Source organism: Gymnodraco acuticeps, unplaced genomic scaffold (assembly GCF_902827175.1).
Source record: "Gymnodraco acuticeps unplaced genomic scaffold, fGymAcu1.1, whole genome shotgun sequence".
NCBI lineage: Eukaryota > Metazoa > Chordata > Actinopteri > Perciformes > Bathydraconidae > Gymnodraco > Gymnodraco acuticeps.
The window spans coordinates 8,600,591-8,724,262 of NW_022991154.1; the positions used below are offsets into that span (position 1 = coordinate 8,600,591).

A 123,672-nucleotide genomic window follows, 5' to 3' on the forward strand; every position below is an offset into this window, starting at 1 on the left:
TTAGAATTAGAATGCAGTGTTTGGACACTTCTTCATTAACTTCTCACATGAGTTTGCTGCTTTGTTCTGTAGAAATAATGCCATCCTAAATACTTGAATAAATGTATTCCGGTTGGTTTCTGGTTTTTTCTCAAGAGAGAATAACGGGCACATGGTTTTCAGAGAATTATGCTTTAGCAATCTACAAAAAGTAAATAAATATTTGTTTGGCCTTCTCTTAAGAACTTCATATTCAGGCTTATCGAATTAAGCCAACTCAGTTATCCATGCATAACAAACGGCCCGTTAATAATGTTGAGTGACTGTTTTCTAAGTCTTGTAAAAAAGATTCACAACATTATCAGTCATCCTACTGCTTTATTTAGCATTTCACATACTGTATAAAGTGTTTCGTATATACATAAATTACATTATACAGTAAGAGGGTGCTGTGTTTATAATACAGTACAAATGCTAACTCCATCACATTTTGTGTGATGGATATCCAGTGTTTAACATTCAGACTCATTATTTGAAGCAGTGAGAACTACTTTGCTTGACGTTTCTTCATTTTACGTCCACAAATAAGCTCAGACATTTGGTTTCCTTCCTGTGAAAATGTGTAGAAATGTAAGGCTGCGTGTCTTTACTGAAGTGGATATCAAGTGTTTGTTGTAAAGTCACACTCTCTTATCACGCTGGCCTCATGCCCTCTTGTAAATGGAGGTATGATTACCAGCCGCACTGTTTCAGAACAAACACAAGTCAACTCATCATCCTAAAGATACTTTGGAAACACTCGCCTCTGATGACATGTGGCATGCTATTATGCAAATCATCAAAGATAATATTACCCATTATCTTCCTGTCACATTCACTGCACAACATCAAGATCTTCTATGCAGAGCCAACAACAGTTTCACTTCATACGTTTGGGGATACAATGAAATAAAAGAGAGAAAAAGGCACTTCAGATAACAGATATATGGCAGTGGTGTTCAAGTGGGATTGACACTTTTGTAAATGTTACTCAAAGTCGCCCCAGCTCTCACACTTGTAGAGAACACTGATGTGGTATGAAGAGCTAGCGAAATGCGAAAGGCACAAGATCTAAAGTAATGCAGGCCAATAACAACACTCATTACAAAACGTGTGCAGTTGAAAACACCTCTCAGAATTAAGCATGATTTTCAAGCAATCTAAACTGCTGATTTACATTGAAGGTATTTCTCTGTGAAAGATTTGAAGAGACAGAAACACAGTAGTGTCTCCAACATGTCTCCTTCAACAGCACGGTGTCAGAACATGTCAGTGCACAATGCAGGACACTCCCTAAATCCTAAACGTCTCGGTGTGCTCAAGGTCTCTAGGTAGACCTAATACATGAAAAACTCTGAGGACCCCGCCCATCAAACTGCTCCCACTGAGGACATTTTGGTTCCAAGCTGGATCTTTAGTCAGCCTATCAAATAACAAACAAAAAGTAGAATGATAAACTGAAAACATCTTTTTTGAAATTATTTTTGAATCTTCCTTCACATCTTTTTTGACCTCTTAAAGGTCAAGGAAAGAAGACATAGGACGTTACCTTTGGACAGTTCAACCTGAGCCAAAGTGTATTTCCAGCATTATGTTGCAGCTGTGCTCATTTACCTTGAGGCTTTATGTTCCATAACTTAATCAATGTACATGACGTGAGCAGAGGTGCTGGGCCCCTGCTGTTATACACTGGGAAACCCTGTGCAGACATTGACTCTTCCATCAGTGAAATTGGCTCAAATACCTCACAGGAACAAGCCCCTAAAACCTGGGAACAAGTGAGTATTTGACCACTTCCAGTTGGCTTGTCTTAAAATCAATGTTTTTTTTTGTAATGTGTTTTTGGCTATCTGACTGAAATAAGATCTGTATTTGCTACAGGCTGAAGAGATGTTCACGTTTTGTTCGACAACATAAAAAACGCAAGTAGATACCCCACTCGTAAAAGTCAGAAGCTTCTATGTGTTAGAAGATTAAATATGCTCATCAAAATGAAATAAGGCTTCTTAACATCACCTCAGCAAACATTAGCTGCTTTTAGCTTAGCCCACGTGACACGCTGCCATGCCACCGTGTCGATAGGCTAACATGGCTAATATATGGGGACACTATACAGCTGAACAAAACGTGTAAGTGCCATCAATGCATCCATCAAGTGATTAACTTCTGCATATCTCTAAAGAAGTACTGGTATATGCATAGTAACAAGTAAGTATATCAGATGATGAAGGCTAATTTTGAGCTAGCCGTTTTGTTATAATCAGATGTTTCCCCTAATGGTTTGATTGTGTTTGGGTTTATGTTGGCTCCCTTTAGGTTTGAGAGCATCCTTTACACTGAAAGAGCTGCATACACACAGCTCCATTACTGTCCCATGTGAGGCTCTCCTCCATGCTGCTCTATGATGGATAGGTGGAGCTGCTGGAGGAGGACTCGTCTCGTCTTCCTCTGCTGCTTCCTGTTTCTGTTTGGGTGTAGGTGATTCCATCCATGCTCTATAACAGCCCCGTCCAGAGGTTGTAGCAGGCGGTGTTGATGACAGACTCCAGGTGGTGATACATGGACACCAGCTGAGGGGGGGGGCTGCTGCCGGCCTGATGCTGTGACGGCAGGGGCTCCCTGAACATAACCTTTAGGCTCTGCAGGAAGATGGGAGGGAGAAAGAAACAACGCTGGAATGTTTGCAAAACTATAGTGTCCTAATAATGAATCATATCAGTATCATAACTCACAGTTTTTCCAGCTTGGGCATCGAGAAAGACCAGCACGAAGCAGTCGGTGAACTTCTGGTTCAGAACAGCCTGAAACAAAGAGGACAGACATCAATATAGATTTAAGAGCAGGGACTTTGACTTGTGATCTTAAATATGATAAACATGTAGGAAACACTTTTTGGGTGACCATGAAAAAAAAAAAGCACTGACGGATCAAACAGAGACGTGTGCAAAGCTGCTGACTGCAGATATGGTTTATTTCCCTGAACTCCTATCTTTTCACTAAATACTTAAATGTTCTTCAGCACAGACACAATAAACTGGCTGATTGAAGACATGTTAACTGTATGGTTATATCATGTCCATAAATACAGTCATATGTTTAGATTTTGTTTTCATGATGTCAAATCTCATGAGTCAAACCAATAACTATTACAACAAGTCTGGCCAATAAGCAACTTTCCCCGCCTCCAACGCTGTATCCAGTTCTCGTTATACAGCCATGCTCCAGTCAGAGCTGTTCAATCAGAGTTCTTGAGCTCAGAAAGCTCAGTTCTCTCACTTCACACAACCAGTTACACAAACGTTTAAGAAAACCTAACATTTGACAAGAAAATACGACAAATAATAAGGAGACGCAGAGGAGGGATCAGGCTGTGCTTTCAGTTTGTGAGTCTGGAGAAGTGAGGCACATTCTTTTGATCTCCAGCTTTCTCATTTTCAGAATCCCATAATAATAATAATCCCTCAAGAGTCTTTCTTTCAACACTGAGCTCTCCCAGTGACTACTCTTTAAATTCAATGATTGTTCCCATGTTTCACAGCATGTAGAAGCTAAAGAAACGCTGACTTGGGACACTCTGTAAAGACCTCCATTCAAATCGAACCCTAAGAAACCCATATTGTGCTGACTGCATCAGTGTCTCTTGTTGCCATGCTGTATTTGCTCTCATATAGAAGGAGTGTTCTCACCAGATACTGGATGCCGTTGTCGTCGAAGTGTCTGCAGCTCTGAGGGAAGCGGTTGAGCAGGACCCGGATCAGACTCTGGTACCAGGCAGGACTCATGGTCAGGAAACAGTCCTACACACACACACACACACACACACACACACACACACACACACACACACACACACACACACACACACACACACACACACACACACACACACACACACACACACACACACACACACACACACACACACACACACACACACACACACACACACACACACACACACACACACACACACACACACACACACACACACACACACACACACACACACACACACACACACACACACACACACACACACACACACACACACACACACACACACACACACACAGCACCGTTCAGACATGTCCATGTTTTTCTACTCCACTACAATTGCAGGTACAGATTAACATAATTAGCTTATATAAAATTTAAATCTACTAATAATAATAATACATATCGACATCCAGGTAAAGTTAAAGATATCCAGCCGCAGTATATAAAGTGATAAAAATGATAAAACTATCATTTTTTATGATTCTAAAATGGGATATTCCATCAAACAGGTACGTTTAATTTAGGTATTGTAAGTATATTTTGAAGCCATTACTTTTGTACTTGTGAGATTCTGAATGCAGGACTGTTACTTGTAACAGAGTATTTATTACTTACTTAACAGGGTCAGTGCACACTAATAGACATTTCTGTAAAGTAATGCAAGAGGCTATTTTTCATTGTAGTCCCTGGACGGATGCTTAAAAAATTATAATAAAAAAAAAATGTATAAGTTAATATACTCGTTAAAAGCATGCAACACATGCCTTAATGTAGGAAATCCTTGGAAAAAATTAATAAAAAACACATATATATATAGCAGGAAGATAAAATGTAGTACTGCTAATTGCTACTGATCTGAGTGTGTCTTCGACCACTGTTGAGAGGCTGGTGGAGGTGACACATGGAGGCTCACCAGCTGGGGGTCGATGTCCCCCACGGAGCGGCTCTGCACCGCCTGCAGCAGCTCCTCCAGCTCGCTGAAGGACAGCTTGGTGAGCTTCAGCTTGTCCAGGTGCTCTCCGTGGAACAGTCTCCTCCACAGGTTGTCTCTGCGGCAGTGGCCCATGGCCTGCTCCACGCTGGTCTGGATCTGTCTGCGGGCCGCCAGCACCTCGTTGTTGAGCAGAGGGAACAGAGGGGAGGGGTACAGCAGCCTCTGGGCCTCAGCCCCGCCCCCCGCCAGAGGGTAGAACTCGTTTCCGTCGCTGGGAGTGGAAGCGGCTGCGGCTTCAGATGGTGTTTCCTCCCAGAGGTCCTGCTCGGCTCCAGGGAAACCGCCGGCCTCTGCCTGGTCTGTGGGGAGCCAGCCCCCCAGCTCAGAGGGGTCCCGGGGGATCTGAGGAAGCTTCTTGAAGCGCCGCATGTCGGCAGTGAGGCGGGGGAAGAGCTCTCTCTGACTCGTCATGATCACGTAGAACCGCAACCTGTATATGAAGGTACGTGAGAGTTTAGAGAAGCAGTCAGAGTTGGCTCATTGTCATCAGAGGTGGACAATACATCAGTGTTTCATATGTAGAGAGGAATTGGTCATGAGTGGCTACTTAAACCTTTAAGAATTCATCATTACTGTGGCCTCTGGTCATGGCATGACATTGAATTTATATTTATTTCCCAACATTCTTTTGATTCAGTCGCTTTAAAGATGTCTTCATTGTGTGACATAATAAGAGCCAGTAGCCAATAGAGGGCGTTCCATAATCAGGCAACGACAAAGAAACAACAAGGTGAGCTTATTTATTGTTTTCATGTTTATACTCATAAACCTTCTTAGCCTTCATTAGCAACTTGTTATACCATGACATGTACAAAAAACTCACAATGTACTAGGATGCAACATAGTATGTTATTGCTTATGAATACTAAGACTTTTTTAATATTGCGAAAGAGAGAGATCATTTATTTTCTTAGTAACATTGTCCTATTTTAGTAAACATAATACATGCTTACCCCCTCAAAGCGTTGTCAGAGTCTTTCTTACAGCCTAGCATGAGCATGCAATTGCCAAAGATAGATACATCTACTCTGATATTTTCTGTAATATGTTATTATAGTAACAGGAGAGTCGTCTGCGCTCCATATGGGCAGAAACTCCAGGTGGGGTATTAAACCTAGTAGAACATGTTGGGTCTGTTAATGGTTACAGTATTGTTAATGGGCATGGACAGTGTATGCTGTATTAATCATAATACGATTGCAGTAGGATCATTATGTTTAGGTAGTTAAAGTTATGGATACAGTTAGTAAAGGAACACAGGCACAGGGCAGCTCACTCAGGCATCCTATAGAAGAGAAGCACAGACCGACAGTAGCAGCTATGTTACAGTAATGAGCTTGTATGGCTGTATTTCAGGGTGAGCATACGTGCATAAAAGCCTGCTTGCTTGCTCATATGCAAATCAGATAGAACATAAGTAACGTGTGTGTGTACAGAATAGTATGTTTTGAGTGTTATAGTGCAAGCTGTTATAGTTTTATTGTGCAAGAGAAAGAGAAAGGAAATATTTATAGCATGCAAAAGCTTTTCGAAGTTTTTCTGCAACAATGAAAACATGCCAAGAAAATGTTATTCTTCAACTGGAAAATGTCCTATTCAGTACAATACTTTACTAACCAAGGGGCCTTCAGACTGTTCTTTCGAATATCAAAATAGACAATTTACATTCAAATCCAAACTATGAATAATTCACTTTATCGTCACTTTTAATGTAGATATTCAATGAACAAATACGTTTTCAGAAAAAACAAGCTAACGTGCAATGGTTTTGCTTTTTTTTGGCTCACACTTTATGTCATTTTGTCTCCGTTATATCTTTACCTCAACAAATGCCTCTCCCCATCGGACTGCTCCTCGAATGGAGCGGCGTTATGGCACACCACCAGGGACACGTCAAAGTCATCGTGGTGGTGCAGGCCCTCCAGATCCTTGTAAGAGCCCGAACTAAAGCAGGAAAGAAGAGAGCAAAGTGGTTAAACTACTGCAAACATACCGTGTGTGTTCTGTGACTGATGTATTGTACCTGTTCCACAGAGCCACCAGGGCGTACTCGTGCAGGTCAGGCGGCCCCTTCTTGTTGTCGGTGGAGACGGCAGCCTTGGACATGCGGAGCGGCTTCATGCCGTAGGTGCTGGCGTGGTCGGTGATGTAGTTGTAGAGCTGATGAGCCGTTATCATCCCCGTGGAGATGGAAAAGCTCCCTGATGTAGATAAAGATCAGAGACTCTCAAAGAGATCATCAAAACATCTCCCACTCCTTCCTGCCAACCCACAGCGCCATAAAACCCTTCAGGTGAAAACATGATGATGGAAATATCTATCTTTATCTCTTGAATGACTCAGAAAGGTTTCTGCTGTTAATTAGTCATCTGCTTTTCTCTTTTTCCTTTACTAATGACGTTGTGTGAGCCGAGCAGATGTGAGATGCTGCCCCTGACTTCTTCTAAGCACCTGGCCGAGTCAAATATATTGTGTACTTATCTCTTGCGGTAGTTTATTAAACATAAATTAGATATAAATACCCTAAACTAAAAATACTGCGTCAGACCAGCTTGTGTGGTATCACTATTGAAATATTACATTATATTTCACAAGGTGAAGCTCTTATCTTAAGCGACCCACAAAGAGAGAAACTCAGAACAGCAAGAAATGCAGATGTATCACTTAAGCCAAACTATTGTAAGCGTTGGTGCATTAGTCCTAATTTACATAAATATTTTAGGTACTGCAAAACATTTTGAGTTTATTGGCCAAGGCTTAAAAAATAAGTGGGTTTTCAGTCTGCAACAGAAGATTGCGCTGTCTCGATATTAAAGGGGAGCTCTTTCTATTATTTTGGAACCATGATAGCAAACATGAGTGTTTCTCTGTAAAGGGGCGCTATTCTGCTCATTTTAAGATCATATTTGTATGTAGTGACGTGTTTGCTTTAATGTTCAAAAAGCTCTTCATTTATCTCATACTGCCTGTGCTGCAGCACCTCTTTTCACTCTCTGCTCTGATTGGTTAGCTGACCGGTCAACCAATTTGAGATGTCCCCTCTGTGCAGTTTCTCATTGCTGGGGATCCATTCTTTTCATTTCTCACGTAAAACCTTGGGGTACACAACCTTTCTGGATTCACAATTCAGGCAAGTAGACTGCTACTTTTAATCCACTGTGAGCTAATCTCATGTTTTTTGCCGAATGTGTTTCTCTTTTCAGGGGATTCTACATGTTTGGAGCAGTTGGGAGTGACTTTAATATGACTTTGTGCTAAAAAGTCACCTTGGAAGACATGGTTGCGTCCAAACTTGGGAATATCGGGGTGATGTGAGATGAAGTCGTCCAGGAAGTCGGTGAGCTGGTAGCCCTGGCGGAGCGTCATGTGGCAGCCGACCAGGTACTGGTGAACCACTCGCAGGTGGAAGTCGTAGCTGAAGGAGTGAACGTGCATCAGGTCCCGCACCTTATCACACTCCTCAGTGAAGAGCATGGAGAGCTAAAGCAGAGGGTGGGGGGCACAGTCAGCACCAGCACAGAGAGAAAGTCACAGGGAAAAACAACTCTTCAAGTACCTCCAAGCTCAAGTCTGGCCAATTTCATTACACACATCACTGGTAAATGAATAGAATCTGGCACTGAGCAGCACCGTTTCTGCCTGCTTATCTGTGTAATCAGCTCTATGCAGTGACCTGCTTTGCTTTTGCTTTGTGCGGTGCACCTTAAGGCCCTGTTGGCTCTGACTCCCACACCTTGGTGAGAGCCTTTTGTAAGCAACTAGATATCAATCAGGTTCATAATAGAATCTTTATTTAATTAAATCCAACATCAAAGGGGGGCTGACAAAAGCATTCATTGCAAATGTAAATGGCTGCAGTGAGTGTGCAGTTAATTACAGCCCAATAACAATTGTGCCTCTTGCTTTTACTTTCATCCGGACCATTTGCCTGGAACCTATACAAATAGGCTTTATTCAATCAAAGAGGCAAGAATAACTGCGTGGCTCTCTTTAGCTGGAGAAAACTTTCATCAATGTCGGTGTCTGGAACCTTTCAGCACCTTTTCCTGGCTCAACACTTTCAGAAACTAGCATAAGGGCAGGAGACGTTCCCCTTCATCACTTCAGAGATAAGAATGTTATCTTCTTTTGCACAGAGGAATGAAAAGATGAACTTTTCTTCTCACCCGTGGTGTTCATGCAGTCTGGCAGACAAATTAGTTGTGACCTCTTAGCCTGCTATCGACAGAGCCAGGAGGCTGCTGGGACGTCATAGATCTCTTTAGCTCAGAGGTTATACATTTCCTCTTGATTATGAAGCTCATATTTAATACTTCCTAACCTGTAATCCCAAACGGTTCATGTTCAAGCTAATTTAACACCCTGTGTAACTTTGACAAGAACACATTGTAGAGTAGAGTCACGGAGCTGGTCTCACAAGTGGAATGACTATACATGACAGTGGCTGCATTGATGGCAGAAGCTGTAATCATATGGGGTCAAACAAGAAGAAGACAATACACAAAGCAAGTTGATTGCAGAAGGACAAGAACCATTGGCATTTTACTTTTCAGTTTGTTCTGCTGTAGGCCTACTTACCGTCCTCAAAAAGACAAAACAATGAAGCATGCATTTTAAACAAACAAAATATAAATTTGAGTGGAAAGTAAGTATTTTTCACACAGAAAGCGTGTACAATTATCTGACAAAACCTCTTTAGGTTGTTCCTAGATATTCATTATAATTAATGTGGATTGTGTTCTTCTGGCGAGCACCGTAGCCAGGATTAAGATCATGAATCCAAGTTCATTAAAATACACATTTTATAATAAAGTATTACAGGCATTACGAATAATGTGAACACATTTCAATGAGAAATGCTCTGAAACCACACATGCCTTTGTGGATTTTGTCTGGGTTTCTTTGATAACTTTTACCTTTTTTGTGTCCATAAAATAAAATAATATATGAATAATAATATGAAAACCTATTATAAGTAAGTTAATTTTCTTCTTTTATTGGTTATAACCACTGAACACAAGGGTTCGATCATATATAGTTAGCAGTTAGCTTGCTAACTACTACAGCAAGCTAGTTTAACGGTCATAAATTGTTAAAGCCAGCTAGCTAGCCGTAAAGGGACATTTATGTTTTTACATGTCTTCAATTTCACATGTGAAATTAAAACCAAGCCAATATATATTCTCAAACTTCAACTTTGGAAAATGTAAACTTTGGAACATCAAATACTTCACTCAGCAGATTTGACCTATTTAAGCTAGCGCTAGGCAGCCTGGGATTCTAACCCGCTCAAATAATAGGTAATTGAAAAACGTTTATCTCTACCATTTAAATTTGAATGAATTATAGTTAATTATAGTTAACTATTTTCTTTTATTGGCTATAACAACCGAACACTAGTGTTCAATCTTATATTATGTAGTTAGCTTGCTATCTATCACAGAATGCTAGTTTAACAGTGCCAGCTAGCTAGCTGTGACGTTAAATGTGAATGATGTTTTCACACTTCTTCATTTTCACATGTGAAACCCACATGCCAACACACAGTACATGGAAACAAACTTGAATCAATATAGTGCCATGTAATCCAAGCACATTTCACAGTCTGTCAATATGATCATCTTTAGCGAGCAGAGCAGCAGCAGCAGCCCCATGTTTTTCATTTAAACCCTGGAGGAAAGTTATAGCTCCAATATATCACTGGCAACCAAAGATGCAAGAGAAAATAAGATAAGATTGTCAGAGAGAGGGCAGAGGGGCCAGCAGGAGTTGAACGAACACAAGCGGAGACACCCAAACCAGCAAGCACGGACCACAGAAGCCCTGATAAAAGTTGAAAGGAGCAGAAAATCACAGCGCAGCGGGACTCAGACCTGAAACTCAAAAAAAGGAGTAACACCTGACCTTTGAGTTCCTTATTTGGTCAGTCTTCATAGTATGTGTTAGCAACTGTAACTCCTACATGACAGAACACTGAGACCCATTCATTCCCAAAGAGACAAAAACACAGATATGGAGGTTTGGAAAGAAAGATGGCAGCAAGCATAGCGGCAGGGGGGTTCGGGGGGGATGAAGCCTGATTGTAGGGAGACACCCCTCCCGTGAGAATGGGACATACCGCACAGTCAGATACTGGGGTGGCATCTGGGAACGGCTTGCAACGAGGTTTGGTGAGGAGGCTGCCCTGATGGAGAGATGACATGAGGTGGGACTAGGCAGACACACTGACACACACACATCCTGACACTCACACACAAACAGATGGATGAAAGGGAAGACTGAAGACATACTACAAGAATAAATAAGAACATGTTTTTCCATACTACAAAAATGCGATGAGACACATTACATACACACGTTAGAGCTGTGGAAAGGCATTTGATAAGGCTGGTGCACATATTGAAAACCTTGGGCCGTTCACTTAAGAGTAACCAAGTATTCCACAAGTCGACGGCTATCACCATGAGACAGCACTGCAGGTACAGTACAGTAGTTTGCGTGTAAAACACAATGCATGAATATACAGACATTACATATTTCCTTCTATATTTAATAACCTGTTGTGCTATGGTGCAGGAATGAGTCACTAAAACATGCAATTGAGTTAGGTCATGAGGTCTGTGATTAACACAAGCTGATATTTAATACGACATAAATACACAAGTAAGTTCTACATTTGAGAATCGCTGAATCGCCAAACATTAGCAGCCTTTAGCTTAGCAGTGGTGATGTGAAGTAATGTGGATTTTTACTTTTTCATTTACACTACAAAAATATAAAGTGGTGTTATTGTGTGGAGATTATCCTGCTGAAGAAATGTGTAAGTATCATAAACATGTGTTTGACAAACATCTTATAAATTGCTAACTTCTGGGTCGGCCTACACAAATACTTCATCACTGCACCACTCTATATACATTAGCCTTATTAATCATTATTCACGTTATATAAATACGTGTGTGTTTCAGTGAACAAGACAAAGAAAATTCCCTTTAGAATAATTATTACTATTTAAATTAATTGCTTATTTAAGTCGATTTTCAGCCTTTTCACAACATTCTCAGTAAACAAAGTAGCTGTAATGAATGCATGCTTTCTGCCTTTCTCTGCACCTTAACCCTTTTGCACCCCCTCTATCTGAGCATGAAGCCACAGATTAGAGAAATGTTCACAACACCACCAGGTAACAAATGCCACAACATCTTTGACATCTCTGCCTGACATCTCACATCAAAGCGCACCAGTGTGTTCATCTGAAAATGGATCAGTCACAGGTGGGAGAGAATGGAAACAGTTTGTGATATAGATCAGGATTTAGGTGAGAAATGAAGCTTTGGGTTGGTGGCAGACGGGATTAGAGTTACATCTGATCCTTTAAATCCTTAAAAAATGCAAAATCACAGATGTGAGAAATTGCCTCTCTGATTATGTGGAGTCAAATCACAGCTGTATGAATAGAATACATAGTAGAGTTCCTCAGCCATCTTAAAACATATATATTCAAATGTACAGGAAACGTTTTGTACCATAACATTTCTTCCACATCTATCTTCAGAAGAATCATTTTGAAATGGTATCAAAAAACGTTCTATTCTGTCTAAGGTCAGCTCTGTCAGACAGTTTGTTGCTGGCTCACAGAAAATGTTGAGGGAAAATATCCTAATGTTTAATGCTGAATGAAAGATTTGCATATTCAACCCTGAGAGCAAATTCTACTTAAATAAATTGATTTCGCTACATATTTTCATATAAAATGCTGATGTTCGCTGCCATTTGTATCTTAACATTAAGTGGCCTAATGAGTGACACCCAGAGCAGTGAAGAAACACTAAACTGTCATAAAAGCAAAGAACCCTCAACTGAAGGTAAACATACAAAAACATACAGGCAACTGAATAACACTGTATGGATTTCTTAATGAGTCCACATAGTTGTGCTGGGAGGAAATGATAAGATACACTGCCAAACTCAATATTGTGTCAGAGATGCCTCACTTATTTTAGTCTGCTGTCATTTCCAGACTCTACTCCCCTGAAAAACACAGCATCAGTTGGTAGTATAAATGCTTATAAATAACACATGTTTATGTTCTCTTGGTCGTATCTTTCCGTGATAAAAGATGCCCACAATGTGGATCCATCTAATGTTATGAGTCTTTCCACCGGATTAATCAAATATATAAATATATATTCAGCATATCCTTCCATAACTGTAATTCTATGATCAAACACCTCCCCTATGGGGGAACTAGAGCAACGAGCCCAAGTTACACAAACTGCATCAACATACAGTATAACCCCTAGGAAGAAGACATCACACATATCTCAGGCGCCAAATGTCATTGTTCAGAAAGTAATCCCACTACAATGTCATAAGGACAAAATAAAAAATAAACTAAAGCAGCAAATATACTGAAATATGCTCGCAGAAATTAATATATCATTATGGTATACATTTTTCAGCAGTTTCCCATATTGAGAGATTGTAGGTGTCTTTTAGTACCACACAGTAGACTTTTATAAACCTAACAAGGTGGAGAGTGTCCTGAGAGTAGTCATTTTCTAACTGCAATTCTTTCTACTAAACAAATAAAGTTTGTAGCAAGTCCCTGAAAGACCTCTGACATCTTGCTGACCCCTGAGACCCCTCAGAGAAGTCCCAGCATGCTCCAGTACTGTTCTACAAGGAGATCAGTGCACATCATTCTCACGTGTCAAGCATATGTATTGAATCACTTCGTATGCCATAACTCATGCGCTCTCTTTCATGCTTTTAATCACTATCCCCAGAGAAGAGAAGGCACAGCTCAGTCTGCATATTTACCTGGGAGTTGACTGTCTGGCCCATGGGGATGCGGGAACACTCCAGTGCATACTGCTTCACACAGAAGTAACACCCCTGGCAGCACGATAAGGAGAACGTGTAATTACTTTATGAAAATCAACAATCCTGGATCTTTTAATATCTTCTGGGGAAAGTAAACATTTTACTTTGTGTAATATATGGCTCTTCAGGAACTCTGTCTATTAATTAGTGATTATCTCAGGTTGGGCTTGGCACTATAATCGGGTAACAGAAAGTATACACGATAAACTTTGGTGATCGATTTAAAGTGTACACGTTTATACCAGGCAGGTTGAATTAAAGATGCTATTAAGTGTCATGGGAAGTGTAGGATTTAGTCTTTAGCATCAGACAGTTGGTCTTACACTTTAGTCTAGAGCTAAATATAAACAACTGTTGGTTGGAAGGCCATGACTATTCACAGACATCCGTGGTCCCTAGAGATTGACCTCAAATGACAGTAGGGATACTCTGATTTATCATCCAATACCGTCATCAGGTCAACCATGTAATGTGTTTGATACCCTGGTGGTTAATGACAAAATACCTGCTAACCATTAGCTTTAGCTGCACTTTTTTTTACTGCTCCTTAGCAAATGTAAGCATGCCAACACAATTAATTAACTGGTGAACATCAATCCTGCTGACCATCAGCATGTTATTTTGCCTTTGTAAGTATGTTAGCATGCTGATGTTAGCATTCAGCTGCTAGCATCTCTGTGCTTAACTACAGGAGCTGATAGGAGGGCCTTTGACTAAGGCCAGAATTATTGGACTTATTTTAGGAATTGCATTGATCCAGTGGTGTACAGTCAATACAAAAAAGACAACATGAAACCACTTGACTTGGCAAGTCAATACAAATATACATGAATGTCATATTGTGCAATCTTTGTTATTTAGAGATGCATCAAAAACATTTTGCAATTTTATTGAAACAAAGATGAATAGCGCTTTAAAATGAAAAGGTACCTTTGCGCCAAAAACAAATAGGTGAGCACAATGCCCTTCATGATCTTCTGCTCACCTGAAAAGCCAGTTCCATCAGCACGATGCCCCCTGGCAGCGCCCTCTGGAGGTGGTACGCAGTAGTGCCAGATGCTATGGCCTGCCAAGTGAAATCACAGTCACAGGTTGTCAAATGAAGGTGTTTGAAGGCAGATACAGCTGACATTATATGCTGCTTTTTAATTTCAGTAAAAAGGAAGAACAACTACATTTTGTAAGTAAGGATGTGTACTGTTTCAATCATACACAATTGGCTATTTAACACTAATGAGATGGAAATCATTAAACAGACTTCCTGTGCTCTGTAAATTAAAGAAATGTTTAATAGTTTACAAGCTCGAAAAAATCAAATACGCATTAAAAATCTCTTCCACGAAGTTTATAAAGATTAAAAGAGGATTCATTTACCAGATAACTTACCAGGTAAATAAACATTTAAAATCAGTCTTTAAAAAGGCAAGAAAATTACAATTACATTTTCTATTCTTTTTTAAATTAAAAAGTTAAATAGAATAATACAGGTGCAAACATACAAGAACAAAAGTTAAAGTGCAGTGTAACATATAATGAGTTATCTTATTCAGTTGAAGAAAAACTGAAAATTCTTCAGCCTGGATTTTAAAAAGTGAGCGTTTCAGATGACCTGCAGGGTTCTGGCAGAAAACACTAAAACTACCTTCTGGAAGAGCACTGCAGAAGATTGCTCGGTGGTTGAACCGGTGTTTAAAAAGCTTTTATTGCCCTGACAATGTCTAGTATAGTTGTCGTAAAACATTATTTGGGATTTCACCCTGGCCTCTTGACTCTGCCGTGTGTGTGTGTGTGTGTGTGTGTGTGTGTGTGTGTGTGTGTGTGTGTGTGTGTGTGTGTGTGTGTGTGTGTGTGTGTGTGTGTGTGTGTGTGTGTGTGTGTGTGTGTGCGTGTGTGTGTGTGTGTGTGTAATAATAATAATAATAATGCATTACATTTTTATTAGAGCGCTTTTACAGGTGCTCAAAGCGCTTTACAAGTACACATTACACATATTAGACATGTAAGAGTCATTACTGCGGACATTACCCACAGGAGCAAATGCGGGTAAAGTGTCTTGCCCAAGGACACAACGGCCTGACGCAGTGGCGGCCGTGTGTGTGTGTGTGTGTGTGTGTGTGTGTGTGTGTGTGTGTGTGTGTGTGTGTGTGTGTGTGTGTGAGAGAGCAGAGGGGATGCTGCACGTGTTACCATTGAGTACAGAAAAAATGTGCACAACCTATAACCAGTTTCCGTTCTGAACCTGGCTACAGAGGACTACCCTACGTGTGAAGTGTTCAACCTTAAGGGACAAGAAGCTTTAGTCCAAAGCACCTTCACTGATGTTAGCAGCAATGAAAAGGTTACCACTATGTGTCAAAAAAATGCTTCATGTTTCCCAGTGGCTAGTGGAGCACTACTCTTTCTTATTTCTACAGCACCACATTCTATCTCTATTAACACTGTTTTAGGAAGCATTATATATTACATTCTATGACTAAACTTTTTCTAATTCTATCCCCAAATGAACTATTCCTCACAGCACAGCTCTCCTTAGTTCTAGAGAAATTCTTTATCGCATTGTGAGCACATTGTCTTTGTTTTAATATTGTGAACCCCGCACAACAATTTTTTCATATTTATATAATGATATAAATATTTATCTATATCTTTAGTGGTATAAAGTTTTTTTAATTGTTATATTTTTGGACCTTTTCTTACAGTCAATGTGCACCATACACACCAGAGAAAATGTCTTGTATGTGTACTACTACTTGGCAATAAACTTGTTTCTGATTCTGCTTGTTATATCTGGTGTTAGATATTCCCGCTGTAGATTGGATACAGTTCGATTTTGCAAAAAGTAACTGTGTACTAACTAACTAGCAATAAACTATTATCTATTACTAATAAACTACTAACTCCAGCTTCTAAATATATATCTATAAATTAAAAGGGGCCCTATTATGTCTTTTGGGGTTTTCCCTCTCCTGAAGTGTGTTATATATATGTTTGTGCATGTAATAAAGGCTAAAATCCCAAACTTTAGTTTGCTGTCTGTATGACTGACTGGACTTTCTTGCAAGAAATTAAATGTGAAAAAGACCACAACCCGTGAACACTGACCTTAGGGCTGTCCTCGCTCTTCTGCTTTACGTAAGAGAAAGACATCCTCCCTTCTGTGGACATAGAGTTCAGCATAGAAGCACGAGCCCGGGCGATGCTGTAAGAGATGGGGGGGGCTGTAATGGTCAGTTAGGGTCTGGTTAAATAAGAGAGAACCGCGCAGAGCTAAGCCGTAAGACATCATTCAGAGAATCACACGGTCTGAGCCTAGAAAGTGACAGGCTGCTCTGCTGACATCTACCAGGGGCAGCAGAGCGGAGGGGGGGGGGGGGGGTCAGAGGTCAGGCACAGATCCAAACACATATGTAGACTATTGGATTAATAATGCTGACGCATGAGGTAGAGAGAGCAAGGAGTGATACTGCATAACATATGGAATTCTCACAAAGATTTTTATATTTCACAAGGCAATTCATAAAAAAAAATTATGGAAACCATATAGCCACTAATAAAACCACCACGGCCCCTAGTAGACCCCCCCACACACAATAACACAGACTATAACACCCCTTGTTGTTAAATACCAAGTGACTGACCAACCAGCTATGTGCAATATATATATGCCGTTAATAACTGTGCAATATATACCTGGCTGCTAAATCCTCAGAACTGTTACAAGATGTGTATTTTGTAAATTGTGTAACTTTTTTTATTATAATTTTTTTTAATCTTTAATACTTTTTTTTTTTTTTGCTGTAACAATGTACATTTCAACTCTTTGTGACTAATACAGGTATTCTGATTCTGATGGTTCAGAGTGGTTTTACATGCATTTTAGAGCCTACTTTGATCGAAGGGAAAGTCTGTAATATAATGTGAAACACCGAAAAAAAAGACGGTAGCTTAGAGTAGCAAGTGTCACAGGTAGATATTCAACCTAAAGCGCAAAATAAAGAATATTTAGGGGCAGACCTGCGCGCTGGAGACTGCGGTCGGACCTGCACCAGGATGAAACCCATGCTCTGCAGGTACTGGACGTACTGCTGCAAGAAGGTGCTGGAGATGTCCTGCAGCCAAGCCTCCTCCTTCAGGCGGCTGGGCAGCATGTCGGCAGAGTCCGTGCTGTAGCTGCGGTCCCGGCCCGACGCCGTGGAGTCGTTGGAGCGATGGCGTTTCTGGCACAGGGAACAGTAGACATAACTCAGCCTCACAGAACTCTTTCAATGTATGCAGCCCATTTTTTGTATACCAATAATTATTATTATTAAACAAACATAATGTATGCTAAACTTTGAGTAATAGCCAGTAGGCTAACCTAGATGCCTTTCCAAAAATAAGGGTAAGGCAATGCAAGTTAAGTTTATTTATACAGCACCTTTCAGCACCTGGCAACCCAAAGTGCTTTACAAAATAAAATAAAAAACAATTAAGAATAAATACAGTGGAAGCACATTATAAAATGGCATTTAAAGACAGGCATTTAAAAATAAAAGATAATAAAATAAACACAACAGGAATAAAATACATTAATAAAAGCCATACTGCAGTGTGAATTTGAACAACTCATCCAAATGCAGCGTCAAAAAGATACGTTTTTAAATCTGGATTTAAAAGTATTAACAGTTGCAGCTGACCTGCAGGATTCAGGGAGTTTGTTCCAGATGGTCAGGGCATCAAAACTAAACGCTGCTTCTCCATGTTTAGTTCTGACTCTTGTAACAGAGAGCAGACCCGTCCCAGAAGACCTGAGACACCTTGATGGTTCATACTTCTGCAGGAGATCGTTAATATAATTTGGTCCTAAACCATTAGTGCTTTAAAAACCAGCAATAGTACTTTAAAATCAATTCTTTGGTAGACAGGAAGCCAGTGTAAAGACTTCAGAACTGGAGTGATGTGATCCACTCTTTTTGTGTTCTCGAGGACTCGAGCAGCAGCGTTCTGAATCAGCTGCAGCTTTCTGATGGATTTTTTAGTGAGACCTGTAAAGACACCATTACAGTAGTCGAGTCTACTGAAGATAAAAGCATGGACAAGTTTTTCTAAATCCTGCCGTGACATTAGTCTTTTAATCCTAGATATGTTCTTAAGGTGATAATGTGCAGATTTAATAACTGTTAAAATTCAGGTGAGTCCATGACTACACCTAGATTTCTTGCTGTATTTTTTGTTTTAAAGTCTGACGACTGAAGCTCTGCGATGACTTTTAATTGGTCCTCCTTTGCTCCAAAAACAATAATCTCAGTTTTTTCTTTGTTCAATTGGAGGAAGTTCTGAGTCATCCAGTCATTGATGCTGCAATGCACTTACTCAGTGTTGTAATCGGAGAGTAGTCTCCTGGTGACATTCTTAAATAAATCTGGGTGGCATATGCATAGATATGATAACTTAGGTCGTTGTTTTTAATAATTTGAGCCAGTGGTAGCATATAGATATTAAAAAGCAAGGGTCCTAAGATGGAGCCTTGAGGAACCCCGCATGTCATACTTGTCAATGCTGATGTATAATTGCCTATAGAAACAAAGTTGTTTCTGTCCTTTAAGTAGGAATCAAACCAATTTAGATCTGCTGCCGAAAGTCCCACCCAGTTTTCCAGTCGGTCTAGTAATATGTTGTGGTCAACAGTATTAAATGCAGCGCTAAGATCTAATAATACCAACACTGAAGTTCTGCCACTGTCTGTGTTTAAATGGATGTCGTTTAAGACTTTAACAAGAGCAGTCTCAGTGCTGTGATTTGGTCGAAAGCCTGACTGGAACACATCGAAACCGTCAGTTAAAAACATGAAATGACTCAGCTGTTGAAAAACAACTTTTTCAATCATATTACCTAAAAAAGGGAGGTTTGATATTGGCCTATAATTATTCATTACGGATGCGTCTAGATATGCTTTTATAAGTTTGGTTTGATTACTGCAGTTTTCAGGACCTGTGGAAATGTGTAAATTAACGTCCGTGATTAATCTGGAAACCTTAGAGTGCATATTACCAAGTTTGACCGAACTACCTCCCGTAATTCTAGCATAGAATTGCATGGCGTTCAAAAGGTTTACAATTTATTCAACTTTAAACAAAGTTTGTGTTGCTTGTAAATAGCGGTTTGTAAAATAGTATTTTAATATGTGGACTTTATTGTTCAATCATAAAACCACTTTCTATAGGCACATTTTTGACTTCTTGTTGTCCTTGGGTCAAATTCTAAACTAACGAACTACAGTCTTTGCAAAAAAATATTTGATCACTACTTTCATTGAATTATGTGTGTTTTATTTCAAATCAAAGCACGTGGTGTAATTACACATTTGAAATGTTTCAAAAACTGAATCCTGTCTCAACTTTGACATATACCAGTCCATGATCATTTATGATGATCTTAAGTATAGTAAAAAAAATATTTTGCTCAAAAATAAGGTATCATGTTGTGTAAATGAGGTCTATTGACCATACATGTCAAAAGAAAAGTATTGGGTGATGAGTTTGCATAAAAGAGGCTTTAAAGTGTGCCAAAAAAAGTAGCAAAGTTGACGAATATAGCCAACACAAAGGTTAAACAGTACACAACCTCCTCTCCAAGTCAGGCTGTAAACGTACCTTCACTGGAGGCTGAACAATCTGCTCCTCTTGGATCTGCTTCCTGAAGGTGGGGTCGAAGAGGAGGGGGGTGGCACAGTAGTGGACCAGCCTGGACGAGTGCTTCAGGGTCTCCAAATCTGCACCCTGCGGAGACATCCATGATAAGATAAGACGACGACCCCTCAGAGGTATTCTGATACACGAAAATGTAACTACTTTGCTTTCAAGATAAAGTCTACCAGACTCTATACTTTAGCTCAGCAGTGTTCACGGGCAGCTTCCACATCAAAGATTCAGCAGATGGAATCCACACTGAGTGTACTGTATGAACTACATCGGGCTCGACTATCAGATCCTGACTTTGATGCAGTCTGATCACGTCGTTAAGCTCATCCAGTGGCATGAAAATCAACCTAAAACCAATTTCCAGTGGAAAAGCCTTTGGATCTGCATACCTTCAGATGAGCTCTGTGGGTGTCTGTTGAAATATCAAGTTGTAAATGTATGCCACCATGTAACCTCTCTTGAGATGTCACTGTGGAAGACTGAAACCTTTTTAATTAGCCCCGGATATTCCCCACTTTGAAACATGGCAATGCTGAATGATTTCCCAGAGGAATGAAAAGTAATTGTGGCTCCTTAAAGCTGTAAAGTAGTGAGCGGCACCACTCCCCCAGGTTCTGTCAGGTCCAATTAGCCACACTTGATATGAGGCTACTTTCACCATGCAGGAAGTTAATACTCAATTCAGATTTACCGGTCAGATCCAATTTGTTGTGAGCATGTTCACATTGTGTTTCTTCTCATGTGTTCAATATGTAATACCATTTTGACTTCTTCACCTGTCTCAATGAAGTGAAAAGTACATTAAAATCTTTCATGCTCATGCATTAGAGTCTAATGATTAGACGATACATTTATTCCGCCTGCACTGCAAGTACAGTAAGTATAAAGACTAATACCAGGCTTAGAGAAGTAAACATATTTCGGTGTTTGGCTTTTAAATGAACCGTTTTAAAAAGGGGCAATGTTTAATGTTACACTAAAGTTACAGCCTCCAGTGCCGCATGAAACACACAGATGACAGGACCCGACGTGGAGATTATAAGAAAGATCCATTTTGACCGGCTCTGATTTTCATCAGATTGGTCAAATGTTTCTTATTCCTGCCCTGACTGACTAAATGACAGGAAAATTAGACTGACAGGCATACACCCTACTGTATGTTTTGAAAGAGAACTCCACAAAAGGTTTTGTGGCTACAATGAAAAAGGATCAGAAGCAGCTTAGCTGTGTTGGTACTGCAGCCATGTTCTTCTGTGTCTTTTTCAAACTATTTTAAATATGTAAACAACCAACTAACACTACTTTATTGTTCTCATTCTCCATCCTGGAATGAAGAAAAATTACAAAAAAATGTAATCGTAATTTTCCCACTGCTGGATGCTACCAGGGTGTCTGTTTCCAACCGTCCTTATGACAAATTATACATTCTAGTGCACCAACTGTTCACAGGTTGCTTGCCTCAAAATAGACTTGTATCCTAGTTAGTATGACAAAACTGAAAACAAAAGTCAGATACTTGGCAACGGTGGGGAAGGTAACAACAAAAAAATCCTAATGACCCTCTGGTTAGATATGACAATTAACGAGAGTCATTTATGTATCTGCTGTCTGTTTACTGTGTCCTATACATTCAATTATTTACTGATTTGTGGATTGTTTATTCATGTATTTTAGTTTTTTAGAACTGTATTTCTTGTTGTTGTGTAACCATACTGTATATTTTCTTAAAATGCAAATAAAAAAGGATAATAAAAACAAATTCCTACATGTGTATTGATGTGTGCATGTGACTTGTGGTACTTACTGAAATGGGCATGTTGGACTGTGCCGATCTCTGCTGCCACGTCACAAACAGGTTCTCTATCTTCATCTGCTTCTCCAGTTCTGTCAGCGCAAACACAGGAAACTGGGTTTGATGGGCTCATTGAACAAAAATGACATTCTTTTTATAAGAAGTAGCAGTAATAACCTCTCCGCTCAGCAACTTTGATCTCCAGGAGCTGGCTGCCATGTCGGGCCACCACATCCCCCTCCATCAGGGGCCGGATGGTGCACACGTCCCTCAGAGCCTCGTCGAAGGGAAGCAGCTCGGAGGGGAAGTGGAGCGGGGCGAGGCTCCGGACCGAGGGGCCCAGCCTGCCCTGCTCCTTACTGGGCAGGGGGGGGACCGCGCTGCGCAGCAACGCATCGGGCTCCATGGAGGGGCTCAGGAAGGGGTTGGGATCCTGGAGAAGACAAATAAGAAGAAAGAATAAATAAACAATCTGTGAAAAAAGTACAAGGAACACCATTTGTATGACATGACATGACAATAAATGCTAAACAAAGCGACAGCAAGGACAGACAAAAGGATGACCGCAGGTCAAGTAACTAAAGAAGACAAAATTGGGTATTTTCAAATCGTCATGTACAGTAGTCAGATTGAAAGCATATTCCAAAAAGTGTTAGGAATATTAAAGTTAAATTATCTCAATGACCAGTTAAACACCTCTGAACACTTTTTGGATTAGCTCAAATGCATGAATACTTGCAAAGTCAGCTACATAGGGCACAGAGCCCACACTGAGTCAAAGTCAGGACCCTATAGTATATGAATTATATTCACTGCACTGCATATCAGATTTAATTAGATTAAATAAACTTTATTGTTCCCAAATTGGGATTTGATTGCACAGTAGCCTGTTAACAAAAATGTAAATAAACAGTCAACATATACGTTTAAACTGTAGAAATAAAAATAAAAATATGTAAAAAATATATTTTTTTAAATGTATAAATATATGACCTTAAGAATATATAACAATATCAAATATATAGAATACGTTACAATACTCTATAATAGGCAAGTATTCTACCAAAAAATATAAACAAAGGATACAATATACACAATAAAGTCTGCTAAGTACTTTCTGAAATAAAGATTTGACTTCATTTATATAATTAATTGATCCCAAATTGGGATTTTTTTAAAATAAATAAACAGTAAATATATACATAAACAGCAGTGTTTCCCCTAGGATTACTGCTTTGTGGGGGTGCTGCCTGAGCGTGGGGGTGGCATTGGGATATATTTTGTTTAAATCCTCTGGAGCAGAGAGAGGAGCTGTGGATTATTGTTATTGATTAATGCATCAGTGTTTCTTAGGGTCAAAAACACTAAACTCACAACTTAAAATGAAAGCATTTAGTTTATTTAATAAAAGAGCACATGTTCAATGTGAAAAGTGACAGTAGATATAGATTAGTTGCAATTTGGTGCTATATATATATATATAAAAAAAAAAAAAGGTTAATAAAATAAATAAATAAATAATTATTATATATATTTATTTTAAACCTTGAATTTCAGGGGGGGCGCGGGGCTACGTTGGCGGGGCGCAGCGCCCCTCCAAGACAATGGTAGGGGAAACACTGAACAGTATACATAACTATATCTATAGAGTATCTTAAGAAAGCACAATATAAAACATACAGAATAAGTTAGAAAACGTCTGAAAACTTAGGAGTTATCTGCTAGACAGAGGGGAGGTGTTGTAGATTGTAGATAGGGATATTGCTGTTGGCAGGAATGATATTCCTTTGCCGTGGTGTGCTGGGGTGGAGACACAAACACTAGGGACACTGGTAGGCTGAACAAGCTTGTGAGGAAGGCTAGCTCTGTAGTTGGAGTACAACTGGACAATCTGGAGGAGGTGGCAGAGGGGAGGACGAGGAGGAAGCTCGACAGCATCCTAGAGAACCCCTCCCACCCACTCCATGCAGAGCTAGTGAAGATGAGGAGTACGTTCAGCCACAGACTCATCCCTCCACGACACAGCACCAAGCACCTCGGACAGTCCTTTGTGCCTATAGCCATCAGGCTGCACAACAAGGGGTCAATAATGTAAAAAAATAAAATAATAATAATATCACTGGACATAAATATACACTGTTTCCACAACCCATGTTAATATATTACTAGTAGACCAAATATGTAGATATATATGTCACTATATGTACAGATGTCCATTTTCACTTTTCACTTTAACTCATTTCGTACTTCATAATTTATATGACCAAATATGTATAAATTACCAAGCTAGTACCACTACATGTTTTGAAAGCTCGGTTGGATGCTACAAAATCAGATGCTGTTGGTACCTGTACTTGTGGTTAAATATGTAAATTGTAATCCCTGTACATTTTGCTGTATGATGTCCTTTTGTTGTTCTGTTGTTTATGTCTTCTTGTGGAACCTACTGCTGCAGGTCTCCCTTGAAAAAGAGATCATTGATCTCAATGGGATTTTACCTGGATAAATAAAGGTTTTGAATTGAATTGAATTAATGCTGACTGTTATTTTATTCTTATTTTTACTCATCTCCTATTTCATAGTCTTTTATTATTATTATCATTTAAAAAACGTTTCTTGATTTTATTTTTGATTGTATTAATCTGTGTGAATCTGTGCTGTCCTGTTTTTCACGCTTACCCTGTTGCTGCTTGTACTACTGAATTTCCCCACGGGATTAATAAAGGTCCATCTTATCTTATCTACTGTATCAGTTCTCGTGACAGCGAGGCGGAATCAGTCTGTTGTAGGACGAGCTCCTCTGTCTGTCCAGTAGTTTGCGGAGAGGGTAGTCAGGATTATTCATAATGGATAACGTTTATCAGAGTCCTCTCCAACACAACTCCTACATTGTCTGGTTTGCTGCTGATGATGGTGCCAGCCTTCTTAATCAATACAAACTGTTACAGAACATTTGGTTAGGTATCTAACCTTCAACCCAGGCTGCGTTTCACTTCTCTTATTTTACATTTCCTCGCTCCTCGGTCTCGGTCTCACCGGAAGTTGATTATGGCCTTATTTTTGCCGGAGGAGCGAGGAGCGATAATGGAGGAGCGATAATCGAGGAACCACCAGACCATCCTCCGATGAAATCCTCAGACACTCGCCCCGCCCCCTTACTGTGTATCGCTCACTGATTGGACGATGCAGTGCATGCACTGATCTGATGCTTCTTGACATGAGAGCCGTTTCCCAGCGGAGTGAAGAAAATACATGAACCTCACGGGAGTCACTCCTCAGTTTATACCGTGTTTTGTTTCAATTCATGTTTCATTTAGTTACAAATATGTGATATATCTAAACAACAAAGTGGTCAAAAATCATTTTATTCATTTTTTGGAAACATTTTCATGATCGCTTTTTTAGTTTTACATTTTCATTTATTGTCATTTCCATTCAGTCAGTCATTAAGTGCTATTAAAATGTTAACATGCTACATATCCACACAAACACACAAAGTGTGCAGTCCAATGAATGTTAATATAACTGGGTTTTGATAGTTAACATATCTCTTTTTCTTCTCTCAATTATTTTATTTATATTGTGCACTCTAATCAATATTAATCAAACTAATGTTCGTTTATACATTTTAAGAATGGCGTTTATCTTTTTTGAGAATTAGTTCTTATTTTATTTTATTTATTGGGATCTACAACAGATGATACAAATGTTTGTGTCAGTAAATGTGTACTAACAGAGGCGGGGGGGGTGTGTGAAAATAACGGGGATAGAGCTGCTGTCAGACGATCAGCTGTGCAGCGTCATCACAAACGGACGTCGCTTCACGTGACGCTCCGGAGGAAAGGACGTCCCATTGCTCTTAAAACTCATTTCCCTGCTTCTCGTGGTTTCCTTGCGTCCCTCCATGCTTCCCTGGTGGGAGGGACTAAACGCAGGGAAACGACGCAAGTGAGGGAAGCAAGGATTCCATTTAACCGAAGTGAAACGCAGCCTCAGTCCATCACTTTCTCCTTTCACTTTCTCCTTCCCATGGTAAAGGTCTACGGCCTTGGGGTATTGCTTCTATCTCTCTTAAGGAGGAGCAGCTCTGGCTCTTTGTTGCTGCCAGTTCGTGACCAAGCACAGGCTGACCTGAGATAGTTTATTGTTTGTGGACATCTGGGAGTCCTTCTTATCGGGTGCGTAGGTCCCACTGGTGTACATTCTTTGCCATGTACGACAATTTTAGTTAGATTTAGTGCCTTGTTTGTTAAGTCTTATTAATGAAGAATGTTGATTATACACTCTGAACTAGTTCAAACCTCTTCAGAATTGGTCGGGCAACCGCTGTGTCAACTCGTCGTGGCTGCAGCACATGTCTTGTCAATTCTCCGGCCGTAACTTCAGAATAAACCTTCAGTGTTTGACATCAAGTTCCAACTCTCCCTGGGTCTCTGTGTTTCGACTCCATTGCTCCAGAATGTTCCATTACACAAAGTAACGCACAAGGGCCACAACAGAAAACATCTCGATTGAAGCAAGACGTTGGAGATCTTCTCCCAACATCTTGGAGGAGATCTCGATCATTAGGGGATCTCAGCTCCTCAGGAAATCGAGTCGGCTCATCCCCTTCCTTTATAAATCATTAATATTTATGTTAATACTATCAGATTTTCAAAGCGTTGATGGTGGGCCCTGGTTGCTGTTGAGAGGAACTTTTGGGCACGTTAGTTCAGCGGAGCGGGGGGGGACAGATGCCCCGGCAGTGTGCAGCAGGGCTCCAGGCTGAGGGGGTCAAACTGCGCACTGGTGCTCCCTCTGCTTCTTATCAGGGCCGTGACAGATGAAGCTCTGTTCCGGCACATTTTCTGCTGCTCTGACTCTGCCTTCTGTCCGGACTCATTAGTGATGCGGCGATGAAGCGCGGGGCCATCGGAGGGAAAGGAAAAGTTTGGTTTCTTTCTATTCTTTGAGCTTGTTTTGTAATTGGCCGAAGGGGGAATGCTAAAAGGGCATTTGGTGTCTTATTTGCTGTAAAATGCTGCTCTGACAAATGTCTACTGTGGCATGTTCCACACAACAACGCAGGAGCAAAACAATGGATTTTACCATTTTTTCTGTATTTTTCAACCGTTCTCCTTTTATACTTAACGCAATGCATGCTATATGTCATCCTTGCCTTATTGGCCTGCAAGGTGAGCTGCTGGGCCCGATTAACCCAAACACCCAACTGAGCATGTTCTTGTTATGCTGGGACACTAGCTGGACAAATAGCATATGATTAAACACAAATTCAATTTAGGAATAAGTATCAAGTAATCACTCAGTGCCTTTTGCATTCTTCACTGCTGCACACACACAGTCTGTGCTGCACACACACAGCCTGTGCTGCACACACACAGTCTGTGCTGCACACACACAGTCTGTGCTGCACACACACAGTCTGTGCTGCACACACACAGTCTGTGCTGCACACACACAGTCTGTGCTGCACACACACACACACAGTCTGTGCAGGGAAAGCTGCCACATTCATTATCATACCAGGTGATATTATTATTTTGACGACAAACCACTCGATGAACCCGGCCTTTCCAGGACTTACTTTGTCTGGTGGGTAATTCAGTCTTATTTAAAAATCTTCATTCAAATAATGATTTTCCCACATTCAGTATATCAAGATGATAGCATTGACATGATATGAGACTAGATTACATTTCTGATATGGTAATAGCATAAGTATAGGCTGCATTATAGAAGATATGTAGTTTCTGAACTGTTATTCCCAGCTGTTCTATTATTTGCTTTTATCAACTAACTATTTACAAAATAAATGTCACTTTGGAATATAATTATTAGTCAACCCGACAATAATGTTGCAATTCCCGTATCTAAATATTTGATTAGAGCAATCATGATGTTTGATCATGGGTGATATTTTCTCCATATCACCCAGTCCTTCATTCAGTTTGATATGTGCACTGTTGTTATAAGGAACATTTTTCATAAAAGCTGCCTTGGAGCTCAATCCTTGCTTTTAAAAAATATCACTTTTATTTTTTTAATGATTAAATTGTAACATTTAATGGGATAATATCCAGCTCAAAGTGACTTTAAATTAGAAAGATCAATGAAATGTGGCATACCATACATTGTTTAGGCAGCACAGAACTTTGTTACAACTACAATGATTGTGACAGTAAAATATAATGTAGATGTCCTTATGATAATCATAATGATGTGTTATTTGAAATGCTATTATATCCCTGGCTGCAGATGTAGCAGTATGTCTGTGCCACCTGGTTTTAATGGGTTGTTTCAGACACAGTGAAGGCCAATCACTGAGATAAACCCGCAGCCCAGCAGGTTATACCTTATATCTTTTTCTATTTCTGCAATGGCAGATTTTGAGGAAGGGAATAACATGTTGTGAATGTGGTTACCATAACTGCAATTTCACAGCCTGTAAAACCTCAAGCCTACTGTTAAAAATCTAAATTCTTCACGATCATATGTAAATGCAGGTGTTTTCCTGTGGAAGTCTCTCTGCACCACTAGAGGGAACATGGAGGTGGATATGACAGCTGACTCATAGTGTGAGTGTGGAGGACAGCGGGAGTACGAGTGTAAAGACAGACGGGTTGTTAAATATGCTTAGAAAACACTTTTGTCACTGGATTCTCTGAGCTCGAGCTGGTCATCAAAGTGAGATGGCAGGAAATACAGCGGGGGCAAGAATCAAGAATAATAAGAATGCTGAGTCACATCATGGCTGAGAAATCTTGTTTTGGTTTCTGCTGCCAAGTCCATCATTGGAATATTGATCTGCAGCTCTCAATATTAAATACATGCTGAGACACTCAAAACAGAAAATAAGCTGTATAAAGACGAAACACCATGAAAGGAGCTGCAGCTAACAGGAATATGGATGGAGTTTAGTGACAGCTTTTACACTGAATGACAACTGGAAAATTGTTTCCACTGGAATTGATTCAATATCTATTTTAAGATGTAGTTAATTTCCTAAAAATGCTGGCTTTAGTGTAAGTGTATTGTTTTAATCAGGACTGTAGAACTGGAGTACATTTTCTTTTGAAGTCGTGGAATTGTCTTGGGCTCCTGCTTCGTTGGACTTGGGCTTGGTAGCATGTAACGCAAATTAGTTTGTTTTATTTGCCAGTAATCTTTTGGGGAATTTGCATTATTTGCTTTTTATACCTATGGAGGATTTGTATTGAAAAGACACAGTTGACAAAATAAAAATCCAGCTTGGCCAGACACCTGCAACAACAATAGAATAACAGGAAAGGATAAAGCACAATATGCCTTCTTCTCTTTGTCTTTTTTCTTTAATTGAGATATTTCTATATCTTGATTCTTTATTATGTGAAAGTATTGCTTATGTTTATTCATTTGATCCACCGGGATACATTATAATGAAAAACATAATATAATAACTTTATAATTACATAATAATAAAGACAAATGGAATATCTGCCTGGAATTGGACTAACCGTGATGTATTCCTTTAAAGCCTGAATAGTCTCCCATTTTTTTAAACTAGGGCAATTTTCACTATGAATATCAGTAATAGGAATAACCAATATTTTTAAGAAACAAATAAATGCTAAGTGAACTAGTCCATTGTTCTACATGTTCCCTCTGCTCTGTGTCTCTACCTGCTTGTAGTCCAGCTCGTGGATGGGTGCGTCAGAGAAGCAGTAGTGATGGAAGAGGCCCATCTTCTGGTTGAGCAGGCAGTGCACCACGTGCGCCCGGGCGTTCTGCCACCTCACCAGGCGGAGCAGCTCGCGGTTCAGAGAGGAGCCCAGGTCCACAGACCAGTTATAGTTGTACAGAGTCACCTGAGGCAAAGAGGGCAACTATGAGTCCAACACATACATGTGATAATATGTCACATATCTGTGGCTTTTAAATCTCAGGGAGGACAAGTGGTAAGAGAGTGAAAACCATCCTAAAATAGTAATGGATTAATACAAAAAATAATCTATTAATTAGCTAGTATTGGCTTTGTAACACTTGTGTACGATAACACTGATCATTACAATAAACATATTCTGTGCAATAACTGCTATATGCAATATAACCTTTATTTAAACTTGTTACTTATGGCTGTTACTTCAATAGTTGTAGATGTTCACTTGTTTTTTACCATGGATTTGTACTTATTTAATTGTATTACAACTAGTGCTTGACTCTTTATGTAATGTGACTCTACTGTTTTTATTTGTTTCCAATTATCTGCACTGTACCTTTGTTGTCATTTGGGATCAAAGGAAAACATCTCAAACACGTGTCAAAACCTGTACAAATATGTACACACATGCTGATTTACTCCTGAATCTAAGTGAGATCTTTTTTTAAATGGACATGAGGGGCAGTGCAATTCAGGGATCAGAGGTGTATTCACATCTCAATCAATCAGGACCTTTTGTTAGTAAGAACTCTTGTCTGGAGGCACATTCACAGCACTAAGACTTCCATATCCCAACCTTTTTGTCCACGATGCAGATGAAGAGGAACCTCTGGCGGGGGGCCAGTCCTGCCCCGGCCTGGCTGGGGCTGAACCCATCGCTGTGCTCCAGAGCCTCGAAGCGCTGGAAGCCCTTATGAGCTGTGAGGAACAGAGAGGCGTTAAGTCATTTATGAGCTAATTCCTATCCATTCATATATATACCTAAATTCATCAATTCGAGTGTCAATTGCTTAATCAAATGCAATCGTGTTGATCACAATAATAGTCTGTGATTAATGAGGATTGAGATAGGGTTTAGTTGTATTTTTGGGCGGAGATGAAATAAATACATGTATTGTGTTGTTATATAGAAGTGCATGACAAACTGGTAGGAGAAATCAGAGGGTTTTTTCTTTATTATAACAAGGTTTGTGAATTAAGGGCAGTTTTTGGACACTATGATTGCCGCTGTGATTGCCCTCTGTATCGTGGGTGCTACACAGGGCATATGCTAAGACATAAGAAACTAGTTAGCACAGGCAATTTATTGTAAAAATCTGTGCTGTAATTACAGGAGGAAGTTGGGGTCAAACTTGGTAATGTGATTAATTTGCATTTGTTTTATTATGTTCCAGTTTAGATTTCATGCATTTTCATATTAGAATGTCCTTTTCCTGTGAACATTTTAAGTAAGTCTTTGGTCACATATATCACCAAGCACCAGATCCTTTGTGCCAATATATAGACTGCCTGAGTGTTCTCTGGTGTGCCAGGTAAAGGAGATAGTAAGTAGGAGTCATAAATAAATAACCTGAATCTGAGCCTAAGATTGTTCTGACTTAGATTTGAGGAGTCATTGGAATGACTCATCTTTGGAAAGAGAAGCTTACTGCAGGCAGTGTTTGGGATGTAGGGACAGAGAGTGGCTGTGATCAGAATGGATGGTGAGAGACAAGGTGACTGCACACTGCTATTGTTCATCTTCTGTTTCTCCTTGGCCAAGACTTTTGATTAAATATTCAGTTTGTCAGACATCATATCAGTCTGCAGCTCTCTTGTTTTCCAGAGGAACTCAGTGAAACGGCACAGCAGTATGAATCAAAAGCAGACAGAAGACCGACTCCTACTGACTGTCGGCATCTGTTCTAACTAAAGTGGAGGATAACAGGCACTGGGCAGCCCCTTACCATGGCTTTAAAAACACATCAACTGGGGAACTGCCCATAGGCCACACTAATTGAATGAGGCTTCTCTGAGAGGCTTCCACAGTTAGGCTTGACCCATCATTAAAAAGTTTGGGTTGCGTAACGTAACCTTGGTTCATTGCTGATAGAGTGAGGCGATTCCAACACATTCGAGTAATGCTTGTCTGGAAAGTTAGTATTTGTCTTAAATATTTTCCACATTCAAGTAACAATATGCAGTGCAGTTAGGAAGGAAATGATGACGGTGTGCTTAGCTTCTGGCCTTAAGTTCTGCCTGCCTGATCTCGGATGTGTGCTTCTGAGTTCACACCGGGCTTCTACTGAACCTTTTGACTATTTATTAATGCACTTGAACAACAATAAAACTGTAATTGATTTATAAGCCATTAATTGTAATAAAATGGGTCAATATCCCTTTTATTTAATGTTTTTATGTTATTTATTTTCCTTTTCATTGTGTTTCAAATACACATATTGGACTCACTGATGTCTGCCTGTGCAGCTTATGTTGGCACGGCTCTTTCATACATTTTGTATGGTCTTATTAACTTCTGTAAGTAACTGAAATAAAAAGGTTAGTTGGAGTTGTTTGAACTTGCGTTCTGATAGTAAAGAGGTGTTTTAGATTATTTCCTCTAATATGATCTTGGTCTGTGTTCAGAAGCAGTTGCCTTTAAACGATGGCATTTGATCTGGCCAAAATGCACTTTAGTTAGCTCAAAAAGAGACAATATCTAAGCTTGGCACTTTTCCAATTTCAGTGAAGGTACTCTTATCATTTGTACCCAAATTGCCGTTGCACTAGCTAGCTGGTGAGTGAAATGCTGGCAGTGTGATGCTGTTGTTGATGTCTGGCAGAGCCCTACAGTCAGAGAGCAGGAGAGGCGGTCATTGCCAAACCAGGTTATGTTTCACTTTAGTTGGGCAAGGTTTACCCACATAAACCTCTAGAAATCTCCCTCTCTTTATCCACTACTAGACATTGCTTAGCGCCTCGCACCTTGATGCACAAATATCGGGTCCTATGTCTTGTGTTTTATGTATAATCAAGACCCATCTTTTAACTTTGGCTTTTAATTGAACTATATTAGTCTTGTATTAATCGCAAAGCTATGTGATATAGATATGTTTACTATTGGGAGTGGAGAGGGGAAGTATTGTTATTTCTATGTATTATGTATGTGTTTGGCTTGTGAAGCACTTTTTGTTAACTTTGCGTATGAGTGCTAAATAAATAAAGTTTGATATGATTTTTTGTTTGATGTAAAAAGGTTAGAAGTGTCTTTAAGATTGAAATCTAATTGCACTGTGTCCCCTTTTAAGATGTGTTGTTTGATACATATATTTAATAAATCAATCAAACATGTATATTAAGCACTACCATTGCTTCAAACAACAATATCAAACATCTCCTCAGCATTGAAGATCTAACCTGAAAGGCAAACTTACGTGTGAACCTATTTAGCACTGCGATGTTTTCCTCATCTGAACAGTCTTCTGTAGGCAAACAGAGATGGAACAAACAGCAAGGCAAGGACAGTGAAGCACACGGCACATGGACACAAACTGATGTAAGCACACACTTTGCAAATCACACCAAAGCGTTAGACGTCTGCTAGCATGGACAAAGAAACACAGAAACAAAGAGAAGCAGCAAGGAGTGCATGTTGAAAGCTTCGACACAAAACATGCTCAGACTAGTGATGTTTAAAAAAGAACAAACAAGTCTCTTTGGAGAAATCGTTCAGCTGGTCCACCTTAAAAGTCAGACCACCTTAAACCGTAGTTCTTGTCGCTGCTAGCATCGGGACCTGATGTGGGGCAATCCTAAAATACATTTGCCCAGTTATATCTATTAAGATTCTGATCTAATTCTTCTCATACTGTATATTCTACTGTATAGCCGACAAGATTGAAATACGCCACTTTGCACAAACCTGAAAACCTACATCTTATTGCATTACCTCATTCAAATTCCATTTCAATCGAATTGAACAAATATTGTCCATGTAACTGCAGCTATTATTCAACTAAAGTAGAGTTTATTCCTCAACATTTTTCAGCGTCATCATCAAAGTGTGTCAACAATGGTTTTCTCCCCAGATCATTTTTCATTATGTACCAACTTATTATACATTTCCCGTAACTTGTTTTAAACATGGTAAAAGCGGAAAAAAACACGTACATTTTGTAATAACCCGAGTAAAAAAGTGTGAATTGCCTCAACTGAATAATTGTTATAAGAATGAGTTTGTGAATAAGATAAAAGTTGTGCAGAATGCCAGAGGTATTTTTAAATTAAAATACCTACAGGCAGAGCACAATCTTCTGCTAAAACAAGCTATAGAAACACTGGAATTGGCATTTACCTTGCTCTGTGCTGCAGTGCCACTGGTGGAAGTTGCGGCCAATGAGAATGAAGCTCCTCGTAGCGTCTGGAGGCTGGCTGAGGGTCTGGACAAGAGGACAGGGGACAAACATTTCCCCAGATGCTGGACACCTAGAAATGAAAGAAACAAACCAAATATACATATTACTATGATGTATAAAACGATGATGGTCTAAGATATTTAGAACACAAATGCAATCTACTCAGGTTTGTATATAAGAATGAAGGGTTATAAGATAATACGAGATCCTCTACCTGATGATGATTGGTTTTGCATTGCACGGTTGTGTGCCGTTGTATAAGCTCTAAACAAGGCTTTCTCATTTCATAAGCAACACACAACTCACCTTGTCTTTTCAAAAGCCTTCACTGTTGTGTCATTTGCCAGGGAGCTGACTAAATTGACAATCTCTGCCAAGATGGAGGGCAGTAGGAAGTGTGAAGCCACGTCAGCCGTGCACTGCTGGATGGAGGGGCACCCTGGTGTTTGGCAGCCAGGTCAGAGAGAAAGAAAAGAAAAACAGAAAGTGAGAGATACTTCAGAATACAGAATATAACACCCTTGTATCTGTCAAAGCAGCGAACGTATTTGTTCCATGCATTAGGGAATATGACACTTACCGAGTTCAGCCATGAAGGTGATCCATGGCTGGCAGGTGAGCTGGTAGACGGGGTGCAGAGCGCCCGCATCGCCCTCCTCCAACTGGGCCACCTGCCTCCTGCACCAACACAAACACATTCATGTCTCCTCCGCTTGACTTAGCATTTTTTTGAATAAAAACATACATGTGTCCACCAATTGTTTGCATGTAGGTTTAATATTCAACTTTCTTAAGCTATGGATCTGAGGGCGCCAAATTCTTAGTCAAATCTATTCAGCCGCTTAATGCTATATACACTGAACAAAAGTACACACTTTTGTTTTTGCTCCCATTTTCATGAGCCAAAATCTAAGTTCTAAGACTTTTTCTATGTACACAAAAGGCCTATTTCTCTCAAATATTGTTCACAAATGTGTTTAAAGGTTTCCTATTATACTATTTTCAGGCATATATTACAGGTCTCAGATATATAAAAAAACATGTCTCTGAAGTGTTTTGCTCAAAATACCAAACAGATCACCAATTCTAGCCGTGCCTCATACCCCTCTATTTCAGCCTTGTTACTAAAGTGCTGACTCTGGGTCCGTAGCTTTAAAGAGAGAGAGGAGAGCTCCTCCAGGAGAATTCTACCCAGAAACTCAGCTAAATGCTGCCGTGATGAAACGCCATATTATGTTCCAAACCACATCAAGGATTATTTCTGAAACAGTATGGAGCTCAAATGCTTTTTCTCTTGCGGGTTTACAACAAGGTAAGTTCCTTTTTTTTTTACTTCCTGCTTTTTTACACATACTCTCTACAGTACAGTTTAGCTCTGAGTGTTAGCGATGCTTGCCAATGTAAACACAAACCATATCACTTCCAAAACAAGTCGCGCATTGTTTCTGATAGCGACGTTTCTGATAGAGCCGTGGGTGTAAAGCCAGCCCACATTTCCGATTTTAAGTAATATCGGCAGCCAATCTGGATCAGCTCCGTTGAGTCCCCTTTTTAGAGATGTGGGTAAGGAGGAACAGAGACATTTTATGAGTCTCCTTACACCGGAGACACATATTTATGTTTAAAAGACATCAAAAAGTGCATTTTCAATAATAGGGGACCTTTAAATCTGTGTTATTGAGCACGTCTGCCTTGCCAAGATAATCCATCCACCACACAGGTGTGGAATATCTAAATGCTGATTAGACAGCATGAGTATTGTACAGGTGTGCCTTAGGCTGGTCACAATACGAGGCCACTCTGAAATGTGCTCTTTCATATCACAGCACAATGCCACAGATGTCGCAAGTTTTGAGGGAGCGTGCCTGCTGACTGCAGGAATGTGAAGAGATGTGTTGCACTGCGTGAGGCAAATGGTGGTCAAACCAGATACTGACTGGTTTTCTGACACCCCGTTCCTACAGTAATAAATGTCTCTTTTCAAGATAAAACTTTTAGAGTGGCCTTTTTTTGTGACCAACCTAAGGCTGTCTAATCAGCATATTGATATGCCACACCTGTGAGGTGGATGGATTATCTCGGCAAAGGAGAAGTGCTTACTAACTAACACAGATTTAGAAACATTTGTGAACAATATTGGAGTGAAATATGCCTTTTGTGTACTTATAAAAAGTCTTAGATCTTTGACTTCAGCTAATGAAAAATGGGAGCAAAAACACAAGGGTTGCGTTTATATTTTTGTTCAGTGTATGTTATAGCCAGCTGGTCTCTAAATGTGTCTGTGCGCTGTTTTCCTGCTGGATAAGTTGTGTACATATAGACTGTATATGTAGGGTGTACAGTGAGTTTCTTAGGCAATTTGACTGTCAATCAAACATGTGCATTGTCCCGCCCACTTAGGGATCTGAATATCAATCAATATGGAAATTGTTTTACAGGGGCTTTTCTGTGGTGAGCCTTAGCGGTGTCTGGTATTAGTTGAATGCTGTGATGTTCCTGATAATGCTTGAGGTACTCCACCTCTGGGCCTGCTCCAGCTCCACAGCCAGAGCCTTCTCTTGGCTCCACTGCTGCTTCACACTCTCCGTCTTGTGCCTCCGTCGGGCTGCTTTGCCCTCCTCTCCCTTCTCCTGCACGATGTCGTCAGTGGTCTTTGGGCTGCCCAGCTCTGATGAATCTGGCTTACTCTGCAAGGATAGAGAGGAACACATAAAAGGGATGGGAGGATCTCAGGAAAGGGACTCGCTCAGAGAGACAAACTGAATCCAGACCTTCCTGTAGTTATGCAATCATGGTTTAAAACTCACAAATGGCCAACTAATTCTAAATACACAGTATATAAGAGCATCATTCAGATTAGCTCTGTCTATGAACTCAGGGTTGTTTCTTTGTGTTGCAAGACCGGATCTGAATCATTATCTAAACTTGGTATATATGTGTGCTTATATATGTTCCATATTTTATGGAACAACATGTCTTTCAGTGCAGTGCATCAGAGCAGTAGTTTTTTTTCTATGGAGTGTACCACTAGAACTGGTTTTAAATCAAACCAGTTCTTACATTGATTGATGCTTAGAATCCAATTAAGCTTCAACAACTTTAAATTAAAGAAAGCTAACTCTAAATTATATTACCACAAAGTCTAAACTGACAATATTAAAACAGGCAAACAATGTCAGAAACATTCGTAAAAACATTCATTTATACATAGAACTAACATTGTAATTCACTAATTCCCCACACAAAATATTTAATCATAATTACAAAATGGTGAAAAGGTATATGACTATTCCTAAGGCACATTTACCTAATGTCAACCGGAAATAATATCTCAAATATATGTGGCAAACAACTCAAAAGAATACCTGAGCACTTACATCTGACATTTTCATTTAATTAGAGGTTGGCTTTTACTATTCAAGACATGTTGATAAGCTGGTATTGAGTAATTCATTCTAGGTATTAGAAATGTTCAGAAAACCCTATGAACATTACCCGCATGGAGGTGGATCCAGTTGATTCATTGTTTCAGTCAGCATATTCAAATACATCTCAGAACACCTATACTATCAATTTAACACAAACAAACTGACCAGTATGTCCCAGAAGCTCCGGCGGGTGCTCTTGCTGGTGGGGGTGGTGGACTCGGGGGTGATGGTCCCGGGCAGGGGGCTGCTGCCTCCAGCCTGGGTGAGGGTGATGGGAGAGGGGCTGCTTTTAAAGACCCGGGAGCCGCTGCGCTGCCGGGGGCTGTCCTTCACTTCCTTCACCTCAGGCAGCGGGACCAACTGCCCTGAAGACCACCACAGACAGAAATCAGGCGTTCATATCCAAGGCAATTTCAGAATTTTCGATAAAGACTTCTAAAATGATGATCCTTCTTAGTGTTTTTCTCATTAGAGGCATTCAATGACGTTAAAGTTGTTGATAAGTCCACACGTTTTTCAAAAGTATTTTTATACACATATTGAGACACACATAAAGATATATATTTCTTGTATTAGCCTATAGCTTTAGTGTAATCAAGGCACTAAAGGAAACATTTTATTTTACTTTTCACAGGGAAGTAACCTAGAAGGACTTCCAAAATGTAATGCTGCATTTATTATGTTCATCAGACTGCATTTCTTTCAAGTTTGACTCGTTTTAGTGCCCTGTCACCATGCAAGATGGCTAACGGGTATGGATTCTTGATACAGATAAGTATACAGAGTCCTGCTTAACAACCCTGGTCTTGTATCATTTGTCTTCCTTTGTAAATTCTCTGTTGTCTGTATATGTGACCCTGTACTTGTCGACACCTGTCCTTTAACCACTCAACCACTCAACTACAAATATGTACGGTAGGCAATTTCCTGTTAAGTATACACCTAAAAAACTTTAAATAAAAAGACTACATTTGTAAAATGACACCTCTCTGAGTGGTTTGAGTCATTTCCATCTAACTAAGGTTGACAGGTCCAAATTAAGTTTCTGCTTCAAGTCACAGAGTTTATTTTCTGCAATATTCTGAAATACAATGAAAAAATCTCAATGCTTTTTGTCAACCGAGCCCTTGGGATGCAAAGCTCCGTCTTGGCCTACATACACATGTCTTAGCTTGAAGTGGAATGCTTACTGCGTGAAAGAGTCTGATTATGACACACAGTACATAAAGTCCACACAGCAAAGATGCTTGATGATGACCTCACCTTTAGCCTCTTCCCTCTGTGCTTTGGTTGCAGAGCAAACCCCCCCCAAACAGAGAGGGTTGGGCAGCACTCTGAGCTCCATGATGACGTCACAGAGAGCGTGGCGCAGCGCCCCCTGCAGTTTGTCACTCAGCTGTGCGGGGCTGACGTTGCCTTGTTCCCAGATGTCAAACCGCACAAACAGCTGGGGCTCTGTCACACATAAATAACAAAACATTAAAGAGGAAAATCCTGCACAAAATTATTATTATAGAAATGAATCTGTATATAAGCATCTTACTTTTTTTTTTAAAGGAAAATCTACATCAGTCAGAACACTTGGATATCCCTTATCTTAATTAGGGTCTAAAAGTTGTAAAATGCGCTAAAAGCTAATCGAGTTATTTTCCATATCCGTTCATCTGGAGAGCAGACGTGACTTTCCGTGACGGACTTGACTGGAGGCGGGGCTTAAGGAAGACGCAGGTGTGCATGCTCTTTGCCGGGCTCAAGTCCCCGAGTCGTCCAAGTACTTGTATTTACATTCAGATGTATGTATTTGTATTTATAGTCAGGCCATTTTGGCTTAATGCACCACTTTTATATGAATAAACAAGGCCCCGCCTCCAACGCTGTATCCAGTTATTTTGATACATCCAGCTTTGTTCACCTCTCACCTATTTTACCTCCTCCGTCACCCATCTGTGCTGCAGAAACCTTTGAAAATTACCTCAGCACCCGCCTGAGGAAACTTGTATTACTGGAGACTTCAGAGATGACAGGAAGTCTCCTCACTTCCTTCACCCCCCCACTAACACCTATGAGTATACCTCTAAAAAAAAAAACATCCAATTATTTGTAATCTAGTCACCCTTTCTCTCTCCTCCCTCGCCTTGTTTTATTACATAGAGATCAGGACTATCTATAAAAAAACACAATATGGTAGGCTTAGAGGTGAGTAAAAAATAGCTAACTTTCAGTTTTAGTAAGGAAGCAGCATTATGGGAAAGGCGGTCCTTATATTGGGGCAGGAGTACTGATTTGAGGTTATTAATCTTCTAATGTGTCATTCAAAAACATCACAATTATCCTGACTTTTTTATATTGATATTTAAAAACAGAGCCAATGCTTCTACACACCTCCCTCCCTGTAATACGGTTCATCTTTAGAGATATGATGAAAATGAACACTCATGTTCAAGATAAGGACATACATAAAGAAACCACACATTTGTGCGATCTTGCACCAATGCTAACTGTCTACATGCCTTACTGCTTTCTTCACCACCAATTCCAAAACCAATTCAACGTTTATTATTTTGACTAACATTTCTTGAACATGTCTTTAAAAAGGCACAGATGGTGACATGAATAATTATTTTCACTGCACAGTAATTTTTAATTAATTAAAACCACCATTTGAGGATGGTCTATTTTTAATTCCCTAAACCAATCAATGTAAGAACTGCAGTCCTCTTTGTCTTTGAGTATGGCTAACACTTAATAAACACAATTATATTAATAAGCCCACAAAACCATGCTATCATTTTGATTTATGGACCTGCTATGCAGTGTCACATTAACACATCTCGCCTCCAGGAACACACATATTCATATCACAGAGTTGAAGTCATTTACGAGGAAGATTTACTAGTTCAATTTAAGGGGGATTTAATATTTTGACTTTAAATGTAATAGCCAGACTGTTACCCATGACGTAGCGTGACATTTATGACTGTAATTTATCATTCTCAAAAGATTCGTTTATACAATACAATGACTGCTGTAACCTTGTAAGATAATCAAACAGTAATTCTGATGGGGAACTGCACTTACTTCACAGGTCAGATTCAGTCTACTGGTCATGTTACAACTATGCATATGATATCTATGCATGTATTAATCATATATATTAATGCAGGTCTAAATGCACACTCAACACATTGCAATCAGAAAGACATCTTATTATCTGGAGGCTGTCTGTCAGACATTGTGAGCGAATCTCAGCAATGTTAAAATACACTGTTCTTCTACAATTCTGTAAGTAAAGCCCACACACACACACACACTGAGCAATACCTGAAATCATATGTAGTATTGTACTCCATTTTTTGTTTTAAATAAACTAAACCACTAACTTTCAACATTCAGCATATACAGTGCGCCCCACCAGAGATTAGACCGGTCCATTGCTGAACAACATTATCGTGCAGTCCCCCTTAAAGCTTTAGTAAACGAAACAATACAATACATTATGATACGATGTGATATGAAAGGTTACTATACGTTACGAAACTAAACGATATGCTAAGAACAATACGATATGTAAGATACGATACGATACAATAAGAACAATACGTTACGATACAATAGATATGATCGATAAGATGGGATCCGATACTATAATATACAATACAATATGATATACTTCATTGTCCCAGTAAGGACAATACTGGGAATAGTGATGTAATCCACAACCACACTTTAAATGATATTACATTACATTTGAGTGTTGAGAAGCTTAATGGACATTGGCAGGAATGAGTTTTTGTTGCAGTTCAGCCTGCTCTAGGGAGCCCGGAATTTTCTACCAGAAGGTGGAGCTGGAAGTGGGATCAGACACCATTTGTTGTAATCGACTGCTCATAGATGTTATTTTCAGTTTGGAGCCTACTGATTACTGTTTGGTTCATCTTCTTTCTACCTACCCGACCCTCTGAGCTTTGAATAAAACCATAGAAACCATAGAAATCTTTCATGACTGTGAGGGGATTGACCTTTAGAGTGACAGGCTGCTCTCTGCACTGATCGGAGGGTTTCTAACACTGCAGCTACACACCTGGATGAACTGACATCTTTAAAAAGTTCTGTAAAGAAATGTGTGTGCCGCTAAAACCTTCTGCCCACAGCAGGGTTACGCTCCTCTTTTCTGCATTCAACACACAAAAGGAGGGGGTGCTTGTGCCTGCTCAGAATTCTACGAGATACTCAGCTTAATGCTCCCGTGATTAAACACCATCATGTTCCAAACCACATCAAGGATTATTTCTGAAACAGTATGGAGCTCAAATGCTTTTTCTCTTGACGGTCTATCACAAGGTGAGTTCCTTTTTATATTCCCTGCTTTTTTACACATGCTCTCTCCAGTACAGGTTAGCTCTAAGTGTTAGCGATGCTTGCTAATGTAAACAAAGACCATATTACGTCCAAAACAGTCGGGCATTGTTTCTGATAGCAACTTTCTGATTGTGCCGTGGGTCCACATTTCTGATATTACGTCATATTAGACGCAAATCTGTATCAGCTCCGTTGCAGCCCCGTTTTTAGAGATTTGGGTATGGAGGAAAAGAGAGAGGGTTGTGTTTTCTGACACTTTGTGAGTGCCCTGACACACCGGGGACACATATTCATGTAGAAAAGACATCGAAAAGTGCATTTTGCATGATAGGTCCCCTTTAAGTAGAAATACACATAAGTAAGTAAAATAAAGTACATTATTCTGTGGATGGAGCACAGTATTTACATTTGATGTGCTACTTCCTGTATGACAAACCCTAACCGTTAACCATCCACCAGGAACCAGCTTCAGACATTCCGGAAAGCTGGCCTAATGGAGTTTGGCAATAGTTTTGAAATGTACCTGAGCTCATGTTGACGGAGTCCACCCTCCCCACAGTGGTCAGCTCATCAAAGTGTTCTGGATGAAGGGGGGTGGTGCAGTTCTCTGATCTCTGCAGGGCGGCACCGTCCTGAACCTGAAGGGGTCGATTATGGGCGTCCACGAATGACAGGGAGATGCAGGCGATACCTGAAAGAGCAGGGGTAAATGGTTAAATGTCCAAAAGACTCAAAACTAGTCAGCTCCATTTTAACTTCTACCTGCAGAGTCACAAATGATTTGCTTTTGATCACAATTATCCAAAAAAGCTATTTCCATTCAGATTTGGCATTATTAGACAAAAATCAATTTAGCTGACAAAATATATGATTTGGTTTAATTTCCATGGTGCCACCTTAACTGTGTGTCACAGCAGCCTAGATGTTACACACACATACACAGTAGAATCTTAAACAGTCTTAATATCCATTGTTGATCTTTGGATGCTTCAATTTTACTGGCTTTTATTGCACACGTGCTTTTCGGAAAAACGAAACATTCCTGCCACTCCTAACAAAACATGATACAGTACATTTTGATACTGGCTAAATCATTTTATATATAATCAATGGATTGGGGGACAGAGCCTTCTCCATAGCTGCCCCCTCCCTCTGAAAGTCTCTCCCTAAACACATTGAAGACTGCAACAGAACTCAGCTTTTTCAAACTGCTTTTAATGTGTTATTCATGTTGAGTTCATTATTTTTTGTGTGTGGTTTTATACAATATATAAGGGCTCTTTGAGTACTATAAAAATGCTCTATAAATACATGTATTATTTATTATGAATTGGCTCTAGTCCTATCACTGTCAAGGTCTGCAATAACATTGGTGTTTAAAAAGTCAACTGGAATTCAGCAAACATAATAAGAGCAGCTGAGACACGCTTTATCAATGTGCTGACAGAACAAAAGTGACTATCAGAGTTATTTCATGCCGGGCAGGGATCAGGTGACATCAACTTTGTTCTGCCGATGCCAAAACTAATGAGATGTAGTCAGAGCTTTTCCACACAGCAATTACATAATTGTTAGACAGAAAGTCTAAAAGCAGGAGCAAGGAGCAAACTGTTCCTCGCCTCAGTGTTTATGATTAGACAGCCAAAGGCATAGAGGTCCTTTGAAGATCTCCCAGTATCTATCATGTCATTTTACCTGAGAAATTGATTACATTGGACACATGCTGTTGGCCCATCAACATGTGGTACTGGTCCAGTAAAAGCACAATCATAGTCTACTGGCAATTTGAAACACAAAAGCACTCGCAGTGTAATTAGGGGTGCGTTTGTTTTCCCAATCTGACGCTCTACCCTTAAATGAGAGTGTTGTTGTTCAAAGACAAACAGTTCTCTACATGAATTAGGAAGAGGGTTAGTTTGAATACATGAAAATACAACTTTCAAGTGGCTATGTATGTATAAAATAAAAAAATGGAGAGATAATATTGTGATAATGTAAGAGATGTTTATGATGAGACACCATAGTAGGCTTGCAATGTAACAATATGTTACTGCTTTTATTCATTTGTTTCTATTTTAAGCTACATAGAGAGAAGCCTGCAAAATGTCATTGTACACGAGTATAACCTGAGGTTACAGCAAAGAAAATGAGACGGAGGTAAAGAAAGAATGTATCAGGCTCAGATAAGAAGAAAAGGGTTTGAGTTGTAATGTTTTTTCAACACCTGCCTCCTTTGAGCTCTATTTCTTGGCCTGATAACACAGGAATCATTTATTTAAAAAAAATGGTCAAACCACTTAAAAGGTTTTGATTTTCTGTTACAAAGCATGGGCACTTCTCAGGGCGGGGTACTGTCAGTGGCTGCTGAAATTGTATCGAAAATCTAAATGGACTAGTGCAATATTCAAGTCGCAGGGAGCACAATGTTTGTTAGGCGAAATATGTGGCAAACACAAACAAAGCAACACATACAGCCGCCCTCTGTTAGATCAACTACCTCAAAACCCATCTCTACTGACTTGTTTTCACTGAATAATTGACCACCAATTCACTTCTTTTCAAATGTGCACATGTGTTTCTTTCATTTCTGTGTTGTGATTGAAGTAGTGGTTGTATTGTGACGTGATTTAGTTTTCCTTGCTGTTTGTACAATATGTTAGCACCCCCTTGAAAACGACATGGTTCATCCCAAGGGGTTAATCCTACATTTCAGTATATGCGCTGTAATTTATTTGTGTCTTCTGTAGACACACACACACACACACTCACACACACACACACTGAGGGAGACTGAGGGCGTGTGATTACCTTTGCCTCCAGTCCCCTGGGCTCCAGGTTTATTGTAGAGGTAGATATCTCTGTCGGCCAAGTCTCCGCTCAAATGAAAGTAGTGCTGCACACAGAACAGGAGAGCACCAGTCAGCATTTATCTCAAACATCACAATGAGACTTGCCAAAGTGATTTGACTCTCTGCCACAGGTTTCCAGAATGGATCCCTTCTTGATCACTTTGTACAGAGCTGTTTGCGGTGCACTCACAGAGGGAGGCACTTGTGAATGTTCAAGCAGCAATGCCTTACTTTTACAAGTCGACAAATCTTTTTAAGTAGTTTCAGGACTTAAACCAGTCAGACGGTTTACTTTGGGGTTTTATTAGCCAGACCTTTACACTGCTGCTGAGACATTGATCTGGCAGCAACAGATTCTGGGAGAGCTATAACAAATCAGAGAGCAGCAGAAAAAAAAGGCCAAAGACTTTATATGTTCTTTATTTCAAATAAAAAAAATCTCGGTATACATTTGTTCCCAATGCTTAGCCAGGATATCTGTTTTAAGCACAGTAAGAGCATTCTTGTTTAGCTTAGAATAGTAAATTAATTGTGTTTGTTGATTAAATAAACAATATATATATATTAATTTAAAGAGGCCCTTATATGTGGATTTGGGGGTTTTCCCTGTCCTGTAGTGTGTTATAGGTTTTTGTACATTTTAAATGGTCTGCAAAGGCTAAAATCCGCATTGGACCCCTTTGTTTACTTCTGTCACATACAGTAGTGATATCACTATCACAAGCTTCTATTGGCTAGTGGGCCAACACATTATTTGGCTAATGGGAGGGATATCTCGAAGCAGTTGACCAATCACAACAGAGCCGACCAGCTGACCAATCAGAGCAGACTGGGCTCTGGTTTCAGACAGAGGGTGAAAAGAGGTGCTGCAGCACAGGCAGTATGAGAACAAGAAAGAGCTTTTTGAACATTAAAGCATGGAGACATGTCCCAGTAGAGACACTACATGCTGATATGAACCTGTAAATGAGCAGAATGTGTCCCCTAACTCAATAGCATTGGGTAGGTGTGTTTTGTACCTTGAAGTGGTGTGCTGTGTTGCTGTCCGTGTACTTGGGTACGTGCAGGAAGATGAGGAGGTTCTGCCTGAGGTAGTGAGCCACAGCGGGCAGCCAGGGCAGACAGTAGGGGGGGAGGCTGAAGGTCATCACCTCGGTGGCTGGAGACCCTGATAGCTGGATGAACTAAATACACAACATTTTATAAAGGCTATTATCCAAAGCAATTTCCAGTAAAAGTGATGTCTGATTGCCGCAGTGAAAGTAATAGCAGCTCAATGTACCTAAAACGTATTTGTATTCAAAGATTCCCAATCATTTTAGAATCATTTTTTGCTTTCCCCTCAATTTCTTCTCTACAAATGACCCTATAGGAGCAGTTTACCTCCACATCAGCTGGTGTGAGCTTGCAGTTCCTCATAAGCATGACAGTTATGATGTCCAGGGTGGTCTCATCCAGGCGCTTCCGCAGCAGTTTGACCAGATCGTCTGTGATCTCTGGACCTGAACACAGAGGGAATAAACATCTCTGCATCACCCTCATGTTGAAAAAAAGGTTCTGCTTTCAATAAGTGATTGCAGTTCAGTATCTAACGGTCTTAGTATGTTGGAAAGGAAGTGCATGTTCTAACAGCATCTGAAGCATGCTTCCCAAGTGGCACAATCGGAAAAAGGATGGTGCGTTTGAAAAGTCCCAGAGAAAAAGGTTAGGTCAAAGCTTTTATTTTGGATTCTTTTATCATACACAACATGTTGCCATCCAAAAACCTTTGGTAGGAGATGCAGCAAAAAGGTCAAAGCGAGCCTTTTACATCCTCAGACCAATTTAGGTTGAGAAATAAAAGCAAATGGAAAACCTTAACTGCCTAGTATTGGAGCTTTCCACTGCATCACTCAGATGTTCTATCTCGGTTGTTATGGAGAAAGCTCAGTTGCCACAATATGACTTTGAAATATAACGACTAAGCAATCTCAAGTGAAAAAGAAATCTGTCTCCCTCATGTCAGAGAGCTCTTGAAAAATATAGGTAATTCAACTTGATTTAATTACTCAAGGTCAAGAATGTTCTTACCACCTAACAATGAAAGGAAATAATGTATTCAGTAATGCCTCAGAGGGTTTAGTATCTCCTTCCAAGTGTTGTGTAATCAACTTGATATTTTCTTCTGCTGACAAAAGAGTGATAGTGTACTTACAAAAACACACATATTCACACTTCAAAGAGGGTCTTAACATAGCTCAGCAGTGATGTTGCAGAAAAACAACCCGCAGGAGTTCAAAGTACAGTTAGTGGGAGAGCAGAATAGGAATTTAATCATCTGCGCTTTTGAGAAACTGCTGACGTAAACCCAGCCGGTAGAAAACAAAGGTTTGTCCCTAGTACAACAGTGCCATCTAGGCATCTACAGGAGAACAGCAGCCTTCTCCTGTTTTTATTACAATTAATTAACTTTGGGTTGAGAACAAGACCAAAGGCAGGAAACAACAGCAACATAAAGTAATACGGTGTACATCAAATAAGGTCTTCCCCATAATATAAATTAAAGTGGACCTATCATGCTATATTGGAAAAATATATTGTAGGGCCATACCTATACAAAACATGTCTGTGAAGTTGTTTGCTTAAAATACCAAACACATCACCCGTTGTAGCCATGCCTCATACTGCTCAAAGCCCTCTTGTGCAGCCCTGTTAGAGAAACGCAAATGTTGGGTCCTTAGCTTGAAAAAGAAAAAAGAGGAGGCGGAGCTAATGCCTGATCAGAATTATACCGGAGATAAAGTTAAATTCGGTTGTGATAAAACGCCATCCTGTTCTAAACCACATCAAGGATTATTTCTGAAACAGTATGGAGCTCAAATGCTTTTTCTCTTGCGGGTTTATCACAAGGTGAGTCTTTTTTTTTACTTCCTGCTTTTTAAACACATGTACAATACAGTATAGCTCTGAGTGTTCGCGAGGCTTGCTAATTTAAACAAAAACGAGATTACGTCCAAAACACGTCAGGCATTGTTTCTGATAGCAACTTTCTGTGGGTCCGCTGCCGATTTGACGTCATATCGGCAGCGAATCTGTATCCGCTCGTTGTACACCCGTTTTTAAAAGATTTGGGTACGGAGGAAAAGAGAGAGTGTTTTATTTTCTGACGCTGCGTGAGTTCCCCGACACACCGGGGACACATATTTATGTATAAAAGATATCACAAAGTGCATTTTGCATGATAGGTCCCCTTTAAGTAGAAATACACATATTTGTTAAGGCAGTATGAGGGCTTGACTATGTGTGTGTGTGTGTGTGTGTGTGTGTGTGTGTGTGTGTGCAACATTTAGCAAAATCAGCAGTACAGTGTTATTTCATAATTATCTTTTCTTTATCCTATTCATAATTGTTATCCTATTTTTTTTATAAATACTTGATATAGTCATTTTGCTCCTTTAGCTTGGTATTGGATTTATTTTTTTCAAAATATTTTTGGGGGATTTTCTGCAGACATTTGAAATTCAACACAGCAGTTATATTTTTCTGTAATTGTGAAAAGATAAATATCTACCCTCTTCACCCCCCCCCCTTGTTGGTCCTTTTATTAGACATTTTTAATTAAAATTATTTAATACAATTATTTGATAAAAGATGCAATAATATGTTATCCTTTGATGGAACATTCTTATTTCTTATGTATAAACAATTTCCTTTTTTAATCTTTTATTTTATTTCATTCTAAAATGGAACAACTGTAATGAAATAAAATATTCAGATTATGAATATATTTAATACATATTTTGTAACTTATTTAATGTAATTTGGTACTTCCCAACAGCATTTCTTTATCAAATATGTCAGTAGCAGAAGGTGACACTTGCTGTTAGTGGACCCAGCTACGCTCTCTAAGAACTGAGTGAAGTTAAACTGTCTCTAACTCTGGCAGTGTGCCCCCCCCCCCCCCCCTCCACTGAGAGCTGCTGCAGGCCTTCACTGGTGTTGACTGCCATCCAGCTCCAAATGCCTCCTCCCATAACACCAGGAGCAACACGATTAGCTGAAGGCATTTTGGGAGTTACTGAGAACCATTCATGCATGATCCGCCTCGCTCTGCGTTCTGCCTCCTCTACAGCATCACTAATTATACACAGATCCACAGAGGACCGTGCTAATACCACTGTGAAATGTCAATTTGTGAAGTTTAGAAGTATTTGATCTTTATAAAGCTGTATTTGATCAACATCCTTATTCCCCTGTCAGTGATTCATTAACATCTAAGATTCTACAGCCATGCAAGTAGCCATGGAGAAAACCAAATTGTAAGATGGATCCTCATGCTCGTCCTTGCAGTAAATTGGAGTTAATAAGATGTAAATGGAGAAAATGAGAAGCGAACTAGAGGATTTGGATTTGAAGTAAAAGAGGCCCTATAATGTGCTTTTGGGTTTTCCCTTTCCTGAAGTGTGTTATATAGGTTTGTGTACATGTCTGCAAAAGCTGAAATCCCAAGGTTCCCTCCAGAGGGAGTTTCTCTCTAGAGGATTTGGAGAGTTAAGAGAATTGAATAATGTCAAACAGACAAATGTTGGCTATATGCATATGTGTAATATAGCAATGCTTGCCTTTTTAGTTAAGCGTGGAATTTCTTTCAGATAAAGGTACAATTTTCTTCCTAAAATAAACCTATTTTGTAAATGATAAAATAAACTAAATAAACGATGTTCCTCCATGTTAGAGAATAATTTGCTTAGGTATTCAACCTTCAACCCAGTTCATCGTTTTCTCTCTTCACTGTCTCTTTTCCCATGGCATAGGTCTACGGCCTTGGGTATTGCTGCTATCTCTCTTAAGGAGGAGCAGCTTGGGCGCATTGTTGTTGCCAGTCTATGACAGAGCACAAGCCGCCATGAGGTAGTTTACTGTTCAGGGACGTAGGTTCCCTGGAGCACATTCTTTTCTATGGACGAGAGCTCTAGTTAGATTCAGGGTCCATAATCGTTTAGTCTCACTGATGAAGAATGTTGATTATTACACTCCGAACTAGATAAAACCTCGAGCTACAGAAAGAGTTCTTCAGAATTGGTTTGGCAACCACTGTGTCAACTCGTGACACACCACCTGTCTTGTCAGTTCTCCGGCTGTAACTCCAAATAAACCGTCAGTGTTTGCCATCAAAGCTCCAGCTCTCCTCGTGTCTCTTTGAGTCCTGACTCTCCATTGCTACAGAAGTTTCCCCCACACTCCATCATTCACTACATCTCTGTGAGGTTAAGTTTGACCTTGTTTTATTATTACTACAAATCTCTTTATCTCGTATCAATAATATAAATCCTTATCATCCCTTGATGTTTCCCTCTCACCTGTGTTTCCCACTCCGTGCACCAGCAGCAGGATGTGCTTGTCCACCTGTCCAACTGGCCGAGAGCCGTCCAGAGACGACCTGGAGCCCTGAGGACACACACAGCATGGGGTCAGCTGTTTGGGTAGCGATACTAAGGCAAACTAAGCATGATTACACTGACTGACCTCTAACAAACAGCTCTCTTTGGGTATGTTTCAGTGCAGTTTCACATTTTCTGTTACCCACTAATACATCGTTTTTTCTTGTTGGAAGAGGTGGCAAGTGCAGGCAAACATTGTCTGTATCCATTTTAATAGATTTATCGGGAATCACAAATGTATTTTTTGTATCTTCAACAACTGTTTCAAAGGAATTACTACTTAAGTTGTATTGTATTTCATTGCATGTGTGTCAGAAAAATATTTTTGGAACCATATTTTTGGCATTATTTTACAAAGATAACTTATGACAAATGTAAAATGTATCACGTTTTACATATAGGAGTTCTTCCTTTTGCATTATAATCAGTGTTGTGCTAGTTACTGAAAACCAGTAACTAGTTACCATTACTAGTTACTTCATGTCAAAAGTAACGCAGTTACTTTACTAGTTACTTACACTCAAAAGTAATGCGTTACTGTGAAAAGTAACGTTTTCGTTACTTTAGAAAAGGTCTCCCATTGATGCCCTTATAGCCTTCATTTCAGTACTGTTATTGCATTGGAGAATAATACAATCTGTTGATCAACTTGACATGCATTATATGCAATCTGGATTGCATCGATATTAGCTGGCTTTCCATTTTTGTATATTCTTTCTCCAGGTAGTTGGAAAAAGTTTTCCGTCCCATATGCCGTGTGCCGCCCGGACATGCTATCATGCTAACTAGCTCCCTGAAAGCGGGTGACTCCACTGTAGCAATAGCCTGCATGTGTTCTACAACATACCGGGCAATGGCTTTATCGACTTTTCCCTGGCTAGCAGTCCCTTGGTTAAAATCCAGCCGCTGTTGCTTAGGTGGAGGTGGAGTGGCGTCGGCTGAGTCTCTGTGGTCTTAGCTACTAGCTTCGTCCCAGCATGTTGTTTTTGCAGATGTTTTAAGAGATTTGAATGACTGGTTTGGGCAGTAGATAGGATCTTTGACCCGCCAAGACACAACTTACATTTAACTAAAACGTTATTTTCTTTGTGCTCGACAAAAGTGAAATAGTGAGAATATCTCCAGGTGGAGAAACTAGTCTTGAGCTCCGCCGCCGCCGCCATGATAGTCTTGTTAGTAAACAACACAAACACGCCCACAGCCCGTCTCCGCATGTGACACAGGAAGTATCCAAGTACATTTACTCAAGTACTGTACTTAAGTACAGTTCTCATCTCTGTTCGCCTGGCTGTTGACTATATAAAAAAACTAACGTAGTAACGGAGTAACGCACCATGTAGTAACTGTAACTGAGTTACTGAATTTAAAAAGTAATGCGTTAGAGTACTAGTTACTGCCAAAAATAACGGCGTTACAGTAACGCGTTACTTTGTACCGCGTTAGTCCCAACACTGCTTATAATTAAATGAAGTCTGATCACACTCCGAATGTAATAGCTACCGACATGTGTCTATGGTTGCCATCATTAAGCTGTCTGTTGCTTTTAGTGTTAAAGAGCAAGTCCAAGTCAAGTTTAATGTCAAATCGAGTCTTTATGCAGTTAAGACTCAAGTAAGTAAGGCCTCATTTTGATTGTTTAAGTTGTTTGCTTATGGAATACACATGCCAATAGCACTTTTGTGAGTCAAATGCATGTACGTATAATAAATGTGGTTACTAACCATAAGATCCTCAGAAATCAGGGGCTCCTGACTCCGAGCGAGTCCTATGGATCGAGTCATGTGTAGGTTTCCATCCACGTCAGAGTATTTCCCGGTCAGGGACGTTTCACAAAGTCTGGAAAGATAAACAAAAGCATTTACAGCATACTGGTGAAAGTCAAGTAAATATAATGCTTTGAGTGCCATTTAAATCAAAGGTCACCTCTCACTATCCTATCCTCATCTCTCTTATCTGTCCCCCCCCCCCAGTGTGTTTCCATCTTTTTTATCTGAAAGCCACTCTGACTAATGTACTAATGTTTCCAACAAAGTAAATGATAGCAAACAGTGAACACCAAAGACTTATCTGACAAGTCACAGGCAGTAGTACACAACTAAATGATTGCTTGAATAAAATGGAGAAATTGAGACAGGATTAAATGTGCTTCTGTTGCTGCTGTGTACAAGCATGGCCCACTAAGTGCCTTGTATTATACCAGAGTGTATTTCATGAAGAAGAATGGGATAACTAACCAGGATCAAGCTCTTTTTTAAAGATATGTGTCCCCAATGCTACAGCCGTTTAGATGAAACCAAACAGAAAGGCTTCTATTAAAAATACAAGGGGGGCACACATCCAATCTAAGGGTATTCAAACAACAGTTCCGTTGATGTGTCATTATTTATTAATTAGCATAAATTGAGTTAAAGCCAATACATTGAAATTAAGTAGTCTTAATTAGTAGTAATTATTATTCCAGTGCATTTGGAAGCACATATATGGAATGGAGTACTATAATAATAATAACAGTACATTAAATCAATATAGCGCTTTCAGTACTCAGTCGATTAAGAACCGAAAGGTTGCCAGTTCAAGTCCCGATTCGAAATACGGACTGAACACAGCCACATCGCGCTGCCACTTCTATTGCTAATGCATGTGTATAGGTCATTTTTGAGCATGTGTTTATGTGTGTATTTAGACCTATGTGTGCAATGTAAATATACTAACTGAGTGAAGAACAGATTTGAGTTAAAGTATGTCTTCCTCCTTTCTTTTCTTGATGCTTGATTTTAAAAAGACTTAAGTTCCACAATTGAAGTCGGTAATTATTGCAGCCCATGTCACATGGCGATGAGTGTGAAGTGACCATGACTTTTCTCAGCACCTCAGTATATAGAGACTGAGCTAACCTCTAATATGGAACAGAATACCTTGTGGTCAAAAATGTCACACAATGAGTTGTCTTAATCCTCACAACTACATGGTCTTTCTCTGCTTTGAATGAATCCCCAACCCTTCTGAAGTTGTGAAAGGATGATTTGATGATAGTTGGAGTGTGTGTGCAGCATTGATACACTGTTCCCTCCTCCCCCTCCCTGGGAAGCTCCCCCATCTGCCTGGGGGATACACCAATGGTGTTTACTCACCTGGCTGTGTTTGACAGCAGTTCAATTTGGAGCCAGTTTAATTTCCTTTCTGCTATATTCCTCCCTTAAGACCTTTTGTGGGTTTATTTTTGTTTCAGGAGAAAGAAAACACCGTGCAGCTTTAAAGGTAAGCTTTAAGGTGAGCCTTGCCAAAGCCTTACAGCTATAGAAGGGTTTTATAAAATATTGTGTGTCAGGGAATTTTTGTTTGAAATTCAGCATAATAAAACTGTGTGAACAATACTTTTGCGCCACAGAAAAAAAAATGTATCCTGTAAGTCATAACTATGACTATAACTTACTATCTCATTATTTCGACTTACTATTTCATTATCATGACTTACTAAAGTACCTCACTATCATGACTTTCTTTCTCATTATTTTGACTCGTAATAATGAGATAGTAAGTCATCGTCATTGTCAGCGAACATGTCACTGTTTTGACAGACAGTTCTAGTGAGCTGTGGCTGTGAGGTAAGGGGAAAAGGTAGTTCTGATTGGTTGCGAGTCGAGATGGAGGGAGGCTCCTAGAGTTAGACGGGAAATGCTACCAGAGATCTAGCGGTGTGTATGTGTTTGAGTAAAGAGTAACTAAGTTCTTTGTTTTGGCGTGGTTACAGCCTACACCAGTGGTTCTCAAACTTTTTCTGTCATTCCCCACTTTGAACAGGTGGGCCTTTTCAAGCCCCACCTGTTCCTCGCCGCTCCAATAAAATGGCAGGCCAAGCTTAAAATGGAAAAATGTCTCGCTCGTGGCGATAATGGCTTGCGTTAAAAGATAATAATAATAATAAACATAGGCCTATTAGTAAACTGGGGGGACACAAACGGGATTTCTAAAAGTGTCACGGTTAAACTCCTTATGAAGTGGTGAGGTGCCGCTCCACATTGCTTTTCTTCCCGACTGCAACGCTGTTCTGTGTGTGTGTGAGAGCATTTCACATGTGTGTATGAGAGATTTTTACATATGTCTGCAAATGACTTTGGTTTCAGTTGTGTGTGTGTGAGCAGGCTCGGATTGGCCATCAGGAGATTCGGGACTTTTCCCGTTGGGCCGCTGCAGTTGGTGGGCCGCTGGCTCTGGCATAGGTGGGCCGTGGACTTTCACAGCGCCGCTGCGCCGGTACCGCATCCGCCGCCGCAAACACCCGCCGTTGCGAGGCTCTGGCGGCTCCGGCAGGTCCGGTGCAGCGGTGCTGTGAAAGTCCACCGCCGTTGCGAGTCTCCGGCTGTAATAATTCACTACCGCCCGCGAGGACCAAGGTCAATAAAACAAAAAAATCACCCGTTCATCGCGTCCATTTGCGACCCACCTATCACATCTCTGCGCCCCACCAGTGGGGCGTGCCCCACACTTTGAGAAACGCTGGCCTACACTAACCTGTTTTCAGTGACTAATACATGGGTGATTCAAAGAGATATAAAGTCTCATTGAGTTCCTGTGGCGAGAAGCTACAATAATGAGATGGTAGGTCATTATAATGAGATAGCAAGTCATAATTCTGGCACAAATGGGCTTCCATAGAAGAGAGACTGAAGAGGTAAATATAGGAAGAATGACTAATGATGACAAAGTGTTACCTGAGGTAGAAGACTGATTTAGTGGTACGCTCCTGGTACACAAACATGTTCTTCCTGTTGACCACGCAGAAAGAGTTCAGCACAGAGCGCAGCGACTGGATCGCTACAATAGAGAGACAAAAATGCACAGGTTTAGTATACTTGTTTTGAGAAAAGGATCATCGTTATATCAAAACACAACAAGGTGATGTCATTTGAAGGAGTACACTTTTTTAAATGAATCTGTCAGTTGGGTTGGCTTCACTTCTTGCAGGTTACAAGAGATAAGCTTATAGATGTTGATCAAAAGTAAATAAATAATTTAGGATGGATTCCATGTGACAATATTGATGGTTGTCTTCTTGTACCATTACAATAGACTGAACCCTAAGTATGGTGGTATATGTTATTATCTCTTTTGGAGCACTTTCAATACAATAAATGCAACATTTTCATTAATTTCTTTTAAATATATAATTGCAAAACCGGGCAGGATATGCACATTTTATATATAGAGTATCTGTCTGTTCAAAAAAAAGGGGGAAAGGCAGCGCTTATATCATACCTAGTTTAAGCCAATGTTAAGACTGATACAAATGAATGCTTTGGGACCATTTGGTAGTTAGGGTTGGATTATATTAGTTTTTAGGCAAATGTGGGGTGTTTTGTAGCTTGTAAATGTTTCTGTATAAAACATGAACTACTTCCAACATTTTGAAAGGACATTTTCTTATGGTTGTATTTGTTTGTGAAAAACCTGAACAGATTTGAAGAGTCATAGTTGGTGTCAACCAGTATAATGATGAGTTTTTTCTCATCAGGGAGGCAAACTCATCAGCTATGAAAAAGGTGACAAGGATCCGAGCCCCCCGACCCCACGGAATATCGGCTTTAAAATGAGGAATAACAGGATGTTAGCAGTCAGAACAACTAAAGCAGCAGTTAGTAATAACAGAAACGCCAAAGAGTCACATCTAATAGAAATATATAAAAGCATTTATTTTAATTGCAGCAGTCAGTTTATAATTTTGGCAGCACTGTTGAGCATTTTGAAAATGTAGTTTCATGCCTCTGTGCAAGGCTTAGTCTTTCTATCTTTATAGCCACTGGTGTAACTAAGTTCATAAACTCAAGTACTATACTTGGGTACAATGTTGAGCTACTTGTACTTTACTTAATTATTTCAATGTTTTGCTACTTTGTACTTCTTCTCCTCTACAGTTCAGAGGTAAATGGTGTACTTTTCCTTCACTACATGTATTAATACCTTTAGTTACTTCACAGATGTGGATGAATGATGTGAAATATAATCAAGTGTTGAATCAGACTTTAGTTCCACCTGGAGTAAATCCACCAGCTACCCTGCAGTATACAAAGTCATTCAAACTAGCTGCACCTTTACCAGCTTTGAGAACACTTTCATGATCAATCATTATAAAACATATCATATATAGTATTCTGAAATGGACCAATTAAACAACGACTACTTTTACTGTCGCTACTTTCACTATATTTTGATGAGAATACTTTCCTACTTTCACTTGAGGAATATTTTGAATGCAGGACTTTTACTGTAACAGAGTATTCCTACACTCTGGAACTTCTACTTTAACTCAAGTACAAGACCTGAGTACTTCTACTTTTACTCAAGAACAAGATCGGAGTACTTCTACTTTGACTCAAGAACAAGATCTGAGTACTTCTACTTTGACTCAAGAACAAGATCTGAGTACTTCTACTTTTACTCAAGTTCAAGACCTGAGTACTTCTACTATTACTCAAGTACAAGATCTGAGTACTTCTACTTTTACTCAAGTACAAGACCTGAGTACTTCTACTTTTACTCAAGTACAAGATCTGAGTACTTCTACTTTTACTGTCGCTACTTTAACTATATTTTGATGATAATACTTTTGTATTTTATTTGAGGAACATTTTGATTGCAGGATTGTTCCTACACTCTGGTACTTCTACTTTGACTCAAACCTGAGTACTTATACTTTTACTCAAGTACAAGATCTGAGTACTTCTACTTTTAATCAAGTACAAGATCTGAGTACTTCTACTTTTAATCAAGTACAAGATCTGAGTACTTCTACTTTTACTCTAGTACAATATCTGAATACTTCTACTTTTACTCTAGTACAAGATCTGAGTGCTTCTACTTTTACTCAAGTACAAGATCTATACTTATACCACCTCTGTTTATAGCCTATGAAAACGAAGGCTAAAGCTAACGTTAGCAGATAGTGACAATGTATGCTAGTTAGCCAGCTCAACGATATTATTGCGACAGAAACACTTTTCAGTGCACATCACGCTCTGCCGCTCCGACAGGGAGCTCTGCTCTGAACACCTGAACGGCCCGTTCTAACAGCTGTTCACCAGAGGTCCAGTCTGTGCCACAGTGACTCCGGACCACAGTTAATATTAACGAACGCACCCGTAGGTAATGTAGCTGCTGAAGCTAGACCATCATAGAGGACGGGTGGCGCAGTGGTCTGTGCATCTGATCATCAGATCAAGGGGGGTGTGGGTAATGTCCACAGTATATGTATGATATCAATGTGTACTTGTAAAAGCGCCTCGATGACTTCGAGGCGTGAAGATGGACGGTGTGGCGCAGTGCTCTGTGCAATGATCATCAGATCAAGGGGTGAAACCCGCCGCTGCTGCGTCTGTAAAGCCGTTGTGTCCTTGGGCAAGACACTTCACCTGAACTTGCTCCTGTGGGTATTGTCCACAGTGACCATTGCATGTATAAAAAATATGTGTAATGTGTATTTGTAAAGCGCTTTGAGCATCTGGAAAAGCGCTATAATAAATGTAAGGAATTATTATTATCATCGCGGCCGCAGATTACTCCGGGTCCCAGACCCCCCCCCAGACCCCAAAAATATTTTTATTGCAGATCTACATGAATCACACACACTATTTTGGATTCAAAACGGCGAATTTCGCCGAAAGGTGACAAGTTTGCATCCCTGCTCATATGTGCCACTCACCCCTGGACACCCCCATGTTGGGTCCCATCTTGAGGCGTGGGTGGATTTGGATAACGGTGCTCCACACCACGTCACAGGCAAAATGTCCCGGGATGAACTGCATGGTGGCTGCCAGGTAGTCTCTGGCCTGGTAGCTCTCCTCTGTGTTGTAATCTGTGTGGTGACATTTATCACAAGAGTATATACATATAAGAGTTTAAAGACTTGAAATTAAAGGGTCTATTCACCCATATGACTTGTGGTTTTACCATCAGAGTTGTTGAGCCTCGGCCTGAACAGAGACTCGTTCTTCCAGATGTCCTCCTCACTCTCAGCCACCAGCAGAGAGTTACACACATGGCTGTCGTGAAGGTCCTGCAGCAGCATGCGCTACACACACACACACACAATTCAATTCAAAACCTTTATTTATCCAGGTAAAATCCCATTGAGATCAATGATCTCTTTTTCAAGGGAGACCTGCAGCAGTAGGTTCCACAAGAAGACATAAACAACAGAACAACAAAAGGACATCATACAGCAAAATGTACAGGGATTACAATTTACATATTTAACCACAAGTACAGGTACCAACAGCATCTGATTTTGTAGCATCCAACCGAGCTTTAAAAACATGTAGTGGTACTAGCTTGGTAATTTTCCATTCTTTTTGCAGACTGTTCCATGTTAGTGGAGCTGCACATCTAAAAGCTTTCTTCCCTAAGACAGTCCTAGCACTTGGCACATTTAATAAAACCACAGCATGCGATCTCAGGCAATAAGTACTTGCAACACACACCACACACACACACACACACACACACACACACACACACACACACACACACACACACACACACACACACACACACACACACACACACACACACACACACACACACACACACACACACACACACACACACACACACACACACACACACACACACACACACACACACACACACACACACACACACACACACACACACACACACACACACACACACACACACACACACACACACACACACACACACACACACACACACACACACACACACACACACACACACACACACACACACACACACACACACACACACACACACACACACACACACACACACACACACACACACACACACACACAATTTAATATGGAGGTAGATTTGTCTCAATAGTATTTGTTTGAAAAGTTTGACAACCCGTGTGAATTCTGTAAGTGTAAAAAACCTTCCAAAATGCAAAAAATATTGTTTAACTCAAACTATATTAGGGGGGAAATATACAAACAAATTCTTAAAAAATAAATAAATAAAAATAATAATAATAATAAATCTATCCAGAATCCAGTTTTCTTTCACGTAAAAAAGTAAATAAAAAACAAACTAATTGAAAGTATTTATTTGTGGATACAAAATGTTTTTGTAGATCTCAATTAGGCTTGTAAAGTTGCATATTCCATACACTGAATTTGAAAAGGATGAACAAAAATCTGTGTGTGCCCCTGGGCCATTTTCAGATAGCCTGCTGATGATGTGGCATTTCAAAGTAAAGCATGCAAATCTTCCACCATATGTTAAGTTCTAACCTTTCCATTGCACCTTTTAATAATGTCACTAAATGGCACTGTTACTTTATCTGTATGATTTTCTAGAACATTTGTAGTAATGTCTGTGATGATGTACCTGATTGACTATTCTGCAGATTTCCCCGATCCTCCTGACCACCATATGATGCAGGTGTAGGTACTCCGGCTGCTCCTGCTCTTCTTCCTTCTTCTCCAACTCCTCAGCACTGACCTCTTTGCACCTGCAGAAATATAAAAAAACCTGAGAAATGTATGATCCAGAGACCAGCCGTGATCAAGCATCTGAGAATCTGTTCTAGGAATTGTGACTGGGATTTAAAGTCCCCTATTATACTGTTTTTCCTCAATATATTATAGGTCTCAGATATATACAAACATGTCTCTGAAGTGTTTGGCTCCGAACACCAAACAGATCATTGTAGCATTACCCATAATCCCCTCTGTTTCAGCCCTGTTTCCAAAGTGCTGATTCTCTGTCTGTTACTTTAGATGAAAATAAGGAGCCACTCCCCACGCCCCTCTGAGAGGTATTTGGTTACAAAGAACACAATGGTGCTCTAGGAGGAGATTCAGGTGATAAGGTGTGGGGGGGGGGGGTTACCTTGGTTGGTTATTGGCTAATGGTTACACAAGAAAAAAAATTGTTATGACATCATAAAGTGGCCAAAATCTGATCAGCTCATTTTCAGACAGGTTTTTATAGAAATGGATCAGGAGAAAAAGAGAGAGAATCTTTTTTCCTGAAACTTTCAGAATCTCTTTCCACAGAGGGGACACATGGTGATGTATAAAATACATGAAAAAGTGGAGTTTGCATAATAGGTGACCTTTAAATGAATACAAAATGTGCGATTCATCTTGAGTTAACTAAGGACAATCATGTGAATAGTCCGAATTAAATATTTGAAACGATTGACAGCAATAGCAGTTATACACACAATATGGCAGGGATTAGCAGTGTGGGTTAGAGCACAGTTTGAGGAGTGTCTGACCTGGAATGGGAGTAGACCTTCACTCTGTCCTGGTGGATGTTCACGATGAGCCAGAAGTCAGGCATCAGTGGGGACTGACGCTCCTGTTCATCCAGGGTGGGGCTCTCACACTCAGAGTCACTGCTGCCGCCATCATAACCTTTAAACAAACAAAACATTTAAAAAAGGAAGCATTGACATTATCTGTATCCAAGCCATGTGAGTAAACCTTGGTATAAGCAGTACAATCACTGGGGTTTCACAGGGTATACTGATGGGGGGGATTCAGACTTTCACTAGTGTAGGAGCCATTTCCTTAGGCTATATTCATTTTTATTTGGAGTGAGAGAGTGTTACTCCTTCAGGGCATATTTATGGCAAAAAGGTCAAGAACATTTTACTGTTGCACATTTTTCAAATCACATCTGGATATTCCTTTTTTATAAACAAATAAGCTTTTATTTTGTCAGCCCAAGAGTGAGCCACAAAGGAGAGAAACAAACAAATGGTTTTGCTTCATAAGACAACTATGAATATTGCTGATGCTAATAATGTTCCGATGAGAGCGATCCTGTCCTGGGACGGCCTCATCCCATGCTAGTTTGCCATAGCAATTTATCAAATGTACTCTTTGCACTCTGCGAACGTTGCGACCGTGGCCTTGCAGTTCATTTCCACAGCCAATCCCCACTTCCTGTTTTTTCATATCTGTGAAACTGTCTCCTGTTTTCATGTAGGATGTAGGTTTCAGTTTACCTCCCATTTGTGAGGAGATAACACCATGAGAAGAGAGAAAACGTATTCTGGCCTCCCTTGTTTCATCCCCCCATGATACTATGGGTGCGTCTCACTTCGGTTATTTTTCATTTCCTCGCTCCTCGGTCTCTGTATCACCGGAAGTTGATTTGTCTGCGCCATCTTGAGTAGCGTCCCAGTGGCCTTATTTTTGCCGGAGGACCGAGGATCGAGGAGCGATAACGGAGGAGCGATAATCGAGGAACCACCAGACCATCCTCCGATGAAATCCTCAGAGACTCGCCCCGCCCCCTTACTGTGTATCGCTCACTGATTGGACGATGCAGCGCATGCACTGATCTGGCTGCTGTCAGACGATCAGCTGTGCAGCGTCATCACAAACGGACGTCCCATTGCTCTTAAAACTCATTTCCCTGATTCTCGTGGTTTCCTTGCGTCCCTCCATGCTTCCCTGGTGGGAGGGACTAGTCGCAGGGAAACGACGCAAGTGAGGGACGCAAGGATTCCATTTAACCGAAGTGAGATGCAGCTTAGGTGTGTGCGTGCAGATACTTGAACTGTGTGTAATCATGGTCATATATATATATAGATATCTCTGCCTTTTAAAAGGTAAAAACGGTTTCATGCTGTTAATATTCCATTGGATGATCGATTAGTAAACTATCAACAACAACCTTGTTGTAACTTAATTTGTCCTACATATCTCACAAGGAGACCCGTTTGTTATGTTTATTAAAAAAAAAATCAGCAAGATGCAAATATTAGATGTCCACGTCACATTATTTGTGGTGCTGATAGTTCTCTGAGCACGACATGGTCTTTCCACTTTACAGAAAATGTAACAAAGCCAATTGTCCACAAGATGGAGCGCTTGATCAGAAGAAATGTAGATCCAGCTGATTCATTTATATACACTGACTAAAAAAATAACAGTGTGTTAAGTCACAGCAATAGATACTGCTTGACTAGAGGTCAGAAATGTAGTTAGATGCTTTTACCCAGACAATTACAATTAGGTCATTTCTGGACGTTTTTATTAATCTTATTGGTTTATTCAACTAATATAATATTAATACAGACATTTTATACAGACAATATACTGTACCAGGGAGGGTAGAAAGCAAATACTCTCCAGCGAGTAATCAAATGTTATAGTTTCTGGTCAAAGACCCCAAACATTATGAGATAGTAACTTTAAACTTTATTTTAAAATATTAAATATAAAATGAATATCAAGTCATAAGGCTTGAATTTAACGAAGTCATTTACAGGGTTGAAATACATAATCTGTCATTATTCAGATATTCTATTGAGGAGATTCTGGTTCAGTCTATGACATATTTCAACATCGATTATTGATAAACTGTATTACTCAATTGTTGTTCTATATAGCTTTCTACCCAAGGTGTTGGTTTGCCTAGCTGGGTTCTGACTGACTTTCATTTTGAAGTTCTTTTGGAAGGATTTTGACTATGATAAATATTGTAAGTTTTCATATTGCAGGTATGTATTTCGTTGAAGTATAACAAGCTGGTAAAAAGGAGGTAAAAAGGATGTTAAGCTTGATGGAATCAAGTGTATGTGCAGCTCTCACCCTGCATGTCTGAGTCCAGGCTGCCCTGACTGGAGACCACACTCTGGACTCGACTGGGCCGGAGTTTACCTCCGCCTGAGGAGAGAGCATTCAGAGTCACTGCAAATACAGCAGCTGGAGAAGTGATTAACTGACTATAGATACAAGCAATGCATAAAAGTGAACAATTTAAATATGTTAGACAATTACAATTAGGAATTCATTTCTCCTCAGTAATAACTGTAATCTGTCTGATGGACTCACTGTGAGAGGCTGACTGCATGGACTCAGCCAGGCTGACACTGGATGGCGTCTTCGGGGGGGAGGTGGGCTCGGTGCAGGGTTCAGCTTGGAGCTGTCCTCGGCCCGCCCCCATGCTGACGGAGCACTGAGAGACAGAGTCCTCGCACTCTCTGATTGGCTGACTGGATTCTGCAACTGTGTCACAGGCACCGCCCACACTGATGGACCTCCTGTCTTCACTCTGCAGGAGGACAGTTCATCTTCACCAGAGGACATCAAAAAATCGTGCACAGAAATGAGCTAAGAAGCTATTTGTCATCCGTACGATGATATGCAGACATTCTCATTTATCCATATCACTGTGACATATCTGACCTCACTGGTTGCTGGAGCCTCTGCTTCAGTCTCCAGAATCACTTCCTCCCCCTCACTGCAGGGCTGGGGGGGGCCTGCGGTGCTCTCAGACAGCCTCTTGGTGGCGTGGATCCTCTGAGGGTGCAGCCTGCTCAGGGACATGTAGTAGAAACTGTCCTGCTCTCCGTTCAACACGTAGCCGGAGAAAGATATTCTGCGGAACTCCTGCAGAACACACCGTCTCAAAACATCATACTAACACGTAAATACTGAGGACTCATTCCCTGTCCCATAAAAAAAGGGAGCACATTTGCTTCAAGTACTATATTTCTATTTAGAAATTAAAGGAGCAAATATGCAGGTTCAACTCATTTGTAAGTACAATAGAGAATTACTGTCATTTTTGAATGTTTTTTTCATTTGTATATAGACCATATTTAAACATTTAAGTACTATACAATTTGCTGTTATTATTTTTCGAAATAAATGCACAAAACATTGCCCAGTAAATTCTTTTTCATGCTGTTCTCAAAACTGTAGATGTTGTGTATTGTTCCCAACAGAAAGAAAGGAATTATTTGTATTCTATTTTTTTTTTCTTGGAATTCTCCAATGTGAAATATCTGTGCAGGAAGAATGTAAATAATCTAAATATCAAATGGAAAAACAGCAAAGTATGACCATTTGGAATTTACTTTTGAGTAAAAAACTGTATTTGTAAATAAAAATGAAATTCAAAGCTTGGCCCTCTTACTAAAATCTTGTTAATGTAGTCATTAAAGTATTATTTGATAATATGCAGTTGGACATATTCAAACATATTATTAAAAAGAACCTCGCTATGATCAGCAAACCGAAAACAAAAGGAGAAACTGTGCCTCGTGTTGAAATGCGAATATTCCTGGAGTTCTTTGTTTGTGCGTGTGTGTCCTTGCCTCTTTGAATTTCTCCAGAGACTGCTCCGGCCCGAAGACAAACTGCAGCGGGACGTCTTCACATCGACAGTGCGTCCGCCCGCTGGAGCGCAGGACATGCTCTGCCACTTTCTGCAGCGTGGCCGAGCTGATGACCCGAGAGTGACGCAGAGCAGAGACGATCTCATCCTCCAGCAGCCAGCGGATCTGAAACACACACACAGCAAAACAGGACACACACACATCACTGTTGTGTAAGTGAGGAAAGAGCAAAAGTATGGGCCCTGTAGTTTTCAGTGAAAAAGTCACATAACATTAAAGCTATATAGAAAAACAGAGACTTCTATCTCAACAAAAAAAGTAGAAAACAAAACCAAAGATTAAAAAGAAAAAATGCTGAATTATCAATAGAATATTCATATGAAATATGTATACATGGTAAAAGATATAATGGTCATTATGCATTTAATGCCCTTGTTCAAAAGGACAAAACCAAAGTGAAGCTTAAAATTGAGCTTGAAGAATGCGATATGTAGACTCACCTCGTCCATGGTGGACAGAATGGCTAACTTGTGAGGAAGTGGGAGTTTGCATAATGGATCACCAGAGACCCTGATGGAAGAAAGAAGGATATGAGAGAACATGTTTTTCAGATCGGTATTGTCTGGATGTGTTGAACACACTCACCCGTCAGCAGCAGTCTCCCTCAGACTGTCCAGCCCTGCCATCAGCCCCTCATCAGAGCGGTAGGAGGAGGGCTGCCCTGGTGAGCGATTCAGGGACACACTGCTCTCTGAGGTGTACCTGCGCACAGAGACATAGTGTCGCCATCATGTCGACATTTCTGGCTCTGGCTCTGAATTAAGATTTATTTCGCATTAGGACTCATTTATGGCTTTTGAAAGCAACTTGAATGAGCAAAGCAGCACTGACAGGATTTACCTTACTATGGTTATTTAGTTTCTACATTGCAGTACAAAATTGAATCATCAGGATAAAGATATTTCCATCAGTTACAGAGGAAACTATATCAATCAAATAGAAAGTGAACATGGGCTAAAAGATAATGATCTTCTCTTGCAAACCTGCTGAAATGGAAATACTTGGACTCACCTGTTGTGATGGAAATCAGCCATGACTTCAATCTCCAGAGGTAGTGTCAGGACGAAAACATCTAAAGTGACTGAGAGCTCATTTAAATCCACAGACTGTAAGGCCTCTGCGTTTTCCAGGCAGGAAATAATCTCCCCTGCAATCACAAAACCCAAATTAGCTCTGCAACAAAAGCAATATTATCGTTGGTCTTATTCCCCATTGGATGTGTGACTAAGCCACATTTCAATATGATTAACAGGACTAGTGTCATCTTTAGTGTTCACATTGTGCGTCTGGTACCCACCGAGGCAGGTGGGCAGTGTTTGCATGGGCATGGAGCCGTGGCAGCTCTTCATGTTGACTGAACAGGTGACGTGAACAAAGAGCGGGGGCATGTCCAGCTCGGGCCCGTCGGCCTCCAGCAGGGAGTCCCCCTCCAGGGAGTCCCCCTCCAGGATGCTGAAGGAGTCTGCGTCCTGGTTCACAGTGTTGGAGTCGGACAGGTAGTGCTCGTGCCCCACTGCCCCAGACCCTGAAGCTCGAGGCTCCTCGTACTCCACCACCAAGTCTGTGTCGCTCTCCGTCATGATGCAGCTGCCCGAGAAGTTCTCTGTACACACATTGTTTTTTAAAAATTATTATTATTATTGTTGACTCGGTTTGTCTCTACCTTCACAAAATAAATAAATGATTCTTTACAGGCAGTATAAGTGAAAACTAAAAAAGAAGCTTATCGTATGCCTACATCTGAAAATGTTTTATCAAAACACAAAACAAAAATAAGGCTCACAACATTTGTCAAAGAGCTAATTAGAGCTAAAAGTAAGCGAATGACCCTCACCGTCCTCAGTGGCTTGTTCAGCCTCTGACAGCAGCTCCTCACTGAGTCTCCTCCCTGTGTCTCCTTCCTCTGAGTCCTCCTGAGGAGACAAGCAGTCTGCTCAACATGCAGCTCACACATCAGCAGCAGACAGCTTTCACTACATATCTTTGTATTACATTCTATATATATATATATATATATAAAAAATAGTCTTATGTATAGATATACCTATGTATTATATTGTATGTTACTCTGTACAAACTCACACTCTACTTCACTGCATTTAAATGTGTCTATAATCTAATCTTAGTTTATTATTTTTGTTTGTTTTTCCTTTCAATTTATATCATCTCTGATATAAATGTTTAGATGCAGTGATAATGAGGTACTCTGAGGTATATATGTATATATATTTCTATGTTCATTTGTATATACACTGACTGTTGTATTTTGATATTTTGTATTTTATGTTTATTTATTTATTTGAAATATAATTTATTCTTAGATTCTTCTTTGATACAAAAAAGAAAATCATAAATATATAATTCCTCCTTTTGTAAGATTTTTTAAGTTTTTCAACTTCATTATCTCCAACATTCATTTTTGAATCAGTGTGAAAGAGATATGAGGAGCGAATTAGCACAAGGACACTAATTACAATGGCAAAACACGACCAGGTCAACTCACCTCTTTCTTGCATGAAGGCGGGCAGTAGAAGAAGTAGTGTGGGTTGGAGGGCACCGGTTTGAAATACTGGCTCACGACCCCCATGAATTTATCCTGTCGAATGATTCAATTCAAACATTGGTTTCACCGTGTTAGCTTTGCATCTCCTGTACTTACTGATTATTCAGAGGAATAACCAGATGTACTTTAAAATGAATAAATAATGTCCTGGGGCCTCATTTATAAAGGGATATACGCTCAAAAAATGGCGTACGCCAGTTTCTATGCAATGTTTGCGATTTATAAAATACTAACTTGACGGGAAAATGTGCGGTCCTCCACGCAAACTCTAACCCATGCGTACGCACTAAGCACAACAACGGGAGAGACGAGAAACTGCGACACCGTTGGCAGAAGGAAGAATGGAGAGAAATGTGTGGAAATAATACCATAAATAAAATGTTACCTCTCATTTATCATATATGAAGAATTCATTTTCAAACATTGATTAAAGCCAATCTTAAAATGATTAAACAAACGCCTGTTTGAGACTCCTCGGTGCACACAAAAACATAACTTGGAGAAATAAATAAATACGGATATGTTATTTAAAACCATCTTGAATATGTTGTGTTAATGTTATGAAATGTTTTCTCATAAATGATGCGGTAAGCAGGAGGACAGCATTACGTCTAAACTGACGCCGTGTTGCATTTCTATAGGTTGTTACGAGCATGGTTTTATATACTATCACGTTCAATCGTGTTTTATGCCGTTTGCTAAGACTTGATAAGTCGCTCGTAAAACACAGGAGGTATGGAAGCTAAGAACACCATATGTGGTCAATTGTACAGCTGATATAACACAACACATTCGTTGTATTTCCTTTAACTGGTGGATTATGGATATATAGTTGCTGATCGAAAGCTGGAACACAAACCACCAAATACAAACAAATAATTCAGATCCAGTCGTCATGACTCCACTCCGGAGTGATTCCCCGATCATTTCTTACAGTTTCTCATCAAGGGGGGGTCTCCTGTCCCCGGTACAAACACACTGCCTGAGGAAGGCTATGTGTATTTATTTTGTCCTTAACTTAATTCACTTATTTATTTATTTTGGTGACGATCCGACCTCCATGCTGCTACTCTGGTTCAAACTGCATCCACCAAACAATATGATTTATCTCCACCTCCCCAAAAGAACCAAAATCTGACACGGTGTGAGACGTCTTTTTTTAGCTGTTCTGTCGTCATTTCCTGCGATCTTCTTCAAGCAGTCAGTCAAAATGAATGAATGAATGAATGGGCGTTTCTTTGACTATTTATAGGCAAATATGGGCGTTACGTGAGGCCCGCAAAAGCTGCGCCGCATTTCGAGTCGATGTGATTTATAAAGGGAAACAGGCCGTACGCACTTTCCTCACCGATACGCAATGTTTTGTGAATCGGAAAATGTCTGTACCTATTTTTTTGCTTTGTACTATGTAAGCAACCTTCCCACGTGAGTCCTACGCACGGAAATATATATCTTTAGATTGTACCTGTATGATTCTGTGCAGATCAGGATACACTTCACACCCGGGCTGTGTGTGCAGCAGACTCAGAGGGAATAGTGGGATACTGGCTGCTGTGGACTCATGCAGAATCGACGGAGAGGACTTCCCTCTAGATTCAGCTTCACTGGCATCCTCCATTTCAATACTATCGCCAAAAGCATGAACATTAAACAATATCAAATGTGTTAGCTCATAGGAAACTGGCTGAAAACATGAAGCCTCGCTGTATCAAAAGCATTTACAGTGAAGTTGAAGTTGTAAAAGTTAAGCAGTTCTACATGAATATACATTGTGTTACCTGGATGAGGAGACCAAGGCTGGCCTGTCCTCTGCTCGCTCCTCCTCCTCCACCTCTCCGATGGTAAAGGTGGCAGCGGGGCTTCTGGCAGGTTTTGGGGTCCCGCCCCCATGCTCCCTGAACACCCGGATGTGTCCACAGAGGGTCTGCAGGAAGGCAGTGACGTCGATCTCCTGCAGGGACTCCTCACAGTAGTCCATGGCCATCAGCAGGTCCTGGGAGCTGATGCTGTAGGCCTGCTGCAGGCTGCGGTACACACCTGAGAAACAGCCACTGTTATTTGCATTAAAAACACATTGTGCACGCCACTTTATTCAAGAAACTCCGTTCCGTACATTGCTCTTGTGATTGCAAACATACACTACTGAACAAAATCTTTAGACCGGGGAAAAATTACAAGAATTTGCATTTTGCACTGGTGGATTGTAACCAGGTTGTTAGTAGAGCTTCAAAATGCAAAAAATAAGAAACAGGAGCAAGAGACCAAAATAGAGAGTAGGCAATTTATTGAAAACTGCATTTAAACTCAAACAGGCTGTTCATCTGCCGATCAAAAGTTTAAGACCATAGCCTTAACAATAATAAATGTATTCTCTTGGTGTTTATTATTGAGAAAGATCGATAAGATGTTATTAACCAGTTAAGCCCCAAGCCTGTTTTTCAGGCCTCAGGCTCGAAAGTGACATGCCCAGAACAAATGACTATCTTCACTTCTAAAAGGGGTACATTAATCATCTTTTTTTCTCAAAGCAATGATACACCTGTGAGTTGGATGTAGAAAAGTCAGAATCAATATAGATTTGTTTTATTTTTAAAGTAAATTCAGATTGAACATCGTAAAAAAATGATAGTTTCCGTCAAAAGAAAACACATGACTTATAGTGAAAACCACCCTTGAATGATGGGATCGGAGACTAAAAATGTTAGGAATCCAAACTATAACATATAATAAGTACCCTGTATCAAGATTGACGCAAAACAAGTGACAAAAAAAACACTTCTGGGTTCCTTTGGGTGGATTTGCCATATCTCTGGAACCCATTGGTCGATTTTGATGATTGACACCACTTTTGAACCGTTAGAGCCAATAGAATCGTGGGGAAGTTCCTAAATCCATCTAAACATTACAAATGGTGAATAAGAGTGATGCGCAGCCAGCAAGCCCAAAACCGGAAGCTGGGTTACAGCTCTCATACACTCTATATGGAAACTCCGTTATTGACATAAATGTTATGATGGATTATCAGTAATCATTTCAAAGTGACACAGAGACATTGGATTAACCTTCAGCAGCGTTTATATGCGTTTTAATCCTTGAACACAACTTTTGATCAGAAAACAGCAAAGGTAAGACGTATTTTCCGTTTTGGCCCCGTAAAGTAAAGTTGTGTGTTGTCTTTGCTTGCCTTCGCTGCCGTGAGTCATGGTCGCTCAGTGATGATACTAATACCATTGGAATCTGTGTGATATCTTGTTTGTGCAGATCCGATGAAGTATAAAAGATCGCTAACGTGAGTTATGTGCAAAGTGTGTTAGCACTCTTTCGCTTAGTGCTAGTTCAGACGCTTGGCCGGGGGCTATGGGGCTTAACAGGTTAAGCTACATTTGGGATTTAAAAGTAAAATTTTTATTATCTAAAGGTTTTCTTGGATTCAGTGTCAAATCATTTAAACATCTTTACCCCATTCTTAGCTTTGACATGTTTTACATTTGTACAAGTAAATCTCCCTGTACTTGTAATTAGCTAATTGTACAGACGTTTGTATGTCGGTCACCTCTGACGTAGCTCTGGTGGTAGTGCTCCTGCAGCAGGCTGCAGAAGGTGGCCAGCTCTTTGTGTTTGTGAGGCTGGGCCAGGAGCTCGGACCAGGGGGACGGACTGCTGCGGTCCTGAGACAGAGACCTGCACAGCAAACACACAAACACACACACAGTAAATAAACATTCACAGTTATTTGGTACCAACAAGGACAAGAACTTTTCAAATGTTCCATTAGTTGTTTTTCCTCATATTTGTGTAATAAATGTACAACAGTTTTATGCGGACATTTTGCATAAGCACAGAGAGAGATTTAGCCTTCAGCCCAGAGCTCCACCAAAGTAAGCAGTATCCAAAGAGCTGAGCCGCTGGAGCTCTGCAGCCTGCGTGTAAATCGTTGTATTTGGGAAAAAAATAGGACAAAAAGGAGGAAAAACATGAACGCTTGAAAAAAGATCTGGATGTCCAAAGTGTTCATATCCATGTAAGAGAAAGATGTCAAAGTGCTGCAATATGTTCATAACTCTGTGCAGGGAGTGTCAGCCAATCATATTCAATCTCACAATCAAATGAGAAGCCATAATTGGTTTTATTACACTACACCTAATTTTAATTTGATCTTGAAATTAAAATCATATGGATGAATCAATCTGGTGGATTATGATAATGGTAAAAGGGATAGCATCGTCCTGGTTTTTATTACATCTAATTTTAAAAACATGATCCCTGTTTTCTCACCAGTGTATGTGGTAAAAAGCAAGTCAATTATAATGTTTTTGCAGACACACAAAAGACACATACTAGTTTAGTTGCCAGCTAATACAGTCTTTTGTGAACCCTAAAATGTTGAGTACCCCAAAGATTTATGTTAGAAATGTATAGTATGGGTTCGCAGCACATAGAAGCTGCCGGATGCTGACCTGCATATGTTGGGCAATTTGCACTATTAGCATAAGTTGCGTTAATAAGTTGCCTATGTGGACAATAGTTTAAAAATGGCTTGGCTGATTTGGGCGATTTGGGGGTGGGATTGAGGGTATTTGTACTCTTGGTGGGCTGATTCTGATTCATTTTGGGTCTATTTTGAAGTTTTTGTGGATTCTGGATAAATTGGATTAGATCATTTCTTATTTATTTGAAAATAAATTGTCCACAGTCGAGGTTATCATTTTACTCTCTATATCCAATGGTCGCAACACTTCAGTTAGCCCAACGAGAGTACAAATATGGCCACTGTCTGCCATTTTTTATCCTGATAATGTCAGAAATGCAGTAAAAAACCTCAATAACCCCCAAAACCACACCATAAAATTGTCCATATCGGTCAAGCCATCTTTATCTGTTGTCCCCATAGGCTATCATGCTATTTCATGCTAATTAACGCAACTTGTGCTAATTGTGTAAATTGCCCAACATGTGCAAGTTAGCATCCGGCAGTTTGTATGTGCTGGGGACCAGTAGTGTGTGTGTGTGTGTGTGTGTGTGTGTGTGTGTGTGTAGGTGTGTGTGTAGGTGTGTGTGTGTGTAGGTGTGTGTGTAGGTGTGTGTGTGTGTAGGTGTGTGTGTGTGTAGGTGTGTGTGTGTGTGTGTGTGTGTGTGTGTGTGTGTGTGTGTGTGTGTGTGTGTGTGTGTGTGTGTGTGTGTGTGTGTGTGTGTGTGTGTGTGTGGTGTGTGTGTGTGTGTGTGTTGTGTGTGTGTGTGTGTGTGTGTGTGTGTGAAGAGGAAGCGCAGACAGGCCTAGGAGGGAGAGATGGCTGTGGAGCCTCCAGTATTAGAGAAGCAACATTTTCCCACGCTACAGGAGACAAGTGCGTCCAATGAAAGCCGAGCCCCTCAGCAGAGACGGGAGGGGGGGCAGAGACAAAGAATCAACTACCTGAACTTTGTCTGCTGAAACATCTCCCAGGACTCTGCGTCTTGAGCTCTATTCTCACGTGTGAAGATAATCAGAGACACACATGTTAGCAACCGGACTGCAACGCCCTTCTGATGACATTAAAGGGTCAATTATGTTCAACATTGGTGGGGAAAGATATGTTATGCTTAGACGTATGGCACTCAACAAACAATTTTCTGAAGTCTGGGATAACAGCATGTTGACTAAATGTAAAACAAAGCAGTCAGACAGGTTGCAACCAAGCACATTTTTGTCTAGATGATCGAAACCGACCCAACCTGCGACGGATCCAGTTTCAGCTGTTGGATAAGTGAGCAAATCTGTTTTTTCCTACGCCAAAATCGGACAATTTTAAACCAATTTACTAACTAATTTACGGCTGTGGCTCAGGGACAAAGTGGAGGTCAACCAATCGGAGGGTCTATGGTTCGATCCCCAGCCCCTGCAGTCAACATGTCCAGTATTGTTGGTCAAGATACTTAACCCCAAATTGCCCAAGTTGTTATGTTTATAGTATTGAAATGTATGAATAAAAGCATCAGCTAAATGACATGTGAAAACTAAAATGTCACACACATATAGTACAAAGAGTCTGATAAACTCCTCTCACTGCAACACATATCCAACACACCAACTTGGGTCGTGGAGGTCAGATCTGATCATTCTGCTGCTTTACCCACAATCCTCACTGCTGCTGCCTTCAAACAGCAGCTCCTCTCTAAGACTATATCAACACTTCAAATAATCTACAAACACATTCTCTTCTCCACATTTGCTCAACTACGACTATTTCTAGATCCGATGTCAGAAATGACATAGTACAACTATATTATTAATGATATATATATTAAGAAGTGTTGTCAAGACTACAATAGAACAAGTAATTACATTTACCACATGGTAATTTTGCAACATTGCCACATTCTCACTGCAAACATAAACTCATTATCTTACTTGCAATTCAGGAATGATCTGATAGTCAGTTTTGGAAAGTTAACCTCACATATGGTCAGATTATGCATTCAAAATCAAAATCTATCATCCAGATTAGCACTGTAATTCCTTTCAAACTTCTCACAGAGGTACCAGTTGCTTTCTATATGTGGCCCCTGCCCCACAGTACCTGAAGAACACGTCCCTGGGCTGGCGGCTGGTGCTGGGCTGCACCAGCTGCTCCTTCAGGTGCTCCAGGGAACAGTTGTAGACGTACACTGGACATCTTAACTGGGTGCAGTCACTGGTGCTCTGCTGGGACACCTGCCGGCTGAAGCTGATGTGGAAGTCTGCCTTCTGGGGTTCAGAGAACTGGACGCCTTCTTTCTCTGCACGATCTGGAAAAGGAGAAAAATGACATATTATCCCCAAATCGTTCAGCCCTACACGTTGTTTGTTAAATATATGTGGTAACAATGAACTCAATGTAGTAATAGTATATAATGTACTATAGTAGTAAACCAAACATATAATATAATCTCAAGTACTGTATTTAAGTACAACCTGTACTTGTTGTACTTTAATTTGATGTTAATGTTTACTTCTACTCAACTACATTTTGAAAGCCAATACTGTAATTTTTACTTTTTATAAGACTACTGATGAATTTGGATTATGATGGATTGTGATACTTGGAAGTATAGAATGAATTGAAGTTATCTCCACTGAAACAATTATGAACATATTAATGCATCGATCATTTTAATCCAGTAATATAATAAATACAAATATTCCCGATAATGGCACTTGCAAGGGGAATACTTTCGCAAGGGCACTGTAAACTCTTTGAAATGAATTGCTCCAGTTTCCTGTTTTTTTTTTTAAGATATCCACAAATGTATACAAGTATTACGATTAAGTGGACACTACACTTCAACTGGAGTATGAGACCTACCTGAGCCCGGGGTCCCCGTCCCCGACACTCTGCTGTCCCAGCTGTCCTGGTGCAAGTTCAGGGCCTCTGGGGGCCCAGCCTGGTCCTCAGACCCTGGAGAGAACACAGGGGACCTGGAGGTGAAGAGTCCGCTGCTGGAGCTCCTGGGCAGTCTACCAGGCAGACTGAGGCCGGACTCGCTGGTGGAGCCGGACAGGGAGTCGGCCTGGGATTTGTTGCTGGGAGTCAGAGTGTCCTCCAACCCGGACGCCATCAACATCAGAACATCTGCAGAAAACACACAGTATTCACATTTAACTTTTTCCTATGAAGAATGTGTTTAAAACAGTGGTGACATTATTCAAAAGTAAAGAAAAGTACTAGTTTTGACTTTTGGAGGGGTGATAAGGCAAATACACATGCTACAAAGGGCTTATTATCTCTACAGCGATCATATTGCGTGCTCTATCTGGTCCTACATAGGTGACCCCTGTCCGCCATCTCCCAAAGACTGGCTAGCGCACGCTTCAGCAAAATGCCTTTTCCCCTTTTTTCACGACTTCTAAAGCAAATTAGTTCAGAACATTTGTCATGGATTTAGGTGTACTGTAACACGGAGGTAGGGATGGTTCTAACTGATCTCCAGTAACTGCAATACATGTAGCTTTTGCTAACTCCTTAGCTTAGCTTTGCCTTTTCACTGCAAGTCGGAATTACAGAAGGCAATTAGGGTCAAACTTAGTGATGTGATTAATTTACGTAAAAAATCTTATACGTGTAAAGGTTTCCAGATTAATCGTGACCGTTAACGTGAAGGAAACCTCGCCATTTTATAACGCTCTTAATGTCTTTCATTTTTGTAAAGCACTTTGAATTGCCTTGTATTAAAATGTGCTATATAAATAAACTTGCTTTGCCTTACCAGCCCTTGTTTAAAACCTATGAAGGACATTAAACAAAATGCAAAGTGTACCTGTGTATGAAGCAGGGAGGAAGGTAAGGATGATCTGCTGAGAGCTGATGTACTTGGCATAGCACCTCCACTGAGGGGCAGAGCAGCTCCTCTCCCCCAGAGACGGCTCTTCGTCCACCAGGTCTGCGTTACTGAAACTCTGCAACAGACACAGGTTTACAATAGAACTCATTAATAGAGTGGAGCGTTGTCACAGGCCCCGCTGCAGATATGAGCAGAGAAATCAAAACGGTCTTATAAAAGAGACAGGCCTCTATTTATAATTCCCATTGCTTTATTATTGGTATATTTTATCAGATTTTACCTTGAAAACTAAACTCTGTTTTCTGATGTCCCCAATATTTACTATAGATGAACACTTAAGGCTTGATAGTGAACACATGCAGCATAACCAACCTTTCCACAACAACCCAGTGTTTCACAAAACCCTCCGACTGCTCAAATGAAATTATATATATCTTGAGGTGTCTGGTAAGGACAGATATTTTTTTAACATGATATAAGACAAAAAAATCCCGCATAGATTCCTGCTCAGGTAACTGTGTTTAGTTTTTCCATCACATGTTTGTCATATGAATGTGACATATGGTCGGTGTATGAAAACAGCTGTATCTATATGTACTGTACAGCAATCTACCACCAGCTCAAGGATGTTGAAAGGGTTTTGTTGGAAAAATATAATCCGATTTTTCATTACTCCCAGGACTAAAAGTAAATACTCACGTACTCAAGAGGCATGCTGGAGACTGTGTGGGGAGAGTAACGTTGGACATACACATGTTTTTTGTGAATGTGCGAAAATTAAGGGATACTGGGATGATGTATGGACTGTGCTCAAGCGGATTTTGGGATATAAGGTCTCGAACACTTTTGAAGTACTTTATTTAGGAAACCTCACAAGGAGCATTGTCCAATACGGAGACCAATATCTTGTTCGTATACTGATAGCATCAACGAAATAAACAATCACCAGGAAATGGCTACAGGAGGAACCCCCTGCAGCCAAGGACTGGTTGGAAGTTGTTGGAGAAATACTCCTTATGGAAAGACTCACCCACTCAGAATGAAATGAAATCAGAATTTGAAAACAAACTGTTCAAGTAGACTGCCTATAAGACCCTTCACTAAGTCACAGCGAACCCTGACCTTAGTTACATTATGTATAGATCATTCTTTGATCTCTGACACTACTTTTGTGTGTATTGTTGTTCCTGAAAATAATAAAAACCTAAGTTTAAAAAAAGAAAACAGCTGCATCACCTGTAAAGTGCTGGTGGAGCCCATCCCCTCTTTGCTGCTGCCGGTGGTGTGGAATGACGTCATGGTGTCCTGTCTGTCTGGAGGCTTCACAAACTCCTCTGACAAAACAGAAAACAGAAGAGCAGACATTAGAAGAGACAGTGGCCCCTGCTGCAATCGACTAAACAATGACAAATAAAAAGGGATATGCCATAACCTAAAAGCCCTGTTGTTCTTTCACAGGCAATCAGTACTTTGCCCTCTGCTGCCAGAAGAACCTCCTCCAGCTCAACACAGAGAAACCAAGGAGCTGGTGGTGGGCTAGAGGAGGACATCCAAGGACCAGACATGATATGTTCACTTACTTTTATAATGCTGCTACGTGCTTGCCTCTTTCATTAATATTTGATTGTACTCTTTTAGTTTGTCTTATCTGCACTGTCCCCTTTGCTGTAACAACCTAGATGTCCCTGCTGTGGGACGATACATTATTTCTGATTCGGATTTCTGCTTTCTGATTCTGAGACAGAGACACGCACTGACCTTTAATCACAGGTAAGGAGAAAGGAGGGACATGGCCTTCCCGCTCTCGCTGGAAGATGTGCTGCATGAAGGTGAAGTGGTCGCTGTCAGCGAGCGGGATCTCTCTGTCGCTCAGCTCGTGCTCCAGGCTGCTGTGGAACAGACTGAGCAGCAGCTCGTTGGGCAGACAGGGGGCGCTGTGGCTCTGCTCCTCCGTCTCCACTGCTGCACACACAAAGACACCAAGGAACAGTTACCTCAAAGGAAATACTAAGGTATTGCCTGGTATTGTTCCTTTTGTATTCAAAATACCTTCAGGAAACTATGTATTTATTACTGTTGAAGTACTGTGCAGAGCATCGTACCTGTACTGAAGGTGAGGAAGAAGATCTCCACCTGCTGGCATTGTGGGAGCAGCTGAATGAGGTCGAACTGGAAAGGAACCATGTGGATGCTTTCCTCTGAGGCCAGGGCATCACCTGCACACACACACACACACACACACACACACACACACACACACACACACACACACACACACACACACACACACACACACACAACACCCACACACACACCACACACACACACACACACACAGCACACACACACACACACACACACACACACACACACACACACACACACACACACACACACACACACACACACACACCACACACACACACACACACACACACACATCACACACACACACACACACACACACACACACACACACACACACACACACACACCACACACACACACACACACACACACACACACACACACACACACACCACACATCACACACACACACACACACACACACACACACACACACACACACACACACACACACACACACACACACACACACACACACACACACACACACACACACACGTTTTCTTTAATTACAGCTGTTAATAAAACAATTCCTACATGGATGCTTTACATTAAAAGCCTTTAAGACCTAAATCTCTATTTCCAGGTAGTTTGACACATTCATAGAAAAACCAGCAATCTAGAATTGATTGGAACTACATTCTTCTTAATATGTATGTTTTCATAAAGTTAATTAAATACTATGTGTCTTTTGTTCAATGTGAATACTACTTTTCCTTCAGCATGGGATCTGAGTATTTCCTCCACCTCTGTTTGAGAAATGACAGTGTGGCAAGTGTTCATTTTCAAAGCAGGACATGTAATCGTTCTACATTGCACGGTGTTATCTTACCAATCACATCCTTGAGAGGCGCAGCCAGTGAGCAGACCTGATCCTTATTCTGACACAGCTGGCACAAATACTCAAAGGTCATCATGGTGGACATACAGGCCAGATCCCTTGGGTAGATCTGGAAGAAAAAACACACGGTCATTTTTAAACATTACCTTAAATAACCTTACAAACAGATATCCATACATAGATGTATACTTAGGGCCCAAGGCACCCATGGAGGAAGCACTGAGTTTGCATTATCCTATTTTGTCCCTTTCATACGTTAGTTTGAAAAACGTTTTCTAAGTTGCTAGATTTTTTTCTAGGGTAATCTTAAAGAGATTCAGACCCCCATGCCCCCCACCTCAGCTCTATCTCATAGTGAATAAGTAAGTGTGTATGACACGCTGTACACACTGCTTGAGGGATCTCCTGGTACTTGAGGCCCTGGAAGTGGCGATGGGGGTCCATGCAGTTCATCACGATGCCGCTCTGAGGCTCCACCCAGCACTCCGTCACCAGGTGCAGCTCTGTGTCCATGTCAACCGCCTCCACCTCTGTGTCGTTGTCTTCATCAGTGGAGAAGCTGGAGAGGCAAAAGACAACAAGATGACTCATGTAGTAGCATCAGTGTGAATTCCAACATATGCAGAACATACATCCGAGTTAACACCTTTAGTAGCAGTAGTGGTAGTAGTGGTAATATTAGAGGGTGAGAAACAGGCAGTATGAGAAAGTCCTTTTTGATCATGTAAGCATAGAGACATGCACAGTAGAGGCACAAATACAAATATGAGTCTGAAAATAAGCATAATAGGGCCCCTTTAAATAAGGCGTTCTGTAAGATGGTTTCTGGCAGTCGTACCTGTCCTTAGTAGATGTAGAGTGAGGTGGAAACATGATGTACTGAACAATACAAGAGTGACTCTCTCTGTCCGTGTCCCCTGAAATACCCTAAGAACAGACATTGAATTCAATTTAAACAAATTGAAAACTCTAGAATTTCGTGTTGCTAGACATTGTGTTTCCTGCTGTTCTATACCTTCATCGGCAGCTCGAGCACCATGTTCACGATGCCCTCTCCGCTGGCAGCAAAGTGGAAGCCTTCTGAAATGCGGATCCTGTCAGAGACATCAATTCATTATAATTAAAAGCACTAATGATCTATGTAACCTTGCAAACAATAACATACATCTCTCCTGGAAATGTTTTGCTCAGAATCTGTTTAACTGTCTGTTGCAATGTGCTATTGAATGGATAGAACACACACACACAACAAGAAGAACAAGGTGAGGTGTGTGAACTGACTCTGAGAGCATAGTGAGGATGTGAGCGACCGCCTGCATGGCCACGGCCGCTCCCTGGCTGCTCTGCACCGCCCACACCCAGCGCTGGTGCAGGAAGTAACGAGACAGAGAGGCCAGGGTGGAGGAGGCCGTCCGGTTGGCTGCCATGCTCAGAGGGACGGAGCTGTTGGAGGGCTGAGGAAAGTTCTCCATGTTGAAAATGAACGGAGTCCGGAAGTCCAACGGGAGCTTCTCGTACCTGCAGAGCAGTTTCTTTCATTTTAAAGTGTTCATTTCACATAGAGGATAACCTGAGAGGTCTTTAGTCTCTTTACACATCACAGTCGGACTCATTTGTAGTCGGCCCCAGTTGTAACCAATACTTTTTATTAAGATATTTTTAACATTGCAAGATGAAAGAGTTTTACTATCAAATCAATCAAAGGGGCAGTACTAAGATGAGGACATATACTAGCACCATTTATATTTCACCATATTGCAACATTTATCTGAATTTAAACATGTGAGTGTTTTCACTTTTTAATATACTCCCCCTTATTATCACTATGCTTTTGTATATGAATTTAATATATTTAAATTTTTAAGTGGCATAATTATTAGGCTGATTTTTGTAATTATTATCATTTATTTATATAGCTTATATAGATATTACTTATTTTGTTTGAATATTTGATTCGTTTTTTGTCATTATTATTATTTGTATTATTAATGAATGTATATATTTAATTATGTATACATTTTGCTTTCATTTGCTTAACAAAAGCATGCTTTTGGGTTCAACTTTAAAGCATACAATGAGGCATGTTTCCATGCTTTGTTTCGCTTATACTCCCAGTAAATAAATGAGTTTTGTGTTTTAATAAAAAACGTGTCTATGAACAAACCAAGTCATGACACTTGCTTCCATGTCCTGCAGTGCTGCTGCCCTGCTACCATGCACTGACCTGATGAGCAGCTTCTCCAGAGGCTTGTTGAGCACCACCACACAGGGCCGGTCCGACAGAGCAGGTTTGGGGGCAGGGATGGAGGGAGACTTGGATGGTGATGGATTACCGACGTTCTTCCTCTTGGTCTTGGGTGTGGCCTCTTTGTTCTGAACGCGATGAGGGAAGCGGAGTTTGAGGATTTGCTGCCGCAGCTCATCTACAATCTGATGGAAAACACAAGTGTCAGAAAGGTGAGTGCAGGTGTTTAAAAACAGGAAACAGATTATGACAGCTAGGGGGCAGAAAACCTAAATCAGTGCTGCCGTCATTTTAAGGTAGATTGCTGTCGGAATATTTATTTTAAGTGGAAGAGAAATTATTATTTTTAAAACACAAAAATCATGTTAAAATCTATATATTGTGAGAAATTATTAACTTATTGAGTAAGTAGCCATGTAATACATCAAATCAAACTTTATATGTATAGCCCAATATCACAAAACACGTTTGTCTCAGTGGGCTTTACAGAGAGAAAACAAACTACATTGTATATGATGGAGTTACAGCAAAAGGAGAAGACGAGATAGTGGGTGGAATACAAAGAAAAACAAAATAAAATAAGATACAAAAAAAGACAATAAAAAGACATAAAACATTGAAATTAATTACCATCAAAATAAAATAAAATGCCAGCTCTAACTGAAGGCTTTGTTAAAAATGTAGGTGCTCAACGCACTCTTAAAGGTTTGGCCACTCTCTACCTCTCTGATTAAAACAGGAAGTTGGTTCCAGGACTCCTGATCTTGTTTTGCGGACTCTGGGCATAATAAGCATCCCTTTCATGTCTACTGTTGTATTATCTGCACCTATATTCAAGTATCCTCTTAATAAGACAATATGCTGTCTGTGAGGCAAATTCAATAAAACTAAAGGCAAAATGCTACTCAATACATCACTAATAGTAAAACAACAACACAGAGTGGAACCATGCACCAAACAATGAACATAATCATGTGACCTCCTGCACATTCAATGTACCTTGTTTCTAACGTGCGCTGGTGTACCGATGGGGAAGCCCAGACGCAGCACCATGCAGGGCGTCTTGGAGATGAGCCGGACCAGGTAGAAGGAGGTGGGGGGCTGCTCCGACGAACTGCAGACACAATTCATCTTTGGTTTTTTTCCATGAACTGAACAATTTTTAACAAGGTTGGTATGACATGAGATCCTCACTTGAAACACAACCTGTATGGCTTGTAACAGCTTGTAAGTGCATTATACACTTACAATACCTTGGAATTGTACGCAAACAAGTTTTTATTTCCTTCAGAGATGACTGGATTTATGATTTTTAAAAGCCTAAAGAGAAGAAATGACTAGATACTGCAAGTAGTACACATGAAAACGGTCTGCTCTTAGTGCTTTCTGCTGCCTCACCTGTATATGAGTTTAACATAGGAGTATCCCTCCACCAGCACGAAGCTGCTCCAGTCCTTCAGCAGGGATGTAAGGGCGGAGTGGGAGATACGACACTGGATGGTGCTGTAGCGGCCATTGTTCCCAGCTGTGTGCAGATGTTTGGGGACAGGCCTGGAGGGACACAATTGTTCATGTAAAAAATAAACAGAACCAAACAAATATGGCAGACAATATGGCCACACAAGTCACTTCCTTTGCTGTATCTATAACTATAGAATTCTCACATGTCATGTTCAAGGATGATAGCAATGCGATGCATGTGCAGCCATCTCTGCCAGAAGGTGGCATCCATAGAGAGGATGGGCTTCCAGTAGGAGGCAAACTGAGACTGAGAGGAGTCTTTGGATCCACTGTGCTGCAGGGACAGGACCTGAGAGAAGAGGAGCAGACAGAACAAAGGCTGGCTGAGAGGATAGAAAATAGGGGAGGTGGATTAGCAGTGAGGAATATGCAGTGACTATCACCCTTTTAATTACAATAAAACGTTGCTGCTGAAAGGTTGAAGAAATTGTTTATTTCCTTATTGTCAACAGAGTAAATAAAAAGACCCATTGGTTCTAATGGAGACTGGAGTATTTCAAAGAGAGCTCAAATTGTTTACTTTTTGAAAAAATGACTCATTTGCAGTGTTGGATTTAAACATAATGATGCTACTGTACCATTGAAATAACTTTACCAAATATGTTCTATTTAGAGTCAAATGTGTGCACGTTTAACTGACATGGCAGAGTTTCATAAATCATAAAGTCCATTTCAGTGGCAGATTCTGTGCTATTTTAAACCAGTGTGTAAAGTTCCACTTGCTTTGGCACCCCCTGGTGGTAGTACCAAACCAATCAGGAGTTTGCATGTACATATTTACACCCCTTTTCTACCGAGGCATGTCATGAGCTGTGGAGCGGTGCAGGAGCAAGCTGTTTGTGAGACCCCCCAAAACTGATGGATGTATAAGAACAACAAGAGCACAGTTCGGACGTAGTCCACCATTGCTGTTATTGTGAAAGTAATTCAAACTAGTGTTGCAGCAACATAAACAGTGATGTAATGACCTAGCGCCTATCAGACTTGATTTGTTGCTGAGTTTGCAAGGTGAACCAACAATACCCCAGGCACAAAACACAGACAAGACACCATTTTAGTGGAAGAGGGGTGAGAGTGGCTTGAGTGTGCACAGTACCGGAGTAGTAGAGCCAGGAGGGATGTAGAACAGAGGTACTCCATTTTTTGTGCTTTCAGGAATCATGTAGTTCTCAGGAATTGAGTTAAAGGATTGGAGGTGCACCAACATCTGGTCAGTCTGGTTGATGCTAAAAGGACATACAGTTTACAAAGATTTGCTACTAATGCATGATGGTGAAACTGCACAGAATCTCAATTTCCAATTTTCCAGTTGTACCTCTGCAGAGTGTTCCAGAAGCGTCGGATGACAGAGGTGCGGTACGGGCTGGTGATGGGTTTCCTCTGAGTGCAGCTGATGTCATGCAGGATGTCGTAGCTTCCCTCCATCGTCACCTCCACCCTGGTGGTTCTCTTGGCGGGGTCCAGTGGCCAGGAAGCGGATGCCAGGTACTCGATGTGCATGTTGTGTTTCCACAACAATACCAGCTTCACCTCCAGCTGAGTCCCACCTGAAAAACCAGGATGAAGCTCACAATATGCTCCTGGACTTTCCAAATATCTGAGACGTTTTGCAAAGACAGGCTTACCTTTGGTGAGGCTGATCTCTCTGATGGTGTAGCCCTCTCTCAGGCGCACAGACACCACGCTGATCAGATGGGCATGGACTTCCTTTTCTGTGTGCTTCTTCCTCCTCATCACCAGGGCAGGGTTACCGCTGGCTGACACCAGGTGCTCATTGAACAGTTTGTGTTGGGAAACTACACAACAGTCAAGCAGCGAGAATGAGTGTTCATTTCTTTAACAAAATCAATAGTTTACTCTAATTTACATTTGGTCTAGAAACCAGTTGATAGAGTCAAAAAAGACAAAACATTGAAATACCATTATATAAAATTAATTTTATATAATCTATGTCCTATCGGAATGTTTTTGTTAGAAATGAATTTCATATATATATATATACATACATTAGAATCACTGGGTGTGCAAGTGTTGGTAAAGTTATACATTCTTCCTTCTTGGTTAAAAAATAGGTCATATTTACATTTAAAAACAAAAGAGACTTATATTTAAATAAAAAATGATGGTAATTAATAGATCTATTTTGACTTTTATAATTCATCTGTACTTTAAAAATAATGTATGTTTAAATAAATATATTGAATTCCAAATCATTTAAAGTGTTGGTGTTCCCCAAGGCTCAATCTTAGGCCTACTGTTGTAAATACATTTCCAACTTCAAATACATTTCCTTTTAGATTGAAATAGGATTTGACAACACAAAAGATTATTTATTTTAGCAATTTGCAGTAATTTGTGTTAAGTGTCTATATATCAGACACATGCACCTGTCTCCAAATTATAATATTGAGTCTGTTACTCATAACCCACAGAAAGAGTGAATAGTATTCAGAGCGGCCTCACCACAGAAGCACTCGGAGTTCATCGACTCGGGGGTGTTGAGGAAGGAGTATGTTAGGAAGGCCTTGTGGTAAGTATTCATCTCCTGGCTGTTCAGGTCCAAATCTGGACAGCTGGGCAGGTATGAGCCAAAGGTGGCTAATGAGATGAACTTCATCAGCTCTACGTTGGGGATATAGCCAAAGCTGCAGTCGTAGGAGTATGCACCGCCAACCTAGAAAGGGGAAAACACAATACAAAGCTCGGTGAGTTCAGTACAATGTCTCTTTCATCGTGGTTCAAGATCTTGTAATCACTTTCTGTGTAACAGTTCTTTACATTGGACTCCATTGACTTGCACAAACTATTGCTGTTTCAACATATTCCAAAATTCAAAGAGCATGGAGCAATCTGGTTCTTTTTCTACCTGTTTGATGTTTCACTATTGGAGCCGCATTGGTGTTGCCAACTGAGAAAGTTCAAATGAACCTCTAGTCTTACAGTGACAGACAGGTCAAACTCTGCTAGTGGTCAAGCCCACTCATATTACCAGAATCAACCGACTGCTCACAAATCATTCTCACTTCTTCCCGTTAAGTAACTCAAAGCTACTTCAGCTCATCTAGTCTAGCTTGGAGTTTATTTTACAATGTGGAAATAATTCAACACATATTGAGAATCTAAATGGTTACTATTTTACTTGGAAAGGTTTTAGTGGGATAGTGGTCAAACAAATATAGAAATACCGCTTACACCAGAAGCAATGGAAATAACACTGTTGGATTCCATCTGAATCAAAGAAGCTGGATAAGTGAAAAAAACAGAGCTGAGATCTAGTTTACCTGCACAAAGGAGCAGGCGATGGTTCCACTCCTGAGCTGGTTCAGCAGGGTTTCACACACGGCCACATCAGGAACACTCGTCACTCCATCTGTGATAATGATGATACCTGGAACACACACCTGCATGTTTAATTGCCAACTCTCAATATCTTCTTATCATTATGTGGAATCAAGTTACATCAACTTCCAATTGTGGAGAGATGCTGAGGACTAAAGGAAGTGCAGCGTCGAGTGTGAGTTCCTTAAATGTAAAGGGACATATGAATTAGTAGTTTGATAGAGAAACTCAATGTGAACTTAAGACGAACCGACCTGCACTGGAGTTTGGTGGCAGCAGCTGAAGGGCCAGGATGCCTTGGCGTACCATGCTGACCAGACCCATATCAGCCGACACCATGGAAACGCCTTGCTTCCCTTGGGGTTGTTCATACTTGATGTTGCTGGGGAGATCTGAGCTTTGGACCGACTCAACGGACTGAAGGCACAGGAGATATAAATACATTAATGTAGAACTTCATTAAATAATTAATAATACACAATATTTGATGTCACACTTATGGTGGAAATGGTGCATAGTAGAGTAAAAATATGACAAAATGTTAAAGTCGAGAGCTGAGCATATTTTAAAAGGGGTAGCGTTGAACAGAAGCGTGCAAAATATGTGTGCGGGATTCAACCACTTAACAATGTGTTACTATTGAGAGCTGGACTGTGACCTTTCACAACACCCTACTACGTGGCTCTCAACTCACCTACTGAAGACAGAAACCTTTTCAAAACACATCACACACCCATAAAGCTGACTTTCAATACAAATACTCTTTATTTTCTGAAACAGCTGGTCACTGTTGTTTTGTTTTACCTTAATCAAACTATTTTCCGAAGTGGATGAATCCAAATGTGTTGCTATAGTGAGTTTCTCTGGCAGCGGGACAGTGTACATGAACGTGAGAAAACTAAACAATAATGAATGACTTAGTGTGACAGCATTTTAGAGATGTTTCTGTTAAATGTAATCATGTCTCTTAATCTATGTCTCTGACTTTAAGGACAACATTTACTATTATTTGCGTTAAACACTTGCAATTCACTTATGTGCCTTTTTCTTTGATGTGTTGATGTTTTACCTTGAAACCAACAGTTGTACAGTGTCAGTGTGCTACTATGGAAACATTTGGTGGAGGTTTTAGCTAGTAAATAAACAACACACACATTGTGTAGTCAAAGATAAAAGTGATTTCTCTCGATATTCTCACAACTTCTACAAAAGCAACGACATTGAGCTCGATTGATATTGTCAATGGAGCTCAATGGCACAAAGGAAGAAGATATGTCAGGCTTTAATGCAAGCACAATATTTGGTAGAAAATACATTTCTCTGCACAAATAAAAACGTGTCGAATATCTACGGCTTTGGGCTTTTAAAGAGGCTGACACGAAAAAGACACAATTTATATGTCAAATTGATATTCTTTGTTTTAATGAGATATATTGTTTCACTCCCTGCAGCAGTCAGACTGTAGAATCACCAAGCCCCCTGGTCAAAAACCTCACACACAGACTCCAGTCCCGCTGCAGTCAGCATGTCGTTGTGTCCCTGGGAAAGACACTTGACCCCAAATTGCTCCTGTGGCCACAGTACTGAATGTATGTTAGTCGCTTTGGATAAAAGCGTCTAATAAGTGACATGTAATGCAATGATGTGCAATAGCACTGCCTGTAAATATACAACTTCGTGAATTACCACAGCTCATGTGCAATTTAAACTTAAATGCAATTTATGCTTTCATTTTCTTTCTTTTGTAAACATTACCATCTACTTCAATTGTGTAATGGTCACACAAAAATGATACTGCTACTTACTTGTTTACAATGGTGTACTTATCTGATGTTTTCTTTTACTCATTGTGTTTATATAACGTGTGCCTACTTTTTTTAAATATGTAAGTCTAATGTTTTTATTTCAATCTGCACTGAAGCCGTTGTAATGGCTCAAACCTTTTTCACTGCAGGACAAATAAAGGATTTCTGATTCTGATTCACCAGCAACATTTGTTCCTATCTTTAAAGGATTCAAAAAAGAAGACATTGTCAAAAGCCTTGAAGAGCACTTGCCTGATCCTGCTGCTGATGCAGGACCTCTGCGATGCTGCTCTCCACCGCTCTGAGCTGCTGATAGATGTAATGCAGGAACTCCACCAGGTCTGTTCTGTCCAGCTGACAGCCCTGCACCAACACCTGCAGGGGGGGGAACAGCCTGTCAGAGGACTGCCAACGAAAAACCAAATACCATACATGGAACACCAGTATGGAACAGGATCACACGTAAACTACTTCAGTGACCTGATGGGAAGTGAGGCCAATAATGGATGAATATGCCAAGATGGTGATGAAGATCTTCGGCTTGAACAGCTGATCAGTTCCAGGGACTTGAATGGTTGAGCCAGACCCGCCAGACACCTGGATAAGGCGTGAAAGACCTCATCGAAGATCATCTCTCCTGTGCTGTCATCCTGCACGACAGAGGACAAAACACCATTTCTGAGAAACTGCTGTCCATATTTACAAGAGCGCTTTATACTGTAAGTGAATTGCACTCCGAAACTGAGACATGCTAAATTACCAAAGTACAGATTTCTATAAAATGGTGCCCTAACAGAGATGCAAAGATGCAGAGAAGTGAAAGAGAAAATATGAATGACTTTGTTCCTCTTTTTGATTTGATTTTGGGGTTTAGAGAGTGAGGTAGAACAAAGCATAACCATGTTTTTGCAGTACTTTAAAATGTCTAGTTTTTTTTATGGATAGTTGTATACAAATATTTTTAAGGAAGATCAGGAAGATACGTCCCCAGCTGACTCAGAAAGCGACTCAGGTTCTGGTCCAGGCTCTCGTCATCTCACGCCTAGACTACTGCAACTCCCTCCTGGCTGGTCTACCTGCATGTGCCATCCGACCTCTGCAGCTCATCCAGAATGCAGCGGCTCGTCTGGTCTTCAACCTTCCTAAATTCTCCCACACCACTCCGCTCCTCCGCTCCCTTCACTGGCTTCCGGTAACTGCTAGAATCCACTTCAAGACACTGGTACTTGCTTACCATGCTGCGAATGGATCTGGCCCTTCCTACATCCAGGACATGGTTAAACCGTACACCCCAGCGCGTGCACTACGCTCTGCATCAGCCAAACGACTCGCTGCACCCTCGCTGCGAGGGGGACCCAAGTTCCCATCGGCGAAAATACGTGGGTTTGCTATCCTGGCTCCAAGATGGTGGAATGAGCTCCCCATTGACATCAGGACAGCAGATAGCTTGCACATCTTCCGGCGCAGACTGAAAACTCATCTCTTTCGACTCCACTTCGAGCGTTAGAACTATTAACGAAGCACTTTTATACTAATAAAGGACTGGATTACCTAAAGCCAGTTGAGTAGCACTTGAAATGTTTGGCTCTATGAAACCTGATGTACTTATATGATTCTGTTCTTCAAGGTTGTGTCTTCCTGGTCGAATGTACTTATTGTAAGTCGCTTTGGACAAAAGCGTCAGCTAAATGCAATGTAATGTGAAGAATGAAGAATGTTTGAATCCTTCCCATAACCGATGGACCCTGTCTGCCTTAGTTCATATATCTCTAGAAATAATGATCAGTGTCAACCTATTGGATCGGATGTTCACAGAGAGCCATGCGTGTCAGTCTGGATGCAGACAGTGGACTAAGGGGATGAGCTGCAGCTTTGACAACAATAAAGTATACAAACTTCAGCTGTAGAATTGTAACTCAAGCATAGGATGGCAATTAGTGATCATCATCATCAGGTGCTCCTTGAGATGTTACTGCACTTTGTGTACACAAGTACTAAAGGTTTGTTCAGTCCATAACTACATCAGATTTACAACTTAAACAAAAACAGCCGCTTGAGTGATTTTTGTAATTGTATGTAACCTGAATGTTCGCCAGGAGCCAATATAGTACTTTGTTAAAGTTTTATGTCAAATTAGGTTTTAAAGATGTTTCAACTTTCACCGATGCATATAATCTTTGCAAATTCACATGTATTCACTTCTTTGCATTGCCATTGTAAATAATCGTGCTGAAAGAAAGGTGTATTTGTGTTTGTTCTGAACACAAAATAAAACTGACATTATTGTTTTGAGCCTTATCCAATCCAATGTACACAATGGGATGCCAGCACGTCCAGAGTACATTGGTTGGTAGCACATTTCAGATACATGTAGCTGGACCCAAAGGCAATGCAGCAGAGGATATGTACTTGAGGGAAACAAATTAAGGTTTTATGTACGATATTGTGTAGATACTTATCCATACAGAAAGATCTATTCCATCCTGACATAGCAACATTAGAAACAAGATTGAGATATTTCTTGTTGCAAGTTACAACCCCTTAACTGAGTCTTACCACGATCCCTGTGGAGGGGCTGAGGTCCAGCTCGATGATGAAGCGGTACCTCCGGGCCAGGAAGGTGGCTCGAGTGGACGGCACCAACATGTGGGGGTACGTGGTGGGGGGGGAATCTGTCTGCCATCCTTTGGGTAAGATACTCAGCAAGTCCAGCTCGTTCTCCGAGTTCAGCTGTAAATGAGTCAAACACAGTATCAGTATCGTATTATTTGAAATATTTAGGAGGATCAGGAATATATGAAACTGTAACAAAAATATTTGTCCACCTTCGGGTCATCTTTTTTTAACTTTGTGCTTTTTGTAGACTTTTTTGTTTATTATATTTTAAGGAATGTATCACAACTGCATTGAATTTGTTTGAAGAGGCCCTATTGTGTTTTTTGGAATATTACCTATAAGGGGCTTTTCCCTCAACTGCCTCAAATATTACCAAAATAATATACCAGCATCATTAGCCCTTGAACAGTGGCTTCGAAGTAAACAGTACAAATCTTCACATGACTTTGGTCTTTGTGATCAACTCACCAGTTCAGGCTTTGATGCTGGCCAGATAACCTGGTTCAGTTTACCAAGAAACCAGGCCAGACGCACATTCCTGGAGATGCGATACTCCTCCTTCATCAGGAGGTAGATTTGGTCCGCCTCCTCCACCTTCCAGTGACATAGAACATTGTCAGCATTAGGAGCAGTACAGTAGAGTATGTTTTGCATTATTAGGGTGGGAAGTGGTCAGTTTTTTTATACCGACTAAGAATACAGCACTGAGTTAGCCTCTGTTATTGCACCAACTAATACATCTTATTAACATTAGTCTTCCTGTAGTAAATCTGAAAACTCACATGTTGACACTGACTTGCAAGTTAAGATTCATACTCAAAACTGAAATGTAACTAAGAACAACTGTGCAAATGCTGTACTTAGGTAAAGTGTTCAGGTACTTGTACGTCACTTGAGGATTTTCGTGCTATGCTACCTGATTTTTTACTTCATTTAACAATATTAGTTACTAGCTACTTTGCAGGAATGGACCTCTAAGACTATGAATCAACCAATAAATCATTATTATATGTTAAGCTACCTAGCAGTATATCAAGTCCTTTAAATAATCCCTACCTTTACCAAGTGAACATTGACATAAATGCATTCATAATAATCCTAATAGAAAATGTTATATTTGCTTAATCTGATATGGGCAATAGCCTACTAGGAAATGTGTACTTTTTTTGTTTGTACTTGAAGTATATATTGATGCCAATCCTTTTTGTATTTTGTACTTAAGTACACTTTTGAATGGAGGAATTGTACATACAGAGTATGTTTACAATGTAGTATTAATATGTTTGACTTAAGTGAAAGATCTGAGTATTTCTTACACCTCTTCTCAAACTTAATGCATTTCTTAAATAAAATGCACAACAAAACTGTAGTTACCAAGACACTGCATCGCTATGCTGCATTCATCAACACTATGCTGCAGAGCCAGACATTTTAACTTAAATGTAACTGTTAGCTCGAGACTAACGTGGCTCGTGCTCACTTGCAGCTTGGTTGTTATTGCTAGCTGTCGAGCTAGCGTACAGCTAACACTAGTTTCTATACGTCAAGAGGTGTTAGCAAAGCTCTATTTGCTTGGGACTGCTCATACTTAGGCTTTAATTGAAACAGGACTTTGTCTGCAGACTTTTAGGGCAAACAATTTGATTAAAAAACGTGCTCTTATTTTCCAAAGATATGCAGCCCCTGTTTCTTCTTCTTTCTGCAGCCAAAAGTTAAAGGTACCTCATTGTCCGGTCTCTCTGCCATGCCGTGAATTACATAGGGGCTGCCTCAGCTGGCCGGTATTCACTTTGGTTTGTGGAATATAATCTGCCCAATACTTGTTTATCATTTGTCTTGTCTGGTTTTGTCAGGTGTTCGCAGAGTAGTGTCAGTTTGGGTGACAGTGCATAGTTTCCGGTCAAATCTTTCAAAATAAAATGTATTTGACCTACACGGACATAAGCATATTTAAAATGACATCATTATATGATATGACATTAGTGTATTTCCATGTCATGCTACTTTTACTTCACTACATTTAAAAGGGAAATAAGGTATTTTTTACTCTATTATATCAAACAGCTCTAGTTACTTTTCAGATTTTGCATTAAAAAACATGTGATCAACTTTTTACATAATGCATCTAAATATGTAATTACTGGTCTAACTGTTTCACGTAAAAAAAAGTAGAAGTATACAACATATTACAAAAATGTGTTTGTGTGTACAATAACAAAATGCTGCTTGATGCAACTATTTTATTAATCTTATATTGTCATATAATAATATTTATCACATATGAAGGGCCATTTTATGCAGAACTAGTACTTTTGCTTTTTATACGTACATGTTCTCTTGAGTCTGTACTTTTACTTAAGAATGTAGGACTTTTATTTGTAATAGATAATTTTTACATCATGTATTGCTACTTTTATTTCAGTAAAGGATCTGAGCAGTTATTCCACCATCTGATCTTGATACAGTAATTTCATATAGATGATTCTGAAATGGGCCTTTAGCCATAATGAGTACTTTTACTATTGGAACTTTAAGTATATCTTGATGATATTCTTTTGGATACAGGACTTTCAATTCTAACATAGTACTACTTTTACTTAAGTAAACAATCTGAGTACTTCTTTCACATCCGCACAATGGGAACACCCTCACAATTTCCATTATTTGTATAGCATAAGTGAGTTGAAGTAACTATAAGAAATAAATTCAGCGTTTTAATTAAAGACAATTCAAATGTTGAATGTTTTTGAGGAAATATATGTGTTTTTAATTGGTTTGGCCTTTATCAGAATATAAATGTCACCATAGAAAAAGGGCTGGTCGGAATGATAAAATACACACATTCTAAAATCAATTTATTAATTTCAACAGAAGTGTTGTTATAGTAGGCCTAGTGGTGCTACATTTTCACATTATTGATAACACATCTTCAATGTCTGAAGACTTTGTTTCTTTTTTAAATGGAGGATGTGTTGTAGCATGCTTTTATACACTTAAATAATACTGTTAAATATGGTACTTTTTTCCTTATTTTCAACGTTTCGTCCTAACCATCTGTATGGTCCTAACGATGAACTTGCATCTAACGGTTATGTTTCATTAGATGTTATTATTTATATGCTTTTATTTTGGAAAGACTTTCATTACATTTCCGTGATCCTTGTTTTCATGCGACATGTGATCAGGAAGCGTCACTGCTATATCACTTATGTTCAGTTATGTACATCCATGGTTATACACCGTGTAATAAAAATGTAAAATTAATTGGGAATTGTTGCAAGAATATCGAAACTATCAATTTCTCTACGGACAAACGGAATGTTTCATATGCTGTTATTTTTCACAGTTTAACCAATCTTCCTTGATACAATATTAGTTACATAATCAGTATAATTACATTTTATTTTAACATAAATACAAATGTATGATATTCAGTGTGTGATATGAAAAGTTTTTATGATACATTTTTTTACTACAAGTGACAAGGGATTTTTTTCCGCCCAGAGTTATGCTTCCCAGGTTCATTTCCAAATATGAACGTCATGTAATGTTCTTGTTCAGACAGGATATTTGTATATTTTAGATCTGCATGTATTGTGATATATATAATCTGATTTATATAAACGCATTGGACTTTAATATGTGTATACATTTCCATATTGACTGATTAGGCTGCTGTTTTCCAGTTTAAAGTGCAACAGGAAGAATAATGTTGGGTCATGAATTAGAACAAAATATGATAACATAGATTCAAATAATGAAACAGTGACAATTGTTAAAATATGTTCTTTCGTTTATAGTTTTGATGCAGGAGGTGCTGCCTAACCATGGATGTATATGCCTGACAGTCAACTCTCAGGGCAAAAAGGTCGCTTGATGATGACGTAGTGCAACATGCGACGAGGAGCCGTGTTCTCCACGTTGTTTACAAGAAGGTACTGCCAGTGTGTTTTCAACTTGCTTTATTGCTCGGTTTACTCTTAAATCATGGAGAAAAAATCCACCGGGAATAAACCTAAACCTGCAAAGATGAAAGACAGCGCAGACCCCGTCAGAAACTTCGAGAAATGGAAGAAAAAATACAACAAGACGAAAGCACGAGTGAAGAGCGACAGAGCCCCAAAGAAGCCCGAGTGGCAGGTCGAAAGGGAGTATATCGAAAAGCTAGTCAGCAGGTATCCTGACATAAACAGCAAGGAGGCTGTCAGGTTTTCAGACTTCCCCATTTCAAAGAAAACCTTGTTAGGTTTGCAGGGGATGCAGTACCGACAGCCCACCGAGATCCAGAGGCAAACTATCGGCTACGCTTTGCAGGGTAAAGATGTCCTCGGCGCTGCTAAAACCGGCTCTGGGAAGACTTTAGCCTTCCTCATACCGGTGCTGGAGTGTCTGTACCGCCAGCAGTGGAGCTCAGTGGACGGCCTCGGTGCCCTCATCATATCCCCCACCAGAGAGCTCGCCTATCAAACCTACGAGGTCCTCCGCAAGGTGGGCAAGAACCACGAGTTCTCCGCGGGGCTCATCATCGGTGGTAAGGACCTGAAGAGCGAGTCCGAGAGGATCCACAACACCAACATCGTGATCTGCACCCCGGGACGCCTGCTCCAGCACATGGACGAGACGGCCACCTTCCTCGCCTCAGACCTCCACATGCTTGTTCTTGACGAGGCGGATCGCATCCTGGACATGGGGTTTGCGGATACCCTCAACGCCATTGTGGAGAACCTCCCCAAGACCAGGCAGACGCTGCTGTTCTCCGCGACGCAGACCAAATCCGTCAAAGACCTGGCCCGCCTCAGCCTCAAAGACCCAGAGTACGTGTGGGTCCACGAGAAGGCCAAGTTCAGCACACCTGCCACCCTGGAGCAGAGCTACGTGGTGTGTGAGCTCCACCTGAAGGTCAACATGCTGTTCTCCTTCATCAGGAGCCACCTGAAGAAGAAGATCATCGTCTTCTTCGCCTGCTGCAAGGAGGTGCAGTACTTGTTCCGGGTCCTCTGTCGCCTCAGACCTGGCATGCCCATCCTGGCTCTGCATGGCAAGCAGCAGCAGATGAAGAGGGTGGAGGTGTACAACGACTTCCTCAGAAAGAAGAACGCGGTGCTCTTAGCCACAGATATAGCCGCCAGAGGCCTGGACTTCCCCACGGTCAACTGGGTGCTGCAGTTCGACTGTCCGGAGGATGCAGACACCTACATCCACAGGGTGGGCCGCACCGCCAGGTACAAGGAGGGTGGGGAAGCCCTCCTGCTGCTGCTGCCCTCTGAGGAGAAGGGTATGATTGGACAGCTGCAGGAGAAGAAGGTCCCCATCAATAAGATCCAGGTTAGACCCCCGACATCCACACACACACACACACACACGCACACGCACACACATTGAGCAGATGAAAACAAACCCATCTGCAACACTGGTCATCAACAAAATGTGATTACACGTCATACATTACAAGTTACAAAGGGTTGTTGTCATTTCTCAGTGCTGCTTGTTTCAGAAACTGAAGATGATCAGAGGTCAGTGACCAAACTTCTTTCTGGAGTTATATGAGTGACATCAAATTCGCTGATTAGTGGGAGAATGTCAATATTGTATTTGGCTTGAAGCCTTTCAACACTGAAGTGCTTTAAGCCTACTAAGAAATATGTTTTCTGCATTTCTAGGAGTGATACAAGCTTAGTATGTATTACACTGAGATATCCCCCTAAGCAGTCTTGGATGAATCCTTTAAATCATTTCACATCAGTTTTTCTGAGAAATGTGAGTTAGTTTGTGCTTTTTATTGTTAACTTAGACAACATTATTATATGCATATGTTATCTCGATATATAGATTTTCATTTTTCAGCTACCATTTATAAATGATGTTATTGGTCAGACACTCCAAAATGCAACACAAGCAATATACAAGTGTTGGATACAACAAAAGAGCAGTACACAACATGTGTTGATCAGTTGTGTTTTCTGATTGGTCGCAGGTGAACCCAGAGAAGCTGCAGAACATTCAGCAGAAGCTGCAGGCCTTCCTGGCCCAGGAGCAGGAGCAGAAGGAGAGAGCTCAGAGGTGTTTCGTTTCCTACCTGCGCTCCGTCTTCCTCATGAAGAACAAAGAGGTGTTTGATGCCTTCAAACTCAAGCTCAACGATTACGCTCATTCTCTAGGCCTCGCCGTGGCTCCGAGGGTTCGCTTCCTGAGTAAAGCCCAGGCACAGAAAGAGGAGAAAGAAGCAAAGAGAGAGGAGGAGGAGGAGGAGTGTGAAGAAGAGGTGGAGCTGAAGAGCTTTAAGGCCCAGCTGAAGGGGAACAATCCGGAGGAAAGTCAGAGCTCAGAGTCAGAAGAGTCAGGTGATGATGAGGAGGAAGGTGGTAGGGAAGGAGATGAGGATCAGAAGGTATTAGGTCTGGGTGCAGACAGCGATGAGGACGAAGATGATCTAAGAGACTTGGACTTGCTGACAGTCAAAAGAAAAGACGTGTTCAATCTGACGGGGGATGGCGAGGGTTCAGATGAACCTGACGAGGACTCGAATGTGAAAGTGGAAACAGAGACGAAGTTTAAAGAAGCCAAAAAGATCCTCAAGAGAAACTTCCAGGTCAACACCAAAGTGACGTTCAGTGAGGAAGGACAGGCCGTGCAGACGTGGCCCCCTGTGCAACGGGCGGTGACTGCTGATGATGAAGACGAGGGGGTTTCAGGGATCAACATGGAGAAGGCCAGGGAGAGGCTGAAGCGCGAGGACCAGGAGTTCGACAAGCTGGAGTACAGACGCAAGGTGAAGGCCAAACACACGGAGAAGAGGCTGAAGGCCAAGGCTGCCAGGAAGGAGACCAGCAAGCACAGAAACAAGTCTGACGATGAGGAAGACGAGGTGATTGCTTACCTGGCCAATCACAGCGACGACGAGTTTGACCCAAGCTCCCTGCCAGACCCTGACAAAGTGAGATCTGAGGAGGAGGAGGAGGAGGAGGTGACAGCAGCCAAACGGCAGCACAGCAGCGGTGAGGAAGAGGAGGAGCACACAGTGGGGAAGAGGAAGAAAGCGAGGCAAGAGAAGGAGGATAACACGCCCCTGGACACTGGCCTGTCTCTGGCTGAAGACGAGGAGTTAGTCTTACATCTGCTGGGAGGCGGGAGGTAGACAGGAAAGAGGAGGCGGAGCTTAAAGGAGGCTTTTCCAACAATAAACTGGTCTTTTAAATAAAGTTGAATTACAAAATCAAGAGTGAAATGACTAGAGGACATTTTTGAGTCTCTTTGTAAACCTTGATGACATCATTATCAGGTTTCTTTTCTTCATAATGAACAACTGGAGTAGTTACTTTGTTTAATGGCTCTAACATCTCTAGTGATGCAGGAATGAGTCAATAAACCTTAGAATCATTCCGTTTTCTTTTTAACATGTTATTGATTGGACGCCTGTGATGTTTCCGTTTTGTTCAACAACCCAAAATATGCCAGTGATTACCCCGTTCGTGATTATCCAAAGCTTTCATGTGTTTAAAAAAAAAAAGGCGGTTGCTAACAAATGTTTAAATGAGACTGCTTAATGTCAGCATGGCTAACTAGCTGCTTTTAGTTAGCCGTGGTGACATGAAGTCATGCGACCGTGATTTAGTTGAGTTTATAGCCTAACATTAGCTTTTTACTTAACCTTTACTTAACCTTGCAATGTTAACTTCCGGGTTGGCCTACAAAAACACTTCATCACTGCTCTACTCTGTTGTTGAGACTAGTCAACTGCCGCTTTGAGTTTAAAGTATAATGTTTGTATTTGTGATATAACAAAAGCATTGACTTTTTGTATTATTGTGAATGTTGACCCATCAGATGTTGGTAAAGCTGCAAAAGGAACAGAGGATATGAGTTTCCTCCTGGATGTTTCTTCCTTTTCAATCTGCAGTCTAGAGCCTCTTATTTATCCTTCTCTCTTAAAGTTCTATCAATTACCTTCATCATCAGAGAGCGTGTAATTATTGAAATGTAGTGAATACTTAACATGATCTAACCTTTCTTATGTTATATCAAAGTCATTTCATATCAGAATGCTATCGCCATTTTGGCAATCATTTGGCTGTAAAGTTATTCAATTAAATAAGTTGTGTTGGTGATTTAAGTGTTGAGTTCAATGCTTTTGATTCTGGGCAAAACATTCTTGAGAGCTAAATTCATTTTATATGCATACATGTAAGATCTGCATCATTTCTGGATATTTGCCCAAACTGGCTGAACACTTGCAGGTAGTATATTGTTGTTATACAATATCATACAAATGATCAGTTTTAAAGGTTTTGTTCCTGCATAACATTTTTTTAATTTATTGTTTCTTTTCTAAGAAATAACGCATACCAATTATTTTTTTATTTACAGGCAACATTAAAAAAAATTGTATAATTGTAACTTTTTATTTTCGAAGTGACATTTGAAAAACACTACATTTTTTAGTAAAAATATGAATTTGTGCAAGAATTGCAGTAATGGAATAACACTTAGATTTACCTTGACACACGCGCGCGCACACACACACACAGAGAGACGAGTTTAGGTGACACAGAGCCAGAAGTACTTGTACTACTGTATAAGAGTTTTACACGATGTCTATCCTTTAAAAATCCACTAAAAAGTCATATTAGAAAATGCAGCCCTAATTTGTACATTAGCAGGAATATAGTACAATTATGAAATGATAGAAAGAAATGTGAATTCAAACGTGCAATAATATGTTTTTGTCACTTATCCTACATCAATAAATAATCATAATGAATCTTCTTGATCTCAACATAAATCAAAATACGCATGATCACCTTTCCGGCCATAATTGTGCAGGATAATATCCTACTCTTTTCACTTTTTTCTATGGCAAAATTGCAAAGCAAGTTAAAGTGACGGAAATATTTAGATAATTGAAAAGGTGTGTATGTTGCAACATAAGATGTACATTAATAACAGTTTAATGTAACTATTATTTCATTTATGTATGTATGTGGTACTCATAGGTGGTACTACAGTGTCACAGGAGTATATCACATTATAACTTATTCAAAAGCAAATTCCTTTTATTTGTAAACCTACTTGGTAATAAAACTGATGCTGATCAAAAGGACTAATGGTGTTAAATTAAATCATATTTGGATAAAGTATAATTGTTCAGTTCACATTCATTCTGTCACAAAGCTTAATTCACACATCATTTTATAAAATAGGTTAAATCCTGTTTTTTTAGCCGAAGCAATTCATGGTTAGCCATTCTTTCCTGTGTTCCCCAAATGCAGCACTGGTCCCTGGTGAGTTCAGCCACCCCGCTCACCTCACGCCACTCCAAAAACACATCCAACAGGTGAGCTCGTGACTGACTGACTTCATTGGTTCTCCTAAAGTTAATCCATTGGGAGGACTGAGTTATGATGGAATTGGATCAATTTTTCCACACGGAATTGTAACTGATTCTGCGGGAAAAGTGTGTTCCCGAAGCAATAACGCCAAACTCCCATCTAAAATGTTAGCGCTAAAATAGCACGAGCTTACATTATGTTACATTCCTTTAATGTTGAACGTGTTTATGTCAAACTTGGCCTTGTCTAAAGTTGAAAAACTGACTTCACACCAGTTAGTAGGTCGAAAACATAAGATAGAAATCCATTTTTACGTATAGCCTACTTAATATTTCCCCATTTTTACTTGGCTAAGGTTAGCCAATTTAGCTAATGTTAGCTAGTCTTCCGTGGTTAAAATAACTAAGTACATTTACTCAAGTATTGTATTTAAGTACTTTTTTTGACGTATTTGTACTTGAGTATTTCCACTTAATGCTACTTTGTACTTCTACTCGACATTTCAGAGGCAAATATTGTACTTTTTACTCCATTACATTTATTTTGACACACAGGTGCACTACTATCGTAGTACTATCTCTTGAAGCTACTTACCATAATCATTTAATTCTGTGAAAAGATAAGTACTTTTACTTTTGATACTTTTACAAAAGTACATTTAGCTAATAAGTCATGCTGTACTTTATATAGTTTTGAAATAGGCCATTGTGAACAAATTATAATATTTGTCTTTTAATACTTTTGTAAAGATTAGAAATCAGGACTTTTACTTGTAATGGAGTATTTTAAGATATTGTATTTGTACTTTTACTTAAGTAAAGGATCTGAGTACTTCTTCCAACAATTATATTCTTCTTTCAGTAGGAGTAGAGTACATTTGTGGTGAATTTGGAAGTTGAAATGACTTGAAGTTAATAAGCTGAATAATGTCAGTATTTCATGAGAGTCAGACTGGTGAAATGTCTTCACTCAGAACAAGGCATGTAAGGTCCATTTTCTATTTAGCGTAACCAGTGGTGGAAAGTAACTAAGTACAGTTACTCAATTAGTGTACTTAAGTTCACATTTCAGGTAATTGTACTTCACTTGATTATTTTCTTAATGTGCCACTTCTTATTTCTACATTTATTTGATAGGTTTAGTGACTTTATTGGTGCAGATTTGTACACACAAATAATGAAGAATGTTTGAAATAGCTCATGTAAATTAAACAATCCAACATTCTAATTAAGTACATAAAACAATAAGTCCGAGACGGAAAGGTTTAACAACTGCAAGGTAATTCTTAGGAAACATTTGCAAGATTTTCTGCTTTTTCTGCAATGTCTACTTTTACTCATACTATAGGTGCATATTCCTGGTCATACTTAAATACCATTTTAAATGCAGTACTTTTACTTAAAATATGTTTACAGTGTAGTATTATTACGTTTACTTAACTAATAGATCTAAATACTTTTCCCACCTCCGAGCGTAATGTTACTGTTAAGTTTGAAATGTTTTTCAAAGGGGTGCAGCTTGGGAAAATGTAGCATCGCTTAACGATATAACAATTGATAACAAAATAAGCTATATCATTTATTGGATAATGTTTAAAATTACATTGGTTTTTTTCAGAAACAATTATGTCCACAAATAAAGTGGGTTGTGGACCCCCAAAGCTGGAGTCGTGTTGGGCATCAGGGGACGGAGACCACTCAGTTCAAGTGAAGATTGTACAGGTCCCAACCACATGTAAATCCAGCACTGTCATAGCCCCACCTAAAATCATCACCGCCAGCCAAGTCCATCAAACCACCTCCTCCACAGTGCTGACAGCCAGACACACTTCCTCTCCTTCTGTCATGGTGGTATCGAAGGTGACTACCTCAGGAGGAGTGAGTGCTAAAATCCAACCACAGGTAACAAAAGCAGCTTTGAGCCAGGTTGCCTCCATGACCCAGGCCACAACCCAAGGAAGGACGCTGGTTATAACGGTACCCAGGGCAACGGGTCCTCAGCCAGTGAGTGTGGCCCCCCGGATGCCACACACCACCTCCACACAGCTCCCTGCCAATTTCCAGATCCCACCAGGTGAGTCGGCCTCTACATGCTTGTGGTCCAAATGTTTGCCCTGATCGGTGATGTTCTCTTCTAATAATATAACTCATGTTTACAGATTTTAACATATATTTTCCCATCGAAAATACTAATCTCATAGTCTTTAGATTGTCACTGTGTCTCAATTTGGATACTTCCATTAATATACTTCCATGCAGAACACTATGTTCTTGTATAGTGTGTTTGAGAAGGTAGTGTTGTTTTAAATGTCAGAAATGCAAGTGCTAAAGTTTGAATCATTCTTGTTAAACAATTCACGTTCTAACACTCAAGAAAATGTGTTTTAAATACAAAGGTGTTGGATCAAAAAGTAATTTATTTCTTAAATAATTCCCCAACTATGTTTGGTCAACGATGTACACATCCTTACACTTTACCCATCACCCGTTTTTCAGGACAATCGTCAGTTAATTGCAGGTAGTGATTTCAGACCCTCCTTCTGGCAGGTATGATGTTGATCCGCAGCGAGAGTGGTCAGCTGATGCTGGTCTCCCAGCAGGCTTTAGCACAGGCCCAGCAGGCACCAAGAGGCGTCGGTGGTCAAGCACCAAAAATACTGGTCCCTCAGGTATTTGGTGTACTGCTGATTTGATTGTATGCGCCTCGAGGCCAATGAAATCCATGGCTCAATGATTTACGTTTTCCGTGTTGTCCTTTTACGTCTGTCCCATTCTTTTTGTTTGCGAATCTCAAGAATACCTTGAAGAAATGTGTTAAAATGTCAGGCAGACATGAGTGTAAACTGCAACTTGACTGACTGAACAGTGAGGCAGTCATTATAGTTTGATACTGACGCGGACAAATGACATCCTCACTTGTGTGGTCTTCACTAGCTGTCAAGTCTGTTATTCAGGTATCTGCAGCAGCTGGAAATAAGAGTAATGAGAAGGTGACGGTGATCAGGCTGACCACCCCTCCCAGTTTCCAACCAGCTCCAGTCCAGAAGACAGCTATGGTGAAGGTACACTGGCTGCTTTACTCTTACCATCACTGACAGCAACTCATGTATATATGGTCATGAGTATTTTTACTGCATTTCAACATTACTTGTTACAAATAACAAGAATTATGAGAAATTATAATCCACAGCTTGCTTGAAAATATCAGATTTTGTTTTTTTTATTTATATGAGGAACCTCAAGTCTGAATATTATTTGTAGACTGGGACTTCTAGCGGGACTTATTCCGCTAACTGCGATTTTGCGTAATGTAATAGTGCATATTGTGGAAATTTGATAACATTTCAATAACTTGTGCAGCCCTAGTTGCATCTCCTTTCCAGTCTCGGATAGTTGGCAGGGCTCCCCACAGTACTGGAAGGCTAAACGTTTATTGAGATAACAAGGTATATGAGTCCCGTAGGTTTAATTTATGTATTCATCAGATTTTTCTCCATAAATAATCTGTACCAGTACAATAATGTACTTGTAACTGGTGTAAAAATACTTCTATTTAGGGGAACATGGTGCACTTCTACTAGTATCAAATTGAAACCAAAATTACATTTGTCCAAACTTGCAGGTGCATGAGTTTTTTTTAAATGCAGGTACCTATATACAGATTACACTGACTCATGTAAAGGCTACCTGACCTGTCAGTGTTTACATCCCAGCAAGTTGTATCTCCACTTCTTACCACAACCACTCACACATGCATAATCCAGCAGTATGGATGCCTGTTACCTGAACATTAGTTCATTTGATATGATTGTGTTATTAGTTTTAAGGCGATGGATTGTATTGTTCAGGTGATGGGTGTAGCTCCCAAACCAGCCGTAGTGCAGCCTCTCAGCGCTGTGTCTGAACGGGGGGGCCAGCTCCGTATTCAGACTGTCGTCACGGAAACCAAGAAGGATCCAGCAGGCGCCATTAGTCAGGTGAGTCTCTGCAGTCCCAACTCTGACCTGCACTTGAAACTAATTTAGATCTGAAACTGCAACATCAGGGTAGAGAGTATTTCATGTAGGTTTGTGTGATGACTTGCAGAAAATACTAACAAAAAAAACGTTATTATGATAGCATTTTTCCTTGGTATTATTAGCGGACCTGTTTCCAATAGTACCAACATATTGGTACAATTATTTGATATCATTTCATGATTGTCAATAACAGTTACTGAGGGTTAAAAAAACTCCTTCGACAGTTCAGCAATGTTGCCTGGAGAACGTGTTGGAAGAAGTACTTTGATCCTTTACTAAAGTAACAGTCAAAAATACTACGGTCTTAAAATACTCCACTACAAGTAAAAGTTCTGATTTTAAAATATTACTACTTGCAGAGTGGATATTTCACAGTATTTTATTATTGTGGTCATTTATATTATCCTGTTTTTTAGGGATGCTCCGATCGCCAATTTCGGGGCCGATCGCCGGAATCAGTATCGGCCGATACCGATCACCGATCCGATCGAGTGGGCGGGGCCTAAATGGAAGATTTAAACATCACTTTAAATCTTCCATTTAAAGTGATGTTTAAAACTCAGTTAATGGGGCTCATTCACTGGAGCTTCCACAAACAACAATCAACTTAATTATTACATTCAAATGATGTAAATTATTCAAGTTTACATTCACTTTGGATAATAACACGGGAGAAATTAGCAGAAGCGCTCTCTTTTCCTCTCTCCCTCTCTCTCTCCCCCCTCTCTCTCTCTCCTGACAGCCTGTCAGTATCTCATGCAGCTCACTGATCCAGTAATGAGTGACCCGACAATGAAGAATACATATATTTATAATAACTAGTTTAGCTTGTTCCAGAGGTAGATAAAATAGCTAAGTGTGTTAGGTCTAACTCTTACGGTACGTCCACACAGCAGCTTTTCAAAAATCTTGGAGCTGAACGTGTCTGAAAGCTTGGGGATTTTTTGCGAGCAACGCGACCAACAACCAATCACATGAATCTCCCGCCCCCGACATACAAAGCAAAAAACCCCAGGGATTTTATGCGAGCAATATATATATATATGTAAACTCCCCAAACAGGCGAAAACCTACCAGTTTCACCCACTGTCTCTGCCACCTCCCTCCATGCCTGGTTCCTCCGGTTTGTATCCCGTTAATAGTTCTGGTCGTAAAGAACCGGGTGATTTGCTACCGTAATTTCTCGTTTGGAATATGAGGAAATGAACTGCGGTCTGGTTCTCCCTGTGTGTGTGTTTCGCTGCGCTTACCTGTCCGGCGGGCGGAGCTGCAGGATTTCTGCTTCACACACGTTGCATACCGCTATTTTACTGTCTTTTTCGGACACCTTAAAATAATGCCAGACCGGTGAAGCCATTTTGGCGAGCTTGTTTTGCCGCACACAGAGAAAAGTGTCATGTATTTTACGTCATGCGATCGGCTCTCGCGATCGGCATGTTTAGAGAGCACCGATCGATCGGTAGAGAGTGAGTATCGGCCGATCTCGATCGGTGACCGATCGATCGGAGCAGCCCTACTGTTTTTATAAGAGCATTTTAGTAATGTAGTTGTTTAATGTGGACCGAATTTAGATACTTGAAATACAGTGGGGCAAAAAAGTATTTAGTCAGCCACCAATTGTGCAAGTTCTCCCACTTAAAAAGATGAGAGAGGCCTGTAATTTTCATCCTAGGTATACCTCAACTATGAGAGACAGAATGGGGGAAGAAAATCACATTGTCTGATTTTTAAAGAATTTATTTGCAAATTATGGTGGAAAATAAGTATTTGGTCAATAACAAAAGTTCATCTCAATACTTTGTTATATACCCTTTGTTGGCAATGACAGAGGTCAAACGTTTTCTGTAAGTCTTCACAAGGTTTTCACACTGTTGCTGGTATTTTGGCCCATTCCTCCATGCAGATCTCCTCTAGAGCAGTGATGTTTTGGGGCTGTCGCTGGGCAACATGGACTTTCAACTCCCTCCAAAGATTTTCTATGGGGTTGAGATCTGGAGACTGGCTAGGCCACTTCAGGACTTTGAAATGCTTCTTACGAAGCCACTCCTTCGTTGCCCGGGCGGTGTGTTTGGGATCATTGTCATGCTGAAAGACCCAGCCACGTTTCATCTTCAATGCCCTTGCTGATGAAAGGAGGTTGTCACTCAAAATCTCACGATACATGGCCCCATTCATTCTTTCCTTTACACGGATCAGTCGTCCTGGTCCCTTTGCAGAAAGACAGCCCCAAAGCATGATGTTTCCACCCCCATGTTTCACAGTAGGTATGGTGTTCTTTGGATGCAACTCAGCATTCTTTCTCCTCCAAACACGTCTAGTTGAGTTTTTACCAAAAAGTTCTATTTTGGTTTCATCTGACCATATGACATTCTCCCAATCCTCTTCTCGATCATCTAAATGCTCTCTAGCAAACTTCAGATGGGCCTGGACATGTACTGGCTTAAGCAGGGGGACACGTCTGGCACTGCAGGATTTGAGTCCCTGGCGGCGTAGTGTGTTACTGATGGTAGTCTTTGTTACTTTGGTCCCAGCTCTCTGCAGGTCATTGACTAGTTCCCCCCCGTGTGGTTCTGGGATTTTTGCTCACCGTTCTTGTGATCATTTTGACCCCACGGGGTGAGATCTTGCGTGGAGCCCCAGATCGAGGGAGATTATCAGTGGTCTTATATGTCTTCCATTTTCTAATAATTGCCCCCACAGTTAATTTCTTCACACCAAGCTGCTTACCTATTGCAGATTCAGTCTTCCCAGCCTGGTGCAGGTCTACAATTGTGTTTCTGGTGTCCTTTGACAGCTCTTTGGTCTTGGCCATAGTGGAGTTTGGAGTGTGACTGTTTGAGGTTGTGGACAGTTATCTTTTATACTGATAACGAGTTCAAACCGGTGCCATTAATACAGTTAACAAGTGGAGGACAGAGGAGGCTCTTAAAGAAGAAGTTACAGGTCTGTGAGAGCCAGAAATCTTGTTTGTTTGTAGGTGACCAAATACTTATTTTACAGAGGAATTTACCAATTAATTCATTAAAAATCCTACAATGTGATTTCCTGGATTCTTTCCCCCCATTCTGTCTCATAGTTGAAGTGTACCTAGGATGACAATTACAGGCCTCATCTTTTTAAGTGGGAGAACTTGCACAACTGGTGTCTGACTAAATACTTTTTTGCCCCACTGTACTGTGTAGATTAGCAGTACAGTACAGCATTATACCATATCATGTTTTTGTATATGTACAAAGTAGTAACTGTGTTAAAATAAATGTAGTGGAGTAAAATGCAGGTTGTGTTGAAGTATAACGCAGCAATACATGGAAATACTCAAGTTAAGTACAAATATATAAAAAAGGTACTTGAGTACAATATTTGAGAAATGCACTTAGTTAGTTTCCACCACCGCCTGGGGGGGATTACATTTTTCTGCCTCCAGACACAATTTAGTTTTTTAGTACAAAAACGTTGTGTTCAAACTGTTGAAGTCATGCCGTCCGTCTTCTGTGTTTCATCTGAGCAATATCCAAGAACATTTTCTGTTTGTTTTACCTGTAGTCACCATGTATTCTTTCCTTTCACCAATATATCGTTTTGCTACATAGACAATTTAGGCCAGTGAACACAGCCATTGATTAGCCTATGTAACAGTTTAGAGGTATACTGTGTGTCAGCCGAAATATATTTGTGAGTAAACTAGGGCTGCTCGATTATGGTAAAAATCATAATCTCGATTATTTGGGTCAATAATTGATATCACGATTATTAAAAACGATTCAAAAAAATGTGAACAGTATGTTTTTAACAGTTGATTACCCAGAACTTTAAGCATAATTCAACTGAAAAACCAAAAAAATAATAAATAATCGTTTTATTTCGATTATGTTATTTTCATAATCGTTGCAAGCCAAAATCGTAATTGCGATTGAAATACGATTAATTGAGCAGCCCTAGAGTAAACCTTAATAAAGATGTGTTGTTACCTGACATTTCACCCCCAGGCTACCCTGGAGAGTGTGAAGAAGTGCAAGAACTTCCTGGTGACTCTGATCAAGCTGGCCTCCAGTGACTCACGGTCACCCAACATGGCCAACAACGTGCGCGGACTGGTCCGGAGTCTGCTGGTATGGCACTACTCACAACATCTTCTAATGTCTAAATGATATTAAAAGATGTCCATTTAGGCTGGAAAAGCACTTCAATACCTGACAATAATATGTTTCCTTTTTTTCTATCCTGCAGGAGGGGAAGCTGGAAGCAGAGGAGTTCACAGAGCAGCTCTATCGAGAGCTGAAGTCGACTCCACAGTCCTGCTTGGTGCCTTTTCTCAAGGTCAGCAGAGATTCGGCTGGAAGCTTTTCGTTTTTGGCTAACCTTAATAATCCCTTTCAATAGTTCAAATGACAAACCGATCACATCAACCTTCTACTTATGTATGTTAATTATATAAGTGACTTGATTAAAAAGATGAAACTGGATTGTTGTCAGGCTATCTCCTTCTGCTTTTCCATTTAACTTTACCAATTAGTTTTACCTGAGCTCTACCCATTGTTTGGTGAATAAAATGTAATTTGAACTCCTAGTTAAGTCTTCATATAAACAATTAAATAAGCATTCTGGTGTCAAAATGGAATTTGACTGATGACATGACTTCTTTTATTTTTGTGATTTCTACTAGAAAAGTCTTCCTGCAGTTCGTCGCCTCACTGCAGACCCGCAGCTGTTTATCCAACAGGCTTCAACTCCTGTCCGCAGCGACAACAACAACACTAATAACAACAACAACAACACTCTGCTGACCACCATGAAGCAGAACAGCACTGTCACAGGACACAGCCTCAGTACCAGCCTGAAGGTAAACACATGAAATATGGTGAGCAGTGTACATTTTACAAAGAACAACAGCATTCTCAATAATAATTAGGGATGCAACAGGTAATGATAGATTATGACGTACAACAAAAAAGTCAAACTCAACCACTTACTATTGGTACTTAAAACATTTTCATTGCGTAGTTAATTGTAAAGCAGCCTGAAGAAGCTATGGTAAAAGCAATCTTTTAGGATTGTGTTCCCATTCAAAGTTGAATGAAGATATATTTGTTTCCAAAAGGGTGAAATATGAACATAATGATCAGCATTGGCCAAACTGTTATTCTACACATCTCTATCACCTGAAAGATCTGCAATCAGTTAGGGCTGTACCCGAATATTCGTTCGTTGGAGTACTATCCGGGTTTCAATTTAGTTATTCGGATATTCTTTTTTTTCCCTGTTTTTTTGTTGTTGAATTTATTGAAATCTCCAATATCAACGTAAGAGCTTGTGCCTCTTCAGGGGGTGCTAACACTTTTCAATTTCAAAGAACACAAATTGGGTTACATTAACAAATAACTATAAAACAACAATACTGTAGGATAACAAAATGAATGCCGTGAATAAAATGAATATCCGAATATTCGCTGCTGATTACTACCGAATATCCGGAGCCCGAAAAATGGTATTCGGAACAGCCCTACAATCAGTACACCCCTTATTTGAATGATGGTAATGCAGTTAAGAGTTTGCACCGTGCAGCTGTATTATGTAGGAAAATAATATCGGATCAGAGCGTTATCGGCACATAGTCCAAATGAAATATTGTTTCTGTGCTGGCTATGTCTCCCTCTGGGACACTAACTCTCATCTTAATGAATTTCCTTGAATTGCAGGTTACCCAGCAGCCTCGAGCCGTGACTCTGACATCTGGGTTGGTGACTTTTGCTCAGCCCAGAATTGACATGTCTAAGATCAGCAAACCCAGCCCCAGAAACTTCACAGGTAACAGTGAGGGGAGGGGGATCTGTGGGAATGTCACAAGTTGATTGTCATTCTTGCCAATTCTTAACCTTCAGTTCCGCTAAATGGTCATGGTGAAGGCATACAGTCTGAGGAGATGTCATTAGTTATCACATTAAAATGGACAGTTTTCTGTGTGTATAGGATTAATGAAGTGTGATTAGCTGACCAACATCACTGGCTGAATGTTCTTTGTAAAACAGGCTTCTACATCTTATGTCCACCTGGTATTAAGATCTGTAATGGGGATGTAACTACACAGAGTAGGATTGGGGAACCGTTTCTATTATTTATATCTTCCAATCACAGTTACTCAAGATCCCTGGGGCGTGTGGGGGCATGGTTCAGTGCCTGAGTTTTAAAATAATAGAAACTTTAGCTTCTGCAAGCTTTCCAGTTAAGGTTATGTAAATATAATGTATACAAGGTTTTGAATATTCAATTTTAGACATTGAAACATTATCGGCTCGTATTTTAAAATTCTGGGCAACTAAACTTGAACAAAGTTCCGTTTAACCTTATCATTATTATCACAAACCAAAAAGTTCACATGTTCATTCATAACATTCACTTTCTAACTATTACTATTAATAACTTCCAAAAATATTGGATGCAGTAGTCCACTTCCCACAATCATCTCAGCTAGACTCAGCTAGACTCAGCTAGTGTTATTTCATTTGCATATTGAGATTGAATCCCTATTCTGTCCAAATCATGATACCAAGATAGTAATGATACCAGGTGTAGATTGCAAAAGCCCCCTGATGAGATTTCATTATCCAAATATAGACAACCAAGTGGAGAGGATATTTTACCCTTCAAAGTGGCAAGCAGTCACGGAATTGACCAAACTCACATTTCTGAAATGAGTGTTTGTTTCCTAAAAAATAAGCAAAGTGAAGTTGATAGTCAACCAGACTAAAATGCTACCTTCCACATGAATTTGTTACGGCTGTTTTTTCAGGAACATTTACACTGAAGCAGCCTGTCATTCAGGATCGTCCCACCAAGTTTGCTTTCAAGGACAGCTCAGGATCTTACAAGTAATACACGTAGTTCATACATCTTTGGTGTAAAGGATTTAAAATTGGCCATTTCCCTTCATCTAATGTGTCTGTGTGCACGTGCGTCTGTTCCTGTGCGTCCCAGAGAAGATGATGACATCAATGACGTGGCCTCCATGGCGGGAGTGAACCTGCGGGAGGAGAACGCTCGGATCCTGGTCTCAGTGGTGGGCTCCGTGGTGCAGTCCTGCCAGGACCAGCCCTTCCTGTCCCCCCCCACCACTGCTCAGCCGCATCCTGCGCACAGGTACTTGAGCTCAGACTACCCAAACATTCATTTAACATTAGAGCAGTGGTTCTCAAACTTTTTCTGTCATGCCCCCCCAACACAAATAGTCACGTAATGGGCCAAGTTAACATTTATTAAAATACATCAATATGAACGTGAGCATTCCTTTAAAAAAAAATAACTTTGCTAGAACAGTGATAATAAAACAATGCTCCATAAGTCTGTGTGGTCAAAAAAATAAATACATAATACAATTGTGCAATCCCTTTGCTAGAACAATACGTTTTAATACTTAGCCACTTTGCAAAGAAAATGTTGATATTTGGCAAAAAAGTGTGTCTTATCACAGCATTAGTGGCTGCAATGAGCCTGCTTTGCACAGCACATTTCTTCAAAACGGGGTTGCAGGCTCAGTGGCGGCGCCAGAAATGTATTTTGGGGGTGCTGTGGGGTAGCTTGACGTTTCATAGAGGGTGCTCAAACATTTAGGGTTTCCCATTAATGTGCCAGTCGCTACAGTTGAATTTTCTACTGCAACACTCCCCCCGCAAATACACAGTGTACCTGCGACTGTTACAATGAGGGCTCGATAATCAGCTCACGGCATATAGGTGTAAGCAGGGGTAAAGTAAAAGTGGTGTGTGGACCTCACATAGGGGGGTCCAGTGGCATGTTCCCCAGGGAAGATTCTTTTTTAAATATTGAAGTTAAATGCATTAATCTGGTGCACTTTGAGAGCAAAATGAAGAGATCTATGGATACATCTCAACACCCATATGAAACAGAACTGTTAACAGATTAACTTTTTCTTTATGGATATTTTACAAATCACCCTTTTAAACTTTATTCTTTTTTTACTGTCATATAGTATTTCATACCTGTTTTTCATTTATTCTCTTATTTTATAACTATAATGATCATATAAACGTGTGCCTCGGAAATAATTGTTTACATTAATGGTGACCAAACCGTTTGAGACCCACTGGCACTGAGATAACTAAAGTTAACTATCTAAACACTGAGTGTCCTTAAGCTCACTGAGCCTCTCAGTCTGACAGGAGAGGACACTCCTCCACTTTGTTGTTGAAAAAACTCCTTATATCCGTTAGCGTAGCTCGCTAGCACCAGAAGCTAACAACAACGATCTCCGATACCGGTGCGCTCTCTCTCTCTCTCTCTCGCTCACACACGCACACAAAATGGCTCATTCCAAACACACACAGAGCCGAGCTTTAATGAAACACAGAGACCCAGACATAATTGTACTATATCATATTATTTTCGAATCAATAATTTTTCAAATTATGATTTATTTATTTTTTTATATTTTTTTAAATAACAATTTTTCCTCCTGGTCTCTCGCGCCCCGCCCCCCCTGTCATGCCTCTGCGCCCCCCAGGGGTTCATTAGAGGTTAATCAGTGCTTTTATTATCCCGGTGGAAATTGATTTTGTGACAGTTGCTCCATTCTCTAACCAGTTAAGCCCGAAGGTCCCCCAGTGGACCCCTCCCACAGTTTTTTTTTTCTCACATGTCTCAGGGCTTCTTAACATTTATGAAACTATTAATGTTTCATACCCTTTTAAAGGTAAGAAACTCCGCTAACTGACAATAAGAACAATTAAAACTGCGGTCGCACTTGTGCGCGCAGTGATGAGCGGGCCCTCGCGTCCGTGCGCCTGTCGGGGAGGGCGGCAGGTCGTCCCGGCGTCAAGCAGATGCGCGCGAGTCCTGGGAAATGAGCCGTTTCTCATTTCTATCATTTTCGCGTCCCAGACTCCCAGGTGCTCCGGCAGCGACCCGGAAACGGATGTCGAAGGAAAACAAATTTCTCAAAAGGCTCGTCGAGGATCGATTATCGAGGAGGCTGTCTGTAGGAGCCGTAACCGAAGATGCACTGATTTAGAGGAGAGAGGAGTGTCTCTGGAGGAGCTATAACCGAGGGTACACTGAAGTATTCTCCTGAGACGATTTCAGCCAACAGTGATGTTTAAAAGAGGTGTGACGCATGGCTGGACTTCTGTCAACAAAGCACAGCTCTGCAAACTGTTCCCGTTGTGATTATAAGTTATTTGAGATGATCAAATGTGCATCAGACTTTCTGCCCTTTACCGTTTGTTTACTCACTAATCACATGTCCCCTGGATGTTAGGTGATGTTACAGTGAGAACAGCTGCTGAGGGCAGTGCAGAAAGCAGAACTGTGTGTATAATATATATCGCTCAATAACAAATGTAACAGGCCTACATGTCACACTTTATTTGTAGGCTTTAGGAGATATCTACAAATAAACATTAGGGTTAGAGTTAGCGAGTGTATAGGTGTCTGTTGTAATGAATATGCCGCCAGCAAAGGGTGTTGTTGGACTAACAGTAGGTGTGTGTGTGTGTGTGCATTTCAAAACAGTGCACAAACGCTACGAGACGGAATTCCCTCCTAATTCTGCTCTACGCTCCCAAAAGGGGAGGGGCCTGAAAGGACAGCTAAATGCACAGCAGTCCATTTTCACCAGGCCCAACAACAAGAGCAAGGCTGCTACCAGAGCATCTTATCGTGTCAGTCACGTTCTTGAGAAACACATGAAGTCTTTCGAAGACGGCGAAGTTGTGAAAGAAGCATTCCTGGAGGCTGCCGACGCGCTTTTTGGGGACAGTAAAAATAACAGAAGCATTTCAACAGGTTTTTGATATAATAAAAACTCAAGTTGGATACCGTTATTAATCAGCTGTAAGTTTTAGTTTGTTTGAACTTATTCATTATAATTATTGTACAAAATGGTATAAGAATGCAAACTTAAATTGATTATAGTTTATTATCAATTCAGGTTAAGAAACTAGTGTTGCGTGCATCCTATTTTAAAGGCATTTCTTTTTATAATCTACTAAAATGCAACAAAAAAAGGGTTTGATTCTATTAATTTTGTCTTTTTTATTGCACTGTTGCAGCAGATTCCTGTGTAGCTTCAGATCTGAGTTGTCTTATTAGTAAGCCTAATTTATACTTTTGTAGCAACACTATTTTATATAATGGCAAAGAAAGGGTTCAGAGTCTTTTCTTTTTTTCCTGTGTCATATGTGGCAGCACTGTTCAATGTTTCTTGAAAACATTACCCACTGTAGTATGTGACTTGTGAATAAACTCCAACTCTGTATCAACAACTCTGTTGTGTAGCTTCAGTTAAATACTTGTATGTGTGTAGATTAGAAAGAGGTAAGATAAAGGATCTGCAGTATTTTATGGAGTATTAATCGTACAAAGGTCAGTTTTATACAAGTAGAAGTGTGTATTTACCTGGTAGTAGGCTGTCAGTAATGGCTACGCCTCTCTATTTGGACTGGTAGATCTCGGCAGACTGGCAACTTTGAAAGTAGCTCTCGGTTCAAAAAAGGTTGGGCACCCCTGACCTAAAATATGAACGTAAAAAGAACCCCCCTAACATCCCTGGCCCTGAGGATCAGTTTGTTGAGGCTGCTGCCCTCTGCCTGCTCCCCGGCACACTGCAGCAGATACCACAGAATACGAATAAAACACCCTCTGTCCTGAGACCCTCAGATCGGACAAGGAAAAACTCCCAAAGGAACCCCACAGTTCATGGGGGGGAAATGGAAGTGTCTAGCAGACGATGAAGGACCTGAAGCTCCTCTGAAGAAATGGCGGCTTTTGGCTGGAGTTCTTAGAATCCTCCACAATGTCAGACTGACCCCTGGAAGGAAACGGGGGCCTTGGTCCTCTTCTTCCATACTGTAGTTGAACAGCTACATGCAGACAGCATGACATCAACAAATAGCAGATTCTCTCACACACAAAGAAACCAACCAACACAGGCCTAAACATATGAGTATGGAAATGGTGCCAGGCGACATTTAGAATTAGATTTAACGTATTCATTGAAGCCACACCAAGTATAATTAACCATTTTTAACACTAAATATTGTTGTTTAAGCTAACATGTTGTGTTTTGAACCATTTTCCTTACAAGTTTAGCTATAATGCTGGGGGTGTCAAACTCTTTTTAGTTCAGGGGCCAAATTTGATCTCAAGTGGGCCGGACCAGTACAATCCTATCATAATAACCTATAAATAACGACAACTCCTTCTCTTATTTTATTGCAAATGTACTTTCTGCAAATGTTCACATTTAATTAACTATCTTTTACAAAACAATATGAACAACCTGACATTTCTTAAGAAAATGAGTGCAATTTCAATGACTTCACATATGCATTCAAACTTACAGATCACAGTGTATCTAAACACATTATCTGGAACTGAACAATACAAATGTTCCCTTAGAATCAAAGCAATTTATTGTACATCCCTTTCCACATCTGTGTAGCAATCGTGACCCCCTGAACTGACACACCACCATACAAACTAAAGTGGGAACTATTAGGGAAGAACGTTAAGTTATCCCCCTGTCTTGTAAATGTTTAAAATGTGTACATACAAAATACATGAAAAAATGCAGTTAATGTATTTTCTGTCATTTTCACACTTTGAAAATCCATCCTGTGGGCTGGATGATTCACCCCCCTGCTATGATGTGTCTCTGCCTCTTGTTGTGTGCTGTGTCAGGTCAGGGTCTGGGGCTGACGGAGGTGGGTCCGGAGGTGGGGGCTCTGGTGTCTCATGCCACACTGGAGTTTCTGCGGGGGCTGCTGGAGAAGCTCACCGTGATGGCAGACCACCGCAAGGCAGCCCTGAAGGTACAGCCATGTGAATTAAACTGCTATTTAAAGAAGTGATTTATCCTTGTTAACACAACAATAAATATGTTGAAATATATATATGTGTGTATGTATATGTTCATATGTGTGTATATGTATGTATGTATGTATATATATATAAAACCTCATTCAAATCCCACGTCAAAACTCAACTGTTCAGATTAGCATTCACATTAGCATTAAAGATCTGGTTAGCTCATGTAACTACTGTCATGTCCCTCCATACCAGGGGTCAGAACCTTTTTGATATGAAGTGCCATTTAAAAAAAGATCGTGAACTGTCAACGGGGGGAGCCTTGCTGCGGGGAAGCAGTGTGTGGACCTCTTTCACCTGTCAGCACAACTTACATGATGCCGTTTAAACACATTTAAATAATTGGTTTAAACGGCATAATAATAATGTCCGTTCTGTGATTCTCCAGAACACACAGATGGCCAGTCCGCCCCTGTGTAGCATGTTATTTCGATGAGAGATGAGCAGATCGCCACTGGGCTTTCAACTTAAGACACAGCCACGCAAAAACTGCGGCATTTGTACAGCTCCTTATGGATACTGTAATTAGTGAAGTGCCGGCAGCACTACACCCCTGATGGTTTCACCACGGAGGAAAGCGGCAGAAAGTCACCTGGAGATAAAGAGAGCGGGGCTGCGTTGCGTGCATGGCTTCCTTCTGCTTGTAACGGGGAGACGCGCTCTGCCGGCGGTCTCGTTCAGGATCCGAAAATACAATTTAAATATTTTGCACACTTATTCCTAGTGCCACTGGTTACGGTGCCGCGTGCCACTGCTGGCGCGCGTGCCAGGGGTTGCTGACCCCTGCTCCATACTGATCTACTTTTTAATTTATTGTCTACTTTGATGTCTTCCCTGTCTGTATTTTATAATTTGCTGATTTGCTGTTAGAGCATTTCTTTTATTCATTGACAGGCGAGCTTGGGTGCCTTGGAAGGCGCCTCCAAATGATATGTATTACTATTATTATTATTAATATTATACGTGTCATACAGCAGTTTGGTTGGTTTCTTGTTACTACAAAGATTTGTGCTAGCTTTTACACATCCTTTTCACATTATATCATTTCATTGATGTCATTTATATGGCTCATTGTCAATGCAGCTATTTGTCATATTTCTTGTTTTGCTGAGTATTTTGTCTGTGCATAATGGCACTCATGTTGTTAGTAATCATTATGATTAGTAATCATAAATTGTGTGCGCAGGAGGACTGTTGGCATAGCAAAGTTAGCGATGTGCGCTCCCAGCTTCGCTTCCTGGAGGAAGTGGAGAGTTTGAAGAAGAAGAGGAAGAATGACGAGGAGAGAGAGAGGCTGCTGCGATTGGCCAGAGTAAGCTGGGCCAGAAAGAAGCCTGCCCCTTTTTTACTTATACGACATTTACTTTTTTTTAATTCGAAAAAAAGTAATTGAATCTACACAACCAAGACGAGTATACTATAAAGCTAACCATTTGAAGGATTTAAAATGGTCTTTTTTGTTAAAATGTCAATGTTATTTTAGATCACACCACATTCTATTTGTTTCAGTATTACTAACTCAACATGTCTGTGATCCCAGAGTCGCTCTCACACTGAAGACCCACAGCTTCTGCTGCTCAAGCAAAGAGCCAAAGAGGTGTGTATGTGTTTCGTGACACTCGACCACACAGTCTATGTGCCAGCTGAATAGCCCCAACAATTATTATACATGTCTAAATATTATACTATATAATCCCGTGTCTCTACTCTCTTCAGATGCAGCAGATGGAACAGGCTCAGGTTCAGCAGAGAGAGGCCAACCTCACGGCTCTGGCTGCCATCGGGCCCCGCAGGAAGAGGCCCCTGGAGCTCACTGAGGGCCAGGTAGGTCTGTGTGCTGAAAAATACATTGAGGACTGCGATGAGACTCTAATTTCACATTAAAAGCCTACAAAGACATTTTCTAATGACTCATGTCATTTGAACTGCTGTAAGGCTTTTAATGTGAAACAGCTGATGCAGGAAGTTCATTGACATGAGAAATGTGGAGAAAATGGTTTGTTATGAGTGAAGAAAAACAAAATGTCTGGTCAAAAGAGGAACTCAAAGCAGCGGTGATTACAAGTTGCGCATCTAATAGGAAAAAAGGGAGAAATGATTTAAGTTTGTCGTTCATAAAAACATCCTCCTTCCTAATAAATGCGGTATAAGTACCTGTTTTGGGTTACTGAACATGAGTTGAGCATTGACAATATTTGTTTTTGCTCATAATAGATGCAGTTGTCTTAAAGGAAGACACAAGTCTTCAGTTCAGTTTGTCTGAAAGTGTAAACATCTAAACAGTTTATAAAGTAATACATAATATGCTTCAAGCCGGTCATCAATGAGAAAATAACCCCAACCACAATCAGCGGTTTGACTCACAATATTGATTTTAAAATAAAAATATATGTAAAAATGATCACATTGCTTCAGCTAAGAAAAAACAGTCAGTTCAGCTGAGCAGCAACAGCTGGAACTGCCGTGACAGCAGCACTGATCGAGGTTTTCTAGAGCTGTCCAAGTCCGTTCACGATTTATTTTCCATCAGCCAGTCTCTAAACATTGCCAGAGTCCATACTAGAGGTTTCTCAATACTCAAATTTCCCCTCCTCGACTCCTCGGTCCTCCGGTAGTGACCCGGAAATGAATTTCAGAGCGCCATTTTGAAGGACATCTCATTTCTCTAAATGCACATCGAGGATCGAGCGTCGAGGAGACTCTCTGGAGGAGCTCGAACCGAGGATACACTGATGGTTCCTCCACGGATGCATTTCCGGGAACGGTGGAGGCACGTCCGGACTTATCTCAGCCAATGACAGCTATGCATGCATCCCTTGGATATTATTTTAGAAACTGCTTTCATCATTTTTCATCATCATGTTTACAGTGAGAACAGCTGTGAGGTCCATGCAGAAAGCAGAGCAGTGTGTATAATATATATCACTCAGTATAACAGGCCTACTCTCTTTAGTTGCTGTAGTTTAGTAGATATCTACAAACAAAGAGTCCAGATGTTTCTAAGACCATTTAGTGCTTCACATAATAAAATACACAACGGCTGTAGGCTGATTATGCTTTAGGAGGTGTGTGTGTGTGTGTGTGTGTGGTGTGTGTGATGTGTGTAGTGTGTGTGTGTGTGTGTGTTGTGTGTGTGTGTGTGTGTGTGTGTGTGTGTGTGTGTGTGTGTGTGTGTGTGTGTGTGTGTGTGTGTGTGTGTGTGTGTGTGTGTGTGTGTGTGTGTGTGTGTGTGTGTGTGTGTGTGTGTGTGTGTGTGTGTGTTGGGTGTGTGTGTGATGTGTGTGTGTGTGTGTGTGTGTGTGTGTGTGTGTGTGTGTGTGTGTGTGTGTGTGTGTGTGTGTGTGTGTGTGTGTGTGTGTGTGTGTGTGTGTGTGTGTGTGTGTGTGTGTGTGTGTGTGTGTGTGTGTGTGTGTGTGTGTGTGTGTGTGAGAGAGATGGATCGTTGGAGCTATGTGCAACTCCAGGCATATGCTCGAACGGGAGCTGCCTGGACGCTGCAATCATGTTGCGCACTATCCGTGCTGAGTGTGCTGACTTCTCGTACAATGTCCCACTGTCTGGCTTCCTGCATAAAGTCAAGTGCTCGGCGCAGTTGTGGCGAAATGTCGCTCCTCTGTTTTCATTTAAACAGCTCCTTATATCTGTTAGCGCAGCTAGCTAGCACCAGATGCTAACAACAACAATGCACGTACGGTCTCTCTCTCTCTCGCTCGGGCCACACATACACACACCCTCCCGGTCCTCCTGATGGCCAGTCGGTGCCTGCCGGTGAGCATGGAAGTGTGGTCTGCCACAAGCGGGCAGCAGGAGCGGGGCTGTCAGCATCAGCTTGTAGATGGTATTTTAAACTCGATGCGCTCTGAAACTACGGGGCGGCCGAGGAAAAAAATACACATGCGTTAATCGCGTTAAAATAATTAGTGGCGTTAATTTTTTTTTGCGTTAACGCGTTATTCACGCGTTAACTTGACAGCCCTAATATAAATATGTGTGTGTGTCCGCATCTGTAGCCTGTTATTGTCTCATTATACCGCACTGTCAATGAATCAAAGTAAATATATAAGTGGTCATGAACACATCTGTCCATCAGACAGAGGGCTGCTGTGCCTCCTGTCATCATTAATGGACGTCTCTTTAAAATGACCGCTCAGAGGAGAGGAGTTCTCATTTCTCTAACCGCCTGCTGCTTCCCCTCCTCTCTCCTCGGCTCCCCTCCTCAGTCCTCCGCTCGCATCTCCTGTGGGCGGGACTAAGTCTCGAGGATAGGAGTCGAGGAGGGAACATTTAAGAATTGAGAAACCTCTACTCTGTGTTCCTGTTGGTGTTTAGCTCCTGTCTGTCTTCTTCTGCTGTCCCCTTTAGTGTTTACTTCCTGTCTGCCTTCTGCTGATTTCTCTGACGTCCTCCTCTTTACTGCTCTTGAGCAGTTTACTTGTTCTTTCTCTCTGTCTTTACTGGGGACAGTTTAGGGCTCCTAAATCCAAAGTTTCTCTCCACAAATATAAGTCATTATTCAAAAAGCATTCCACAGTGTTCTCAGATAGAGGACAATTAATGTTTTATTGGCCAAAGCTGACATAAGATTGACCGGACTTACTCCTGTGGATTGATATGACTGCACACAGTCCATTGATCAGACAACCTGAGCAGCGTTCTGCTATTAAGAAAGAACAGACCGCTGAATTTCCAAATTGACCAATCAGAATTGAGTTGTTTTACTAAGCCGTGTAATGATAGACTATAACACTCTTTTCCAAGCTGCTCTCATGTTTCTTCGACTAAGACAACCTCCAACACTTACGTAGCTTAACCAGTTTAGATGTGGAATTCTAATGAATGAAGACCAACAGAAGACTTACCAAATGATATATCGAAGAAGAAGATGATGGAACGAGGTGCTATAGAGTCCAGGCAGACACACAGGAAGCCCGCAGCTCTCCACAGTCAGCATCAGTGAGACTGTGAGTTTAGCTCATTGAGTCTTTACCTCTGTGCGTTTAAGTTGAGCCCTGCTGGCTTTAGGTTTAGAGACGAGGACGCTCTGTTAGCTGCACATGCTTCCTGCTGCCTTTGAACTCCATTACCCAGCGGAACCGGCTGCCTGCCGCCTCTCACCGCCGCAGGGCTTCCTCTACCTCTGCACCGGCTTTACCTCAGCTCACACTGATGCAGGGGCGGTGGAGGAGGGATGCTCCTGTGAGTGGAGGAAGCTCTGTTCTCTCAGATACTCTTCACTCATGAGCTCGGGTGGAGAACCGGTGGAACGTGTTATTGGGCTACTGATACAGGGCTGTACAAAATGTCATTTATTTTAACATTTTAATTTTGGTTAAGGCTTTCAAATGAGGATTTCAATGTATTTTGTCAAATGTTATGACATCACCCTCACATGTAATAATCCTTAATACAAATGCTAATCACAGCCAGAACAAAATCTTCATTTTCGATAAATTAATTCATCTGATTAGAATGTCAGCTTTTTGGTACAGCCTTAGTAAAACATCAATTGTGATATAACTTTCACTTTTCACAGTGGGAAAGAACAATGTTTTATTTATTCATCATTGTAGAATGGCATTAACTCAGATCATTTATGTTGAAAAGGTCAAATTCATTTGGACCAACTCATGGCTCATGTTTGTATGTTGAGCCTCTCCTGTGACATGTCTCAAAGAGCTCTTTATGTTTCTCATACTGCTTGTGCTGCAGCACCTCTTTTCACCCTCTGTCTGAAACCAGAGCCCAGTCTGCTCTGATTGGTTAACCACTTGGAGATGTCCCGCCCGTATCCTATCAAGTACAATGTGTTGGAGCGCTAGCCAATAGAAGTGCAAGTGTTACATAGTGACTTCAATATGTTATGGAATCAAACGAAGGAGTCCACTTGAGGTGTTTCAGGCAGGGGGCGGAGAGAAACTCCCTTCGGAGGGAACTTTGGGATTTTAGCCTTTGCAGACCAAACACAAGCCTATATAACACAGTACATGAAAATGTGTCAAACACTGGCCATAATAACAGCAGCTTCACTGTGCAGGGCTACTTTATGATAATGAAGACTATTGTTATTTGTATACAAATCTATCTGAAAAACCCTCTCATATTTCTACGTGTGTGTGTCAGGTGCCTGTGCTGCCCAGGCAGTGTGCACAGAGAGTGTCCCGGGTCATGCTGAGGGACCTGCTGCTGTGTATGGAGCAGGATCGCTTCCTCCGCCATTCTCTCACCCTGTACAAAGCCATGCTCTGAGTTGCTACAGGTGATAATTGAATTGCTTTCATTATTATCCACAGTAAGTCTTTAGTTAGTTTGTTTGCACCTGGATTAAGATCTTTCTGTTTGTTATCTATTTATTTTTGAATACGTTGTTCAGAACGTAGTGCTGGAGTGTTGGAAAGCAGCTGCTCTCTTCGGCACTTATTTGCTTTTGTTGTTGATGAATCTATGAGTATGATTTAAAAAGATGAGTTAATAAGACGAGAGCTTCTAGGAAACACTACTGTTAAGTGTTCTATGAACAGTGTTGAAAAAGTAGAAGTATTCTCAGTTGAATTTTTAGTTTTTCATGTATTGTTTGACCATTAAACATTTTTTTGAATTCATCACATCCTGTTATCTGTATTATCATCGGTTGTTTTGAGTTAGAGGAGCTCCACAATGGTAAGAAAAAACGATGTAGGAGTTACACATGAGTTAGACAGTCTCCTGTTATATATTTCCTATAACATGTATATTTTTGAAATTGAAATGGCTCGCTTGTCTCTGTTCAAAGTTTGAAAATGCAACCTCCATATTTTCTAGATTTTGCTATTAACATGGTATATGTGTTTTGTCTAACCTGAAAAACAAGACGCAATATTGATATCCGTCTTCTCTTAACCCCTGGCCAAAAGAACAAAGCAGACTGCAAAGCGCTTCAGATATGACTTCCAGTTTATTCATCATAAAATGTTCTCACAAGAATTATGCAAAACAGAGAAAACATGATATATATTAACAATGCTGGCCTGGGTTTCTGTTCCTAAAGCCCATCGTTTCCAATTAGAATTTGTAAAAATGTGACATTTTGGGTTGAAAAACAGTCAAATCCTTTCTGTGTATATTCTTCTTCTGCTATTTTATTATAAAAAATATTACAGGAAGTCATAAATCAGTGTTGTGCTCTAAAAGTGTACTTTACCAAATGCAAACACTTTGGATTTGCTTTATGATAAAGTACATGATGGTCTCTGCAAGTAGTACAACATAATGCAACGGTACATGCAAGGCTCTACCTCATGATTTATACACCGTTGCCTTGAACATATGCTGTACCTATACAACATATACAGTGCATCATGACGAATAGCCTTGGCTGTGAAATGGTTCAGACTATTTGTAGACCTGTGATCCAAGTCTGAACAGCAACAGATCCTTTAAACTTTGTAATTGTGTCGTTATCTTCCAAAATGAAAAGCCCTATCAGCAGGATAGTACATCTTTGACATTAAACAAATTATTGATATGATCATTTTCTCCTTGGTGAACAGTTTCAGAAAAATCCAATATGAGTATTAATCTGTCAGACTTTTTAAGTCACAATATACTAGAAAAAAGGTATCTTGAAAGTGGGGTAGGTCATTTTTGAGAAACCAGCTCGAGTGCGCTAGAATTACACAATACAAAATACATAGCCGGGAAAAATCTGCCACTTCCTTACAGAGCCCCTCCTCCAACACACAGGAACGCGCACATGACCAATGAGGGCACAAGATAAGTTTGTGCTCAGATGGAAGGCTGACAGGCAGGTAGGCCATCCAGTTATTTTAGCCGGCCCGGCTCAAATGATTGGTTGTACTACGGCTTCCACAGATGACATTTTTTTAATGGATTTTTTTGTCAAAGCACTTAAGATATTCATTGCTATCGGGATGTTAAGAGCATTCCATGGAATATAACAAAAAGTGTATCTCAAGCCGGTTTCTCAAATTTACCTACCCCACCTTTAAGAGGACATTCTTACATAAACATAACACAATTCTTCTATTTTCAGGTTCATATTTGTATTTTGTTCCTCTAATGCAGTGGTTCTCAAAGTGGGGGGCGCGCCCCCCCCAGGGGGGCGCAGAGGCATGACAGGGGGGGCGCGAGAGACCAGGGGGAAAAATGGTTATTTAAAAAAAAAAAAAAGATTAAAAAAAAAAAAAAATCATATTTTGAAATATTATTGATTGAAAATAATATGATACAGTACTATTACATCTGGGTCTCTGTGTTTCATTAAAGCTTGGCTCTGTGTGTGTGTGTGTGTGTGTGTGTGTGTGTGTGTGTGTGTGTGTGTGTGTGTGTGTGTGTGTGTGTGTGTGTGTGTGTGTGTGTGTGTGTGTGTGTGTGTGTGGAACGAGCCATTTTGTGTGTGTGCGCGAGTGAGAGAGAGAGAGCGCGCACTGGTACCAGAGATTGTTGTTGTTAGCTTCTGGTGCTAGCGAGCTACGCTAACGGATATAAGGAGTTTTTTCAACAACAAAGGCTCAGTGAGCTAAAGGACTCTCTCAGTGTTATCTCAGTGGGTCTCAAACGTTTTGGTCACCATTAATGTAAACAATTATTTCCGAGGCACACGT

The 123,672-nt window shown here is 40.5% G+C and overlaps 3 protein-coding genes across 3 annotated transcripts; 2 read left to right on the plus strand and 1 right to left on the minus strand.

The window, feature by feature from the left end:
* Window positions 1–337: 337 nt before the first annotated feature.
* Window positions 338–91,738, minus strand: szt2 (SZT2 subunit of KICSTOR complex). The gene is given in 76 exon segments (XM_034237351.1): window positions 338–2,657; window positions 2,751–2,819; window positions 3,705–3,815; window positions 4,709–5,219; window positions 6,611–6,733; window positions 6,813–6,990; window positions 8,056–8,269; window positions 10,908–10,973; window positions 13,613–13,687; window positions 14,661–14,741; window positions 16,778–16,874; window positions 17,690–17,892; window positions 20,308–20,433; window positions 22,160–22,239; window positions 22,325–22,580; window positions 29,806–29,991; window positions 30,640–30,761; window positions 33,257–33,304; window positions 34,177–34,307; window positions 34,544–34,676; window positions 34,818–34,915; window positions 36,758–36,924; window positions 37,831–38,030; window positions 38,929–39,120; window positions 42,548–42,715; window positions 44,833–44,917; window positions 45,893–46,057; window positions 46,257–46,375; window positions 50,213–50,300; window positions 52,015–52,129; window positions 55,006–55,108; window positions 57,990–58,142; window positions 58,238–58,358; window positions 59,660–59,783; window positions 60,555–60,693; window positions 62,884–62,958; window positions 63,127–63,346; window positions 63,481–63,684; window positions 64,395–64,580; window positions 64,916–64,985; window positions 65,061–65,177; window positions 65,487–65,622; window positions 65,773–66,078; window positions 66,310–66,388; window positions 66,979–67,071; window positions 68,504–68,663; window positions 68,817–69,075; window positions 70,592–70,719; window positions 72,452–72,499; window positions 73,596–73,803; window positions 74,361–74,627; window positions 75,313–75,451; window positions 76,573–76,670; window positions 77,095–77,298; window positions 77,439–77,552; window positions 78,317–78,434; window positions 78,716–78,884; window positions 79,164–79,252; window positions 79,341–79,419; window positions 79,607–79,843; window positions 80,550–80,755; window positions 81,570–81,684; window positions 81,969–82,121; window positions 82,235–82,380; window positions 83,188–83,317; window positions 83,407–83,638; window positions 83,717–83,887; window positions 84,555–84,765; window positions 85,373–85,479; window positions 85,685–85,847; window positions 87,488–87,610; window positions 87,716–87,801; window positions 87,804–87,885; window positions 89,792–89,965; window positions 90,320–90,445; window positions 91,574–91,738. Coding segments are annotated over 76 exon segments (11,043 nt in total). The 5' UTR covers window positions 91,598–91,738; the 3' UTR covers window positions 338–2,513.
* Window positions 91,739–93,721: 1,983 nt separating this feature from the next.
* Window positions 93,722–97,956, plus strand: ddx10 (DEAD (Asp-Glu-Ala-Asp) box polypeptide 10). Its single transcript, XM_034237504.1, has 2 exons — window positions 93,722–95,176; window positions 95,826–97,956. The coding sequence occupies exons 1-2, from the start codon at window positions 93,839–93,841 to the stop codon at window positions 96,984–96,986; spliced, it is 2,499 nt and encodes an 832-aa protein (XP_034093395.1). The 5' UTR covers window positions 93,722–93,838; the 3' UTR covers window positions 96,987–97,956.
* A 1,124-nt stretch (window positions 97,957–99,080) lies between these two features.
* LOC117560618 (transcription initiation factor TFIID subunit 4B-like) lies at window positions 99,081–121,392 on the plus strand. Its single transcript, XM_034237549.1, is given in 18 exon segments — window positions 99,081–99,182; window positions 100,525–100,537; window positions 100,795–101,250; window positions 101,724–101,845; window positions 102,131–102,238; window positions 103,025–103,153; window positions 107,182–107,304; window positions 107,423–107,512; window positions 107,859–108,035; window positions 108,892–109,000; window positions 109,983–110,061; window positions 110,168–110,294; window positions 110,296–110,329; window positions 114,887–115,017; window positions 116,259–116,384; window positions 116,613–116,669; window positions 116,789–116,896; window positions 121,193–121,392. Coding segments are annotated over 18 exon segments (2,217 nt in total). The 3' UTR covers window positions 121,319–121,392.
* The last annotated feature ends 2,280 nt before the right edge of the window (window positions 121,393–123,672 follow it).

Bases quoted from the DNA above. Each gene is read 5' to 3' on its own strand.
- ddx10 (XM_034237504.1), top strand. From the start codon at position 93,839: ATGGAGAAAAAATCCACCGGGAATAAACCTAAACCTGCAAAGATGAAA. The intron at 95,177-95,825 runs GTTAGACCCCCG...GATTGGTCGCAG, and splicing joins TCCCCATCAATAAGATCCAG to GTGAACCCAGAGAAGCTGCA.